We start from the raw sequence: 143,739 nt of genomic DNA, 5'->3' as shown, positions 1-143,739 counted from the left end.
CGGGAATGAGGCCTCTGCAAGTGGCACATTAAGCTGCGTGGTGGCTTTAGCCTTTGCTAGTACAAAACAAAAAGAGGTTTCTAGGCTACACGCTGCTTTGAAAAGAAGCATAGACCCATGATGGCTCCCAGAGCTGGCGGAAAACATACCACCGCCATGTTGGGAAGCTGAAGTGGGCGGAGCCAGCAGCCACAGCGCCGTTTCAGGCTTAGAATGGTGCAGTTTAAAGCAATAGGCTCAAGGTAATATAAAAAATAAGCCACGTAAAGATGGCTACCACACAGAGAATCTGGATTATGTTCTCTTTGATATTCGTAACTGAAGAAAAACATTTGATTGCAAAAGCTGTTGAGTTATGCCAAAATGTATATTTTAAAGGTACCTTGAATTCAAAATTTGGATGTAAGGATATGTTGCTTTGGAAAAGAGGTTCTGCTTTTGTTTCCACAGAAAGCCAGAGGCTATGGATTTGTTCCAGATTAAGATACATCAGGTTTGACCAGCCAAGACCACCTGAAAGGTCTCCGATGACACCATGGCCCAGATGATCCAACATCCAGAATCATTTCAAGGCAACTGGCTCAGATGATACAGCCTCATGGACTACTCCATGATCCTAAAATTTTCTTTGTGTCCCCATAAGATACAGCGCCCCCCTCCAGCAGGAAGTAGTAAGAGAAGCTATGCCCAAATTCCCAAATATACCAAGCTGGCTTTGGTTAAAACCTTCCTTTTTTAAAAAAAAGAAAAGGGGAAGTGCTGTGGGATGGTCTGTATGTCAAATTGCTCTAGCTACACATGCCCCACCTGAGCCCCCGGAAACCCCAGTGGAAGGGATCCCCTGACTCCCTGCGGCGTTTTCCAGTGCTGAGAAGTGTGTGACTCTGGCAGGCAGGCAGTGTGTACGGCTATGAGGGAACAAGTCAGTTTAGAAAAGTCCAAAAGACTCAGACACAGGGGGTGGGAACCGCAGAGCTGGCCTCCTGAGGCAGTCCCACCAGCTGCCACCCAGACTGCAGACCTCCTCCACCCCCCTCCTCCACCCCCCTCCTCCACCCCCTCCTCCACCCCCCTCCTCCACCCCCCTCCTCCGCCCCCTCCTCCACGGGCCCTCCAACCGACACTGGGGAAGTCCCAGAGCTCCAGGTCACGTAGAGAGCCGTGTGGACAGGAACTGCTGAGCACAGGCCCACAGCCCACACTGGAGTCCACGGGGAAGTGTTTTCATCGCAGCAGTTAACTTGATGACCGCTTTGTTTTAAGAGTGGGTTGTGTTTCACCGGCTAAGGTGCGTCACCGGGAGGCATTCTTGAGCAATTCATCAACTTTTCAACCTAGGAGTGATGCCTGTGGTCAGAGCAGTCTGTTCTCACAGACCACGGACTCAAGCCTTTCCCTCTAAGGCATACATGACTGACAATGTTTATTCACACATGCTTGGCCCACTCCCGAGTGTATAGGTTCCCTCAGACAGGCAAATATTTTAAAGAACAATAACACTGGTAAGTGTGTGGGAAAATCCAACAGCTAACTTTTGTGTGTTACTGGTGAGGGGATAAATGGGTAAACTGATACAGAGCCGACAGAGAGCAATCTGACAGCGCCAGATGAAATGGGACTTTTTTGGGGGGTTCCGGGGGGAGGCAGTGTCTCACCCTGTAGCCTAAGCTGGTCATCAACTGGCAATCCTCCTGCTTCAATCTCCCAAGTGCTGAAATTACAGGCAGAAGCCACCATGGTTGACAGAACATTGCATTTCCATATTCCCTGTAAGCCTGAAATTCCACCTGTTGGGACAAGCTTAGGAAAAGCCCACTGGGCAAAAACAAATGCATTCAAATGTTTGTCCCTGAAGGATGTCAGTGATTATGCAAAGCTAGAAATGACTCAGGTATCCATATGGAAAATGATAAAGAAACACACGTTCTAATCACAATGAATGAAAGCTATGTGTGGCCCTGAGGGTGGCACTTGGATTCAGCAAGCATGAAAGCTATGTTTAGGCTCCAACACCAAAACCCAAATGTGTCATTCTAGATAGACTTCAAAATATACTGCTGAGGGCTAGCAAGCTTGCTCCACGCTTAAAAAGCCATTTGCCTCTCAAGCCTGAGGACCTGAGTTCAATGCCCAGAATCCACCTGGTAGAGGAGAGAAATGACTCCTTAAAGGCATCCTCTGCCATCTATATGTGCCCTGTAGTATACACGTGTGCATACACACACACACACACACACACACACATTTTGTCCCAGCACTGGTTAGCTAACACAGAAGTTGCACCCGTTCTGAAATGTATTTTGTTTTCATAATATAAATTATGTAATTTGACGTATTCTAAAACACTGATGTCTAAGTCTACAAGAGCTCTTTTTTTTAAAGTACATGATAAAAATCCTACACAATAAGAAATACTCATGACTCAGTTGTCAGTGCATCCTCTTTATTTTAATGGTGCATGGCATAACGGTGCCTTTTAAAATCAACAGCATCATGTTTGACAAGCCACAGTAACAGTCCTATCTATTCACTGCCATTCACGGAGCCCTCATAATGATCTCATCAGTCAACATGTATTATCTCACTTAATTCCCTCAACAGCCGTATCATTATTATGATATTATGATTATTCATACTTTGCTAATAACCAACGGAGAATCAGAGAGGTAAGATAATTGGCCCAAAGGCAACCACTGATAAGCAGAGCTGAGACCCAGCCAATTTATGGGGACTCCCAAAGCTACGGTGTTTACCTTTTTGTGCAGGTTTAGAACCCCAGCCAAAGCCCTTATCTTTGTCTCAGCAGGCAGAGGGAACAACTCGGACATGCACGGAATGACAAAGAGCAGCTGGGGTGGCGCTCAGTGGCGGGTGGGCTTTTCCCTCCACCGCCTTCTGGAGTCTCAGTACCACTGAACTTTCTCCGCCGCCAAGCAGTGTGCGGTCAGAACCGGGAGGGACCAACTTTGAGCACCACACCTGAGAAGCTGCAGGAGACCTCCCAGCTTCCCTAAGGAAATCCAGTGCATGTACCCTGACATCTGAGAGGGACTTAAAAGGACGGGGCTATTTTATCAACTTTGAGGGAAGGGGGACGTGTTCCCAGGATGAAACACACTTTTGGAATTAGCCGTGAATCCCCTTCATAGCAGAGCTCTCTGTCTGCAGAGTCCACACAACTGTGGAGCACAAACACAGAGTGGGTTTAACCAAACACCCAAGGTAAAAGTGTGCAACCGAGTAGTCAATGTGCAAATAATAAAAAGCCCAATTAAATTAGGAAGCCCAGCAGATGGATCCTATTAGTGACATCAAGACTTTAATTCAACCTACTGTGGCTTCGGTAGCATCAGGGGCTTCCAGGGCCCTTCTGCCATGTGGCTTATGGGGTAAAGCAGATTGACTGGCTGGGGGGCGGGGGCAGCACGGAGTGGGGGGGGGCATCGGCATCGCTAGGGGATCAAGAGACCTGTGTTCAAGATTTAAAGCTTTGTATGACCTCGAAACAAGGCACTTGACTGTCTATGCCTCATCACCCCCCTTCTTGTAAAATCTGCACCCCAGTTCCTAAGACTTAATGGGGAACCCTAGTTTCCTCTCTGTCTTAGCTCCAGGCCATCTGGGTTTTTATTGTCGTCATCTTTCAGGGCTTTTGAGCAAGTTCCTGGGTCCTGTTCTCTTAATACGGAACACCACTGACTGCCGAGGTGTGTGTTCCTGGGACGAGGGAAGCCTCAGAGTGAGGCTAGCCTGCGCCTTGCCTTGGCTAGCTGCCTGGGATCCGGACCCCTCTCCCTCTCCCACCCTGCCCCAGCGTCAGGACTGAAAGGATGTAAACGTTCTTTGTCTGCATCCCCTCTGCTTTGTGGCTCACTCACCGGTAAACCCAGAAAACACTGGAGTCTAGAGAATCCTCGTTATTTCCTGTCCAGCTCCCGAGCCAGTTCACCGAGGGTTCGCACCTCCAAACAGTCACTGCACCGAGACACAGACGGATGACTGGGCTGGGATGTGAGCCCTGATGGTCTGACTCCAACAACAGGAGTCAGGGCCTCAGAAGATTTTGTGATGCAGACTGGAAACAGTCCCGGTATAAAGCCGACATTGCCGCTGCTCACTGTGCCTCAACTCCGCGTGTTTAAGATGGAGATGGTAATCATCACACAGAATTGGCACATGCAGGGAACAGAACAATATTCACAAGCCTCACACAGTTTGGAGCTTAAACCCCAAGAGGGGTCTAGATGGGGATGGAGAGAGCGTGTTACTGCCCTGCACTAAGGAGGAACCAAGCAAGATAGGAATCAAAACCACCTGGATCGCACAAACTATACCTCCCTGCATGTGGTGGCTCCTCCTATAATCTCAGATAGCCGAGGCAGGAGGATTGCCATATGTTTCGGACCAGCCTGAGCTACACAGTGAATTCCAGCCAGCCAGCCTGAGCTACACTGACAGGTACCTATAACAACAGGGATGCACTGAGGTTTTCTTCATCCGATCTTACAAAAGGGCCGGTGGGGTTGCCCTGGCACTTGTCTGTAATCCCAGCACTTAGACAGAATGAGGAGTTCTTCAAGGCCAGCCTCAACTGAGTAACAAGCTGAACTACATGAGATCCTGTCTTGAAATTTCAGCAAGTAAGTAAATACCTAAAAAAATAAATAAATAAAATTAAAAAAAAAAAAAAGCTGAGTTTCGAAAGAACTAACTTGGAATCACTCAAGATCAGAAAGGCTGAACATAGTTGAAATCAGAGGGTGTGGTCCAGAGGGCGCCATCCAGCCTCACAGGCTCTGTGCTGAGAACTGCTGATTCCATGACCTAGGACCCAGTCCTGGCCAGGAGGGAGGAGTCCTGTGCCATGTGTGTGTCACATATGTATGTCATACCTGCTCCAAGGGGGTGTGTGCAGAGGCAGCCTCACTTAGAAAGGTTTGGGAGCGTGGGCCAGGCAACATAGTGGTGTTTACAGAAACCAGTCGAGTTGGAGACAGGGATGGATCCAGAGTGAGAGGGGAGCCGAGTCCAGTGGCCAGGGAACTAACACTAAACCTCCTCTGCCTCCTGAAGCTATGTCGTCTAAGATGCCGTTTTGCCTCTTCGGGCTTCTTTCATTTTCATTTTACTTTATGAGCATGGGTGTATGTCTGTGCACCATGCACGTGCCCGGAGTCTGCAGAGGCCAGAGGAGGGGATCGGATCCCCTAGAACTGGAGTTACAGATGGTTGTGAGCGGCTGAGCAGGTTCTGGGAATCAAACCCTGGTCCTCTGGAAGGGCAGACAGTGCTCTTCACCACAGAGCTGTCTCTCAAGCTCACTTCTCTGATCCATCTATAGGCTGAAGACATTGCCACCCACCATGGAGGGTGATGTGAGAATTAAACGAAGCCCACACGTGGCCTTGGGTTTGGTGTCTTGAATGTGGCTGATGAGCGGCCACAGTTTCTTTTCTGCCATTTACCTGCTTCTTGCTCTTCCTGTGTGCTCTGCTAACTTGTTCACAGCACTAAAATTCACACGGTGTCATTGTGCAGGAGGTCACCTGGAGACAAAAGGCCCAAAATAGGAGCAAAATGCCCACATGATCAGGCCATGACTCCTTGAAGCCTGCATGACCCCATGATTTGTGGTATCTTATACAAACGTTGAGGGCTTCACTTCTAATGACCCGGGTGCCCTACCCGAAGGAACAATCTCAAGAAAGACAATTATTCTGTAAAGTGTGTGACCTGGAAAGACAGTGAGATGCCTGGATACCAGATCGCATAGCTCCCCGCCTAACGTTTATAAAAACAAATCCCACTCCCTTCTAAACGCAGGATCCCTCTGGGAACTACCCTCTGCTTCCCTGCAGTCTGTTTCAATAAATAAGTTTTCTCTCGTGCCTGTGATCAATTCTTTTTACTCCCTGTATGCAGACACCTTTTCACCCATGTGTCTATTGTCCTTCAGCTGCCCAATTCTCCTCCTCTGAGGGGCCTGTCTGCATGGTATTTTGGTGACCTTGTCTCTCTTGCCCTCCCTTCATTCTGGTGCTTGTGGTCAGCTACCCGTGAGTAACAATGTCTCTAGCTGGGGCTGCTCTCCAGTGAGACCCGAGGGCCCCTGGCTATGACTCCAGACCATAGTCACCCATCAAGGTACAGTTGATATCATTTTCCTGTGGTCCATCCAGGAAATCCTTGCCTTCCATTTGCAACTGAGCATCTCTGGCCAGGGCAACTCCTTAGTAAGACCTGAAGGCAGCAGAGAGAGACGACATCTTGCCCTGTCCATCACTGTCAGGAACTATTCCTCATTCAGGGGATGCTCTCTCAATGCAAGGCTCATCCAGAGTGAAACCACACACATTGTGAGGCTTTCTCCTCCCTCAGTCCCACCTCCCCAGGAAGAAGCAGACTCTGTGTGGTCAGCATCTGCTCCTACCTGACTAAACCTTCTCCCCTCTCAGTACGTGGGGCTCCGGTGCACTGTACTGGACATTTGCATGCCCGCTGCCCTCCTCCTCAGCCGGTCTTTTTAATCAGGGGGACTCCGGGTCATCAGGCCTTTTCTTCTCCAGGACAAACCTCTCTCCACTTCCTCTCACCGATGTGCACTGAGTTCAGTTTTGTGCGTTTCCTTTCAAGGTCCGGTCTGGCCTGAAGCAATGATGGAGGGAGAGACGATGAGGGAGAAACTCACTGGGACTACACGAATATCTGTGTCCCAGAAGCAACGAAAAAGGCTCTTATCAAACTAGTTAACCGTAGGTTCCGAGAGACAGAAAAGGGCTTCCTGAAGACCCTGCTCTCTTTCAGTCCAGGCACAAATGGACTCTGAGATAGAGTGCACCAAACTATGCTGGCTGTACCTTTTCTGAACCAGTCCTCTCCAGGTGTTAGACAAAGCATCAAAAATCAGAGCAGGGATCCCCAAACTCCTTCCCTCACTTTATTAGATGTAGCTTTTTAAATTATGAAAATGTAGACCAAAACAGACAAAAAGGGCGCCCATCAGGCTCACAGTTGCCCAGCCTCTGCCTATCTTGATAAAGACTAGAGCTCCATCTAGAGGCTTCCTTTCTCAGTCTAAATAAGACAATGGCCTCAGGATGAAGGATCCTCTCTGGCTACTCTTGCCGCCAAGCAGGACATTTAAGTCAGGAGTGCCTAAAGACACCAGTCTACAAGCCTCCACCAGGACCAGATCCAAACTGAGAAGTGAAGAAGCCACTAGAAGCAGAATCATCCCTCACTTCTTGTGAACGGACCACCCACTAGCCAAGGATCTCCTTGTCAGTTCAAACCTGAGGATGGACAGATGCCATTAACTTTGTTCCTGGACCACAAAGAACCCAATGAGGAAAGAAGTCCCTTGTGATTTTTTTTTTGGAGGGGGTGGGGTGAGGTGTGTGGGGTTTCTCTGTGTAGCTTTGGAGCCTATGTAGAACTCGCTCTGTAGACCAGGCTGGCCTCAAACTCCCAGAGATCCGCCTGCCTTTGCCTCCCTAGTAAGTGCTGGGATTAAAGGCGAGCGCCACCACCTCCTGGCATCCCTCATGTTTTGATGACTGATGGAGTACAGACAGGGGTTAGGTAGGCTCACGTCTTGCCTATCCTTATGCATGCGCCTTGGGTGGCCCTGTGTGTGTCAGGGACCAAGATTATCATCAACAGGAAGCAACTTTTCCTGGCCAGACTGCCCTTTCTGGATTGTCCTTCTGCTTTGACCATCCAGTCTTGGAGCCTCTTTCCTGGCACTGATGGCATTCAGTCCCCTCCCAACCTCTATGATAGGGAGACATATTCTCATTCGCTCCTTTCTGGTCTTTCAGCGTCCCAATTCCCTCCAGGGGGGGGGGACATATTATCCACACTCCAAGCCCATTTATGACGTTTTGAGATGCCAGAGGCCTTCAAGGCATTCCCAACATGGAGCCCCTCATCCTGCAAAGGCCTAGGACTACTGATGCCCCTCACCCCCCACAAAAGACCTCCCTATGATCTCTATTAGCTCTACCTGCATTGGACAACAAGTTCCCCCACAGTTTGGGACGTCTCGTTCCCAAATGCTCACCCACAGCCACTCCTGTCACAGTAACCCTTAAGAACCCTAATAAGCCCAACTATACCAGGCTTTCTTTTGTGGGGGGTACCAACCAGCTCCCAAATCATGGCACAGAGACTTATTACTAGTTTCCAGTGCTTGGCCTAGCTTAGGCAGTTGCTGACTAACTCTTTTAACTTGGACTTTCTCTTTATCATTTGCCTAGGGGCTTTTTACCTTTTTTCCCTCTGTATATCTATCTATCTTCCTTTCACTGCTTCTCATGTCTGGCTGGCCTCGGCCTGGCTTCCTGCCCCAGGCAGGTCCCTCTTTCTCTCCTCCTTCTTTTCTCTTCTTCTCTTGTTCCAGATTTCTCCTATTTATTCTCTCTCCCTGCCAGCCCTGCCTATCCTTTCTCTTTCTAGCTACTGGCCATTCAGCTTTTTATTAGACCAATCAGGTGCCTTCAGCAGGCAAGCTGAAACAAATGCAACACATCTTTGCATAATTAAACAAAGACAGCATAATCAAATGTAGCACATCTTTACACAGTTAAAGTAATATTCTACAGCATACACAAATGTAACACATCTTTGCCTAGTTAAAATAATATTCCACAACACCCAACTATCATAAACCTTGAATCTGACGCTTACATGTTCTCTCTCATTAAATTCCATTGAGTCATTACACGTATGCGTATACCTTGGGAAAACTGTATCTGTGGAGTCATTGTTCCTGTGTCTGAAGGCAAAAGACCTGAGAGCCATAAATCAGGGTGTCTACCCTGTAGTTCTGTGCCCATTTGCAACAAATTTCCCCCAATACCTCCTAGTTCAGCATCTTAGATCTTTAAGGATTCTTCTTCCTTTTACATTCCTGCACACCCAGACCCCCGGTTCCTATTTGTCTCCAAATGGAGGGAGCCTTCCACCCAAATATCTCAATATCTCAGCTGGGCCGTCTTGCCTCAGGGCTTCCAGGATAGCCTCTGCTTCTTTAGGTAGGCCATAACCAAAGACTTAGCCTCTCTTATGTTTCCCCCTGAGATCAGACTTTCTGTACATAGATGATTTATTAATCTATAGCCCAGGCAAGGCCACTTCAAATCAAAATACTACTCCAAATCTTCAAAAGCTGGCCTTATATTGTTATAATTTTTCACTTTCAAGAGTCCAAATCTCCCTATAAAATGGTCTAGCTTCTGAGGCTTTTCCTAACCCTGGACACAACAAGCATTTCTAGAATTTTATTTATTTGTTTGTTTGTTTATATGTTGAGACAGGGTCTCACTCTGTAGCCCAGGTTGGCCTAGGAGCCATGATGATCCCCTAGCTTCAGCCTCCTGGTGCTGTGATTACAGGTGTGAGCCACCAGGCCTACCTAAGGATCTCATCTTAACTATGAGAATTCTAACTCTCACACAGCAGCCAGGGACCTTCCTGAGCATGACATGGTTTTTGAGAAATCTGAGGGCCCCAACTTGACCATAAATAACCATAGCTACCCTCCCCTAAGAGACCTAAATGAGACCCGTCATTAGATAAGACGCTTGAGATGACACAGCCCTAAATGTCCTGAAAGAGCACCCAGCTTTGCACAGCATCAGCAAACAGAAACAGCACTGCAAATTGTAAAGCAAAGTGTAGAGCCTCCCCTCAACTGCCTGCCTTTCCGAGCCATCAGACCTGGTGGCATGGGCTAGCCCCTCTGCCTGGGGAACTGGCCACTGTGGCTCTTCTCCTTGACCTCCCAATGAACCCTGGGACACAGTTTAACAGCTTACAAGTCCCACCAAGTCCTTGAGACTCTCAACTCAGGGGCCTTCCACTGGGCCTCAATAACAGAATCCAAAAACATCTCACTTTCCCTACAAACTGTAGAACTTCCTATAAGACCTTTTCAGACTTGACGCCCTTACTGCCAGATCCTAATCCTTACAACACTCTTGTGTGGAGACAATTGACCTTACCGACAGTGCTAGATCCGCCACAGCCCCCAGCCTGAGGCTACCTGCTTTGCAGATGCAGCAGCTTTACAGCACTAGGACATTTGGGGTGGGGGTATGCAATAGTTAATCTTACAGAAATCATAGGATGTAGGTCTCTTCCAGTGAAGTCCATTTCAGCTCTAAAAGTCAAACTAATGACAGACACCAGGGTTCTTCAACTTAGGAGCAGGAATAGACTTACCATTTATACAGGGGCAGCCTATGCTTTCCTTGTGACCTATTGAGAGCTGCTGGTAGCAAAGACCATGGGTGTATACAGCAGGTGACAACTAGTGTTCAGAAGGTCAACCTATCAGAACCAAGGGTTCTGCTGAAGGAAACCATCATGCAAGGCGTTATGGAATTACTGCCTTTTGAATGAACTGCCTGTTTCTTGTTGTAAACTTCTTGTGCAATAACAGCTATAACAGCTCCCCATTTACTGTGCATTTCCATGTTATATATACATGTAATCTCATGATTGCGTCTCAATCCACACACAGTTGTGGATAGTCTAGAAGATAGTTTCTTATTTAACTGTACAATTTTTATGGTTAGAAACATACTAAAATATGCTTCATAACTGAGTCTATTGTTCCTTGTGGACTGTAGACAGAGATCTTGTTCTCCATCCTTAGCCACTGACAAGGCAAAATAAGCCAGACAAAGTGTCCTCGTAGAATTTTCACAGAGAGGAATTGCAGGTGCCTGGTCTCGTTGGATCAAAACCCTTCAGAAGAATTATAGCGAATGAGAGGTGATAGTGCAGGTGTCTGGCCTTGGCATGTCTTAGTCCTTCAAGAGATCAACAGTACCTGTGCTGCCCTGAACTTCCTCCACCAGCACCTCCCCACTCGGATTCAAAAAACAATTAACACTTTGTGTTTATTTCTACACCAGTTTTAATGCAAAGTTTTAGGCTCAGTAGACTAATTATGTATAGGTCCTGAGATTCAGGTGATTAACAGAAAAAGGCTGTTAACTGACTAACCATGTCTGGATATTATTAATCACATAAAATAGAACATGTATTCTTTGTCTTTTCCTTAAATCTCTCATTGGTTTAATGTCTTCCCTTGTAACCCTTGTGGCTATCCCTTTAAGAGATAGCCAGAACTTTTTACAACCTACAGCTGCTGTCAGTCACCAATTAAGCTGACCAAGTCTTTGCCAAGTGTGACTCTTATCAGAATGCTTGTCCCCGAGAGTTTGCTTTGTAGTTTTTACTAACAAGTTGTTAATGAATGGATATAAATGTGTGTGTGTGTGTGTGTGTGTGTGTGTGTACGCTTGGGGGAACAAAGAAGGAGAGAAGATGGAAAGAACTAGATGGAGATGAGAGAACAGCTTGGAGGGACTGAGAGCAGGAGGGACTGAGAGGAGCTAAGTATGAGGACAGAAAAGAAGCTGTGCAGATAGAATTGTCTGAGAAGAATAACGTGAATGGACTAAAGAACTCGGTGTGCTTACATTCGATAGCCCTCAGATCAATATCCTGGCTGCTTGCAGCTTCTGTTCTGGACCCTGATAGAAATCTCCTCAGGGCAGGCACCTGTGGAGAATTCGTTAGTGACCCACATCCATGCAGGTGAGAAGGAGTTCCTCACTGTGATAACACCCCCAATTAAATATAACCCTGAGCCAGGCCTAGTGGCACACATGCTCAGGAGGCAGAGGCAGGTGGTTCTCTGAGTTCAAAGCCAGCTTGATCTACATAGTGAGTTCCAGAACAGCTAGAACTACATAGTGAGACCCTGTCTCAAAACAAACAAGTAAAACAAATATGACTCTGAGATTTGGGCCCTACCAGAAGCCATCTGGCTGCCAGCCAAGGTAGCCATTATACATTTCAAGGCCCATCAATAAGACAACCCAGTGTTTCTCAGGGGAACAACCATGGAGGACCAGGCTAAGCAGGCCACTGTTTCTGCTCTTGGGTACCTTAGTTCCTCATCCACTCCCCCACATCCACAGTCTATCTCTCAGGAAAATAACAGACTTTAGATTGCAACTTGGAGCTGAAGAGATGGCTGAGTGGTTAAGAACATTGACTGTTCTTCCAGAGGACCCAGGTTTGGTTCCCAGTACTCATTTGGTAGTACACAAGCACCTGTAACTCCAGTTCTTGGGGATCTGATGCCCTCTTCTGGCCTCTGTAGGCACTGCATGCATGGGGTACACAGCTATACATGCTCTCATTCATGTAATAAAAATTATTTGTACTTATATATCAGGGCTTCACAGCCTCTGCAGAGGGATGGATGGTTGCAAAGCCCAGCAATCCCTGCCCCATCATAACAGAAGCTCCTAAGCAATTTTTATCCAACCACGCTTCTGGCCAAAGCCTACAAACTCTAATTTCTGGTTTCTTCAAGGCTTTGATGAAGAAGAGATATTGAATTTTGTCAAAAATCTTTGCTCTGTCTATTGTTATGATCTCGTGATTTTTGTCCTCAAGTCTACTTCAGTGTTCTCTTATTCATTTGTGTTGTGTTGAACCAACTTTGCATCCCTGGGTTGAAACTAAGTTGATCATGGTGCGTGGTCCTCTCCACATGACCTTGAATTTAGTTTGCAAGACTTTTGTTGAAAAAAAATAATCTCTAGTCTTCAAGAAATTGGTCTGTAGTTTTGTTCTTTTCTTTTCTTTTCTTTCTTTCTTTCTTTCTTTTTTTCCCCCCTTAACCTGGCTGTGGTGCTGGGATAATATTGACTTTGTAGAATGAGTTTGGTACTGTTCCATTCTGGGATATTTTATGGAATAATTTGGGGGGGTATTGGTGTTAGCTCTCCTTGTTTCTACTTAAAATGACAGTGAGGTACTTGTCTCTCTACCCAGGCAACTAACTTCCTCAACTCTTACAAAGAGAGCTCCCATCCCCCTCTGGGGAGTCACCAGTTGCCTCTCCGAGGTGTGTTTCAACAAATTCTGCCTTTTTATTCCCTTGGCAAATTCTTTTTACTGACACCCGTCACCATTTCACATAGCAGGGAAAGTGGTCAGATCACGCAGCAGAGCCTTCCAGGATCACCTCAGTGCCCTTATCCAAGAGGCCCATTGTGAGTAAGCTACGCCCAAAACATAGAGGAACACATCTGTGTCCTTCCACAGTGTCAGAATTTATTGGGTAAGAGTAAATTCACAAGGCTTATCAATGACATCCATTTTTCATATCATCTCTCTTAGCAACATAGATGAGACAAATAGAGGTTATTTTATTCCAGTTTTTCAAAGGATGTATTTATTTTGGCTTTATGTGTATGAGTGTTTGCCTACATGTGTGTATGTGCACTACATATGCTCCTGGTGCACACAGAGGCCAGAAGAGGACATCAGATCTCCTGAAACTAAAGGTACAGATGGTTGTGAGCCATCACGTGGGTGCTGGGAAACTGAACCCAAGTCCTCAGCGAGAGCTCTGAACCACTAAGCCATCTCTCCAGGGTTTTTTCATTCAAAACTTAATTACTGCTACTAAGTCATACCACACAGCACACAGTAACTATATCTGTATGCATGATACAGAATGAACAAAGAGGCTGCAGTGGAGTCCAAGAGGCTTGAGGAGTTGATAAGGCCCACAGATGAGACCAGTGCCTGGAGGGAGCCGCTGGGGTCAAGGTTTGAGGGCAAAGCTGTTCCAGCTGTGAGTCAAAGGCCCATCCTGGATGGAACCAGGGTCTGAGTGCAAGAAATGGGTCTAGAGCAAAGGACAAGGGCTCAGATCCAGATGGGTGGACAGACGGACTGGCAAACAGTCAGGGAGGCCGCATCAATAGGGAAATCAAAGCTCCAAGGCTGGGTGGGGGTATGGGCCTCGATCACACACAACAGGTATCCGATGACTGGTTGGTATGGTGCCATGCCAGCACAGTGTTAGGTGTCCATCACTTTATGAGGCCCAAGTGAGTGAGTTCATTCTTTCCTTGGCCAGGCCTGGATCCCCTGAGATGATTTTAATGTACCCATGTGCCCCTATAGTTTCAACTCACCCCAATACATTTATAGGGTGGTCCCCTTTCTATCCCAGGAATAAGTCTATGTGCTCCAGGGATAGTGCAGTTTCTGGGTTCACCACAAGGCTACAATCATTCTTTTCCTCCAAAATGGAGCCAAAAGCTGACTGTAAAATGGAATCTCCTAGAGCAAGGCATAGCCTGAAAAATAATCAGAGTAGCTTAGAGTAGGGCGGGGCCTGGTCTCAGGAGCCCTGGAGGAACTGCCTTGTACGAAGCAGCCCTTCGATTGCTTGAGAACAATATTAGAAGACGCTGTCTATGGACTAGAATGCAGGCCCCATCAGACTGTCACGTCATTTTCCCTCTCCCACAGCACCTTTCAGTTGGGGCCAACACACCATACATCATACCACACATAAACACAAACCAGGCAACAGAGACCCAGGACAGGAGACATTGAAGATCTTTCTTTCTCTCCTTCCTTCCTTTCCCTTCCTCCTTCCTTGTCTGGGCTCCAAATGCCTAGTACACTGAGTTCAGCAGATCCTGCCTTAGACTTCTGGATGTCCCTTACGTCTCTACCTGCTCCCAGCTCTGCAGGGTGGTCAGGCTCAACCTCTGGTGTTCTCCCCCTTTTATTCCAGCTTCTGGAACTTCCCCACCCCATACGGTGTAGGGGGCGATGATTCAGACATTGCCTGTACCAGTTGCACAAATAACACCACACTTTTTAAAGGTTTGTTTTGAAATAATCAGCTCACAAAAAGTAGCAAGATGTGGAGAGGTGAGGGGGGGCTGTGCCAGCATCTAGAGAAAGGCCAGGGACAGAGCAGGAGGCAGGACCGAGAGCAGGGGATGCAGCAGGGTTCCCCACAGGAGAAAAGGACACCTTCGTGTCCGCGTTTGATTTGTCCGGTCCTCTGCCATCTCTTATGAGATGCTTCCAATATCACCCCAGCCAGAAATGGTCCTCTCTTCCTCTAGGGCTCCCCTCTTTATAGTTCATAATACTCACCCAAGATAGGAAACCAAGAAATATGTGAATAAATAAGTCCTGTTTCTGGGAGTCATTTAACTTTTTAATGAAATTATTTGACCTTCAAACATAACCACAATGGGGACAAGACTGCCTCGTCTTATTAAATTTTAACTCTTCTTAACAAACCAGTCAGTAAATGAATTGGGTCTTTGAAAACACTGACAAGCTTTTAAGAAGGCCATGAACTTACAATAACAATCTCAGAAGGTTTTAATTGCGGTGATATGAAGAAGTCACTTGACCTCTTTCAAAAGTGGCATAATGAAACTGGCCACCTGCCCAGCTCTCCGAGTCCCTGTGCACTAATTAATAAGGGTGGTGGTGGGGTGCTGGGAGCCTTCCCAGGAGGAGAGGAGAAAGGCAAACTCTTGTGATGGCTGTAACCAACAATGCCATTATATATAGACTGCCTCTGGTGACTAATTAAACATACTGTATGGAATACATTTTTAATTAATTGGCTTTTATAGCCTCTCAGTTGTCTGGGAATTGTAGATTAGCTGTGTTTTTTGCCTTTGTCAAGGCTCCGTGTCTCTCTCTCTCTCTCTCTCTCTCTCTTTCTCTCTCTCTCTCTCTCTCTGGTCTCTATCTCTGCCTCCTCTGCTGGGATTAAAGGCTTGCACCAGCACACATAACCTAAAAGGTTTATTTTAGTTTTATGTGTACATGAGTACATGTATGTACCCCTTGTGTGCGGATTCCCACAGAGGCCAGAAGAGGACATCGAATCCCTTGGAACTGGAGTTATAGGTGCTTGTGAGCCACCCAACTTAGGTGCTGGGAACTGAACTTAGGTCCTCAGCAAGAACAGTGTGTGTTCTTAACCACGAAGCTACATCTCCAGCCCCTTGTCTTCTCTCGGTGAGAGACGATGACCAGATGCCCCAACATCTCTTTAACCCCGGGCTCTCTGGCTCTCTTACTTGTGTGTGGTTGCCTGGCTGTCTGTCCTCAGGGGCTTTTCAATTGAAAGCTAAGGTTCTTGGTGCTGCTGAGCAGTTTTAGTAACATGTTGAACACCGTTCTCTGACCTCTGAAGTGTGTTTAGATGGGAACAGCAATGGACTCATTCTGTTTGGTTCCAGAAAAGTAAACTGGGACAAGTGAGAGCCAAATGAACACAGCTTCAGGTCCAAGTGAAAGAAAACTCCTCCATAAACTGCCATCCACTGGAATAGGTCCCATCTGGAGGTGGTGAGCAGAACCTGTGTTTGTCGGAGCTACTGGTTTGTACTCATCTGAATCTCTTCTAGTCAATTGTAAGAGAAATAAATGTGTAACACTGGTGTTATTGGAGTTTTTATGGCAAAAGCCAGAGCTCTGACAATCCCGGAAGGCTAGGCTCTGCCACCTACCCCTAATATGCCAATTAAAGGCAATGGTAATGTGGAAAAAGCAAATAGACAGACAGAGAGACAGAGACAGAGAAGGAGGGGGAGAGGGACAGAGACAGCGAGAGAGAGACAGAGAGATTGATTTGGTGTGCCTCCTTGGTAAGAGGAACAGATAGCGAGGTACAGTTACCCCAGGTCCACCTTCAGGGGAATGGCGTGAGTGCTGATTTTTAGTGGAGGAAGAACTGGGGCAAGAGATTTTCACATCACCAGTCCTGGTCTAGGTCACTGCTGGTTGTTGTCTCAGCTTTGAGCCTTCAAGGGGTCTGCAGAGGTCCTCATTGATTAGGGGGACAGCTCGGCTCTCAGGAGATGTTGTTTCTGCTCCAGTGTCTGGCTTCACTCCCCTGGATAATTGCTCTCCCCTGAGACTTCTTCTTCCTGGAACCAAAGTGAATGCAGATTTAGGTCAGTAACTTGTCTATGTGTCTTCAACCTGGAAGGGGGTTGAGTAGTTTTGGTAGACCAATCAAACAGAGGTCTGAACTAATGTAAAGCAGACAGGTACAGAATGAGGACAGATGCCAGGCTTTCGTTTACCTTGTGAGGAGTCTATGCCTTTTAGCAAAAGCAGCATGATGGCCGTTCTTGGCTGTCAACTTGACTATATCTGGAATTAACTAAAAGCCAAAAAAAAAAAGTGACTAGGAACATCTGGGAGGAATTTCTTCCTAAATTAAATCATCTGAAGTGAATAGATCCACTTTTAATCCAAATCTTGTGAGATGGGAAGACCCACCTTTAATCTAGACCATACCTTTGGCTGGCAGCCTATATAAAAGACATGAGAGAAGGAAGTTCTCTCTCTTTGCCTGCTTGCTCTCACTCTCACTGGCAGGTCACTTCTGTCACTGGCAATAGAGCTTAATTCTTGGGGATTCTGGCATGTACTGAAGACCAGCTGAGACATCCAGCATTGAGGGCTGAACAACTACTGGATTCTTGGGCCTTCTGTTGATAGACAGCCATTATGGGACTAGCTGGACCACAGCCTGTAAGCTATTCTAATAAAGCCCTGTAGAAAATAGATAGATAGATAGATAGATAGATAGATAGATAGATAGATAACTTGTTCTGTAAGTTCTGTTCCTCTGAAGAACCCTAATACAAGCATCTTCTAAGTTATGGACTTAACCATAGTGCCCAATCACTAGCTATCTGAAGAAGAAGGAGAAGAAGAAGAAGGAGAAGGAAGAGGAGGAGGAGGAGGAGGAGGAGGAGGAGGAGGAGGAGACCATGAAGCTTTAACTGCTCTGGACAGTAGCAGGCTTGGGCTTAGGTTGTGCAGTATATGAAAAATAGAAAATAGCTGGGTGGTGGTGGTGGTGGCACACACCTTTAATCCCAGCACTCGGGAGGCAGAGGTTGGCAGATTTCTGGGTTCAAGGCCAGCCTGGTCTACAGAACGAGTTCTGGAACAGCCAGGACTACACAGAAATCCTGTCTCAAAAACAAAACAAACAAAGAAACAAAAAAAGACAAACAAACAAAACAAAGAGAAGGAGAAGGAAAAGATAACAGAAAAATTTCAGTGCACAGTCATACCCTGTGTCCCAAGCCAGTGCTCACACTATGAAAAACTGAACTCTGCTAAAAGGAGAGGGGCCCAGAGGCAAAGCTCAGGGGAGGGTGTCAGCCGTGACACAAGGACAGAGGGATGAGTGGGCGGGAGCTCCAGCAGGTCAAAGGTGAGTGGGAAGGGGCTCCGAAACGGGGACTGGGGGGAAGCAGCGCTGCTGAAGGGTCCTCGGAGCCCAGGTGAGTCCTTCCAAGCCAGCTTTCCTCGGTCTGCAAGGGCTGCCGACAGGAGGACTCCAAGAATGATGGATGCCACCTTCACGCAGAGAGACGGTGCTGCGGAAATGTGCAAAACGTGGAGGACTTCAGAGCCAGCAGGGTTCTGGGTGACAGACGGGCAGGTCTGCAGAGCTGGTTGAAGCGGGAGTGGCCTTCTGTCATCCACTCTGGGAGCTCAGGACCTGTTGGACGGCTAAATTAGCTGAGACAAAGGACCCGGGGAGTTGAGAAGCCAAGGAGAATGGAAATCAGTAGCCCAGAGTCAGGTGCCAGGAAGCTCAAATATCAGGCTAGAGAGTTTGGACTTTGGCCTTGTGTGCACAGACTAGACGTTTGGAGCAGGAAAGTGACTGGAATTATGGTTGGTGTAGCCAGAAACTAGCTGGGCAGTGGAATGCAGAGGGAGTGCCAGCCAAGAGACAAGGAGCAGTCGAGCCTGCTCTAAGCCTCGGGCTCAGGGAAGCAAACTTCAATTCCTTCTATGAAACGGGGTGTGAAATTTCCCAGAGTTCTCTCTGCATGTCAGGATTGCCATCATGTTCTCAGAGATAATGCTTCCAAATTTAACAATGTGGGTTGTAAAAGTAAACAAGGTTATGTGGCACCTGACCCCAGGATGAGATGTCATCCCTGGAGCCACAGAGCTCTCTGCTTTGGGCATTTGAGGACCTGCTGCTCCCTGGCTTCCACTCTTGCTCTGCCTAAAGTTTCCGTCATCACTGCTGCGCAGTCACAGCCGCACCCAGGGAAAGACTTCCACTGTGGACACTTTATGGACACCAAGGCCAATGTGACCAGAATCAACAGGGATCCCCGTGCCCGTGATGCAAAGAGACAAATTAGATCTCTTTTTGAGCATGCCTTTGAGGGACTTGACCCGCATCAAACAACGACCATGTGCTAATTCTCAACACTGGAGATACCGCTGTGAACAATGCAGTCAAGCCTGCACCCTGGCAGCCCCCATTGCAACAAGACAGACATCGGACAGGCAAGGCAGCTGTGTGCTGCACTCGATCGTGGTTAGGTGGTGTCAGGAAGAAGGGAGCAGGAATGTGCAAGAGAGCTGGGCTGTGCCATGCATGCTAGCTATGTTGAGAAGGTGACCCTGGGCAGGGCAGACTGGAGCACAAAGCTAGGCCGAGTGAAGGAGGAAGCCCTTGGATTTCTGGGACGAATGTTCCAGGCAGACCGCTACGTGTGCAAAGACTGGGAGAAGAGACTGTGTTTACTGTTCAAGGAGCTGCGAAGGGCAGAGTGAGGCTGGTCCGGAGCAAGGAGGACCTGGAGAGGAGCGTGGCTGTTAACTGAGTGTGGCTTTCTAAGCAGAGGACTGTTACTGGCTTGCACCCTAACAGGATCCCTCTAGTGGCTGTGTTGAGATTAGTTAAGAGGCTGCTTTCCCTAACAGGATCCCTCTGGTGGCTGGGTTGAGACTAGTTAAGAGGCTGCTTTCCCTAACAGGATCCCTCTGGTGGCTGTGTTGAGACTAGTTAAGAGGCTGCTTTCATTCAAGACAAAAATGACGGCGGCTCCAACCAGGATTTTTGTTTTGTTTTTGAGGTGGCAATCTCACCGTGTTGCTCATATTGGATGCTTCCAGACTCCAGGGATCTTTCTTCCTCCTCCTCCTCCAGACTTCTGGGACTAGAGAAAAGCATCACTGTGCTAGCCTAGGGTGGTATGTCTTGTTAGTTTTAGCAGATATGCTCAGAGTACCAGGGAGAGTCAGATTTTAATCTCATTGGCTTTCAATGAACAGACTCCCAAAGCTGGGGCTTCCGCTAAGTGTGACCCTTCTGGTACATGAATTTATTACCTTAATTGTGTGTGTGTGTGTGTGTGTGTGTGTGTGTGTGTGTACACATGTGTGTGTACACGTGTACGAGCATGTGCAGGTGCCATGGTACACATGTGGAGGTCCGAGAACAACTCTCGGGAGTTGGGTCTCTCTTACCGAATGGGTCCTGGGAACTGAACTCAGGTCATCAGGCTTGGCAGTAGGCACTTTCACAGAGCCATCTGTTGTTTTAACACTTTCCTTCAGGATCGAACCATTCCTTCCTGAAGGGAAGCTCCTAAACAGAAAGGTAAACAACTCAAAATGGCTTCAGGAAGTCCCTGAAACTGACCAGATTTACTAGGCCCCTCCTTTATTGAGTAAGCAATACAAGCTGAGCATTCCTCTCACACTAGCAGGCCTGCAAAGACCATAAAATAAGCCAGGCTGCAAAGAAAACTCTCAGAGAGCCAAGCTGAAAAGAAGACTCCACAAGCAGACCAGCTGAGCTGCTTAGAAGAGGTTTAATTCCAACCAAGAGTGGGAAAGACACCCTCCAACCCGTTGAGCAGCCTGCAGGCTGTGTGGTGTGCTCAGGTTCCCGGCTTTTGTGAACTGTCACCCACACTGGGGTGGGCTTCGGTGATGCAGCTGTCTTTGAGTCATTTCTGCTCCTGCAAGTGACCCCTCACCCATACTCCTGTAAGTAACTCCAATAAAACTCATTGGCTCACCAAGTTGGACTTTGGTGGTATTCATACTTTGGTGTCTCATGGGCTCCCTGTCTCGGGTGAGTAGATGTGTCCCGCGTCTCCTCAGGAAAATTTTTGTCACACAACACTATGTCACTGACCCTCTTACAGTGTTTTGAGCAAGGGCAGCTCGTTTGTGATATGGCTGCTTTGCTTTTTCGTTGTTGTTTTTTGCATTTTGATATTTGGGGTTTTGAGACAAGGCCCTATTTCTCAGGCCTGCCTCCACCTCCCAAATTCTGGGATGACAGGCATGCATCACCATGCTGGGTCTGAGGGAATATTCTTGAAAGGACTATTTGAATTTCTTGCAGTTCTAGAAGGTACAACTGAGAATTTTATGCTAGTATTATTCCACGTATTTCTTTAAACACTGATGTCAAGGCTAGACACAATTCCTATGGTCTGTAGCTCTCCAAAGGCAAATGCTTCATGCTGCTGCCCCCCAGAGGCCATTGTGCCTAATAGCAGCCCTAGGAGAATTGAGACAACTCAGTTTCTGCCTAATCTGGATACTGGACAACCCAGCCCTCCCCTTCCTGCTCTACCATCATCCGTGGGGGTGACTGGGATTTCTGGGGTCGGGGAGCAGACCAATATACAGAGCATTCAGGGAGATGGTTCTCTCCATTCTCTCTTCTTGTTTAGGCATGGTCTTACTCTGTAGTTAGAATTAGCTGGGTGTTCCCTACGTAAGTCAGGCTGGTTTCAAACTCGGCAATCCTTTGCCACCAGCTCTCTGGTGCTGGAGTCACAGGCCTGTCCCACCATTCCTGACGTCACTGTCTTTTCGCTCTGACATCTCAGTCTTTATGAAATCTGTAAATTAAATTGAGCACAGCGTCCATGTCACCCCAATTCCCCCCAGACATCTCTCATTCTCACCAAACACCCTGCCTTGGTGCCTGGGCACAGTCTTCTGACTATTCTGAAAAAAACATATTTTGAGGCCTTTCCTAGGCTTCCTGCGCCTTCAGGGGCTGACTTTAGTCTTCTTCATATTTATTAAGGCTCACTTCTAGATGTTAAAACAAAAATAAATAAATACATACACACAAAAAGAAAAAAGGACTTCCTTCTAGTGCTACCAACTGATGAGTGTCAGTGGGGGCTAGCTGTATAGCTTGGCTAATAATCATATTTGTCTTTAAGGTTATTTCCAGGATACAAATAGTTTGCCCAAACCATCTAGAAAAGTGGTTCTCAATCTGTGAGTCAAGACCCCTAGACAAACCTCTATCTCCAAAAAAAATTTACATTATGATTCATAGCAGTAGCAAAATTACAGTTATGAAGTAGCAACAAAAATAATTTTATGGCTGAGGTCACCATAACATGGGGAACTGTATTGAAGGATCAAAGCATTAGGAAGGTTAAGAACCACTGCTCTAGACAGTGTCTGGGCTATTTAATATTATTAAGTTATTATTCAATTATTAAATTACTATTAAAAGTATCAACATTAATAATTAAAAGTATCAGTTACATTCTTTTAATTTTTTTATGTGTATAGGTGGTTTGCCTGCATATAAATCTGTGCATCACATGCATGCAGTTCCCACAGAGGCCAGAAGAGGGTTTTGGATCCCCAGGGTCTAGAATTACAAATGGTTGTAAACCACCACATGTAGGTGCTGGAAATTGAACCTGGGTCCTCTGTTAGAGCAGCCTGTGCTCTTAGCCACTGAGTCATCCCATCCAGCCCTCATCAGTTACAGTCTTTTGATGCAAATAACAACAAACAAACAAAACACAGGGATGTGGATGTAGCTCAGTAGTAGAGGACTGAACTACCATACACAAGGCCTTCGGGTCAATCTCACTGAAAACACACACTCTTGCATGCACACACACTCATGCATACACACACATTCATGCATACACACTCTCATGCACACACATGCATGCATACACACTTATGCACACACACACACACACACTCATGCACACACATACATACACATTCATGCACACACACACTCATACATACAAATTCACACACACACACATACTTTCAAACTGAGCCAGCACTGTGGCATAAGTTTATAACCCCATCATTTGAAAGGCAGAGACAGGAGGATCACTGTAATTTCAAGGCCAACATAAGCCATAAACTGGCTTACTGTTGTCAAAACATAACTGTTTTAAATCCCTAAATGACTTTCCTGTAATAACTTTGTTTGCAATCCTCGCATAAATTTGGTAATACCACTTTCATTAAAAACAAAATAAGGGGTTGGGGATTTAGCTCAGTGGTAGAGCACTTGCCTAGCAAGCACAAGGCCCTGGGTTCGGTCCTCAGCTCCGGGAAAAAGAAGGAAAAAAAAAATGAGCCAGGTGTGGTAGTGAATGCCTTTAATTCCAGTACTCAGAAGGTAAGGCAGGAGAATTCTAGGCTAGCCTGGTCTACATAATGAGTTTCAGGACAGTTGAGGCTATGTAGAGAGACCCTGTCTCAAAAACAAACAACAACAGTAATAATATAATAATAATAGACAATAATAAAAACAAATGAGTGTTTTGATGATTTAAATAGAGCTTTTGGCTTTATAGATAGAGAAGCTAAAGAAAACAAATAGAGAAAAAGTGATTGCTTGTTTCAAAATTGCTTTCCTTATAAACTTGAAGCTGAGGGGCCACTTCTCACCGTGACAACCAAAACTGGCCTTTGGGTGTTTTCTCACCTCTCCCCATAGCCTGATTTCTTAAATGGTCAAATACTTCAGTTTTGGTACAGTCGTCTGGAGCTTCAGTGTGAGTAATGCCACTCTGGTTTGGGCCGTTAAGCATAGTCCAGAGCCTGAACCAGTGGCCTCATGTGGTTTATTATTAACATTATTACATACTTATGTATGTGTGTGTGGACGCAAAAGCATACCACAGCCCGCAGGTGGAGGTCAGAGGACAACTTACACGAGTTGGTTCTCTCCTTCTACCATGTGGGACCTGGGGATCAAACTCAGGTCATCGGGCTTGGCAGCAAGCGCCTCTACCTGCTGAACCGTCTCAAGGCAGACTGGCTGCTTTTATTAAACACTACAGAGAGAGTTCATTGGCTCATATACCAAGAAGAAGCTCTGAGAGAACAGGCAAGGCTGGATTCAGAAGCCAAAAGCTGATACCTGAGAGCCAGTGTTTCTCTGGCTTCTCTGTCTCCTACGGTCTCCACTGTTCCAGAGTATGAGGCGGCCCCCACTGCTCCAGGCTCAGCACTGTGGTCTAACTCAAGGGCCTCAGGTTCCATTTGCAGGCTGTGGAGGAAGGAGGCATGGATCCTTTCCCCAGCAGCCTCAGTGAGCTTTGTCACAACTTGTTGAGTTTGTTCAGGTTACAGGCCCAATTCCTGAGCCTGTGTCCAGTAGCAGGCCTGTGAGTGAGAACTGGGGAAAGGTTTTGAATTCAAAATGCAAAGTAGTTTGGGCAGGAGACACAGGGAATTGGATATCAAACGTTCATAAGCATGCTGATATGCAAATAATAATGATAAGAGAAAATGGACATGTCTAACACAAATGCAATTTTTCCTCCAATAATTTCAGTCCCTGGGTATGGAGGCTGACTGTACTTTAGTTAGCAGATCAGTGGCTTGACTTAGGCTAGGCAAGTAAGTTCTCTGTCACTCAGCCAGATCCCTAGCCCTGCTCTCTTTCACCCTCCCCCCTCCCTTGACTTTTTAAGACAAGGGCTCACTAAGTTGCCTAGGCTGCTCTTGAACTTAGTCCTCGATAGAGGCGGTCCTTGAACTTGCCTCAGCCTCCCAAGTACCTGGAATTACAGTCCTGTGCCACCATGCCCAATGTTGCGTGCTCATTGTGATTGTTGTTGGTTTTCCTGCATGTCCATTCATTACATACATGTCTGGGGCCTGCAGAGGACAGAAGCTGGATGGCGTTGGATTCCCCTGGAACCCGAGTTGCCGATAGTTGTGGATGCTGGGAACTGAACCAGCTGCAAGAACACTAAGTGCTCTTCATCAGTGAGCCATCTCTCCAGTGCCGTAATCGCATGTTTTTGTTGTTTTTGTTTTTGCAGCTGACCGCATCCTAACTGGGTATGATTCTTTATAAAAACAAGACTTTAAGTGAGGTAATGTGTGTAAAGTACTTAATGAGTTTTAACAGGTATTTGCTATTATGTTTATTATCAATACACTAATCTTGTTTACTTAGGAGGTCCTCAAGGGCTTCAGTGGTTCTCCCCACTGTTCTAGAACGTTGTTTAGATCATGCTGCCCTAAAGTGCTCCACACTACGTAAAATGGTGGGTCTTCAGACTGTGCTGTGCCCTGAGAGAGTGCATTTGACAAGGAGCTTTTTCTTCCATTTTGAGAATGCACCACGGTGGATATGTAACAACCTCATTTATCTGTCACTACCCACAAGGCACAGACTATTAACGGATTCCTAAAAGTAGGATGGGTACCGCCCAAGTAAGCTGGGACTGTAGGAGTTTATGGGAGTACTAAAACCATCTCAGAAAAAAAAAAAAAAAAAAAAAAAAACAGGTCAAACAGCCGATCTGACGCAGCAGACTGGGGGGGGGGGAACAGCTGCTTCACTTGGACCTCATCGAGAAGGGGACACCTAGCCCTGGGATGCTGAGGGCCCCCATCTGACACCTGGTGGATGTGTAAGGAGACTGACAGAGAACTCTTGACTGTCCCTGATTGACTCAGTCTCCACTGTTGACACAGCCTATTAAAGTACCGTCCATCTAGCCACCTGTTGGTCCCTCTGGACCTGCTGTCCATCCATCAGCCTGTTTGTTTGCCTGGACCCAGTCCTGTTCTCCACCCGTTACGGAGTTCATTTCACCTTGCTTCTGTAGCTGAACTCTGTGCCTGGACAATGGCCTGACCTGCTACCTGGGGCTCCAGCAGACCTCCAGCTGAGGATTCTTTTTACATTTCTGTCAGCTTCCCAGCTCCTAGAATTTGAAATGCCTTGAACTCTGCTGTGGCCTCTTTAACCCTTTGTGGCCATTCGATAACCTACACATGCACATATAGAGAGCCGTAGGGAGCTATTTACCGTGTGGTGTGTAAGACAGCCGAGAGTTAATATTAGTAATCAAGATTGGAATAAATAAATCATGTGTTTGCTTTGCTCACTATCACAGAAAGAGGCACTACCCGGCAAACTGCTGCCAGCAAAGCCTTTGCACTTTATGAATTTGTTATTATTCAGTAAATCCTGACATTGTGGGTGGCACAATCTGTTTCTGACATGGGATGCTCATGACAGTTGTAGATAATAAATGGAATGAATCAACCCCAAATGTGGAGATTATCACTTCACAAGAGTCAAGTATCCATCAGCTGAATTTAATTTTGTTTTTAATTTTGAGACATGCCCTCTTGTCGCCAAAACTCACTATGGAGCCAGGGTTGGCCTCCTGCTCCTGCCCCTCCATCCTGTGTCTCCCAAGCACCGAGACTACAAGCACTCAGCACCATGCTTGGCTTAGACCTGAGTCTGTTAAAGCAGCTTCCCAAGTGTGGGGATTACACAGAGGACCTACCGTCACTGGCCCTGTCAGCTGAATTTTTAAAATTCAAGACAGTTTCAAATTCACAAGTGCCAGAAATGAATAGTTCCCGCGTTGCACAAACGTGAATAAAGCAGGAGTGACTTGGCGAGACAATGTACTCCTGTGCAGGAGGGTGCGCCGCTGTCCGAAGTAATAAAGCACACCGGGGCGGAGAGTTCACTCAGGTTTTATTCGAACACAGTGGTGACTATGTCTCGTCTCTTTGGTGGGGCTGGGCCTCACAATCTGACACAATTTGTTAATTCATAATCTGTGCAAAGCATTAGGGTGTGATAGAGTCAAGCTTTAGGAATGTTCAGAGTTGCACAAGATTCATGAAATATTGATCAAAAGGGTGTGCTTGGCAAGGGGGACAGACCGAGACAGGAAGGGCCTTTGGCTTTGATTATCATTCAGGTGCTGGCTGTGAATTTCCCCGCTGCCTGGGGTCTCACCTCATAATCTTCTTCAGTTGGCTAGTCTGAAAACATTTGGTGCACGGCAAATAAAGGAGGAAAGGGGAGAGGTTGCTGCTCCTAGGAGGAAGCGGTCACCGTTCCATCAAATTCCTAGAATAGAACGCTAGGCCTTTGTGTACACAAAGGTTTTACTGAGTGGGGAGATTAAAACATTTACATAAAAGTCTCACAAAGTGAGGGAGATAAAAAGATTCCAAGTCTTTGTCCTAAACACAAGCTTTATAGTATTTGATAGAGAAGACTCATAGTTGATATTTCTGATACCTTCCCAAGTTCTGAGGTCCTCACATGAGGTTCAGATTTAAATAGAGGGCAAGAAGTGTGCATAACTAAACAGTGCTGGTTAAAGTGTGGTCCCGCCCCTCACCGTGCTTGAGAGATCTATAACACAAAAAACACCCCTAACCTGTAAACCCACTTGCCCAAGCACAGATAACTTCCTAGGATGCTGGGGGCTGTTGGTCATGTAAGATAACAAGCCACTTGTTTCTGCTTCTGTAAACAAGCTTGGTTGCCCCAGCTGCTCAGGATGTACTTGATCACATGTAGGCAAGAGGTACATAGGCAGGAAGTACATTAGGAGGTATGCTTGCCCCTGATTGGACAAAGGCAGGCAGGAAGTATATAGCATTGTGGATTTTGCCTTTCTAAGCCCCTGGCTAATGTAACCTGGTGCCATGCACTAGGAATCCCAGGTATGGACCAGACCTGGCCTGTACTCAATAAAGCTTGCTTCAAATTCGGCTCAAAACTTGTGGCAGTGGTCTTATTCCACAGTAGGATTAACATTTTCTGGAGGCCCCCAATGAGATCAGACCACCCACCCAAGTTCTAAAGCTGGACCTTCTCTCCAGGATTCTGGGGCTGCTTCAGGAGGTGCACACCTTAAGGGCTGCCTCAGGAGGTGTGCACCTTGGGACATTCCAAGGTTCCAAGGTGTGCTCTCGGTTTTGTGGACTATCAGAATGAACTGCCGGGCTGAACAAAAGCAGCAAACATCTACAGAAGCCTCTGCTTGTAAATCATAGTAATTTTCCTTGATATCTGGTCCATTGGGATCACGATCTGGGACGATCTGGGATGTGGAGGGGTTCAATGGGACCCAATACTCTCTCATCCCAGGGCAATAGTGAGATGTCACACACCCACCTGGTTCTCGTTGTTTGGATACTGAGAGCTGAAATGAAAATCAATCAGGCCCAGTTAAATGTCATAAAGTTTGTCTGTCTGTCTTGTGTCTGTGGCTAGGTCTATGTTTTCCAGTGTGTCTATTAAGTTTTATTGCTGACATGGAAGCCTAGATGGAAATAGGTCAGGCTCAGTTGAAGGGATGGCGGTGGCCCCTGCATATTTTGTTTCTGGTTGGTTCCCTTTGAGCCTGTGAGCTTTCTGTGTTCTGTATTTACTAGATTTGTTTTTGCTGTCTCTGACAGTGCCAGCCACCAGCCTCCAGCCTCCACCACTAAGGCTGCTTGCCATGGCTGCTTTGGTAGCCAGGGCTCAGAATTTGTCTCCAAGCTTTCTGGTCTCTGGATTCAGTTTACCAGGGATTCAAATGTCTTTTGAGTATGGATAATATTAAAATTGTTTTATGCTGTTTGACTTTGTTGGAAAGCTGGCTCTAGAATTAAGTTATGGCACTCCCTTCTCTAGACCCAAGCATGCTTATTTAAAAGTCTCTTCCAAAATCTGCCCTGTGTCTGGCAGGCCACCTGACTTTGTGGCAGGGATAAGAAAGCAAAAATGAAATAGCTAAACTAATAGACTACTGGTTTCATTTAACTGCCTAAAACTTTTGCTAAGATACAAACCTTATCTCAATATTCACTAAGACTATTATGTGAAACTTCCTGCACCTCAAGATTTGTAAGTTTGTTGAGTATGGTTAAAAATCCGTAAAATGTTTATGGAGGCAGCCATGCGACTGGCAGCAATCTCTGCTAGGGTCAGAGAGGGTGGATGTCATGTGACTTCATCACCATCTTCATTAAAGGTATGACATGGTATAAACCAAACAAGGAGGCAACAACAGGTCTCTAAGATATTTTGGATTAGGATGGATTGGTGTATGATAATTCTTGTCCTGAAAACAGTCATTAAAAACAAGGTTTATGAAAGAGAGGCTTTAAAAACAATGCTTGTTTAATCAGGTATTAAAGCTGCACCTCCATATGTTCATATATAAGAATGTACTTCATGCTAGCAGCTAAACTTTGTAATTTAAGAGTCACCCAGATGATAATGGTTTGTTTGTTTGTTTGTTTGTTTGTTTATTTGGTTTTTCAAGACAGGGTTTCTCTGTGTAACAGTCCTAGCTGTCCTGGAACTCACTTTGTAGACAAGGCTCGCCTCGTCTCACTGAGATCCACCTGCCTCTGCCTCCCAAGTACTGAGATTAAAGGAGTGTACTCCACCACCGCCCCACAAGTGGCACTGGTTTTAAAAAGGCATGGAGGGGTCATAGAGAGCAGCTGAGGCTTGGCAGTGTAGCAGGGCTGAAGTTCTTAAATGGAGTCTAGGAGAGGGACCCCAGCAGTTTTGGAGATTCTGGTACTATGTGATGGCCACCAGGAAAAACAGCCACAATGAAATGGAGTTGGTTAGAGCCTGGAAGACGGGCTGGCTGTGCTGCTGAGGGTGGAGCTGGATAGATGACCCAAGCCCTTTGGGGAAACCCAGAGCATGTGAAGGAATCCCAGATGTTGAGCATTGAGTTGTTTGCACTACTGGAGTTCGGTTTTTGCCTTGTCTGGACTGTGGTTGTGCCCTGTTTCTTTCCTCTTGAAGTAAAAATGTTACTTGATTTATTTTTTTTAGTATTTCAGGAGCCCATAGTTGAGAGATTTTTAACTTTTTTAAGAAGGAAATTTTAGAGTTTTGCAAAAAAAATTATATTAAAAATTGTTGTCTTTAAATATTTAAATTTATAAGGCTATAGGACATTTTAGGTATATAAAATGTTTTATTATGATGTCTTTATTAATATGTAATCTGAAAGAAAGGAAGAAAGAAAGAAAGAAAGAAAGAAAGAAAGAAAGAAAGAAAGAAAGAAAGAGAGAAAGAAAGAAAAAGAGAAAGAAAGAAAGGAAGGAAGAGTTAGGGCCATAGCTATGAGCACCAAACACTAAACACCAGACACTGGGATATTCCTATCTTATGACGCAACAAGACAATGGCCAAGCAGTTTGGCAAAAAACCTATAGAAAAATCTCTCCTTACATAAGGTCTATTCAGTCTAACAGAGACTGACTTAAGAATGTCTGTCTAGCCTCCTTGTCTTTGCTAACTTTGTTAAGCCTTAGCTATTTCGATAAACTGAGTCATACAAGAAACTGTGATATTGTGTGATGGTGCACTGTGAAAGAACCAGGAAAGTAGAGTTGCCCGTCTCCCTGTGGAGCAGGCTTTCTTCAGGCTGCCAGCCAGCTCCAAATAAAGGCACAGAGACTTATTAATTATGAATGCTCGGCCTTAGTTTACCCCATTAACTCTTACAACAATTTAACCTGTTTCTCTTCATCTACGTTTTGCCTTGGGGCTTTTTACCTTTCTTCCTTTCTATATGTCCTACTTTTCCTGTTCTTTCTGTGTCTGGCTGGCTGGCAGCTGCCTGGCTGGCTGGCCCCGGGCATCTCCCTCTCTTTCTCCCTCCTCTCCAGTCTAGATTCCTCCTCCTACTTATTCTCTCTGCCCACCAGCCCCACCTATCCCTCTACTGCCTAACTATTGGCCATACAGCTTTTTATTAGACCAATCAAGTGCCTTAGGCAGGTAAGGTAAAACAGCAACACATGTTTATACAGACATGTGTTTTTATATATTTTATATAAACAAATGTAACATATCTTTTCATTAGTAAAACAAATGCAGTGTAAATAAATGCAACACACCTTTACATAGTTAAATTAATATTCCACATCATACACAAATGTAACACATCTTTACATAGCTAAAGTAATATTCCACAATACCCTTGGACTACATATAAAGTTTTATTTTTATACTAAACAAGCTTCAATTCAGAATTTTTTTGGGGAGGGGTCGTTTCAAGACAGGATTTCTCTGTGTAGTTTTGGAGAACTCACTCTGGAACTCACTCTGTAGACCAGGCTAGCCTCAAACTCACGGAGATCCACCTGCTTCTGCCTCTAGAGTGCTGGGATTAAAGATGTGCACCACCACTGCCCGGCTCAGAAATTGTTATTTTTTTTTTAAGGCTAAACCTAACAGGGATAAAACTGCAAATCCTAATCTTATAAAAGATACTAACTTATTATAAACTGTTAAAGATGATTAAGACATGCAAGTTAGTAGTCACCTGATAAATGATATAACTCTTCAATGTGTTCAGAACTACACTTGTAGTCATGCTAAGTACTAATGTAATTAATTACAGGAATAAACTTTATTTAGCCTACAGCATGTTTTTAAGGTTAAGCCTAAAGCAAATAACTAAAAACAAGTAAAGTTTGTTTAAAATCAGGTATACTTAATGGTCCTCTCACTCTTCAGAGATCTGCTGAATATGGCATCTAAAACGTTTAAGGGAAAACCTTCCTGTGACAGATCCTAAGGCCTCCAAAGAAGACAGATGGGACACAGACCTGAATTGTGATGGTGTTAACCACTGGGAAAAACTGCCCCATACCTCACCTGCTTCCAGGGCCCTGCACAAACTGTGGACAGTGTTGTGTTGACTGCCCTACTCCACCTAAGGCAAGGCAGGCCAATTTTCCCAAGCTCCTCATTCACAAAAAAAATCTCTCAGACCTTCTGAGTCTGGCAGCCAAAGGTCTCTGCTGTCTGTGCAGCAACTGAAGATCCGATGTTGTTCTGTGTAACAGCCCAAGACCTATGGCCTCTGCCCCTCAATGGACCCATCGGGACCACAGGAGTCCAGGTAGCTGCTAAGTCTCTGCCATTTTAATTGATACAGAGGTTATTTGGTTTATACTTCCTGCTGTAATTCACCCTTCTCAGATCTCTAATAATGATGACAGCTAACGGTAGCTTTGTCACTGTGGCAACTGTAGGCACCCAGTTTCTCCCCCAAGGCTGCAGCTACTGTTAGTTTATTTCCTACATAAAAATCAGGCCTTGCTTGTAGCTAGAGTTTTTCTGCTTTGCCCACAGTCAGGACAAATCTCTGTCACCCGCCAGTCCCACAGCCACTCAGACCTAACCAAGTAAACACAGAGACTTATACTGCTTACAAACTGTATGGCTGTGGCAGGCTTCTTGCTAACTGTTCTTATAGCTTAAATTAATCCATTTCTATAAATCTATACCTTGCCACGTGGCTTGTGGCTTACCGGAGTCTTCACATAGTGCTTGTCATGGCGGCAGCTGGCAATGACTCTGCCTCAGCCTTCCACTTCCCAGAATTCTTCTCCTCCTTGTCCCGCCTATACTTCCTCCTGCCTGGCCACTGGCCAATCAATGTTTTATTTATTGACCAATCAGAGCAACAGATTTGACATACTGACCATACCACAGCACTTGCTTTTTCTAGGATTCCTAGGCCTCCTGCTGAGAAAGGCAGACAGGCTTGCCTGCCTAACAGGCTTCATATTGAAGGATAAACAGATTTCAGGTGTAGCTTTTCACTATTCCTTTACTTAAAAGAATTTGCTTTGCAGTGACTGCTCTCAGTAATCAACCATTTGTGTCTTGTGGTGAACAATTAGAAAGAAAGGCTTAAAGTTTAAAGTTACAAGGGCCTAAGAGTAATTTACGTGAACGCTTAAGTAAGTTTGGAAGGTCTAAGGAAGTGTTTTAAGGTGTGTGAAAAATGGGAAATACTTCAGATTGCTTCCCTCTCTACTAAGATTTCCAGAGGTCAGGCTTTAACATTGATCAGGGTTCTGATAAGCTGGTAAGGCACCGACTGCTATTATCAGTCACAGGCTCAAGATTTTGAGTTCCCTTTGGCTGTCTTCTTCTAAGTATAGACTTAAAGGTACTTCATCTCAGGCCAAAAACATCTCTGTCCAGTGCGTATATCCAGTCCTCTGAACAGAGAAAAGAGTGCTTTTTAACCCAAAGCCACACCTTTGCTGTGTCTCAAAGGCAGGAGTCTGTCTACTCCAGCTGTTTTACAGACACCTGCTAGCTGCTTTTACTACAACGTGGACCTCAGTACAGATTACAAACAATGGTAATACCAATATATCTAAAACCTTTATCTCTTTTTGTAAATTAAAAATTCATGTAAGCTTCAAGGAGTCACAACTTGAATTCATTCCTCACAGGCCAAATGGACTCCAGATAAGTGTTCCTATCCTGTCGTTCAACAGTTAGGCTTCTCTGCCTATTTATTGCACTTCCTAAACTTCACTCTGTACCCAAACAAGCGTTCCACAGAAGCTCTCCTAATACTTCTCATTCTACAATAGCTCCATTTGTTCCCGATACATCTGCCAAAAGACCTTTTAGATGCTGTAGAAAAACTGGCTGAAAGGGGCCTTCATCCCTTTCACCCCAGACCAGATACAGTTCTTTTTTTTTTAAGGTTCACTTACTTATTATGTATACAGTGTTCTGCCTGCAGACCAGACGAGGGCACCAGATCTCATTATAGGTGGTTGTGAGCCACCATGTAGGTGCTGGGAATTGAACTCTGGACCTCTGGAAGAGCAGCCAGCACTCTTAACCTCTGAGCCATCTCTCCAGCCTCAGATACAGTTCTTCACATTAGCCCTGTTTCCCCGGTCCCCTCCTGTGATGCTCTGATGCTCTCTGCTACTCTGCCAGCTCCTCTTGGTGCCGCAGTCCTGGTTACAACTCCAGGCCCACTTCCTCTCACCGGCTCACGCCGTCTCTCCACCTCTGCTGCTCCCCATCCCTCAACCTTCCTGAGGAGTCTCCCAGTGTTTACTCTGTAACCAAATCGTCTGCTTACAGCCCTCTAGTGATTATTTTCCAGTTCTTCTTCAGGAATAAGGATGACAGTCACCTGATCCATTGCAGCCGATCAAGTTAAGACTCTCCCCCTGCTGTGTGACTAGAGGACCCCTCTTCAACGGACCCAGAACTACCCACTCCGACAAAGACTCTCCTCAGCAGAAGCAGCTATCACACCCATGAGTTTAAAAAAAAACAAAACAAAGTTTCCTGCTAAAAGACTACACTTCCCAGCTTTCCTTGCAGCCAGTCAAGGAGGCTCCAGAAGGGAGGGGCTACAGCAATGAATATAATGTAGTGTATTAGTAATTTCCGTTTTTTCTGTGGGCATTTTGCTCACTCACACAGGTGGATAACAACATGTCCCCTTGCGGTGAATAAACATGGCCTTGCCTAAGATCAGACAAAGGCCTCTCCTTCTATCCTCCTCTGTCTCTTCTAGAACATCTGGTGTTCCTGCTTGGTTGGAGTCATACTTCCTTCATCTTCATCAGGATAAGGTGGGGACTTCCCTTCTTTGGGTTTAGACCAGGAATGTCCCGTTCCTTTCCATGTACAACTTCCTTGACTATGGGCTCTCCTTTATTTTCAGAATCATATGCTGAGGTCACTTCCTCTTGCTCCTCTTGTATGCCCCCCTCTCCTGCCACACCCATCCCTGCTAACCTAACCCGGGGGTCTTTCTCGGAAGGAAGGTGCCTATGCTCATGTAATATTTTTCGTGTATCCCTCTTGCCCTGTGATAAAGTATTTCTTGAGTTAGTTTAAAGGGATTAACAGTACTACCCTTTAACCCACCTCAAGGGGTGTTTGCAAGCAGTGGCAAGGACAGGCACACAGCTCCCCAGTGTCGCCCACAGCAGCCCGGAGAGTTCCGTTCTCCTTAAGGACTGCCATTAAGGCAAGACCAGGATTCTTGACTTTCAGGGAGCCCAGTGTGTAGCCGAGCCAGGGTTTATGAACATCCACTTTGGCATGCATCTTAAACAGAAGGGTTCACAGAAAGAGATGCTCAGGGAGAGAATAAGACAAACCCGCACATGGGTATGGGCTTCCTAAGGGAAAACTGTGCCTTATTATCTTTATAATGGCAGTATGTGCTCCTGTGGCCCCTTCCTCAGAGGCTGTAATTTACAGCAGGGTGTAACGGTTAAAGACTTCTCCTTTGTAACGCTGTGGAGAGGGCTCCGTGGGTGGCGCGCTGTGAAAGCACGCAGAACCGAGCGTGGATCCAGTGTGCCTGTCCTCTCAGTGTGGAGAGGGGAGACAGGACCCCTGGAGCTCTCTAGCCAGCCAGCCTGCCAATCAGTGAGCATCAGGTGCAGTGAGAAGCCCTTTCTTAGAACAGCAACAATAATGTAGGAAGGAATCTTAACTCCTGGCCTCCACAGGTGCACGTAAAACCCCCCTCTGCCCCGCCCCGCCCCCAAATATTTTACTTTACAATGTTATCAGGTGGATTTACAAAATGTATTCCTTAGGTTGAAGAATGAGAGGCAAGTACTAAAAACTCAAGGTTAAAGATCATTTTGGCCCTAAGCAAACACACTTCATTTATTGTCTTTAATATCTTCCGTTGAGATGCCTATAGGAAAACATGTATCATCTCAATAGGCAACTTTGGCCTCATCTGTGTGTCTGAGATCATTTTAATGATTTAAAGGGAGGTAATATACAATGAGTTACACATGATAGAGTCTGAGTAGCCCAGAGCGGATTTCCCATGATAGGTTTATCACACCAGTATCCCCATTACCCAGAAATGCCTTCATTTCAATATCTGTGAGCTTGAGGGACTGAAGTACAGCTTGTGAGTCATGCCAATCAAGCCACTGTGGACCAGGGGCTTAATAAACACCCTACTGCCTTTCCATAGCAACTGAGGTCATACAAATGTCCACTCTTACTGATTCCTTTGATTTTAGAGGTACAGTCTTCTGGGACGAATGATCACTCAATTTGTTCCTGGCATCGGGAAGAAGTTGCAAAAACTGGCACTAGGACCTGAGACTCCCATCGATGGCCTACTACATAGAGCAAAATCAGTTTCCTAACAGGAAACTAGGGAGGGGAGCCACCACGTCTGGCTGTGACCTCTACTCATGGTTGAGATGGGTGGATCCTATTAGTCTTTGAACTTTATGCACTTAGCTGAGTGGGAGGGCAGAAGGCAGCTTCACTCCATCTGTCTTGGTCCCTTTGATCTGAGGCCTGAAAATTAGCAAGAATGAAGACCCTAAATCCTTCTCCACCCCATTTCATCCAGAAACAATCAGATTGATGCAACACCTGTCTCCTATTAGGTAGGATGTGGGTTGGACATGCCTGAAAAGTGATCAAAGGATCTCGGTTCTTGAAGGGTGATTGTTAGGTAGCTATTTAGATATTAACAGGGTTGAAGGTCCTGGGGATGGACCCCTCCCTCATTATCAACAGTTTATGAAGTCAGGAAGTCACACTGCAGGACTCTGATGACTGATCTGAATTAAGTATGTTTGGCTCTGCATGGAGACATGGCATTCTAAACTGCTGAGAAGGCAGTGATAAGATTATTGTCCAGCCAGAGGCTTCCTAATGAAGAACAAAGACGTACCATTGTTGTCCTTCCCCAAGGGTTGATCCCAGTGGACCAGTCAATCACCTGGACAGGAAAATGCTGCTCTGATTCAGAGGCTTTAGAAATAATAACAGGTATGTCACACAATGTCCTCTTCAGCCATTTGGTCTCACCTGGACTGGAAAGTGCTTCTGTTCAGTTTGTAATAAGCTATCTTCTACCCTTCCTTCTTACATGCCTCATCTCCAGTTCTTTCGATAGTGATCACAAAGACTGGGGAACCAAGCCAAGTCCAGATCAAGGCCATGATGGCACAGTGACCTTAAGTTTATCTTTAAGACACTGACATGAGTTTTAGAGGATGAATTGGAGCATGGAGCAAGACCTATGCATAATTAAGCAGTCCTGGTCAAGGTGAGGTCACATGCATCATTGGTGGCCTCAGCTCTCACCCCAGAAGGTGATCCTAAGAAGTCCTTTGTGCTTGAAGGACAAGGTGGCTCTCAGGAAAGGATTGCTTCTGCTCCAGAGGGCATCCTCCTGCTCCAGGATAACGAACCTCTTGGGGGAATGAGAGATGGCCTGTTCTGATGGCCTTTGCTCTTCCTGGGACCCAAAGTGACTGCTGATTTAGGACAATTCTTTATCTCCATGCCTTCAATCAAAATAAAGGAGGTACCAAATGAAGGCAGAAATGTCGCTTTCCCTTCAGCCGCCTTTTGGGTTCAAGCTAGGAGACAATGCCTTTTAGGTGAAGCAACTTTTAAGTGCCTGTTTCAAAAGTGGCTGAAAGTCTGTTGCTTCTACCTTCATTTTGTATCTGTTTTCTCTAGTCATCATAAGACCCCAGATGGCCAAATAAACCTGTCTGGGCCACCCACGCATACAGGCAAATATGCAGACATGTAATGGTAAAAAAGTATGTGGCCACATGGAGAAGAACCAATAAGGAGGTCCAGTGGTCCCCTTGTCTTAGTTACTTTACCTGCTGTTGTGATAAAATACCCTGAAGAGCCGGGCGTGGTGGCGCACGCCTTTAATCCCAGCACTCGGGAGGCAGAGCCAGGCAGATCTCTGTGAGTTCGAGGCCAGCCTGGGCTACCAAGTGAGCTCCAGGAAAGGCGCAAAGCTACACAGAGAAACCCTGTCTCGAAAAAACCAAAAAAAAAAAAAAAAAAATACCCTGAAGAAAGCAGCTCAGGGGACAAAGGGTTTATTTCAGCTGGTTGCTCGAGAGGACGAACTCATAATGGCTGGGAAGTCAGAAGTAGGGGCAGCGGGGCTTGAAACAGCTGGAACATTGCATCCACAACTAGGAAGTGGAAAGCAGGGAATGTTTATGCTCAGCTCGCTTTCTCCCTTTTACTCAGTCCAGGATCTCATCCCAGGGGATGGTGCCACTCACAGTGAGTGGGTATTCCCATCTCAGTGAGCCTAATCAAGGTCATCCTCTACAGGCATGCTCTTACAGATGTGCCCAGAGGCTAGGTAATTCCAGCTCCTTTTTAGGTGTCAATACTAATCACCATATCTCTCAGGTCTGTCTTTGGTCCTGATATAAAGTTCAGGTTTTAAATAGAGGACGAGAGGGTCAAGTTATGGTCTCAGCCACCACTGACTCTTCCCTGTCTCTGTTTCAGTCTCTCCGGCAAGGTGGTCTGACAGGAAAGAACCGTAAACTCTCTTTCCAAGAGACCATTCCTCCCCTGGCTGGTATCAGACTTGGGCCTTCTCATTCTCTCAGCATGAGAGTCCTGGGGAAATGTCCATTGTTTCAAAAGTATGATAGTCAAAGGGAGCTATAGGAGTCTCTTCAACATCTTTATCCCTGCCTGGACATCACTGTCAGCCTTTAACACTGTCCTCTTCTAGACTTCCAACAAGGAACCTAAATGTCTCAGGTCATTGTCCTAGACCTGCATTCACCTTAAATTCCAAGAACAGGACCAACAGGCACCTCTGATAAGGGCTGGAACTACACCCAAGCAGTGGATGGCTCCCAAGTGAGGGCATCAATCTATGATGGCGAGGCGCCAGCCTGGAGCAGGAGTGATGCTCTTTGTGAGAATTAACTGCTTTCCCTCAAGCCAAGCAGAACCAGAACGTTGGCAACCAGACCCCACACAGCTTGACCAAGCCTGTTTAATTAGGTATAACTCTCCCCCTTACTCCACCTTACTCCACTATCTAGACCTAAAGCTTGTATCAGTGCCTTAAATATGGAGGACCCAGGGCCACTGAATCTCTTTATCTTTCCTGCCCAGTGTGGCCACAGTGATTAATTAGATGTCCTTTCTCTGCTTTCATCAGTATTGAGGTGTCAACCCAAAAACTCAGACCTTATCTCAAAAGGAATTCTCAGCCAAATATGACAGAGTGACCATGTCCTGAGAACACAGATCCAGGGTCTCCTGAGTGATGTGTTCCCATGTGGAGGTGGTTTCATGAACTTTTTATAGAATGAAGGAGTTATAAATAAGGCACTTACCAAATACACTGACAGGGGCGTCAGGCAGGTGGGTCCCAGCAGAGCAGGGAAACTCCAAACCTTTGGAAGCTGGTAGTCTGCTGAGACTGTATTCCAGAGATTTCATCTGACAGTCAGAGGGACATTAGGTCAGACTTAGAGGAGGCAATGGGTAGTTATTAAGGGACAGATAGTTAGACTCTGGATCTAAAGCATTCTAGCTTTGTAGCATCAGGACATTTGGCCCAGTCAATCGAATAGGCCTTGTAGATGCTTTCACCTAGGTGTGGCTTTTTTCTGGGAACTTCAGTTTACTGTTTAACTGGTCTATTGGGACATTGGCTAGAGGAGTCTTTTGGGACTCCTGAAACCAGAGACTAGATCTGAAACTCTGTCACAGTACCAGGAAAGAATAGGGTTTGTAGCTGAGCATGATTATAGCATGTGCCTATATTCCCAGCACTCTGAAGGTTGAAACAGGAGGATTGTTATGAGTTAGAGAACAGTCTGGGTTACAGAATAAGACCTCGTCAACAACAGAAGAAAGGGAGGAGAGAGAGAGAGAGAGAGAGAGAGAGAGAGAGAGAGAGAGAGAGAGACAGACAGACAGACAGACAGACAGACATAGGAAGGAAAAGAGGCTTCTGTCCACAGTTAAGACCGAAGAAATCAGGCATAGTGACACATGTCTGTAATCCCAACACTAGGAGACAGAGGCAGAGGATCAGAAGTTCAAGGTTATCCTCAGCTACATAGCAGGTTGGAGGCCAGTTTGGAATACATGAAACCCTGTCTCAAAACACACATGCTCACACACATACATGCACACACACTGATGCATGCTTAAAAAATAAAGACTCTAGGCTCAAGAGGACTGCAGACTTTGAGCTGGGAAGTCTGATCTTGTTAGACATGTGTAGAAACTCTGAAGGATTTTAAGCAAACCTTATCAGATTTGTCTCTAAGGGTGGAGTTGGGAGAGTGTTTGGAGCAACAGTGGATGAAGAAGTTGAGGATGAAACAGGGAGACTTGTTAGAAAATTAGTAAGCTGAATTATACAAAATCACCACTTTTAGGTTACAGTGGCCAAAGGTTATGGATGTGTGTGTGTGTGTGCATGTGTGTGTGTGTGTGTGTGTGTGTGTGATTGTGCATGTGTGTGAAAATCCAAGTGCCACAGCGTGTGTGTGGAGGTCAGAGGACAAGTTTGTGGAATTGGTTCTCTCCTTCCATCCTTCCGTGGATTCTGGGGATCAAATGCAGGCCACCAGGCTTGCACGGCCAGTGTGTTTATCCACCGAGGCATGCAACGAGCCTGGAGTGGTCAATTTGATATGGCTCAACATAATGCCAGGTAAGAAAATGACCAGAACCTGAACTACAGTACTGATGGATGAGGGCAAGCAACATTTGGGAATTCCACTTTGATGCCGCTGTATCTTTGATAAAAGGGACAACAAACATCAGGTCTATGTCAGAAAGTGGAAACGCAATTGTAGGCCACAGGAAATCATTCCTGAACCTAGACATTTTACTTCTGTTTAGACTGAGGAATTTCACAGCATGAGGCCTGATAGATCCATTTGGATGTGATCATAGCCACGTTCAGAGCTAAGCTGGCATTAACCCCAGGTCTCTTGACTATATTGTCTCTGCTATACCCCAGCCAATCAAAGAAGGCATTGGTAGAAGTTTCCTGGGGCTTCTGTGCCACAAAGTGGGTGGCAAAAACAACAGAAGTTCCCACAGTTCTGGAGGCTAGTAACCCGGATGGAGGTTGGCAGGGCTGGCTCCCTGTGAAGACTGCAGGAAGGATTTAGTCAGGCCTGCCCTTGCTTGTAGACTGATCACCTGTCTCATGCTCGTGGCTCACTCTGGACCATGGTTTCTTCACAGGGCAAAGTTCCCGCTGTGCCTACATGCTTGCTTTCTCCTCCCCTTCTGCTCCTCCTCCTCCTCTTCTCCCCCTCTTGTTTTGATTTTGAGACAGGGATTGATACTAGGCCAGTCTGGTCTTGAACTCAAAATCCTCCTCCCCTGCCTCCACTTTTGAGTACAGATATTACAATTGACATGGATCATTTCATTGTGTTATGATCAATCCTGTCCCAATCAAACCTGCCACAACCTGAGGGGTTAGGATGGATTAGGGTGGGGCAATGAAATCCATAAGGGTGGGGTTTGCTGCTCTTCTTCTTACAGAGCCCCATGTATTCCAGGTCTGTGGCAGCAGATGGTCCTGAATTTTTTTTTTCTTTTTTAAGATTTATATTATTTGAGCCAGGTGTTGGTGGCACACGCCTTTAATCCCAGCACTTGGAGGCAGAGCCAGGCAGATCACTGTGAGTTCGAGGCCAGCCTGGGCTACAGAGTGAGTTCCAGGAAAGGTGCAAAGCTACACAGAGAAACCCTGTCTTGAAAGAACCAAAAAAAAAGGATTATTTTCATCTGTGTGTTAATACATATGGCTCAAAGTCACTTTTAACATCCCGTAGCATACCTTTACGGGAGTGTTCTGCACTTTTCACTCATGCTCCTTGGGTAGGCATTGCAACTGCTTCAAATTTTATTATAAGCAGTAATCTAGTGCTTTTTCTACAATCCATCTTCAGATACACAGAGAGTCACCAGTGACGTTGCTGAGACACACTTAGTAGGTGTCGTTCCAGTGGCCTAAGTGCTGGTGCCAGTTTACATCTTTTGCCATTAAAAACCTTAAAGACTGTAAATAAATAAAGCATGATATTTTTGCTAACTCGATTGCATAAATGTGTGTGAACTTTGTAATGATAACGTCATGACGCAATGTCAAAAGGTTGGACTCACCTAAGAAACCTTATCAGGAAGAAAAAAACTGGGCAAGCAACCTCCAACTAATGAACGTTTTGCAAAAGAACTGACTAGTGTACTTTGAAAAATACCAACAGCTCCAAGGAAAATAAACACCTAAGAAGCTGTTCTAAGTTACAGATTAGATAGGATTGGATTTTGAGGTGAAAAGAAGTACATAGAAAAGCAGTATTAGTTGGGCATGGTGGCACATGTCTGTAATCTCGGTACGTGGGAGGTTGAGGCAAACTGCCATGCGTTTGAAGCTAGCTTGGGCTATATGGTGAATACCAGATCAGCTTGTGCTACATAGCAAGACTGTATTTCAAAACAAACAAATAAACAAAATAAAAATAAGAAAAATAAGACAATTGAAACAATTGGCAAAATTTGAGTACTGGTTGCAAACTGTGTCAGTGTTTGATTATAGAATATTAATAAGGCTTAATTATTCAAATACATAAAATGTAAATATACATAGTACTGTATCAATGCTAAATTTCTTGAATTTAATTGTTGTAGTGTGATTATATAAGAAAGAGACTGTCTTGGGCCTGGAGAGATGGGTCAGCAGTTAAGAGCAATTTCTGCTCTTATAGAAGACCTCAGTTCAATCCTCAGGACCACAACAAACACTGTTTTAAAAGCCCAGACTAAATAATTAAAACCATGAGGTTTGAGAGATGGGTTGGCAGTTAAGAGCACTTGCCTCACAGCTGTCTACAACTCCTGTTCCAGATGACCCGACACTATCTTCTGGCCTCCTTGGGCATAACATGTAGAATATAGATACACACATAAATAAATCTTTTTTGTTGTTGTTGTTGTTTTGTTTTTTGTTTTTTCAAGACAGGGTTTCTCTGTGTAGTTTTGGTGCCTGTCCTGGATCTCGCTCTGTAGACCAGGCTGGCCTCAAACTGAGTGCTGGGATTAAAGGCGTGCGCCACTGCTGCCCGACCTATAAATAAATCTTAAAAAAGAAAAACCTGGTTGAGTCGCGAAGAATGCGTAAGGGTTAGCCCGACAGTGCACAGAGTGTTCCAAGAAAAAAAGAAACTGAGATATTCTGGAGGTACCACGCAATTGCGCCTGAAGTTCAGCATGTCAGGGTGTAATCTATAGGTATGAGACACCAGATCATGAACATTTTAGTTAAACATGAGCTCTTGCTTCCCTCTGAATGGATTCAAACCTGAAGTCAGTTTTTTGGTATCTGAGTTCGGTTACCATGCCCTTCCAAGTTTGTTTATCATGGAAATGGTCAGAACAGTCATGCCCCAGAGACTTTTTGAGAAGGTTGTCTGGACCGGGGTGGTAACAAGGGAAGTAATTAGAAAGCAGATGGATCAAGCGGACGTCTACTGGAAGAGGGAGGAGTCGAGGACAGCGTACTGGGGGGGTGCTCGGGCAGTGCCATTTACTGGTACCGGCAGCACAAAAGGACTCACTGGCTTGGGGGGTGGTGACTGTTTTGGAGGGGTTTTGTACACGAGGTGCTTGTGGTAACAAGTATTTGGATATTCTCCTCTCAGCTTAGGAGACAGGTTAGTTGATTGCCTATGTGTCCCATCAGCCTGGCCATCTTCTCTGGAGAACATCACGGCTTAACACAAGGGGTGGGGGACGGGTTCTCCTTAAGCTGTTTTTCCTAAGAGTTCCAATCTTAACCCTTTCCCCAAAAAGACACCCTGAAGACGTCGCTGGAGCTCAAAAACCTCATCGGACACTTCGGGCGACCGCCAAGTAACGGACTCTATAGCTCCCCGCAGCTAAACCCACTGCCTGCCCAGGCTCCGCCCCCGCACCGCTCACCCCCGCTTAGGAGAGCGGTGGAGACTGCGCAGGGACCCGCCCACGGCCTGGCTCCGCCTTTCTCTTTCTTTGTTTCACCCGGCCCTAAGATCTCGCGAGAGCTAGCCGGCAAACCCCGCGTGCGCAGACCCCGGGCCAGCTCTGCGGCTCTCGCGGTGTTTGCGCGAGACTGCTTCCTTCCTCCTTCCCCTGCCAGTCCGCTTGCCTTCCTCCCTGTCTTCCCGGCCCGGCCTCCCCCTCCTTCCCCCGCCGGCCCCCTCCCCGCAGGGATAATATGGTCTCCGGCGATGGACTCCCCAAGTGCAGGTCAGTTCCTGGCCGCCGCCGCCGCCGCCGTAGCGCTGGCGGCTGGAGGCGTGCGCTGCCGTCCGCCGTGGCCCTTGCTTTGCTTTTCTTACGGTCACCCGGGGGGGGGGGGCTCCCCAGGTCCTCGGGGCTTGGTCGCTCCCCCTTCGGGGACGAGGCCGCGAAAGCCAGGCCTCCCCGCCCGCGTCTCGCTCATGAGCGGGGCGGTAAATCCGCCGCTGGCTGGGGTCCGCTGCTTGACGCCGGCAGCCTCCGGGTCCCCGGGAGTAACACCTGGGGCAGGGACAAACCCACGTCGTCCTCTACCCGCCCCCTCCCCCTTTGTGAGCGTGGAGGTGGGGAGACCTGGGTCCCCGCGTTTGGGTTTCACGCTGCTGGGTTGTTCGTTGCACTCGGCAGCCTGGAGTCCCCTCGCTTTCTTTGCTTCTGGACGTGGAGTGAGGGGCTGTCGAGGCTGAACGTTAGTCAACCGGTTCCCAGATTATATTTATTGCAGCGCCGAGTCTCCTCCCCCATTCACCTCCCTCCACAAAAGAATAACACTATCCATTCCAAGTGGATTGTGCTTATCTTGTCTCCTTTGGGGAGAAGATATTAGCAGTGTTTAGGGGTCCCGCCCATCCACGTAATGAGTCTGCACAATGAATCTTTTCAACCCCAAGGTTGCCTCACCCTTCCCCACGACACTGAGAGTGGGGGCATATTCAATTAGTGCATAACCATAAGGACATATCTCCTAGGAGAATGTAATGTGCCAATTAATCTAGATATTTTGATGGTCACTTTTTTTTTTAAATCTTGTTTAGCGTTCTAACTATCGTTGGATTGTTAATTGTCTTTTGATCCTTTTGAAAATCTGACATAATGGTTTTCTCAAAGCATTCTCTCTGTACTTAAGCAGTACTTCAGGGCATGTTTTCTGAATGCTTGTACATCATTTAAACTATCTATTGTCTCCTCCCGGACATTTAACATATTTTTTAAGATTGAAAAGCCACTAAGTGAGCATGGTGGCTCATGCCTGTAATTCCAGCATTCAGGAGACAGAAAGGTTGATTGCCTCTAGTTGGAGGCACTCATGGATTGCCCAGTGAGCTTAAGTCCAGCCTGGGCTACAGTAGCATACCCTGTCTCTCAATGGACAAACTAGTAAATTATCTTATCAGTTTTATACTTGACAAGAGTCACGATTTAGAATTATACAACTCAGTGTGGTGGAGACGAGCCTTGTGTGTATGATGTGGTCAGCACCACACCACCGCCATCCACTGCAGCCATTGTTAAAGCCCCTTGTACCTCATGCCTGCCTTACCGGGTAATACAACTATAACTACATTTCCATCACTGTGAAGAGTTCTCCTGAGCAAAATTTTGGGTGTTTTCTCTTTGAATAAGATACCTGCTAACTGTAATTGATGAAAAGTTTGCTCTTTCCCCCCCTTCTTTCAGGATACACCTTTGAGTACCTTATTGAAACATTAAGTGACAATTCACATAAGAAGTTCTTCAATGTACCTAAACTTGGAGGCACCAAGTATGGTAATGTTGCTTTACATTTTTCTTGGGCTTTAGTCTTTAGTAATTATAATGCATGGGTCAAGCAGAGCTGAAGACATTTTAAATTTATTTCCACCATGTGGTAACAGGTACACCTACCCATATTTCTTATTGACAAAACTCTTTGGACTTCTAGTTGAGGAAAATGGAAACCCATACCTTAATTTCTCCTTTAAAACTTTTAGTTAATTAAATGGGCTCCCCCAGCCCCCAAATAAGCTAATCTATTTTAAGAGAAAACATAACAATATTCTGTAGTGACTTAATGTGTATGTTAACTTTTTCAAGTGGTCAGTGCCTCAGGTTTTTCTTTGGTTGGTTGGTTGGATTTTCCGAGACAGGGTTTCCCTGTAGAACTTGGCTGTTTTGGAACTTACTTTGTAGACAAGGCTGACCTGGAACTCAGAGATCCACCTGCCTCTGCCTCAAGTGCTGAGCACAGAAGCGTGTGCCATCATCACCTAGAGCCTCTCATTATTCTTTACACCATCTTTAAATAGGGTTATCAGCTAGTCCACTGGTTTGAATTGTTCTCTACTAAACGTGGTTCTCTGACTCTTTGGTAAACTTGCACATTCCTAATCAGGGTCAAACCTTTCATCAGGTTCTTAAAAGAATGAACGTGGTTAACCTCTTGGCCATTGGATGGATAGGGTCTTGACTTTTATTGGGCCTTTTATCTTGACTTTTATCTTGACTTTTGATTTTTAGTTGTGTTTTGTTTTGAAACAGAGTCTCATAAGTGGCCCAAGTTAGCCTTGAACTGTCTGTCATTCCTGTCTTGGCCTCCCAAGTGCTGGAATTGAAAGAATGCTCTACCAAGCCCAGCTTTTGACTTAGTTGAAAGTTGAGTAACTTTTCAACCAGACCAAAGACCTGTTAGGAAGAATGGTTGCTGGTGAACTTTTTTGTTAAAGCTTTATGTAAAAATACATGACCAGCCTTACAGTTTGGAGAGAGATTTTCTTTAATCCTGTTTAGTCCTCCTTTATAAGTAATGTAGGTTTTTTATGAATATAAATAGTCTAGATTTTCATGTACAGTGTTTCTAGGTGCATTGTGAGACAAGTCAGTTATTTTTTAGTATCTTAGAAGATCCCCATCTTAGAATTAGATTTCTCTTCAAAAATAGCTAACCCCAGAATGACAGCAATAGCCTTTATACCTTCTGTTGCAGTAATTTGTAGAGAGAGGCTGGTTATTTTCTTGTACTTCATGCCTTTCATTTAGTTTATCCCTTAACTGATGATTTTGCATTGGTTTTAGAAAATTGTTTGCTAAGAAAGGGAGAGGGGTCTTTGGCCCTGGAGTGATGGCTTAGTGGGTCAAGTGCTTGCCACCTAAGCCTGAGGACGTGAGTTCAGATCCCCAGAACCCACATAAGGAAGCTCAGCATTGTCATGTGTGTCTGTAGTTCCAGCTCTGGGGAGGGAGGCAGGCAGGTCCTTGGGGCTCACTTGCCCAGCCAGTCTAGCCAAAATGGCAAGCTCTAGGTGAGAGAACCTATCTCTCTCTGAAAATAAGTTGGAAAGCAATAGTGAAAGACACCCAGCATTGTTGTATACACATGCCCAGACAGACGTATATCACCCCTACATTCATCATACACACATGCACAATAGGGTTTTTTGGTTTTGTTTTTCAAGACAGGGTTTCTCTGTAGCTTTAGAGCTTGTCCTGGATTGTTTTGTTTTGTTTTTCAAGACAGGGTAGCTTTGGAGCCTGTCCTGGAACTGCTCTGTAGACCAGGCTGGCCTTGAACTCACAGAGATCCACCTGCCTCTACCTCCCAAGTGCTGGGATTAAAGGCGTGTGCCAACACCACCAGGCACAATAGGTTTTCTTTATAAACTCTTTTCTCCAAAATACCTGATTCTGTCTATCTAGTTACTTTTCTGTTGCTCTAATAAGACACCATGACCAAGGCAACTTACAGAAAAAAAAATGTATTTGGAGCTTACAGTTTCAGCAGCAGTTTAGTCTTCATAACCATCATGGCAGGGAGCATGGCAGCAGGCAGTCAAGCAGGCACAGTGTTGGTACAGTAGCTGAGAAGCTCACATATCTTGACACAACCCCAACTCAGAAAGAGCACTGGGACTGGTTCTGGTCTCTTGAAACTGGGAAGCCTGCCCCCACTGACATACCACCCAACAAAGCCACAGCTCCTAATTCTTCCCAAACAGTTCACTGACTGGGGACCAAGTACTAAAAAGTACAGAAGCCTATGGGGGCCATTCTCACCTAAGCCACCACACTGGCCTCAAAGGATTTTTGGTTTTGTTGTGTTTTGTTTTTGAGATAGAATCTTATGTAGCCCAGTCTATTCTGGAACTCACTGTGTAGCCCAGGCTGGCTTCAAAATTCTAATTCTCCTGCTTCCATCTCCCAAGTACTGAGATTACAGGTATGTGTTACTGCTCATGGTTTAGGTAGTGCTGGGGTCAAGTCCAGGACCTCTTGCACACCAAGCAAGCACTTTACCAACTATACAAAAGTTTTTTTTCAAACCCATTTTGAGCAATTTATAAAAGAGCATTTATAGGGATAGTTTTTTGTACTTGAGAATAAATAATCTCTATGAATAATTTTTGGAAATGTGCCCACTTGAAGATGACCTATAAACACACAATCAGTAGGGAATCAAAAGCAATTGTAATGAAAAGGGATGATTAATAATATAAAAATTAATTTATCTGATGGGAGATAAACTGTTATGGGCATCTGTATGTACTATTTTTTCAGAATTACCAGAGTTATATTTATTACAATCGTAATAAATAAAACACCTTCAAAAACAGTTTTAAGATTTCTTGATAAAGAAAAAAGCTAGAACTGGTTGAGAATGAACGATAGTAGGCAGCCTATACCATCTGTTTCACCAGCATAATGCCCTTTTTAGTCCTTAGATGGGGGTAGCACAAATGTATTTATTTTCCTGTCCTTGTCTCTGGGGTCTCTCTACATGGCTGTAGCTGTCCTGTAACTCACTCTGTAGACCACGGACGGCAGCCTCAGTCACAGAGATGAGCTGCCTCTGGCCATTTTATCTTTTGCTCCTCATTTTTATTCAGGGTATGGAAGTGGACACTCCTGAGATGTTGACTACATTTTGATCTGACACAATTTCCCTCCTGGAAAACTGCTTTTTTAAAGTTCTGAATTGCCTCTTTGGTACATTTTAGTATACTGACTAGAAACTTAAGATATTTTGGTGACTGTCTTCTCTGAATTTAAGAATATATGTATTCCCAAGGCAGAATAAAGGGCATGTGGAGGGCAGTCAACTCAGAATTAGTGAGCAGCATTATAGAAGCATGAATGAAGTTGTTAGTAATGGGGAAGACAGTGAAGAGACTGGCTAGGGTGGAGTTTACATTCATTATCTTTTCTTTTTTCCTTCCTGACTACTTACTTTCTTAAACATAGTAAACAGAAATATAGCCAGCACTATGTTCATACCCTACCTTGTAGCCTGGCATGGTGGCACATGTCTGTCAATTAAGTGTCAAGAGATCATGGGTTCAAGGCCAACCTGTACTACATGGTTAGTCTAATACCAAGGGTGAGGCTGTAGCTCTGGTAGGGCATGCACAAAGCCCTGATTGGATATCTAGCACTAGAAAAAAACAAAACAGAAACCAACTCCTACATTGCAGTTTCTGAAAGAAAATCTGTATTTAACTTTTTTGTTTGTTTGTTTTTGTTTTTCGAGACAGGGTTTCTCTGTGTAGCTTTGCGCCTTTCCTGGAACTCACTCTGTAGTCCAGGCTGGCCTCAAACTCAGAGATCGGCCTGCCTCTGACTCCCGAGTGCTGGGATTAAATGCGTGTGCCACCACCGCCCTGCTGTATTTAACATTTTAGGAGAGTCTTTGTGATTTATAAGATTGCAAACATGATAAGGCCTCACGGATAAAATAGAAAGTCACATTTTTATGTACTTATATAAAACATGAATATTTTTACAATGAAAATACAATGTGTATTGTTTTGTGAGCTTTTCTTCACCTGATATATTATGCATATTTTTCCATGTCATTCAATACAAGTATTTCTGCTATCTGAATCTGCTTGGTTTCTGAGTCAGGGAGCATGAGTTTCCAGTAGAAAGGGCTATCTGTACTTTGCTACAGCTTTTAATGGCTACACAGTAAAGTTGTTACTAGCTTTTCCCTATGTGGTTACTCTATCCCCCCTTCCCTTGTGATACAACTTAGGGCTTTAATATATGCTAGGCTAATGTGATAGCACTGGTCTACATCCCTGGCTTCTCTCTCTCTCTCTCTCTCTCTCTCTCTCTCTCTCTCTCTCTCTCTCTCTCTCACACACACACACACACACACACACACACTCACACACACACTCACTCACACACTCACACACTCACACTCACTCATACACATTTTTATTTCAAGCTGTTGCTACAAAGTATTGTTAGGTTGAAAGTGTGCTGTCCTTTCCACCTCCATCACACATTTCTATTTTTACGTTCTTAGTTTATGCTGTCCCGTTATCTATCATGAGCTATAAAGAACAAATACTTTTGTAGAAAATACAATACAGTTTCCAGACAGGCAAACATAGTGGAGGAAAAATACAGTCTTTCCAAAACCAGGCAGAGGCTCTTTACTGTTTGAAGGCTGCCTGATCTCGTTATTTCTGTTTGTTTTTTCCTCTCTACCTGAGTCTTCTATCTGTAAAACTCACTGTACTCACTTTGAATAATTTCCAGTATGATCACCTGACTGGTTTTGTGTGTTGTGAATGGCTTGCCATTCAGCTAAGATGATATCTCGGGGTGATTTTTTTTCCACTTATTGCTTTAACTTAACTTGTTGGTTTTCCTTTGCTGATCCAGTTACCCTGCTAAAGGGTAAGTATGTATTCTCTGATCTTATATCTTCCTTGGACTCTGGAAAGGCCTGCGGGTTGGGTAAGCAGTGAAATAGTTTACTTATAGAATGTACACATTGTACATACATTTCTAAAGATCACTTAATGTGATTCTGTAGATACCAAGTACAATTACACATTTAACCTGGTGCATTATGTTCAAGAGTTTGACTTTAGCTTCGCTTTTTATTTTCTGTTTCTGATTAGACTCTTTGATGATAAGAAAGTGACACTTACTAGCTCAGCCAAAGTAGAATTTATTGTGATGGTATACAACTCCCAGGCCAATTAAATCTGGCTGGCTGTCAAGAAAATAAAGTGGGCCACTACTGGTGGCATTCTTTGTTTTTTTCTCCTGGGTACTTCATGTTTCTACCCCTTCTACTCAAATCACTTGATTGAAGACAAGCCTTCTGTGTGTGCTTACTTCATACATAACCCTAAATCCCAAATAAGAAATCTCAACCTTTAGCTTAGGTTTTTGTTGTTTTTCCTTCCTAGGATGGATCTCACTCAGTCCAGTATGGCCTTGAACTCTTTATTTAGCTGAAGATGACTTTGAACTTCTGATCCTCCTGCCTCCACTTCTGAGTGCTAGGAATATAGGCATGCTGTTTATGTGGCACTGGAGATCAAGCCTAAGATGTATGCATGCCAGGCAATCATTCTGTCAGCTACAGCTGAGCCATATCCTCAACCCTGTGTTGCCCAGTCTTGTAACAGCCATTCAGCCTTGTCCTGGGAGCCTGGGTTTGTCTTTCATCAACTTCCTTTCCTCTATGATAGTAGACTTTCAGAACTAGACCTGAAGTTATTGCTCACAATATTTATGGTTCCTGAGTTTATTTCAAAAGAGTGATAAATTAGCATACTTTCTCAGCTTAAATTACCAATATCTTTAAAAGTTTCTAGATTCATAAAATTGTAGAAATTCCCACTGAGAAGCAGTCTGTCTCTTAAATACCCTGTTTCATTCATCTCATTTACATTTATTGAGTACTCACGTATTTCCGGCAAATGATAGCCAAGATAGCATCTCTGTGCTAAGGAAAGCACAGTTTTCCATGGAACATACACGGAAATTATGTGGAGAGGGTACACTGAGGGCTTTAGTTAATAGTCTGGGTCTAGTCAAGAGGTACAAAGCATGACCAGAGGAGGTTTAGTTTTTAAAAAATTATTGACTGTGTAACTGTAATTTTAAGAAACCAGAAAACTGTATGGTGATCTAGGGTTAAGAGAAAATGCCCAATGTGGAAGAGGCTCAGAATTCTTAAGAAAAGATGTGGTTCTGTATATTTGATTGCCAAGAAGTTTGCTGGTTTGTGCTAGCTGATGCAGGTCTGGAGGTGCTATCCCAGTGGTTCTTAACCTGTGGGCCAAGACCCCTTTGGAAGTCAAATTATTTGCAGGGGTCACGATTGTAAGACGATCGGAAAACACAGATATTTACATTACAATTCATGACGTAGCAAAATTACAATTATGAAATAGCAAAGAATAATTTTATGGTGTGGGTCACCATAACCTGAGGAATTTGAGGGTTCCAGCCTTGGAATGGTTGAGAACCATTTTGTTAGACTATAGTCCACCCTCTGAAGTGTATAACCAAGCAGTCAGTAGTTAGTGATGTGACTGTGCTTCAGGAGGGCAGGTGCTGGTAGAGGCAAGAGTCCTTTCCGAGCTCATGGGCCACTTAGGGGTTGGAGAACAATGGGACTTAGCGAGGAACATCTGCAGGCAGCCTCCAGGTGGAATCTAGTCTCTAGCATAGAAACGAGCTTTCTTTACAAGGATGCCTTAGCCCAGGTGCTGGCACAATGTTGAGGCTCTTGAGTGGCACTGAGAGGCACCAGTTCCCATGTTGAGAAGGCCATGGTGAAATTGACAGCTATGTTTGTGGTTGTTTTAATAAGCTGTGTAATACACTTGGAAGATCTTTGTCTTAGTCACTCTTCTATTGCTGTGAAGAGACACCACGACCAAGGCAACTCTTACAAAAGAAAGCATTTAATTGTGGGCTGGCTTACAGTTTCAGAGGTTTAGCCCATTATCTTCACGGTGGGGAGCATGGCAGCATGCAGGCAGACATATTGCTGGAGAAGTAGCTGTGAGTTCTATATCCTGATCCATAGGCAGAGACCGACAGACACTGGGCCTGGCATGGGCTTTTGAAATCCTAAATCCCACTTTCGGTGATTTCCTTCAAGGCTAAACCTCCTAATTATTCTCATTCTTTCAAATAGTGCCACTCCCTATTGACTAAGTCTTCAAATACATGAACCTATGGGGGTCATTCTTATTCAAACCACCACAATCTGCATAACTCATTACAACCTTAACCATCTCAAAGATGAATAAATGCAATGACCAGACAGAGTAGCACTAGACAAGTAACAGTTATGTTTATTTTGTTTTTACTATGTAGCTCTGGCTGTCCTGAAACTCATGGTGTAGACTAGGCTGGCCTTGAACTCACAGAGATCCACCTGCTTCTGCCTCCCAAGTGCTAGAACTAAAGACATATGCCACTATATCTGGCATTTACTTTGCTTTTGAGAAGTGTCCACTAAATGCCCACATTTGAATAGCCATGGCTTATGAGCTGTTCTTCAAGTGAAAACTTCTTGAAAAGAAGTGGCTAATTTTTTAACTTGAGACTTTTTCCCCCCTGTTTTTTTGAAACAGGATTTTTCTGTGTAGCTTTGCGCCTTTTCTGGAACTCACTCTGTAGCCCAGGTTGGCCTCGAACTCACAGTGATCCGCCTGGCTCTGCCTCCCGAGTGCTGGGATTAAAGGCATGCGCCACCACTGCCTGGCTTCTTAGAGCTTTTTCATCCACCCCAGTCATTGTACTTTGATGTTCAGCAGAAAAGCTGTATATGTACTTTGTCACACAGAACTAAAAAGATTTTAGCAGCATGAGCTGTTAAGGAGGGCAGGCAAATTTTCTGAGTGTTAAGGTACCTGCTGCCAAGCCTAATGACCTGAATTTGATCCCTGGGTCCCCCACATGGTAGAAAGAGAGAACCAGCTCCAGCAAGTTGTCCTCTATTCTCCACGATCATACTGTAGCACATAAACCCCCACCACTACCACAAGAAATTAAAAAAAAAAAAAATCACTGGAAAGGTCAGAATGTTAAGGAAAAGAAAACAAGGTCTCAGTTGACCTCATAGGTTGTTTGAAAGGATTTCAAAATCCTAGGAGCCCTGGGACCATATTTTGAAAATACTAGTGTGGATCAGGCATGAAGGTTGACAATTTATTTGTAATGGGAGTTTGGACTGAATGGTGATAGTAGACAAAAAGATGTGTCAGGAACATTGTTTCAAAGCCAGGTGTGGTGGTGCACACCTTTGATCCCGCACTCAGAAGGCAGATGCAGGTGGATCTCTCTGAGTTTGAGGTCAGTGGTCTACAAAGTCAGTTCCTGGACAGCCAGGGCTGTTACACAGAGAAACCCTGTCTTAAGAAACCAAGAAGAAAAGAAAAGTACAATGCTTTTTAAAAACTCCTTGTACTGAGAATTGAACTTAAGACCTTGAGCATGCTAGGCAAGCACTCACTGAACTCTTACCTTCAACCCTTCATTTTTATTTTGAGATAGGGTCTCAATAAGTTGACCACACTGGCCTTGAACTTAACTCTAGCCCAGGCAAGCCTTGAACTTCTGATCTTGCCTTGGCCTCCTAAATAGCTGAGTTTACAGACCTGTGCCCAAACCCAGCTGTGATGCTTGTGTTGACATAGATGTCTGAATGGATGATAGTGACAGGAAGTAAAAGCAGAGTTATGAATCATAATGTAAATATTTTTGGAAATGTAGGTTTGCCAAAGGGGTCTCAACCTTCATGTTGAAAACAAAGGGAGTTTAGTGCCCTTTGGCACATCATTTGCAAGGCATAGAAATAGGGAGAAAATTGCAGAGAGCTGTTGGGTGAGTCTGTAGAAAAAGAGTTGTTTCAAAGAGGAACTTGTTAATTGTTGACTTGCTAAGAGGCTATTAGAATTCTTAACTCGGTGTGGTGGGTGTGATGTCAGAGACAGATGAGTATTAGGGAATATACGGAGAGAGAGAGAGAGAATCCTCATTCATTGTTGGTGGGAATATAAGAGGATACCACCACTTTGGAAGGTAGTTGGGCTGTTTCTTAAAAGTTACGGTCTGGCCAGGCAGCGGTGGCGCACGCCTTTAATCCAGCACTGGGGTCACCACAACATGAAAAACTCTATTAAAGGGTCGCAGCTTTAGGAAGGTTGAGAACCACTGGTCTACATTATTCTATCCTGAAGTGTGTGGTGGTGCACTCGGGAGACGGAGGCAGGCAGGTCTCTGTGAGTTTGAAGCCAACCTGGGCTACAAAGTGAGTTCCAGAAAAGGCGCAAAGCTACACAGAAAAACCCTGTTTCAAAAAAACGGGGAAAAAAAAAAGTTACGGTCTGGGAATGTTGCTCAGTGGTAGCATGTTTGCCTAGCGCATACATGTCCCAGGTTTCAACCCTTCCCTTTTTTTAAAAAATTTTCTTTTAATTGACTTATTTTTTTATTTTATTTGCATTGGTGTTTTGCCTTTATAAATGTCTGTGTGAGGGTGTCAGATCTTGGAGTTACAGACAGTTGTTAGCTGCCATGTGGGTGCTGGGAATTGAACCCAGATCCTCTGGAAGAGCAGTCAGTGCTCTTAACCACTGAGCCATCTCTCCAGCCCCTCAACCCTTCTTATTAGCACCAGTGAATGAATGAACAAATGATTATTATATGACCTAGCTATTGTATGTACACAATATTCTTTTTTTAAAGATTTATGTGTATTTATGTTTTTATTATTTTATGTATATGGGTATTTTTCTGCATGTATGTCTGTACACCATGTGTGTGCCTGGTGCCTGTGAAGACCAGAGGAGGGTGTTGGATCCCCTGGAGTTATAGTCACAAATGGTTGTGAGCCACAGTCTGTGAGTCCTAGGAATTGAACTCGGTTACTCTGTAAGCCAGTACTTTTAACTGCTAAGCCCCTGTACATAGTATTCTTATGTATGTGCCCAAGAAAAATCAAGGCAGGTAATCTTAGGAAGCATTTGTTCATATGAGCTAAAAATTGTACAACCCTAAATATCCTCCAGTTGGTAAACTGAAGCACAATTTGGTGCGTAATGGAGTGCCATTTAGTAAAAGAAATTAACTATAGATACATAGTATAGTAGGAATGAACCATAAAAGCTTGTTCAGTGGGGGAAAAAGCCAGACACAAAAGATGTTATTGTGTGTTGCTGGAGGGCTTCTCTCCAGGCTCCACCAAGCCCCGCAGTCCCACAATCCACGTATAAAATAATCACTCAGACGCTTATATCACTTATAAACTGTATGGCTGTGGCAGGCTTCTTGCTAACTGTTCTTTTATCTTAAATTAACCCATTTTTATAAATCTATACCTTGCCACGTGTCTGGTGGCTTACCGGCGTCTTCACATGCTGCTTCTCCTGGTGGTGGCTGCAGTGTCTCCCTCCTCAGCCTTCCGCTTCCCAGAATTCTCCTCTCTCCTTGTCCCACCTACTTCCTGCCTGGCAACCTACTTCCTGCCTGGTCACTGGCCATCAGTGTTTTATTTATATAGAGCAATATCCACAGTAATTGTGTTACTCTGTTTGTCTAGAAAAGATGAAGAATAGATTTCCTGATAGGGAATCCTGGAATTGGAGATTAAAGTGTGAAGATTAACAGTAAATGAACATGGAGAAAATGTTGAGCTTATGAAAATGTTCTAAAATGTACTCATGATGCTAATTCCAAAACCTGTCATATTTAACTAAAACAATTTTAAGTTGCTTACTTGGAAAGGTTAAATATAAGATATGCAAAATATGTCTCAATTTAATTATTTTGTTTAAAAAACAGTTCTTGAATTAGGGGAGATATACAGACTAACTGAAAATGCAGAAAACCTAAGTATTGTGTGACTTTTCTTGGGGAAATTTGAACAAACGCCTCTTCACTCCAGACAGGGTACTGGTACTAGACCAAAGAGACGACTCCGGTCATATTTGGTGAACCAGGGAGGTTATTTGAGTTACTCCTGGGGACACTGGCTGTTCATAATGCTGACATACTGAAGAGTCTCCTCCCTCCAGCAGTTGTTTACTGCTTATAGCAAGGCCTTGTGACTCTTGTAGTTGAGTTCCCTTCCCGAGTCTTCTCAGCCTCCTTCCTCTTCACAGGAGAGAATGTTTCAATATGAAGGATATAGCACATAACACCTCATCTCCTGCTGCTCTTGGATTTCTTCTACACCCTCTGTAGCACTATTCCCTGAGCCTCGGATGGAAATGGAGGATGTAATAAGGTCGTCTCATTTTCTCCCATTTCTAGCTTAGCATTGGGCCATTATACTCTAGGAATAGTTCTTACTCTCGGGAGTGTGACGGGTCGAGTCTCTACAGTAGCTACCACCCTCTGCACAAGTTGAAAGGACTCCTCTGCAGCCGACAGCAGTAGTCAGTGCAGGAGTAAATACAAATGTCTAGAAGGCAGTTGGACGTCTCTTTCACAAAGCAGTAGCAGCAGCCTCCCACCAGGGCATATGGCCTCCCCAGCCCCAGGTCTTCACCCCGGCTCACAAACCAAACACAGACCCTCTCTTCTGGAGTGGGCTTTAAGTCAGATCAGAAGTCAGTGACAGTCAGTGCCGCTGTTTAAGAGTGACGTGTTGGTTGTACAGTAGTCACTCAAGCAGGTATGTCAGTGACAGTTTCCACGGCAGCCTGTGGTGTCAGAGGCAGGGAAGGAACATTTGTTTCGGTTCCAGCTTTATTTCTTCATTCTTGTCCTGCAGTTAAGGCCCAACAAGGACTTACCATCTATTTCTGGCCTGTCTGACTGGCAGCTTATAGCGAGGTAACCTGCCCATGGCATTTTTTTTTCCTTTTCAAGACATGGTTTCTCTGTGTAGTTTTGGTGCCTGTCCTGGATCTCGCTCTGTAGACCAGGCTGGCCTGGAACTCACAGAGATCCGCCTGGCTCTGCCTCCCGAGTGCTGGGATTAAAGGCGTGCGCCACCACTGCCCGGCTATTACTCTACTTCTTTGCTTTGTAATATTCGGATTCCAGCCACATTCTTGTCCCACAGCTTCACAAACCAGGCTGTGAGGAATTCTTTCATCTGCTTAAAAAGTCTTTCTTAATCACTGAAACATCTCTCCAGCTTCTAAAAAGTCTGTCTTAATTCAAGCAATTCAGAGGCTAAGTATTCCCTGATTACCATAGTTTCTTCTACAGTGGCCATTATTAAGGCCATTGTCTGCACATTGAATCATGGCTTTTCCTTCCTCAGCATTGAAAGTCAGACCTGAGGGCTGACTTCTATTAATTTCTGTCCCATTCTCTCCTTCCTCACTGACTGAGTGATTCTTCACATGGGTTCCAGGTTTTGGGATCCCAGAAAGAGTTCTTTTTAGCACAGATCTTAATTGTATTATAATTTCCTTGTGCTACGTACTTGCCAGCTATAAGAAATGGCACGCCAACACTTCCATCTCATGCTCCATTTTTTCCCATTTTCCTGTCAAATCTGGCTAATGTGGAGAATAATATCTATATGTCTTTTTTCTACAAAAATTCCTCCTCTTAATGGTCAAGTTCTTTCATGGCAGATAGTTGAACTTGAGGTGCTAAGGTCTATAACTCCTGTGACAATCTGCTTATGATCCCATCTCAATATGAGCTATTTTCAGGGACTGAATTGTGTTTAGTAGTTTGGTCAGCCTTTTAAGGGTGTCCCTGTACTTTTTCAGATCACATTTATCAAGGAGGCATACTCTCCCACACCATGTAGAGAAAGCCAGACATCTTGGAATTTTCTCCAAGTGTGCCTCTGGCTCAGCCTGCTTAGCTTTGGTTTCATGCCTCATCATGCATAGTAGAACATGCAACTGTCAGTACATATAGAGAAAGAAAGAACCATATTGGAATTGCAGATTCAGTTTAGAATGCCAGAAATGTCAGTCTCTGTTGCATTCCTTATCACTCAGGGGCCATGCAGCAGTTCCTTACCAACTCATCTTTGGTTCTGTCAGTCCCAGGGCCCATTCTGACACCAATAGAATATGTGATTTTTTTTTTTTTTCCTGAGGATACATGAAAAACATGTCTATTTGCCCAGACAGGGCAACCAACAGACCCAGCTTGGTGAGAGTCTTCATAAGTTCCCTAGTTGTTTTAGCTCCCATTTTTCTTCAAGGAGGCAGTGTTTGTATCTGAAGATAATATAACATCAGGATTGGTGTTTTTGATAGGATTAAAGAAAAAAGAGGTCTGTGAAGGTATTTTTCCTGGAAGTAATGATTGTCTTTTTTAGTTTTCTATGTCCTTACCGACGTAAGGTCTCCAAATGTCTGCCTATGCTCCCGATGGGATAATCAAGTTATCTGCTCTTACCCCCATGCCCCTTTTCTCAGCAGCACCACATCTAGACATCATCTCCCCCATTAGTGATACTGGTTGCACTGTCTCTATCAACCGTTGTCCTGAGTCTCTTTACCACCCCTCCTGTGTTGGAGACTGTTTCCTAGATTCCATGGTTTTCTAATTTTTGTTTATATTTGTTTCATGGAGCCTGTCTTCCACAAGCTACTTAAGAAAAGAAGATAACTCAGAAATAGAATGAATTTATTGATTGTTTACCTGTTTATAAATTTCAGGGCTGAAAATAATTTTGACTTGGAATTTTGAAGTATTGCTACGTAGTTGTCCAGCTTCTGCCATGCCCACTCAGAAGCCCCAGGTGGTCCTGATTGCTAATGTGTTTCAGGTGCTTGGTCTGCTTAGCTCATGACCAGACATTCGTGCACACGTCATACTTCTGTTGGCTCTTGTGGATTATAAACATTGTAATTTAAAAAAATCTATCCATGTATTTATTTTATGTGTGTGGTGGCAGTTTGAATGAGAAATGTCTCCCATAGTCTCAGGTATTTGGACACTTGGTTCTCAGTTTTATCACTGTTTAGGAAGGTGACTCAGTCTTGCTGGAGTCACTGGAGTGTGTCAGTGGAGTAGACTTTTGAGAGTATGTAGCCTCACTCTTCTTCCCATTCACTCTGTCTGCTTGGTGCCTGCATTGAAGGCGTAATTGGTGTTCTAATTTTTTTCTATTGCTGCAACAAATTCCATGCCTGAGAGTATCTTAGGGAGGAAAGGGTTATTTCATCTATGCTTCCAGGTCACAGCCCATATTTGAGGGAAGACAGAGTGGGAACCCAAGCAGAAGCTTGAAGCACATACCATGGAGGGAAGCTGCTTTCTGGCCTGCACTCTGGCTCACTTTCTTCTCCAAGCCAAGACTGCCTACCTGGACCTCTTACTGCCCACAGTGGTCTAGGCCCCCCTACATCAATGGATAATCCAGACAGTCCCCTGCATGTATACCTCCAGGCTAATTTGATCTAGGCAATTTCTCAATTGATTACTCCAGGCTATGTCAAGTTCACAATTAGGTCTAACTAGGACAACAAGGGTGTCTTCATTATTGTATTTAGTTGATACTCCATCCTTTTCAATATTTATACTGGAGATTTTGCTGTTGTAATTTTTGCAATGTGTAGATATGGCTGTTCTCTTGGTTATAGTAATATTTTTGTCTTGAATCAGATATTCTGCCTTATTCAATACGGGTCCTGTTGGAAGCTGCTGTACGAAATTGTGATGGCTTTTTAATTAAAAAGGAAGATGTTATGAACATTTTGGACTGGAAAACCAAACAAAGCAATGTTGAAGTGCCCTTTTTCCCTGCCCGTGTTGTTCTTCAAGATTTTACGTAAGTGACAGCTTCATTTTTATATTACTTGTATTACAAGTACAGTTGTCTCTAACTTGATGGCCTCGCTCCCACATGTGGAATCCGTGAAGGCTACATATATGGAGCAATGAATGATATGACTTAAGAATTTTAAGCCATCTCAGAATAAAATAGAGATTCTTTACAGTAGCCGGGAAGACTGACCCTTCCTGTTCTGACTGTTTATGGAATATATATTGGAAGTGTGAATATTGAATTAAATGTTGGAGAACATCCCCCTCGTCCACTCACATAAGCCTAGTTTATGTGCCACTGATGTGCAGTATCTCCAATATGTTGCTGCTTAATGCATTTGTTACTGTTCTGTAATCATCAGTGTGTTATGTTTGTTCTTTTTTTTTTTTCCCTGAGACAGGGTTTCTCTGTGTAACTTTGCACCTTTCCTGGAACTCACTCTGTAGCCCAGGCTGGCCTCGAACTCACAGAGATCCGCCTGGCTCTGCCTCCCGAGTGCTGGGATTAAAGGCGTGCGCCACCACCGCCCGGCTCAGTGTGTTATGTTTGCCTTGTATCTTTGGTATGAAGAATAGTGAAGTCATTTAGTACATGTTTGTTTTACATATATATATGTATAAGTGTGTGTGTATGTGTATATATATATATATATGTGCAGATGGATGACTATAAAATGGTAAAGGCAATTATGAATAGCTTTGAGGTAATTCGAGGGCTGTGGAGGAAGGGCCTAGATGAGAGAGGTGCACAGCCAATTCTGGTTTTCCCTTACACGTCAGAGTCATCTCTTCTGTATTTGGCAGTTCTACTCCTGAGCACTGAAGTTCACAGATACTATTAGTGTTAATTCTCATTAAACCAGGAAGTACATCTAACTTTATAGATCATAAGTACATTATCAAAAATAAACACAAACTAAAAAGAGATCATTTTTAAAAGTCAAAAGAAATGAGTATTAAGCAATTAGACCTGTAATTTGATTGTTCTTTATTTTTTAGCGGAATACCGGCAATGGTGGATTTTGCTGCTATGAGGGAGGCAGTGAAAAGTCTTGGAGGTGATCCTAAGAAAGTCCACCCTGCCTGTCCAACAGATCTCACAGTTGACCATTCTTTACAGATCGACTTCAGTAAATGGTACTGCAGTACAGACATGTGAAGACCAGTCACTAGTTAACTGCAAGTGGGTAGTGGGGAGGTAGAGGATTAGCGGCTCTGGCACAGAGTAAAGCCTGCTGTGGTCAGGACTGACTAGTACATTAAAGTAAAAAAAAAAGTGGGACTCACATTAGTGCAATTTTTGTACTTACTCTGAGTTTAAAGCTATTTTCATATTTGTATGCTTCTGTTACCATGTTTGAACTTGCTTTTTGGAATGGATATCTAAATTAAGTTTTGTCTCTTATTTTGTTTTTGAGTCAGGATCTTGCTCTCTAACTCTGATGGGCCTTGAACCCTCTTTATAAACCAGGCTGGCCTCAGACTCCCGCCTCTTCCTCTCCCAGGTGGTAGGTCACAGACATGCTCCTCAGCCAGTCTCGGTTCCATGTTGATTTTAGTATACTTACCTTAGAGAGGCTGAAGGTTTGCCTGTAACTGGTGACTGAAAATCCTGAGTCCACTGAAGGTGGTTTCCTTCCATTGACGTAAGCGTCGTGGATTTCTAAGGCAGCTTTGACCAAGAGAAGAAAGACTAGAGACGCTTTCTGGTCTCTGCCTTCAGTCTTCCTTTACATTCCTTAGAGTAGTGGAACAATATCAAAATTCACTCATAACTCATGAGAGTCTCAATACCATGTATTGAAACTGTGTGTTCTTGAAGTTGTTATATTGTACTTCCTCAAAGTTATTCATATTGGTATAGAACATAAAAAAATGAGTGTGCCAGATGTGGCTTTAATCACAGCACTCATGAGGCAGAGACAAGTGGATCTCTGAGTTCAAGGCCAACCTGGTCTACATAGGGTGTTCCAGGACAGTCAAAGCTACATGTCAAATTAGAAGAAATTTCTGTGTGCTTCTCCTCTCCTTTCCTTATCTAGGGCAGTGGGAGGTATGTGGTTATATGAGGTATTTGGGAGCATATTTTTCCTTCATGAATTTGGGGTGGTTGAGAAACTTGAGACAGTACCTTACTATGTAGCCAAGGTTAGCTTTGAACTCGTGTCAATCCCCTTACCTCAGATTACAGGTGTGCCACTATCCTACCTTAGGTTTTCTCTTTTATAACCTGAAATACTCTTGTTAACATCACATTAAATCTAAGCCTGTCTAGTTAGAGTTGATACTGTGACCACAGCAACTCTTGTAAGTAAAACATTGAGTTGGGGGTGGGTTGCTTACAGTCCATTTGCATCATGGCGGGGAGCATGGCGGCATGTGGGCAGACATGGTGCTGGAATAGTAGCTGAGAGTACTGCATCTTGCGGGCACCGGAAGTCGACTTAGACACTGGGTGTATAAGCATAGAAAACCTCAAAGCCCACCCCCACAGCGACACAGCTTCCTCCAACAAGGCCACAACCACTCCAACAAAGCCGCATCTCCTAATAGTGCCACTCCCTGTGAGCTTATAGGGGCCAATTGCATTCAAACTACCACACAGCCTTTGGACACCATTCACTTGCAGGTAGTGTTGCTGATGTGAAATTTTTTTTTAAGCTAAAGTTTCTTTCATTTGTAAATTACTATTTTGTTTCCTTTTTGAAATAATAGTGCAATACAGAATGCACCAAATCCTGGAGGTGGTGACCTGCAGAAAGCAGGAAAGCTCTCCCCACTTAAAGTGCAGCCTAAGAAGCTTCCATGCCGAGGCCAGACTACCTGCCGAGGATCGTGTGATTCTGGAGAACTAAGCCGAAACTCAGGAACATTTTCTTCACAGATTGAGAATACGCCCATCCTATGTCCTTTTCATTTGCAACCAGTGCCTGAGTATGACATTATTTCTGTTAATTCTTCACTTAAGAAAATCATATCTCTCACGTCTCATTCCTGTTGCATTGCCTTCACAACTCACGTTCTAATTTGCTTTCTATAGCCAGGCTGGCCTCGAATTCTAGGCTCCTTCCTGCCCCAGCCTTCAGGTGTTGTCATTAAAAATGTGCACCACCATTCTTACCTGCTATAAAGTTGCTCTTTGTCAGTCAGTTATTAACTTTAAAAGAAAATTAGTAGACATGGCTGGCAAGATGATGGTTTAATGGTTAAGAGCACTCATTGCTCTTGCAGAGGACTGGGATTTAATTCCCAGAACACAGCGGTTCATATCCATTTGTGACTTCCAGTTCCAGGGCATCAGATACCTCTTCTGACCTCTGTGGGCTCCTCAGGTGTGTCGTGCACAGACATATATTCACCCACATACACATAAAAGTAAAATTAAAACAAATACTTTGTTTTAAGAAGTATTAAAACATTTATAGTTTTAGGAAGCTAAAAAAAGTATTCACACATACGCATGATAAATGTCAAATGATGCAGTAATTTTGTCTGTCTTTGAATTGGATCTTTCAAGTTCTGTCTAGTTCTAAAATCTTGGGTTCGTAGTTTTACAAAGCTTTAGGTTATAGTGATCTCCTGTATCCTTCCTAAGAATTAGATGTACTCTGACTCCTTTGCTGTATGGTTCCAATAATTTTATGTAATAACTCCTTGTTCTTAATACCCATTTTCCCTGATTGTTCCAGTGTGTTGACTTGAAAGAGTAACACCTTTTATACACATTCTGACGACGTTTACTAATTCAAAATGACTGATAGAAGAAAATCTTTTATTTATTTTATTTAGTATGTAATGTATATACTTGCATGAGTTTAAATGCTCCACGTTCATTCAGGAGCACTTGGAAGCCAGAAGAGGGCATCAGATTGCTTACAACTGTAGTTACAGGTGGTTGTGAGATACCGTGTAGGTGCTGGGAACAGAACCTGGGTCCTCTGCAAGAGCAGTAAGCTGTCTTAAATGTGGAGCCAACCATCCTCACAAATTACTGATTTTTAAAAGTTGTCTCTGTATAACTGCAGAATAAAGTGTTTACTGTGATATTATTTCTATAGATGTAACTCAGTATAACATTTAAACTCAAATTTGATTCTAAATTTCAGAATATTACATTGTAGTTTCTGCTTGTATGAAAATAGTGAATCTTACTTTCTGTAACTGCATCAATAAAATATTAATTGTAAATTTGAAGAAGAAAGGATGTGTGAGGTGGTTGAGAGTTTACCATTTGGCCCTTGAAGTCCGTCTAATTTGAAATCATGTTATGATCTAACACACAAAAGACATTTTGTAGCGCCCAGTGCTGTGGAAAGGAAAATAACAGGAGTGACTTTAACGTGCTGTTCCTAAGACTGGGTGAGACCTCTGCAGTGTGCTGTGACTGCAGAGTTCACTTGGCTGGAATTATGAAAATAAGCCTTGGTTTTTAAAAAGTTCACAAGGAATTCTTTTTAGAGCCCAGATTTCATACAAAAAAAGTTTACTTATATTGATACTCTAGTAAAGTCACTAGCTGCTACTTGAAGTAAACAACTTAGGTAGTTTAAGATATTTTTTTAAATGCCCATTAGATTTTTAAAATTAGTTTGCTAAAAGTGGTATTGTTTATTATCTAGAGGTGAGTTATTTTACTTTAAATAATTCATGTAATCTACTTAAACATAAACAGCTGTTTTAAGTGAGTTGAATAAAAGACTTGTGAAAAGATCTTTTTTGACTATAAGGCAGTGTTCATATGTCAGTAGTGTTAATTTCCATCTGCCTGTTATGACCAGCATAAGAGCCAAGGGGAGGAGAAGGCATGCCTTTAACTCCCCGACCTCCCTGCCCTGCTCCCTTCAGCACAGCTTGGTTTGCTTTCATCCACAGCAACCGAGCATTGGGAGCACGGATGGGAATCTGCCTGTTGTACGTGAAGTCAGTTAGGTAGCTGTCCTGTGTGCTGTGTGAGGAGAAAGAGCTTCTTATGGGAAAAATAAATTCCGAAAATTCTTAAGGGGATTTTTTAAATGTGTAGGAGTGAAGACTTAGATATAAGGCAGATGATTGTTTACTAATATATGTATTTAATACCAGCTTTTCATCCTTTTAGACCTGAGACAGTGTTAAAAAATCAAGAAGTAGAATTCGGCAGAAATCGAGAGAGGCTTCAGTTTTTTAAGGTATAAATGATTTGGGGAATTCTTGATTAACATTTATAAAATACTGATACTGTACAGTTTTTAATATTTAGACTTGTGATTAACAAAAGCATTTTAGTCATGGAACTTTCTTGTACCATATTATTGGCATACCCTCATATTTGTTATATTTAAACAACAATAATGAAAACAGTGGCCGAATTTTAAGTGAGTCATCAGCAGTCTTGTTCATTGACTTTTCTGGAGCCTTGGAGCACATTTCCTGGCCTAGAACTTGATACATAGTTGAGAATGGCCTTGAACTGGTTTCTCCTGCCTCCTCTCCCAAGTGCTGGGATTATAGATATACACCACTATGTCCAGTTTCATTTGGTTTTGATGGTCTTCATAGGCTCAATAGCTATGTAGTTTTAGTATTTATTGTAAATTCGGAGTGGACCATATTGAACAGTGGCTCACGTTTTAATGTCTGTTTATTTGTATCTTGATTGTAAATACACAGTTCCACAATGCACTAACCCTGTGTCTCTTAAATCCAAACAAAATATAGTGGAGTTCAGGAGCTTTTAAGAATGTGGCAGTCATCCCTCCTGGAACTGGAATGGCTCATCAAGTGAACTTAGAATATTTATCAAGAGTAGTTTTTGAAGAAAAGGACCTGCTCTTCCCAGACAGTGTAGTTGGCACAGACTCTCATATAACCATGGTGAATGGATTGGGGATTCTTGGGTGGGGTAAGTAAATGCCTCGGTATAATTTGATTTCTTTTTAAGAAGGGATACCAAGAATATTATCAGAGGACAGAGAGCCTCTTTGAGGCTCTCATTATATCAACATTTTTATAGTTTTCTCATTATAGCAACAAAGAAACAGACTTCTGAGTTTATGAATTGTGTAGTAAAGAGGATTTATGGAAAAAGATTGCCCATAGCCAGCACAGCACCACTGTTAGGCAGTTACTCAGTGGGTGATGGTGAGGTCTGGGGCAGTGTTGATGATGGCTGTGGTTGCACTCTCAGGGTCCTTCCACATCTCCTCCTGCCTTTGGAGATCCAAAACCCGTCAGGTCATTTTATTTAGTCCTTCGTGATCTCTTTTGTGTCTCACAGCCTTGCCTACCACCCCTATTTACAACTTGTTAAGCACAGTTGCTTCTTGAAATCCCTAACCTTTCTCATCAATTTAAGAGTACCCCACTGTGTACTTAACTTTTTTTTTAATAGAGTATTATAACTGTTGGGTTTTTTCTTAGATTCCAGTCATGAGACTAAGGTAGGCATAGACTGGGCTGTAGTCACATGCAGGTGTTTGCTGGTCATTGAACAGTACATATCATACTCAGAAAATGCTGATTAAATTTAATGTAAAGGTAAAAATACCAGTTCTCTCAAGTAAGTAAGTGGAGTGAGTCATCCTTTATGTTTTTGGTTGTGAGCCTAGCCTTTAACGGCTGGGCCATCTCTCCAGCCCGAGTCATCCTTTATAAAGGGTTCAGGTTCAAGGTCCACAGTGAAAGTGATGTGGCAACTCCTTGTAAGATGCTGTGTAAGTCATGCTTGTGAAACATGGGAGATTTTAAAATGGAAAATAACTCATTTAAATCAGTCCTTTGCTGATAAACTTGTTCTTCTCAACAGGAGTTGGAGGCATTGAAACAGAAGCAGTTATGCTGGGCCTACCAGTTACTCTTCCTTTACCAGAGGTGGTTGGATGTGAGCTAACTGGGTCGTCCAATGCTTTTGTTACGTCCATAGATATTGTCCTCGGCATTACCAAGGTGAGCTCAAATAATAGTTGTTCCATGACTTACTTATTGACCATCTTTATGTAAGTGGAGCAGCCCCACAGGAGCCCAGATTTGAATTTATGCCTCCATCCTTAGTTCTTACATTACTAGCTAGATCATAAAGTTACCATAGTGATTATAACAAATGTAACATATATACTTATAAGTACAAAAAAGTCATTGTGTGCTTGTTACCTGTCAACACATTTATTAAATAACCTTATTATAAGCTTATGAGTGAGTTACTATTGTAATTATTTTAATTGAGAAGAAAATGCATGCAGCCTAGTCATTTCTCAAAGGAGCACAGGGCTGAATACTAAGTAGACCAAGACTTTAGACCCAGGAGGCTACACCCTTAACAGTCCTGCATTACTGCCTCAATAAATAACTTGTTGATGACATGGATTTTTAAAACGTTAGATTTAAACCAGGTGGTAGTGGCACAGTCCTTTAATCCCAACACATGGGAGGCAGATCTCTGAATTAGAGGCTAACCTGCTCAATACAGCAAGTTCCAGAACAGTTAGGACTACATAGAGAGACCCTGTCTCACAAAACAAACAACAACAAAATGTGATACTTAACATATTTGATGAAGAAGCCAGGTGTGGTGGCACATGCCTATAAACCCAGGACTCAAGAGGATGAGACAGGAGGATCATAAAATAAGAGGTCAGCCCCCAAAAAGTAATTTTTGTTTGCATGTATCTGTGTCCATACTCTCTCTGCAAGTGCAGGTGGAGGCAACACCCATTATTTTTCTCTTGGTGCCTTTGTTTTGAGACAGAATCTCTCATTGGCCAGGACCTGGGCCTTTCCAAGTAGGCTGTGCGGGCTAGGGATCCACGTGTCTGGCTTTCCAGCACTCGGGGCACAGCACATGCTACTGTGCCTGACTTTTTGAACTAGGGTTCTAGCTATCAAGCTGAAGCCCTTGTGCTTACAAGGCCAAGAGTTTTACCACTTTACCAACTGTGCTGTTTCTCTAGTCCCTGCCCCCAGCTTTAAAAAAGCATTTTTATTATACTTATTTATTTATTGTGTGTATGTGTGTGGCAGCCTGTGGGTGCTGTGACTTACATGTGGAGGTCAGAAGACAACTTTCAGATGTTGGTTTTCTTCTGCCCTGTGGCAGAAGAAGGTGGCAAGTACCTTAACTCCCTGAGCCAGTTAATCCTCCTCCCCAATTTTTTCTTTACGAAAAAAACAAACAATAAAAACATTACTAGGTAATGCTTTGAAACATTCAGTGGTAGAAATGGGATAGTGTCAGACTTCTCCATTGTCTGTTTTAACATTACTTTGAGGTAGTACTGGCTGCATATGTTTAATATAGTGGATAAGAAGTTATAATATTGCAATCTAACTTGTCTAGTTGTCAGTAACTTGAAGTTCCATTTAAAAAAAATGGTTGCACTTGAGAGCTGGGTGGTGGTAGTGCACACCTTTAATCCCAGCACTTAGGAGGCAGAGGCAGGCAGATCTCTGTGAGTTCAAGACCGGTCTGGTCTACAGAGTGAGTTCCAGGAAAGGCGCAAAGCTACACAAAGAAACCCTGTCTTGAAAAAAACAAAACAAAACAAAACAAAAAAATGGTTGCACTTGAAACATGCATCACACATAATTAAAGTGTAGGTTGCTTCTCCTTAGCAATTTTGGTTAAATTATTGGTGTGATAACTTTGGATACTCCAGAAGGAAAAGCAGTAGTGCCACCTTCTCGGTAGTAATGATGATTCTTTTTCCCTCAATTGAGAAGTGCACAGTCTATTCCTAAAGAAACAGAAATGTTCTACTTTGATTTTTAAAGAAACTAGTTCTTCAGAGGTTCTAAAAACATGCTACTTTCAGATCCTTCTGGCCGTTTTTGCTTGACAGTATTACTGTTTGTGTGATTGACAACTTATTGTGAGAGAATTTTTATCTGTTATGTGTATTTATTGGATATATTATTTCTCTCTTGAGGTCTTGTTCTTTTTATGGTCTTTATAGAATTAACCATATTTTTCCAAGTACATATTGTGGCACTCCATTATTTTGGTGATGGCAGCATTTAACCTAATTGACTTTTCTTTTTCAAAGATTTTATTTTTTGTGTTATAATTAATTATGTATATGTCTGTATCCATGTGTACATGAATGCAGTGCCCACACTGGCCAGGAAAGGGTGTCGGGTCCTCTGGAGTTATAGTTAAAAGGCCACTGTGAACCACCTAACATGGGTGCTGGGAGCTGAATTCAGATCTTCTGGAAGAGAAAAGTATGTACTCTTAACGACTGAGCCATTTCTTCAGCTCCCCTATTTTTCTTTTTATCTTTAAAAACTAAGATCAGGACCTAGAGTCCAGTTACAGGAAATCCAACACCCTTTTCTGGCTTCTACAGTTAGTGTGTATGAATATGGTTCATAAACATGCATGCAGGCAAAAACATCCATACATGTAAAGTAAAAAATAATAATAATAATAAAAACAAAGATTAGATGTTGTTTTAGTTACTTGGTAGTAGTGAAAAATAATTTTTGGAGGAATTCAGTTTTAAACTACATATTAAATACGACCAAAATAAATTTACCTATAATAATGTTGCTGTAAATATTTGAGCCAATACTAATAATTTGAAGAATTTTGTATAGTAGCATATAATTTAAGTTCGCTATGTGGTGTCTCATGAGTATATTAGTATTTCATAAACTTACAGGATGCCGACAGTGGTTAGAACACCATTGTTTCATGTGCTGTTAGGAAGAAAAAAGATAGTCTCTGATTTCAGAGACCTTAATACAAAGATTGTTTTCCTGAGCATTCAGGGATTTGTTTGTTTTGAAACAGTGTTTCACCATGTAGCTCTGGTTGTTGTAGAGATCCCCCTGCATCTGTCTCCAAAGGTGTGGTGTGCCACCACGCCTTTTTTTTTTTTTTTTTAAACCCTAATTAACACAGACCACTCTTCTATTTACTGTTTATCCTGAAATACCAGTAAAATCAAAATGAGTGTTCCATATGATAAAAGACTTATCACTCACTGGTATTGGTTAGAAATCCATGCTGATTGTATCATTGCTGATACTGTGTTGTTTCTCGTATCTCTAAAAGCACCTCAGGCAGGTAGGAGTGGCTGGAAAGTTTGTTGAGTTTTTTGGAAGTGGAGTTTCACAGTTGTCTATTGTTGATCGAACTACCATAGCAAACATGTGTCCAGAATATGGTGCTCTCCTCAGCTTTTTCCCTGTTGACAATGTGACACTACGGCATTTAGAACATACAGGTAAGAGACTGTAAAATGATTGTATTTCCACTGTAGCTGCTTGACCGTATTTATAACAAACTACTGTATCATGAATGCTAATGCATATTTATGAAATTGGAGTATTTTGAAGTAGTAACTCTCAACTCTTAATGTCTCTAAAAGGTCCTCAAACCCTAGTCCCTTGTGATCCACTGACAACATGTGAAAGGAATTACTTAAACCACTGATACTCAATTTGCTTTTTCCCCACTAAGGACGACCTTTCTACCTATACTTGGTAGTATAGGGTTCCAGGTTCAAGATCTTTGTATCGATTGATTGGCTACGGTCTTTGATCACTCTGATCACTATAGAAACCACCTTCAAAGTGATACAGCGAGTGAATCAAACAGCAAATTGACAAGGTTTTGGTTTTTTTTTGTTGTTGTTGTTTGTTTGTTTTTGTTTTTCAAGACAGGGTTTCTCTGTGTAGCTTTGCGCCTTTCCTGGAGCTCACTTGGTAGCCCAGGCTGGCCTCGAACTCACAAAGATCCGCCTGCCTCTGCCTCCCAAGTGCTGGGATTAAAGGCGTGTGCCACCACCGCCCGGCCGACAAGGGTTTTTATATGAGTGTTTTCTGTAAAGTGCGAAACCTTTTCATCAGGATTTGATGGGAGAGCGTTTATGAAAAGAAACAGTACTTTTTAAGAAGATGGTCCCCTGATCTTAGGTGTGTTCGTTGTGAGCATTTCTCCATTAACCCTTGTCTGAGTGGAACTGTCTTATTGGACCTAGCCTAAAATTTAGTGGCTTACAAAACAGTGGTAGGGACATTTGGCTCTGGTAGAGCACTTGTCTTACATTGAGAGGTCCTGGCCAATCAAAAGCAAACCTAGCAATAGTCATTTATTGCCTCATGGTTTCAGTGGGTCAAGGATTTCAGATGGCACAGCAGGAAGAACTTGTTGCCGCTTTGTGTCTAGGGCCTCAACTGCCCAATTCACAAGCTAGGGTCTGGAGTCCTGAAGACTTGACCTGCGTGAATGTGAGCTGTGGGCTCTGGGAGGGTTGTCAGCACATCCATTCATATATGTCAGTGTGGTGTGCCCAGGTGCTTTCCTCTTGTAGTCTGGACTCTGGAAGTTGTAGCCTGTCAAGGGTAACTACAGCAAAAGACAAGCTTACATAAACATGGTAGTGATACTCAGCTCTTGCTCACCACTGTAGTCTCACATCTCTTCTTCAGGGTTTCAGAATTCTTGACTGCATTTTATTTTGCTGTTGTCTTTTAGGTTTTAACAAAACCAAACTTGAGTCAATGGAAAAATACCTTAAAGCTGTGAAATTGTTTCGGAATGATGAGAATTCTTCAGAACCTGAATATTCTCAGGTATATGCAAGTAACTCGCTTAGTAGAAATAAGAAAGATGATTATAAAACAGTTGGACAAATGTGGGAGCTGCTAATAAGAAGTGAAGTGCCCCTGGGCGGTGGTGGCACACGCCTTTAATCCCAGCACTCGGGAGGCAGAGGCAGGTGGATTTCTTGAGAGTTTGAGGCCAGCATGGTCTACTGAGTGAGTTCCAGGACAGCGAGAACTATTTCATAGAAAAACCAAAAGAAAAAAAAGAAAGACCATTATTTTGATTTTATGATAACATTTACATAGATTCTGGTGGTAGTTAATTTTGTAACATTTTGTGAAATCTACCATTTTGATTTATATTTAATTATGGGGGTAAAGTAGACACATGAGTGCAGGTACCCACAGGGGACAGAAGAGGACATCAGATCCCCTGGAGCTAGAGTCATGTGGGTGCTGGGAACAGAACTTGGGGCCTGTAAAAGAGCACTGTATGCTCTTTTTTTTTTTTAATTATGTACAGTGTTCTGTCTGCATATGTCCCTGCAGGCCAGAAGAGGGCACCAGATCTCATTACAGATAGTTGTGAGCCACCATGTGGTTGCTGGGAATTGAACTCAGGACCTCTGGAAGAGCAGCCAGTGCTCTTAACCCCTGAGCCATCTCTCCAGCCCATGGGGCCTGTAAAAGAGCACTCTATGCTCTTAACTACCAGGCTATCTCTCCAGCTGCCAGTCTAGCCTTTGAAGTATTTAAAATACCAACTTTTAATTCTAATTTTTTTCTGCTTTATGATGAGCATTGTAATATTGGCACTGCTTGACCAATTTCAATTTTTATGATATCTGTGTCTAGTTTATGACTATTTTGCACTTTTTTGTTATATGGTCTTAAATATTAAAGATACTTACAACTCTTATCCATTGGATATTTTTGGTACCATAAGTAAAATTCACATTCAGGAAAGTTAATTTTAATAAAATTATTTTCTAGGACAGTCCACCTAGAATGTAGAACAATTTGACATATTGTTTTGCGCCCCCCCCCCCATGGGAGTCTTTTTTACCCAGCTTTGTTTCTTCCTAGCATGTTCCTATCTCATATATTTTACAGCTTTGACTACTCACATACCTATCTTTCCCCTAACTAGAACACATTAAGTTCCTTCAAGGCAGGAACTTTGTTTTGATATATATATTCCTAGTTTATAGAACTTAGACAGACAGACAGGGAGACAGATGGAGACATATGGGGTGGGGGACAGCTTATGAGAATGTGCGTGGGAGAGTTGTTTGTTTATAGTCTCCTGGACTGACCTAGAACTCACTGATTGCCCAGGCTGATCTCTAGTTTGAGGCTGTCCTGCTACCTCTGTCTCTTGAATGTTGGGATTACAGGTATAAGCCACTACAGCTGGCTTTTTCAGAACAGTTTGGAAAGCCAGATTAGAAGACTTAGACATCAAATTTTCAAGATTCTGGAAAAGTCTTTTAGCTCATCTTACCATTTTCTTTCCCCTTGATTTTTATTGAATTTACTGCATTGTCTCCGATTTTGAAAAATGACTGGAAGAGTAAAATTGAATTGATTGCCTAGCCAAAGGCAGGATGCAGCTCAGCTGCTGGAGTGCTGACTTACTCTGCACGAAGTCCTGGGCTCAGTCTCCAATGCATGTCACCCATGCCGACAGGAGACTCAAAAGTTCAATCCATCCTAAGCGTACAATGTAGAGCTGAAGTCAGCCAACACAACATGAGACCTCAAACAAATTTAAAAAAACCTGGCTGTACCAGGGATACTGGTTCACACTTGGAATCCTAGGACTATGGAAGCAGTAGCAGGGGGGTTGTAAGTTCAAAGCCAGTTTGGGCTACATAGTTCAAGGCCAGCCTGGGCTACATGCTTTAAAAATAAAATAAATAAGCTCCACTAAAATAAATAAGCTCCACTATATAAACTCTGACAGTAGTTGGGAATAAAGCTAAAATCCATCAAGATGTTGATTTCAAAAGAAACTTCTTGGGGCTAGAGAGATGACTTAGTGGATAAAAGCATTTGCTGCCCTCACAGAGGACCCAAGTGGGTTCCCAGCAGCCATATGATATCTCATAACTGTAACTCCAGTTCCAGGGGATCTGACACTCTACTGGCCTCTGCAGGTACCAGACACACATGTTGTTCACATATATACAATGCTGGCAAATAGTCATACATATAAATTAAACCCAAATCTTTAAAAAAAGAATTCCTTCAATGTTTATTCAGATCAAAGACTAGGATCAGTTAAATCCATTAAATCAAATTAGGATCAGTCAGAATAAGCTTGATTATTAAACAGTGGTGAGGCTGTAATGAAAGAGGAAGTTTCAAATGTGTTCTATCTAACCACACAAAATAAAAAGCATAAAAGAAATGAGAACTAGTGGAGAAAGAAATTGCCAATTGGGAGTTGAGATTTTAATAAAATAATGACTTTTCAACTAAGGATAAAAGCCTAGTCGTAGGAACCTACTCAGCAAGGTCCTCTAGAACCAGAAAGAGAAAGAAAACCTTTTTCTATTGACCATACATCACATGTGAGGTGACTGGGATGAAATGTTTACTTACCATAAACTTTGTGATCTCAGAGGAAGGCCTGGGTGGAATTACAACTCAGAAGCAATGAGTTGATGATTAGCAGAGCTTCTACTTCATTATTGTGCAGGCATCTGTTGGGGCAGTAGTTTTGCTTTTGTTTTAGGACAGTCTTATGTAGCCCAGGCTGGTTCATTATATAGTTGAGGATGACTTTGAACTTCTGGATCATCCTGTCTCTGCCTTTGGAGTGCTAGGATTACAGGCAGTGCACCATCAAGTCTGATCTTGTGTGGTGCTCAGGGTGGACTCCAGGGCTCCACGTATGCTAGGCCATCCCTCCAGCAACTGAACTGAATCCCCAGCCCCTTTGACAGTATTTATATCTATAGGGGAAAAAACACAACCATTTGAGGAACTAGGGTTTTTATATGCTGTGTTAATAAATGTAAATGTACTACTTATTCTTCTTTTTAAAAAAATTTCTTTTGTATCTCTTAGAAATTCTCGTTTCTTCTCCCTCCATTGTTTTCCTAGGTGATACAAATTAATCTGAATTCAATAGTTGCATCTGTCAGTGGTCCAAAAAGGCCTCAGGATAGAGTTGCTATAACAGATATGAAAAGTGATTTTCAGGCTTGCTTAAATGAAAAGGTAAATTACTTTACTGTTACTTTTATGCTGTGTGCTAAGTAGTAAAGTACCATCAGGGTTTGGGATTGTTCCGTACATTCAGTGTGCTTCCTCCAGCCCCCAATACATTATGGTATGCTCACAGCCTCCTTTTTGTCATTTGCTGAGCTTATTCCTCAGCTCTACTCTGAGGCCAGAGTTTGGGTTCTATCTATTGAAAGTAATCAAAAGTTAATAAAATTAAGTTTCTTAGTCTCAGTGGTCCCCTTCCAAGTGTTAATCAGCTTCATGTGGCCTGCTCTTGGATCTGACAGCAGAGACTAAGCAGCTACATCAGTGAAGGACATTTTATTGGGCAGCATCAATACAGACTGTGTAATTATTCTCATAAAATGGGACAAAAACAACAACAAAAACTGAATAACCTTGGCTTTGGGGGTTTCTATTTTTTTGTCTTAAAGTTAATGGCATTAGTCTTGTTACTTTCTCTGCTTTATTAGGAAAAGTCAGAGTTGGCCTTGTCTACCAAACCTTGTTTTATAGTTTCTTTACTTTTTATTTGGAAAATATGAAACTCATTTAGAAGAAAGGTCTCTGATGAATTGCACCTTCAGCACTTACTAACGTAGCAGATTTTGTTCATCTCTTCTGCACTCACACTGGGGCCATTTGTGCAGCTCTTTAGAATAGGAAGAGTTTACCATGCTTTGAGAATTTCTGTCAGTGAGTAGGGAACATCTGAGTTAGGAGGATTCTGGGAGGTTGGCTGCAGTCACTTAATATATGAAAGTGCTGCTTCTGAATGCCAGTAGGCTCCTCTAGTAACTATTCAAATCGTGTTTTAGATGGATTGCACTTCCGAATGGTGTAGACCTTCTGTGTCACGGTAGCACGTCAGCTGTTAAATGATGAGGTGTCAGGAGTCTAAGCTGTGTTTTTCTATCGGTCTTTCCTCTACAAAGTCTGTAATATTTACATGCAAATTTATAGGTTGGATTTAAAGGTTTTCAAGTTGCAGCAGAAAAACAAAGTGATACTGTCTCTATTCATTACGATGGAAGTGAGTATAAGCTGTCCCATGGATCTGTGGTCATTGCTGCAGTTATCAGTTGTACCAATAATTGCAATCCATCTGTCATGCTTGCTGCAGGTAAGTTGGTATTTATGACCATATATTGTATATTCTGTCATGTAAATTGCTGTTTGCTTTTCTATTATATTCATTTCTCTTCCTTAGATGAATGTATCCATGTTTGTGTTCTGTATTGAGAGGCACTGAAATTTTTAATTAAGTTGTTAGGACCTTGAGTTTCATTTATAGTATTTTTATTACATAGAAGGTAGCTTTAAAAAAAAAAAACTGTAGTTTACATATCTCTCAATTTTAAATTGTATCTGTCTTCAGTAAATTTAGAAGTTCTGCTAATCGGCAGGTATTGTTTGGACTTTTTCCCACCAGTTTACATAATATCACAGTATATTAGATCCCACTTAAAGTTATGCAAGTGAGGGATCATTAACAAGTAATGTCTGTTTGTATACACTGTGGCAGTTCTTGATGTCTGTAAAACTATGTATAATTGATGTTAAATTGCTCTTGGTTTACTATGGTTATTTCATTTATGCTTCAGTCAATAGCTATATGTGAATATTCTTTTTTTCTTTTTGTGCGATGCCATAGTGTCAGCCTATCCCCTAATAATTTGCAGTGTGATGACTACTTTATCTACCAAAAATTGCAATATGGCTTCAGTGAACTGAATCAGTAGAGTAAAATGCACAGTAATAATGATAGAAAGTTTGTGAGTTTGACTTTTTGCTATAAATTGTAGTCTGTTATTAAGCACACCCTTTTCTTGCCTTTTACTCTAATGTGAAGGAGGGAAAGGTACATTTGTTATAGTCATTGTTTGTTGATTTTACAGGCCTTTTGGCTAAGAAGGCTGTTGAAACTGGTTTGCGAGTTAAACCTTATATAAGAACAAGTTTATCTCCAGGCAGTGGGATGGTTACACATTACCTCAGCTCAAGTGGAGTGTTACCCTATCTTAGCAAGCTAGGGTAAGTGACATTTACTGTTGGTATTTAGCAGGTATTAAATCTATTATTAAAGACAATAAAGACAAAAAATATTACTTGTTGTAAGAGAGAATGGCCCCCTTGAGTCGGCACAGGACACACCCAGACACGGAGTTCTCGCAGAGTGGAGATTGATTGCCTGGAGGGGCAAATGGTGTGTGTGTTGGGGGACTGTGAAGGCAGACAGCAAGCAGCAGGAAGCAAGCGGTGTGCAAGGGTGGGGTTTTCAGGAGAAAGGGGGGAGTCACTGCTAAGGTGAGTTGGTAAACCCTGATTAGATGTGTGAGACAAATAATGAATTTTGACGTGTAGGAATGAGTCGGTGGCCATATAAGGAAATGGACCTTGGGGGCAAGTCCTTGGGGGTGAGCTTTAGGGATGTAATCTAACGGTTTTTAGCAAGGGAGAGAAGGAAAGGTGAAAGGTAAAACCTCTTGGTGCCGTGTTTGCCATGCTTGGGCCTGCTCGAGCCCTAACTTGTTCCTTTGCCATTGTCACACAGTCTCCTGCCTACCACTCAGATGCTCATGGGGAAGATTTCATGAGAAGGGCACTTGGAAGTCAGGCACATGGTCTGTAGCTTCAGGATAGGGGAAACCAACCCACAGTCAGGAGTACTGTTAGAGTGGTGTGAAGGAGTACCTAATTCTCATGAGTCATGTGCAGTTCTGAAGAGTGAAATAATACAGATTGCATTGATTTAATTGAACAGATTTCTCCAGGCAGTGGTGGCACTCAGGAGGCAGAGGCAGGTGGTTCTCTGTGATTTCAAGGCTAGCCTGGTCAATAGGTCGAGTTCCAGGACAGCCAGGGCTACATAGAGAAACCCTGTCTCAAAAAAAATAAATAAATAAAAATAAAAATTGAACAGATTGTCTTAATTCAGATTTTGCAAAGTTACTGGGTCTACAATGTATGGGTTAATTTGTCTGTGAACCTTAAGAGAAACTTGATTATTATGTTTCTTCCATAGTTAAAGAAATTAACGATAGTCTAATTTTGGAACATAATATTCTTATATAAATTGTCAGTCCTTTTTAAAGCCTCATAAATTTAGATTTTTTATTTTGCTTTTAGAACAGCAGCTAAAATAACTTAGAGGATTGTTTGTAATCTTATATTAGAATTATAGTCACATATTCTTTTTAGGTATACTTGGTTGAGAGTTGAATAATTTACTTCTACTGGAGTAAAGTTTGGGGCCTTTGATGAACCTGTTACAGGGAGGTCATCTTGATACTGTCGAGTTTTAAAGATGCCTTTTGAGTGGAAACACAACATGATTTTTAAGTACTTACATTATAGTTGTAGTTACAGCGGAGGAGCTGTCTGGTATTGTGTGATGAATACTTTTGATCTGGTACAAATACTGTAGATACATGGGCTCTTCTAAGATTTGCATTCAGTACAAAGAACATAGAACAGTGAGGCTTGAATGGTCAAAATGTTGTGAAATTAATGTGTTGATGGTTAATTTGCTGCGAATCGTATTTTGAATAATCTTACTATAGTAACAGAAAAGAGGAGATAAAATTTGTCCTTTACAAATATGATGTGCTCTCCAGTCATGTTTTACTTTTTTAAATGCAGATTTGAAATAGTTGGCTATGGCTGCTCAACATGTGTGGGAAATACAGCACCTTTATCAGAAGCCGTTTTAAATGCAGTAAAACAGGTAAAATGTGGATTAGCATATCTAGGTGCTTTTTTAAATTGTTGTTTGTTTTTTAATAAAGATACTCTAATGCCTGCTTAAGCACCAAGCTTAAGAAAGAGGTACTGGTTTAAGAAAAAAAAAGACACATTTAAGAGCAGGGATGCTAGCTTCTTTGAGACTTGCCCAAACTTGTTTTAACTATATCTTGTTAGTAAATTACCAAAAGTGTACATCAGTTTGTATTTTGATTGATAATTTATATTTGCAACTCTTGGGATGAGTAACTTGTGGGTCTTAAAATGATAGAAAGAATTACTGCTGCATTTTGAAAATAATACTTTAGTAATATCAGGAACCATTAAAGTTTATAAGATTTGTAGTTGTGAACTTAAAACTTAGTGATACCGTTTTGGTTGTCTGGCTCTCAGAACTATACAACAGACAGACTTTATAATTGTGTGAGTGTATATAAGCTCTTGAATCAAGTATATTTGTTTTTCCCCTCAGGGTGATTTGGTTACCTGTGGAGTTTTATCTGGAAACAAAAATTTTGAAGGTCGACTTTGTGATTGTGTCCGTGCCAATTACCTTGCCTCTCCACCCTTAGTGGTGGCTTATGCCATAGCAGGCACCGTGAATATAGATTTCCAGACAGAGCCTTTAGGTGTGTTTTCCTATGGATTATCTGTGTGTTCATATGTATACTGTGCGTACTTCCTCCCAGAAGTTATTAAAAGCAGATTCTTGCTATAAAAGAAAACATTCAGTACTTGTTACTTTTTTACATCGCCCATTCCTCTGTTACCAGTACATGTGTTAATGTGAAGAACATAGCTGTACATGACATTAGTTCTCGATACTTAACCCTGTTGTTGAATCAGTTACTTGGGCCCGGCGGCGGTGGTGGCGCACACGTTTAATCCCAGCCCTCGGGAGGCAGAGCCAGGCAGATCTCTGAGTTCCAGGCCAGCCTGGTCTACAGAGCGAGAAACAGGCACCAAAACTACACAGAGAAACCCTGTCTTGATAAACAAAAGAACGAAAGAAAAAAAATCAGTTACTTGATTTCTGTGACTTGTCTTTGAAAAATAGTAATACTTTGAGATGTTGGTTTTGTGTTGTTTTAATATGTGTACTGAACACCATGTTAAAATCTTGAGCAGGTACTGACTCTACGGGCAAGGAAATTTACCTGCATGACATTTGGCCTAGTCGAGAAGAAGTTCATCAGATAGAAGAAGAACACGTTGTATTGTCCATGTTTAAAGCTCTGAAAGAGAAGGTAGAGGTAAGAGTCTTGTGGGCTTTGTTTTTAGTTTTGTTCTTTATTTTGAAGTAAGGTCCCACTAACTCATACTGGCTGGGAACTCACTCCTTATAGCCCATGCTGCCCTGTGAACTAAGCAATCCTCAGCCTTCTAAGTGCTGGGATTATAGGCATGAGCCCTGTGTCTTTGTTTTTTTCTAAACAGAATCAAAATGCTAAATTTCATTTGTTTATTTATTTATTTATTGGGGACAGGATTTTGCTATGTAGCTTTGGAGCCTGTCCTGGAACTTGCTGCTTTGTAGACCAGGCTGGCCTTGAACTCACAGAGATCCTCCTACCTCTGCCTCCTGAGTGCTTGGATTAAAGGTGTGCGCCACCACCGCCCAGCAAAAATGATAATTTTGAATATACATTTTTTTATGGCTGAGTTTTGTTTTGTTTTTTTGAAAAGTCTGTTTGTCTGTGTACGTCTGTGTAAAAACAATGGCAGTGGCACGGCCTTTAATCCCAGCACTCGGGAGACAAAGGCAGAGGAGCTCCCGATTCTAAGACTCTGCTTCGTAAGGGGGCGACGCTCTTTCTGACAGTTTCACGTTTGTATCATTGTACTTGACTCATTTCTCACTCTTCTCTGGTGCCCACTGTCTCCTGCTGGTCTCCTTCCCATTCGCAGACAGTTTAAAATCTTAGAATGGGAGTGGTGATCAGTTCATGGGTATGAATGTGGGCCTGTGTGTGCCATGGCGTGTGTGGAGGTCAGAGAACAACCCTGGATGTTAGTCCTCGCCTTCTACCATGGTGGAGAAGAGCCCTTGGTTTGCCACTGCCTCTGCCAGCCTGGCTGGCCCACAAGCTAAGGGTTCTCTTGTCTCTATCTCCCATTTTACCTGTAAGACTGATGGGATTGCAGCCTGTGTCCTGCTTTACATGGCTTCTGAGGATCCAAACTCAGGAACAGTGTCGAGTGATTTACCTACTAATCCATTTCCCTACTCTTACCTCTGCCTTCTCTTTTAGAGCTTTAAACATGGACATATAACATGTTCTTCTATCTGATGAACCCCTCAACTAGGCTGAATGTCATGCATTTGGCATAGATATTTTATTTTGAAATCTAGATTCCACACGAGAAAAATATGCAATATTTATATTTCTGAATCTGCATTATTTTTCTTAAAATAATGGTCTTTAGTTCCATTTTCTTAAAATGTCAATATCTCTCTCTCTCTCTCTCTCTCTCTCTCTCTCTCTCTCTCTCTCACACACACACACACACACACACACACACACACACACACACCTGTCTTCCACATATGTGATATTTATCTTTATTTTTACTCATATTACCATCTCTTATTCACCTCTTCCACTTAGTCCTCTTTTTACTATTATATTTGAATCTAGATTCTACATGTAAGAGAGAAATCTGATAGTTAAGTTTCTGAGCCTGGCTTATTTCACTTAAAATGGTAATCACCAGTCCATCCATTTTCCCCACAATTAACAGGTTTTTTTAGTGCCGGAATAAAAAGAACCACTGTTACATAAAACATATTTTCTTCATCTGTTGATGGTCATCTAGGCTGGTTCTATAAACAGGCTACTATTGTTTCAGTAAGCATAGATGTGCAAATATCTCTGGTTAATTCATAGTTTTGAATGCTATTTTATATCTGGAATTGCTAATTATGAAAAGAAAGACCTAGAATATTCTAATGGATTTTGAGTTACTAAATGTTTATCATTCCCATTCAAATAGTTCAAAAATCAAAGTAAGTAAGAGCAAATAATGGACACTTGCTGTCACTAAAATCCTGGTCATTGCATAACCTCCATAGAACAGGGAGCAGTGTCTTTTCAACTTTTTTTTTTTTTTTTTTTTTTTTGAGACTTGCCTTTGTGCACAAATAAGCAAATACATTTTATACATACTTTTATGTTCAAAGTACTGTATGAACTTGAACATTCAGAAAATGCCTTACTGTGTGATAACTATACTTCTGGGTACATCATTGAACAAAGGAAAGAATTCTCACACAGAGAGGCGGTAAATTGTAGAAAAAATAATTAGGAGTCAGCTACACAGATTCCTGTAGTCCTAACAGGAAGCTGAGGCAGGAGGATAAGCCCAAGTGAAAGGCTGGTTTCGCCTACATTATGGGTTCTAGGGCAACCTGGGCCACACTATGAGACTGTTTCACAAAGAAAGCTGGGTGTAGTGATACTTTGTTTTTTAAGTCGGGGTTTCTTTGTACAGTCCTATCTGTCCTAGAACTAACTCTGTAGACCAGGCTGGCCTCTAACTCACAGATCCGCCTGCATCTGTCTCCCAAGTGTAGGGATTACACCTTTAATCACAGTATTGGACCAGGGACAGGTGATCACTGTGAGTTTGAGGCCATCCTGCTCTATATAGGCAATTAGTTACAGGTCATCCATCCAAGACTACATAGCAAGACCCTGTCTCCAAAAAAAGAAAAGAGTTATGTAAATTGCATATTATGCTAAATATATGTAGAGAAAAGGAAATTAGGATAAGAAGAGTTAGTTGTACAAATTTGGGGAGCATGTTGGAGGAGGGGATTTTGTTTCGTTTTTGAAGACAGTCTCTTTTTGTACACCAGACCGGCATTAAATTCAGTAATTTGCCTTAGCTTCTTTAGTGCTGGAATACGCTCGCTATGTCCGGCTCACATTACTATTCTACACAAGAAAGTTGAAAAGATGTTTTACTTTTTTATATGTATGAGTATTTGCCTGCATATGTTTGTGCACCATGTGTATGCCTGGTGCTTACAAAGGCCAGAAGATGAGCTTAGAACTCTTGGAACTTGAGTTACAGATGGTTGTGACCTGCCATGCGGGTTCTTAGAATTGAATCTGGGTCCTCTGGAAGGGCAGCCAGTGCCCGTAACCTCTGAGTCATCTCCAACCGACTCAGCCTATTATTTTGAAAGAGAGAGTTGGATAAGGAAGGTAGAATCAGGAAGTTCAGATCTAATAGTCAAAGCTGTTGGTTGAGTGGACCATTGAGGTGAGCGGTGGAAACTGGTGAGAAATGGAGTTTAAAAAAAATAAAAACTATTTGAAGGCAAGACTAACATGTAATATGGGACACATACATTGGAAAAGATGTTTCTTTGTGATATTTCTAAAGATTGATGACGTACCTTACATACTAAATTTTTTGCAGTGTATGTGTGTATATACACATATATGTCTTTGAGTTTGGGGATGGAGTGGCTCTATGAAGTCTTTATATTTGTTTACATTGAAACTTAACTCTGAAAATTGCTCCTGAAAATTTGGTGAGTTGAAAGTTTTAAAGCAAGTCTATTTATTCTGTTCAAAAATGTCATGATTTTTCAATGGATAAGGCTTCTTTTCCTTTCAACACTTGTCTAAAAATTATTTATTACCGTGGATGTTTTTAAAGTCTCTTCTTCTGATTCTTTATTTCGGTCCATTCATCCAAACTTCATTTGCAGATGGGAAATAAACGGTGGAATTCCTTAGAAGCCCCAGAGTCAGTGCTCTTTCCGTGGGACGTCAAGTCTACTTATATCAGATGCCCTTCGTTTTTTGATAAGCTTGTAAGTCCTAGTGAACTGCTCGAGCTTTTCAAGTTTGTTACAATTGAAAAGAAAAAAGTTCAGTGTTGTGAATTTTTTCTTCTTAGACCAAAGAGCCAGCGGTCCTCCAGCCTATCGACAATGCCCACGTCTTACTGTATTTGGGAGACTCTGTCACGACAGATCACATCTCACCTGCTGGAAGTATTGCCAGGAGCAGTGCTGCCGCTAAGTACCTGACAAACAGAGGGTATGTGTGTGTGTATGTGGGGGGGGGGTGTTGTGTGTGCGTGTGCGCGTGTGTGCATGGTCCCAGGGGCTTGCTTTACCTTGTTCCTCAGTTACTAAGGCTTTTTTCAAGGTCTTAGTCCTATGTCCTGTAACTACAGATTATCTTAGGGATCTCATTGTTAGCACATTTGTCTTCAGCAAGACCTAAGTGGCACCCGATGACCCTCCTTTTAATGTTAGAAATTGAAGTCACTATTTTTAATTGAGCCCTTATTCAAACAAACAAAGCTTTTATACTCTAAAGAAATAACTGATTAGAAGCAATAATCAAGCTTAGTTTGACACAACAGATGGATCCTGACCGTTTGGTTCTAAACAGCTTCCCAGCATAAAAGTGTAACAAATGTGTGCTTCATGGGGCTGTAAAATACATATCAGTGAGGGTAGGGTTGATGTGTATCGATATCAAAGATGACTGACAGGATCAAATTTGAATAGCCTAATTATATAGCAGATACCTTTTTTTAAAGATGTAGTATGTGTGTGTGTGTGTGTGTGTGTGTGTGTGTGTGTGCGTGTGTGTACGTGTGTGTACGTACGTGTGTACACACCACTTGTGTATTGCCAGTGAAGTCAGGAAGACGATATTTTGAATCCCTTGCCTCTGGAGTTGTAAGCTGTAGCTGTGAGCTGCCTGACATGTGTTCCGGAAACTAAATTCAGGTCTTTGTAAGAACAGCAAGCAGTTTTAACTACTGAGTCAAAGAGATACAAATTTGAAACTAGGAAGGTATTGTTTCATGTCTCTATTAGTAATAATGTGGAGTTGCTCTCACTGAAGAATTGTTTTAGTGCTGGATCGAAAGCTTGTTTGCTGTATTGATTAGCTTTTGGACATTATATGTGTTGCTTGAGCAATTCAAATGATAACATTTTTTATTGAAATGCTTTATAAAAATTAAAGCTTTAGTCCTAACACCCAGGAGGCAGGCAGATCTCTGTGAGTTCGAGGCCAGCCTGGTCTACAGAGCAAGATCCAGGACAGGCACCAAAACTACACAGAGAAACCCTGTCTCAGAGGGGGGAAAAAAATTGGAGGTGTTTTGAAAGAATCACAGTATAGCTTTTTTACAAAGTTTCTCCTAATATTTTTTTACTGCATTTTTACTTAATGTATATATATGTGTGTGTAAACATGCAAGTCAGTTCTATTCCGTATACCCCGGGAGTCAGGCTTCGCAGCAAGTGCTTTTACCTGCTGGGCCATCTTGCTGGCCTAGTCTAATAATTTTCCCGAAAATATGAATCTCAGAATCTACACCAGCACTTCTCAACCTGTGGGTCAAGACTACTTGGGGGTCGGATGACCCTTTCACAGGGGTCACCTAAGACCATCAGAAAACACGAATATCGACATGATTTCATAACAGTAGCAAAATTATAAAATAGCAATGAAATAATTTTATGGTTGGGGTCACCACAACATGAAAAACTCTATTAAAGGGTCGCAGCTTTAGGAAGGTTGAGAACCACTGGTCTACATTATTCTATCCTGAAGTGTGTGGTGGTGCACTCGGGAGACGGAGGCAGGCAGGTCTCTGTGAGTTCGAGGCCAGCCTGGTCTACAGAGTGAGTTCCAGGACAGTCAGGCTACACAGTGAAAACCTGCCTGTGGGTTGAGGGGGGAGTTTCTTTCATTTTGTTTTAAATGTACAAGTTCAGAGATTGATACTTCTGTATAAAAGATCAAACCAGAGGCTGATAACAATCAGTTTTTGATTGTTGAGATATTTTTGTTCAGTAGTTTCTGACCTCTAAAACTGCTGAATGTGGTAGCTGCTTGCTGAGCTGGAGTATTGCAAGTTTTGAGACCAGCCTGAGCTACATACTAAGTTGCCTTTTAAAAAGAAAGTGAGATCTGAGATTTGCTTCAGATTAATGGGGAAACTGTGTGAGTTGATAGATCGGTGAAACTCATGAGATCTTTTAAAGTTTTAAGCTAGCTTGAGATCTTCTAAAGTTGGGGGAGGTGGACAACAGCCTTTAATAGTTTTCTTACAACCCAGTCATATGATTTTCTGTCTGGCATGAACACTGTCATAACTTTTTTGTAGCCTTACTCCTCGGGAGTTCAACTCTTACGGAGCCCGAAGAGGTAACGATGCTGTGATGACAAGAGGCACGTTTGCAAACATCAAGCTTTTTAATAAGTTTATTGGGAAGCCAGCTCCCAAAACAGTTCACTTTCCATCAGGACAGACGGTAAGGATGGACACAGAGTGCCTCTGTCATGGCTCACTGGATCAGCTTCTGTAGCAATACTTTTCTTTCGGTTTTCATCTACAGCTCGATGTATTTGAAGCTGCAGAACTGTACCAGAAAGAAGGTATCCCACTGATCATTTTAGCAGGGAAAAAATATGGTTCAGGAAATTCAAGAGACTGGGCTGCCAAAGGACCCTATTTGCTGGTACTGATTTTTAAATTTTATATTCTTAAGCTTAAAGAATTTTAATACTCCTTTTCTTAGTAACATCTTTTCAACATTTATTTGGTTTATTTAAATTTTTTATATGCTTATTTGGATCTCACATTTATGTTTGTTGTTTTTTTTTTCAATTATCTTAGGTGATATATTTCTATTTTTATTCTGCTGCTCTCAAATTTAATTAAACCTCAAATCTTTTTTATGTAAGGAAATCTGTATGGGAGCAGTAAAGAGAAAGATAATTTATCTTGAACTATCATACCTCCCTTTCACTTTCCTTCTGTCAAGAAACTCAGGTAGCCAAATATCATACCCCTTGACCAAGTAAGAAACCTGTTTGTATTTTCTATGAGGCTATTCAGTTTCTTCAGACAGTAACTTATACAGGAGGCACGGGTTAGCACCATCTCTGTTTTAATCTAGTGTTAGCAGGTCATCTGTCATCCCTGTCTTCCCCCCACCCCACCCCCCCAAGACCCCAGTGTACCTCAGGTTAGGTCCTCCTTTCTCAGTAGGGCGTTTGGACTCCTAAAAAGTGAAAGTTGGTTAAGTGTTTGTTTGTTTGTTTGTTTATTTGTTTTTTAATGTTATTCTTGAGCTAGGCAGTGGTAACACAAGCCTTTAATCCCAACACTCTGGAGCAGAGTCAGGAGGATCTCTGAGAGTTTGAGGCTAGCCTGATCTACAAAGTGAATTCCAGGACAGCTAGGACTATGTAGAGACCCTGTCTCAAACAAAACAAGTGATTTTTTTTCATGTATAAGTACAAGGTAAGCATACAATACTTGAACAAGTGTATAGCACATTGTGCAGTTCATATTCTGGAAGAACAAAGAGGGAAAGAGTGCGTGGTGAAGGAGGGAACTGTCCTAAAAGGCTTCTGAGACAGTGCATTTGTTTAAAGGGAGAAACCATGGTTGGAACCTTTGGCTTAGTGCTTCTCAACCTTCCTAATGCTGCGACCCTTAATATAGTTCCTCATGGTGTGGGGACCCCCCCCCAACTATAAAAGTATTTCATTGCTACTTCATAATTGTAATTTCACTACTGTTTTGGATCATAATATAAATATGTGATATGAGACTCCTGTAAAAGGGTCATTCAACCCCAAAGAGGTCATGACCCACAGGTTGAGAACCACTGCTCTAGCGCATTTTCTCTAGAGAATAAACATTTGCTCAAAGTAGGGCTAGAGCTAGAGGTCTTACTGCTTATTAGTTCTCCAGTGTTCCCAGGACCTCACACTTCAGAATCTCAAAACTCCGAGTTCAATTTGCAGATTGAATGACTCAGACCTTAATGCTGATAGGACTTTCTTAATTTCTGTTCATCAGTCTGCCAAATCAGGTACCCTTTTATTGTTACTGTTCTTAAGACAGAGTCTTTCTGTGTAGCTCTGGCTGGCCTGGGACTCATAGAAATTACCCTCCCTCTACCTCTCTGAAGTACCCCAGAGCTCTACTTTGAGTCAGAGTGTTAACCCTGGAGCTCTGTTGGTGGTTAAAACAATGAAAGAGGTTTGGTTTGCTTTTTGATTTTTGTTGAGACAAGGTTTCTCTGTGTAGCCTTGGCTGTTCTGGAGCTCTCTCTGTAGACCATACTAGCCTTGAACTCAGAGATCTGAGATGCTGCTGGGATTGAAGGACTGTGCCATGATCACTGCCCAACTGTAAGGGTCCTTTTTCTTTCTTTCTTTCTTTCTTTCTTTCTTTCTTTCTTTCTTTCTTTCTTTCTTTCTTTCTTTCTTTCTTTCTTTCTTTCTTTCTTTCTTTCATTCTTTCATTCTTTCTTTCTTTCTTTCTTTCTTTCTTTCTTTCTTTCTTTCTTTCTTTCTGTCTGTCTTCCTTCCTTCCTTCCGTTCTTTCTTTCTCTTTCTTTCCTCTCTCTCTCTCTCTCTCTCTCTCTCTCTCTCTCTCTCTCTCTCTCTCTCAAGAACAGTCTGTAAAAAGTTTATAAAAGGTTTATGTAGCTACCAATCTCAGTAATGGTATAGTCCATCAAAAACAACTATACAAGCCCAAAGATACTTTTTTTCCTTTAAAATAGTCACTATAAAGCAGACATGATGGTACATCTTGCACATCCCAGGGCAGAAAGCAGGAAGATTGCATGAGTTGAAGCCAGTGTAGGCTGCAAAGCCAGTTTAGGCTACAAACCAAGGTCTGTCTCAGAAATTATAATTATAATGATAATAAATGAAATGCATATTTGTTACAGGGTGTAAAGGCTGTTTTGGCTGAAAGTTATGAAAAAATACACAAAGATCATTTGATTGGAATTGGTATAGCTCCGCTTGAGTTCCTCCCAGGAGAAAATGCAGACTCCTTGGGCCTCTCTGGTAGAGAAGTATTTTCTTTATCATTTCCTGAAGAACTCTCTCCTGGAATTACATTAAATATGAAGGTATCTCCAAGATTCCAAAATATATAATTGTGTACTCTGTACTCAATCGGTGTTTATAAGTTTAAATAAGGATTGTTTCTAATTGTGTGCTATTGTCAGTGCATGTAAGCTGTAGCTCTTTCCTGTTCATCTGTGTTATTAATAAAGCTCACCTTGTCTGCGGAAAAGTAGAAGAAACTGGTTGTGTAGTCTAGAAAAAAGAGGCCTGGTGGAGAATTGAGGCTCAGTTTAATCAGCTCTGTCTGTTTTGATCTACATTGGACCCAGGCAATAATCCATTCCAAAGAGAATGAAAGTTCAGCTTTTAGGGTTATAAGACTAAGGAAGAAAGGAAAGAACGGTGACACTGTATGTAATGGACGTTTACAGAATAGTAAGTGTAAATAGTGAGTGATGACTTCCACAAGAGAAGCATAGTCTAAGTCATGTTGTAGAAGTGCAGAGTCTGATACTTGTCATTTAGAATTAGAAATCAAAATACCCATTTTTCTACTTAGCTCATTGGGAGGGGTCTTATGTTTTTAAATAGTGGAAGGGTTTTAGGCAATCAAAATGGAGGAAATTAGAACCAGGAAAATGAGGCAACAAATCAGGTAGTTAGTGGATGTGAATACAAATGTTCTTAACCAAGTAACACTTTGAAGCTCTGACACTCACACATCTTTTTGTTTGTTTAAAGACAAGCACTGGAAAAGAATTCAGCGTGATTGCATCATTTGAAAATGACGTGGAGATAACTTTGTACAAACATGGAGGCTTATTAAACTTTGTGGCTCGAAAATTCTCATAGTATCTACTCACCATGGTATCTTTCATGACTGGTAACGGCAAAGCCTTTTGTGCTGGACCCAGGAACCTTTGCCATGGAGCTGCAGATAATTCCAGTACACTTGTTTATCTCATCCATGGATGTAAATGATTATGAATCAATGTTGTGACTGAAATGAAATCTTGATTTTAAATAATATACGAATGGTGCTATTAACATTGCTAAAATCAACGTGTGAAGTGTGTTGTGGAAGAGACCTGTAAGTATGGGGGTTATATTTTATCAGAACATTTTGTAAATAAAGACAGAATTTGAATTTGTGTTGAAGATTCATATAAGTAGCCTTTCTGAAGCTGTTTGTTTTGTTTTGCCCTATAAAATTGGATTACTGTTTGTTGGTTTAAGAATAGCAAGTTGAAATACAAGAATCCAGATTAAACCCTAAAATTGTGGAAATGGCTGCCCGATTTATAAATGAATTTTTAAGTGTATTCCTTTCCGGAGTTGAGTTGGACACAGTTGCCATTCCCAGTTTGTAATGTCAGTTAGGTTTACCCTTAGTCTCAGGCTATCTGAGGAATAGAACCTGCCCCAGATCACAGTCCCTCTGACCAGTCTAGCCAAAGTTTACTCCATGCCTGAAGATAAATAACTGCAAAATACAGATGATTGTATGGTACCATGTATTGGTAAAGGTATATTTCCTATGATACAGCCCTGTAATTTTTTCAATAATTTGCCACTGTGACACTCTGGCAAGCCCAAATGCTGGTGTGTTAATTGGGACTAGATTTTGTAACTTCAATTAGGTATCACCAGCTGACGTTCCACATTCCTTTTATGAGTGCTGAAAACAACTTGAATCAAACTCTAGATTTCTTCTAGACTTCTAAATTATCTACCCAAAATTATATGGATATGCACCCCTAAGTGTTACTTTTAATGTTACTTTTTTATAGTCCTTTAAGTTGACTTACTGCTATTTGAGTCTTTATTTTACTTGTGGGATACATCACTCTGTTCATTTCATTATGGTTTGTTTGTTTTTAATCAAAACTGATCATAAGGATAAGACACTTGGCAGCCACTGCTGTCTGCATGTCATGTGTTCCTAGTTGCATTTATATCTTACATCACATCACATGCTTTGTGTTTTAAATCCTTTTTAAAAGGGTTGGAAATTAGTTTTAGAAGGTCCTATACTTCTTTTTAATTAAGAAATTAAACAGCAGCAAAATGTTAGGTGTAATGATTTTTTTAAATTTTTCTTCATCTGATCTGTTTTTGTGCATAGCACAAAACAAAAAGTACTTATTTTATGCTAAAATTCAGGAACTCCCAAACCAGTGGGTGAAGAGCACTGAGGACTTTGCATATAATTAGTCATACAGTCTGTTAAATATTTTTCAAATATATACATAGTTGGACTAGAGTTTGACAAAACAAAGTCTCTTTATAAGTGTTTTCTTTGCTACTTTAAAATCATATTGTGTTCTGGTAGAAGCCATGTGTCTGTCTGTGCATGTGTGTTAATCTGCGTGGAAACCTGAGTTAAGAATGGAGAACTTAAAAGTTGAGTATTAAAATACTGGTACATGCTTTGAAAAAATGGTAATTCAGGATGTATATATGGGGGGAAATGTCTTACTTTGAAGGTATACTCTTGTCAGTAGTCTGAGTTAAAGGTGTGGACCTAAAAGTCTGAGAGATGATAAACACAGCTATGAATCAAACATTTACATTTCCAGTCCACTGAGTCTGGTAATGGTATAAAAATTGTATTTCAGGATGAAATCAAGGTTCTCTTAATATCTTGCTTAGAAACAGTGAACTTGATAAGCACGGTTTTAAATGGGGAGGGAAATTAAGCGCATGTCTTAATGCGTATATTTTGTAATTCTGCCCCCAGCCAAATGATGCAAAAATGTGATGCCTGTTTTTAATGTGTTACTTCCTTTATTGACTATTTTTAGTATTTTTGTGTTATTTTTAAGAATCACTAATATTTTGGAAAGGAACACAAAAAAAAGCAAATCAGTATTGTGAACGTAGCGCAGTTACCAACAGCAGCATTGTAGTCTCAAGAACTTGGTGTTCCATGCTGTTGTGTGCCTTAGTTGTGCTGCTCATACAAATGAAGGAAAGGAAAGGCTTCCAGCAGGTACCTCTGTCTCTGTATTAGCACTTGGATGAGAGGCAGCAGCATCTCTTCACCAGACTGTTTGGATTTTCACTGGTGTTGAACTAAAAGCTGTAAAGCTAAGAGCTCAGCCAGAGTCAGTTATTTGCGTATGTGATAACAATGTGCGCATTCCCCTTCTTGGTGGTAAGTGAAAGGATGAAAAATTGACAGTTTTTCAGGGGTTGAAAACCACCTCCTTTTTTGCCTTTGAGTCTAGTGAGAAGATACTAAGATACTGGATGATGATACTATATTTGATTTTGGGGAAAAAACAGGGAAAGGAAGTGAACTTTGACTTTTTTCAATAGGATTTTTTTCCCCTTCAAGAGGGACTGTGACTGTGTTGATGTGGTCTTTTTTGTTTTGTTTTTGTTTGTTTTTATCAATTTTATGCAAAATATGTGGCTATAAAACCATATATATCTCTTCAGTAACTACAAATCATTGTTATTTAAAGCCAACAAAATAGCATAACAGTTTTAAGTTCAATAATGTTAAGTATTGTATAGAAATATATTGGAGGTAAAGTTCAGTTAATGAAATTGTGTATATGTTATTGATGCTGTAAATTATTTTTAATAAAGAAAATTGTATTATCACATTTGACTCATGTTGTATTTTGTAGTAACTCAGAATAAAACATCATAACTTAAATGAAATGCTATCCAGAAATTTCTCATTTAATATATAATGTTCAGACAATTCCCAACGTAATATCCAGCATGTGAGCCAGTTAATCTCACCACCATATCACAGAGAGTTCCTTTCTATACTAACACTTAGGAGAATGAAAGTCTGAAGTACAGTTAGGGTCCACTGAAACAGTAAATGAATTTAATTCAGGGAGTGTTCCAACTGGTAGTCAAGTTATGGAATCAGTTTTCCATGAAAGACTAATCTGTCCTAAGCCATGATCTTTTGTACAAGTCAGGCAACTTAACAGTCAAGTGATGGAGACTATCTATTCTTCAAGGCAGTTCTGACACTAAAGTTTGGATGTTTGAAAACTATGTATGTATTTCACCAAGCTTGGTGTTGCATGCTTGTAATTTCAGTGCTTAGGAAGCTGAAGCAGGAGGATTGGTTGAGTTGAAGGCCAACCTGGGCCAAAGCTAAGGCTATTGTGGCAAACACCTTGTCTCAAATTTTTTTTCAAGTTCATATTCATAGCTGATATTCACTGATTCTCTTTCTCTCTAATCTGTTCCTCATTTGTATAACTAATTTAGGTACATATTTACTGTATAAATTGAACTACTAGAAATGGCATTGCATGTTTCTTCATACCATAGGTCTTTGTTATGGTAATTGATAACATTTAGGACAGAATTGGACAGCTCATTGATACGAATTGTGTACGACAGAAGATGGCCTTGCTGTAGGACAGTAGTGCTGTATGGTCTGGAACACTGTAGGTCTTGCTAATGGTGTCACTCAGTCTTCTGCAATTTTATTGATGTTTTTGCAAAGCAAATCATGCACAGCTAGGAACTAGGGCCACAGCACTCTCCCCTAAAACAAGGTTTTGTAAATATGATCAGCTTCCCCTGATTGGAAAGGATATTCCGGGGAATTGGGGTTTAGGGCAGTGGTAGGTCACTTGTCTAGCAGGATCAAAGCCTTGGGTTGAAATCCCTATGTTGCCTACCCTAAAAGCCCCTCCTCCTACTGTTAGTAGCAACCTAAGTGATTAAAGCTTATTAGAACTTGACATCCAGGGCTGGAGAGATGGCTTATAGATGGCAAGCACTGGCTGTTTTCCAGAGGTCCTGAGTTAAGTTCCCATGACCACGTGGTGGCTCACAACCATCTATAAGATCTGGTGCCCTCTTCTGGCATGTAGGCATACATTCAGGCAGAACACTATACATAATCTTCAAAAAACAAAAACTTGACATCCAAAGGCTGAAGTGGTCACAATTTCAGATTCTAGGATAGTACCACAAAAGCAAGTACCAACATAAACGCACCTTGATCGTTTGAATATCCAGACTTTATGGAAACGGCAGCCTTGGTGCATTTATCAGTTGATACCAGTTTTGCTTCCTAATTACAAATTACTGCTAGTCTTGCTGTTTTGATGAGAATTGTTTGGATAACTTTTACAACTAGCTAGACTAGACACATTTAGGATATGTTTGGGCCACATAACCTTTCTGTTAATGATAGACCACATGTAGCTGGTTCCTACGATGGTCCCCAGTAGTCATTTTACTTTGTGTGATTGAATTAACATTTGCACAATGAGATTGCCTAAGGATGCATTTCTCAGAACATGTCCCATCAGTAGCATATTGGTACCTGAAAAATGAATCCTCTATTGCAAAAGCAGATGTATATGTAATCCTCACTCTGCTCATATGACCACTGAATTTTATGTATCTATGTGTTGGCACTAAACTTCGAACATCCATTATATAAAGGAAATATGAAACTGTGAGATTGAGCCAGTGAGATGCTCAATGGGTAAAGGTGCTTGCTGGACAGTCCTGGTCACACAAGTTCTGTCTCCAGAGCCATGTAAAGGTGAAGGAAGGAACTGACTCCACAAAGTTGCACACATTGGTTTTTCTAGACCGAGTTGCTCTGTGTAACAGCACTCGTCCTGGAACTTGCTTTGTAGACCAGACTGGCCTCAGCGATCCACCTGCCTCTGCCCCCCCCCCCACGCCCCAGTGCTGGGATTAAAGGTGTGTGCCACTATGCCCAGTTTTAATATATGTTTTAAACTACAAGATTGTTTTCTAGAACACATTTTCTGTTTAGGTTGAATCCAAAGCATTATATATGCTAAACACTGAACCCTGACAGTGAGTCATACAATACAAAATCGTGTAATCTCTGCAAATTGTTTTTGTTTTACATTGAAGGTGTGTGTGTGCGCGCGTGCGTGCACGCGCGAAATTTTGTATATATATAAATATTCTCCAATGTTTGGAAAAATGGTTTGGCAGCACACATTAGGAATCGTAAAAGACCGAGCAGTTCATCCTAAGGACAATTTGAAGTACACAAAAGCTGGGCAAAGTGGTGCACACCTATTATCTCAGCACTTGGAGGTGGCAACAGGAATCCAGCCTGGGCTACATGAGATGTACAAAAAGTTGGTGTATAAAGATACCCTGAAAATGGGAAAATATCTACAATATCTACTTAAAGTAAAAATGGCAATTTACAGAAAGCTTTTTTTTTTTTTTTTTTCTTGACAGCAGAGTTTCCTTACGTAGCCCAGCCTGGCCGCTTTGAACCAGAATTCTGCCTCAACCTCTCAAGTGCTAGGATTACACACCCATCACTATATCAGGCTTTCCATTTCTGAAGAATGACCCAGGAGGTCTGAGGAAATGGCTCAGTGGGTAAGAATGCTCACTGCCCAAGCATGAAGACCTGAGTTCGGATCCCCAGAACCCATATAAAAAGCCAGCTATTACTGTGCATTCTGCACCCCTAGTGCCAGGTGGGTCAGGGAGTGATGAAACGATCACTGGAGCGTTCTGACTGCCAGCCTAACAAAAAATAATGACTCCGAGTGAAAGACCCTTCCTCAAGGGAATAAAGCAAAGACCCATTACCAGAAAGGATAATTAAGGTCGTTCAACTAACTTCTTGTCCCAAAATCCCAAGCAAGCTCTTGAGCACTTTCCTGTTGACTGAACTATCTACCCTGCCTAAATAGGGATTCTAAACCCAATTACCAGCTCTGTTCCTCGGTGTGAAAGAGTCGTTCGTCACCCTGGATCTGAACTGTGGTGCTAACAGCCCTGTTGGTGGTGCTTTCTCTCTCCCTCTGCTGTACCGAGTTACCTCGCTTGAAAATGGGTGCTATGGCCAAGGTCCTGAACTGGGAGTTGGTAACTGCGGTCTGATTGCTTCGTGCACTCTAGACTTCAGTTTTCCCGCCAGCACAGACAGTGTAGGCCTCTTTATACAGTCGTTTCGGGTTGGAATATTCCAGTACCTAGACAGCGAGCCTAGTTCCCACACAGAGGGGGACCGACCCTTTCAGTTTCAGGACGAGGATTCCCTTCTGGGGAGAATGCAACTCTGGCCGCGCTCTATGAAGATTCCAGGATACGCGCTTCCAGAAAGAGCGGGAAGGAGTAAGGAAAGAAAGCCAAGATGCGAGCTCTCAGGAGGCAGCTTCCCGACAGACACACTCCAAATCGCTGCCTGGATTAAGCCCACCTAGTCAGAATTGACAGGTGCCGCTCAAGGGCCCAAAGCCTACTAAATGGTTACTCCAGGGTCAATCAGAAACAAGAGCTCTGAATCCTGACTAGAGAGCCGAAACTGACAGGTTCTTCGGCTTGCGGACAGCCAATCAGAAGCAGGGTCTCTGAATTCTGTTAGGGGCGGGGGAAGGGTTGGGCATGGGCGGTCAGTGGTGTGCGCTGATTGGGCAGCGGGGTGTGGGCGGGGCCAATAGGAAGGCGGGGCTCGCGGCCGCGGGTCGGGCCCCACCTCCCGCACCGTGGCTTCTGGCTTGCTGAGCGAGGACAGCGGGTCTGCTTGGGGACGTCCGATCGCGGCGGGTGAGCGGAGGTGGGGGGGGAGGCCGAGATGCGCCCGGGGTCTCCGTGAGGGGACGTCCCTGAGAGCGGGCGGCGGGCTCCTGCTGCCCTCGCGCTCCTCACATTCGCTGCGTGTTGACCGGGCAGCTCACTGTCCAGCCCCACAGCTGGGCTGAGATCTCAGCGCAATCCCGAGGGTCCCACCCTCCGCGGGCCTGCACGGTGCGGGGTGGAAGCCATCCCAGAGGCTCTCCTGGACCTAACTGACTCAAGGCCAGGAACCCAGCTATGGGCCACCTCCCTCCCATCGTTGTCCTTTCTCCGCAGCTAGACCCACTGGAGCAGCGGGTAGTGCTGCTTCCAGTCGCCCTTGGAAGACGACTGTGTAGAGTCCCTGCAGCCTGTGAACTGTGAGTGATGGCAGCCGTTGGCTCACCAAATAAGATGCAGGCAATACAATTGCCTGCTTCCCAGCCTTGGAAGCTCATAGCAGAAAGGGTCGCTGAAGACCGACTTGGAAGAAGTGCTAAGGCAGAGTTCACGGGACTTTGTAACACTTTAGGAGAGTCCGAGAGGAAAGACTGGTTTCTGTTTTGTTGTGGTGTTTTTTTCTGGTGTACCTTGCACAAAGTGCAGAGTGTAAGGTCCACTCTCTGGTCATTCCCCTTTGGTTCGACAAAGATTATGGAGTATAGCGCCAACCTCCTGGTTAGAAGCCCTTAACGGTTTGAGGGTTTTTTCGGGAGCTAAATATTGCTGGCAAGAAGTACATTAACACCTATACAGGATTTGGATTCGCCCTCCATCCTCTCCACACATACGGGGCACATTTGGTTAAAATGGAAATCTCTGATAAAAACATTTCTATGTGTGTATTTACTTTCAGGAGCAGGTTTCAATGTGTGCCTTTTCTTTCATGATGTGGAGTTCTTCGTGTATACAACCAAAAAGCAAATATAAGCTCAAAAGAGAACTTTGAACCGCTTAGAGATTGGTGCTAGAAGGGACTTGTATAGATGACGTTCCTAAACTCTTTTAGAGGCCATATGGCTGCAGTTTGAGAGGTTGGTAGCCCAGCTGGTACCAGAACAACTTTTTGTAGCTCAGCACCTGTTTAGTGGACCGGGTTGTCTTGTGAGCAGACCTGCCAATAATACCTTGTCCTGCTTTAGCAAGCAAGGCTCTGCAAAAAGATGCTTACCGAATTCCGTTCAAGGTCGTGGGAACATTTTCTGCAGACGGGCCTTCACTAATTGCCTTTAACAGTCTTTTCAACTTTAAGAACTTCTTCTTTTTGAGACAAGTCTTCCACTGTAGCCAGGGCTAGACTAGAACGCAATAGGTAGTCCGGACTGGCCTTCAACAAGCAGCAGTCTTTCTGTCCCTGTCTCTGGATTGGTGGGACAACAGATGTGAGCCACCACCACACCCAGCTCCCTATCAAATTCCTCTCAAGTTCTTTTAATACCCTTAAATACTTTCAGAGTTGAGAGGATTTTATCTTGGAATTTAATGCTTCAGTTCACATTACATTGTGAACACTGGCCTTGTTTTATATATATATTCGGAAGGAATGTTTAAAATTCCTTGTTAAGTCTTAAGGCCAAAAGCAATGTGACAGGATGTATTAGTTTCCAGAAGTTTCAAGTGCAAAGATTGTTTTGAAACCCTGTTTAGTCTTTGTGACAATATGTTTAGCAAACAACACCTGAAGAGCTTAATTTGCTTCTGAAAGCAAATAATATGGTCAGAAGGTAAACATGAGAAGAGATTGTCAAGAATACAACAGCTTGGCTGGGAACATGGTTTTGCCTGGTAGAGTGCTTGCCTAGCATGCATGAGGCCCCGAGTTTGATCCCCAGCACCAAATAAGCCAAGTGTAGTGGTACATACCTGTAATCTCAGCATTTGGGAGGTAAAGGCAGGAAAATCAGAAGGTCAAGGCTATATGGCGAGTTCAAGGTTAACCTATACTCCATGAAACCTTGTCTCAAAAAACAAAAACAAACATAAAAGAATGCAACAATTTAGAATTACAAGCACATACCATCAAGCCTGGCTTTTTATGGCAGCTGTGGATGCAAACGTCATGCTCACATGTTGGTCACCTTACCCTGTGAGCCACCTTCCCAGCCCCCAGAGCTGAGTGCTCAATGGAACTTTTTTTTTTTCCTTTGGTTTTTTTGAGACAAGGTTTCTCTGTGTAGCTTTGCGCCTTTCCTGGAACTCACTTAGTAACCCAGGCTGGCCTCAAACTCACACAGAGATCTGCCTGGCTCTGCCTCCCGAGTGCTGGGATTAAAGGCGTGTGCCACCACCGCCCGGCGTCAATGGAACTTAGTACTAGTTTTGGACACATCTCTTGATTTCTTTGAACCTACATTCCCTGTAAAGTTGGTAGACAAGAGGAAGGATTGAATTAGATGATAACAAAAATGCCTCTGTGACATGTTTGTCCTTAGAACTATACCTTCAATTTGGGAGGGGAATTTAAAAATAGTTTATGACACAAGCATTCACTCGCCAACATATCTACTTCGGTTTTGTTTGTTTTATTTGAGACAAGCTCTCCCTCTATCGCCTGGCCAGCCTAGAACTTGCTAGGTAGACCAAGCTGGCCTGGACTCGAAACAGTCCTCCAAGCCTCTGCCTTCCAAGCGCTGGGTTACATACATGAGCCATTATAGCCTGATAGAACATCAATTTGTTTTTCTTTTGAAGATTATTTTAATTCTTAAATGTCTCTGTGTGGCTATGGTGTATGTATAACTGCAGATGCCTACAGAGTCCAGAAAAGGGTGTCAGATGCCCCTGGAACTGGACTTACAGGTGAATATGAGCCACTCACTGTGAGTGCTGGAGACCAAACTCAGATCTCCTGAAAGAGTAACAAGTGCTCTTAACTGTGGAGCCGTCTCTCCAGCCCTAGGCCATCTTCTTCTTGATCTTATTCACTAATTTAAGTTTTTAAACTTTATAAATAAAAATCAAGAAGCATAGACTCCATATAGAGAAGCAGTGGTCTGTCTTGAGAATAGTAATTCAAATAAATAACTGTCGTTGTAATATGTCTCTCTCCTGGCTGTTATTTTTCCCCTAGACATAATGTCAAGTGGAGATGACCGGCAGTCACGGGCTTTTACCAAACCTACTTTTACTGAGGCACAAGCCTCTGCACTGGTAGAATCAGTATTTGGGTTCAAAGTCTCTAAGATCCAGCCACTCCCTAGCTATGATGACCAAAACTTTCATGTTCACATTTCAAGAACCAAAGACACTGCAGATGACCCCGTTGAATATGTCCTCAAAATAAGCAACACGGAGTCTAGTCAGACTCGAGACCTGATTGAGATGCAGAACCATATCATCATGTTTCTGAGAGAAGCTGGATTTCCAACAGCATCTGTGTGCCGAACTAAAGGGGACAACACCATGTCACTCGTGTCCGTTGGTAAGAGATCCCCTGTGCATCATATCACTGCATCTGGGCTACAGGTAGAAGAAGCGTGGTGTCAAAAACAAGTTCACACCGGGCGGTGGTGGTGGTAGTGGTGGTGGTGGTGTTGGTGGCAGTGGCAGCGCCATGCCACATCTTTAATCCCAGCACTCGGGAGGCAGAGGCAGACGGATCTCTGTGAGTTCGAGGCCTGATCTACAGAGTGAGATCCAGGATAGGCATCAAAACTACACAGAGAAACCCTGTCTCGAAAAACCAAAATAATAATAATAATAATAATAATAATAATAATAATTTCACAATTCCAAGTGGAGATATAGTTTGGAAATGATTTGAGTTGAGATCTAGTATAAAGTTAAATTTTCCGTTTATAAATATCCTGATAAATAGTAACTAAGGTGCCTGTGAAAATCAGGAGAACATGTTCTGTTCTTACTAACGCAAAAAGATTAAATATGTTGCTTGGGGTCGAACCCAGGCCCCTGCACGTGCTGTGCAAGCACTCGGTAGGCAAAGTCGCTTCTCCCGCCCCGAGGGCGTCTCGTTGTTTAAGAGACTGGTTGCATGTGCTGGTGCGGTGCCGCTGCGGTAAGAACTGAAACATGCCATCAGGCATTTAAAACCGGGTTCGCCATTGCTGTGTGTGAGCTCAGACACAACACTTGAGTGCAAGGCTGCAGGTTCTCATCTGTGGGGCTCAGCCCGTGCCCGTTAAAGAGTGTTGATCTCAAGCAGCCGCTTGAGATCAGTTTCTTGGGATTTTTTGAAGTGTGAGGTCTCCACCATCTTCTTGTCTCTTGTTTATCTCTAACTTTTTAATTTGTATTTTTGTATTGCTCCTAACAACTGAGACCCTCTCCAACCTCCCTCCTCCCCCCCGGCCCCCGCCAGGAATAGATAGGAGACCTGAATTGCAGATACAAGATGCACTTCCGTTTGCCACCAAGAAACCTGTGGTTTGTGGAACGTCCCTTTTTTATGCCTGTGGCTCCTCATTGCAAGTGTATATGAAAGTGTGGATTTAAGGCATTCATTTACCTAGTAAGTAAATGTCTCCTTGGAGCTAAGGCCTGCATAGTTGGAGCTGTCTGAATGTGTAAATGGTTTGTTTGTCTTTCTGTGTGCCTTGACCCCCTCCGCCCTGTCTCACGGAGCATTGCAGAGTAGTTTTAGCTTTGTGCATTTCCCCTCCTACCCCCCAAATTCCTTTTCCTTTCACTGGTAATTCTAAAGGAAAAATAGCTTCTGTTGTTTTTTCAAGAATGATTGACAGGACGTGTCACTCCTTCCCTCTAGACAGTGGATCTGAAACCAAAGGCTTCTTGGTGAGAATGCTCACCTACCTCCCGGGAAGACCCATAGCTGAGGTCGCCATCAGCCACCAGCAGCTGTATGAAATAGGAAGGCTAGCTGCCCAGTTGGATAAAACACTGGAGGTAAGATATGGGGTCTCACTTTGTTTGTAAGGGATTTTTGTTTGTTATCTTTTGTTGTTGTTGTTTGTTTGCTTTGAGATAGAATCTCACTGGGTAGCCCTGGCTGGCCTGGAACTCACTATGTAGACCAAGCTAACCACAGAGATCCTCCTGCCTCTCTGCCTTGAAAGTGCTGGGATTAAAGGATTAAAGATATGCACCCCACCATATCTGGCTAGTGATGAGATTCTTAAGAACAATATACTTTATTTATTCATTTTCTTTGAGACAGGTCTGTAAGAACAGGGTGGCCTCAAACTCATTGTGTCACTGAAGACTACCTTGAACTCCTGATCCTCCTGCCTCTGTCTCCTGAGTACTGGATATATGTTTATATAGTTTATATGATTCTGGGAGAGCTTCATGCATGCTAGAGAAGCACTCTACCAACTGCGCTGCCTCCCCAGCAGATTTATTCATCTTTTATTCTTGATGTCTGTCACTGTACATTTGACACACTGGAAGACTTAGTTGTTCAAGAGTAACTCCAAGCTTGTTCTAAAGTTAGGAGTGCATTAGTCAGAGGGAAAAGGAGGAAGGAGAACATTCCAGGTGAAGGAATGAGCACATGAAGTACAAGGAAGGACCATATTCTGGAACCGCTGGGTAATTCATTGTGGCTGCAATAGACAAGGGTGATAGATGAGGCAGGCAAGAGATAAAGTTGAAAACATAAGGCGGAGTCAGATTCTAAGATACACATTCTGTGACAGTAAGAAGTCCGTTTGTCCCTAACAGTTGGGAGGCTGATACAGAAATCTCTTCAGTTTGTGCCACCTAGACTAACAATACATTGTAAGACCGGGCCTTCCCACCCTCAAAAAGTAAGGAGTCTCAGCTGTATCTTACAGGCAGTAGAGATCCTTAGGAGGATTTTCTTCACATGCAAAACCTAATTCTAGCACTCTGGGAGGCAGAAAGGTGGGGAACATCTAGGAAGCTAATTCAACAGTCAGATAATCAATAAGTAGTAAAAACTGATGAAGGCCTTGAGTTAGGGAAAGGTCGGATGTGGTGGTGTACACCTCCAGGCCCACCACTTGGGAGGCAGAAGCAAGAGGATCACCACAGGTTCAAAGCCAGCCTGGTCTACATAGTGAGTTCTTAGGTCAGGACTCTGCAGCTAGACTCTGTCTCACAATAAACAAACAATTTTAAAGTTTCAAGAGGTTTAGAAGACAATGCAACCATATTGGGTGATTGTTTTAGAGTTAAGCTCGTGACCGTGGAAGGCTTGAGCAAGGTATGGATTCTAACCTAGGCTTATTGGGATACACTTCCATTCAGAAGCAAGAAGCAATTGTAAGAATTAAGTAAGAGAGGAAAGGGACAGAGTTAATTGTTTTATTCTCAGAAACATATTTGTAGTCTGCTAGAAATTATGCTAGAAATTAGCGAACAGAAAACTTTTATTTATTTATTTATTTTTTTTGTTGTTGTTGTTTGTTTGTTTTTTTCGAGACAGGGTTTCTCTGCGTAGCTTTGCGCCTTTCCTGGAGCTCACTTGGTAGCCCAGGCTGGCCTCGAACTCACAGAGATCTGTCTGGCTCTGCCTCCCGAGTGCTGGGATTAAAGGCGTGTGCCACCACCGCCCAGCATGAACAGAAAACTTTATGTGGCAGTTGTTATATTTGAAATGTTTCTCATAGGAAGAATTTTTAGGACCTTACTTTTGTTTTGTTTTTGTTGCTTGTTTTTTATGCAGTCTGACAGTGTTTACCAGGCATGGTGGTGTATGCCTGTAGTCCTAGCACTTAGGAGGCTAAGGCAGGAGGATTGCTGAAATTAATTCAAGCCTAGCTTTGGCTATGTTCTGACATCCTGACTAAAAGCAAACAAAGAAAGATACTGAGAGTCTTTGCCATTTAGTTGACATATTTAGGCCACTTTACTTTTTTTCCCAGTGGGGTATGTGTGACCATGTCCAGCTCCCACGTGGTTCTTGTGCTTGACTTCCACTGGACTTTCTGGAAAGAGATGCAGTTAGGTTGATTGGAAGCCATTTAACTCTTTTGTGTCTTGATTGTAACCTTTGATAGGTGGGACCAGGCCTGGGTTTACTCTAAGAATTGTGTAATGTAAACCCCTTCTGAGTTCTCTGCCATCATCCTATAGACTGGATGTTTCCCAGAGTGGTTAGTAGGCACAGACACTGCTCCAGTCTTGTGTCCAATCCCATCCCTTCCAGACCTTTCATTCCTCAGACGTAACATGTGGGTCACAGACCCAAATTCAATGAGGACCTGGTGTTCTCTCTGCAGCTCTGACCTTGGGAGTCTGTCCCGCAATCTCTAGCCACCTTGCTCTTCCTGGACTCTCAGCTCTGTGTCTTCAACTCACTGAGCGTTCTGGACTCTTCCTGGGTCTCCCCTCCGCACTGAGTCCTCTGTCAAGGTAGTGAGTGAGGACAAACTCGTTTTACTTGTCTGTTTTCATTCTTAATGCCAGTGATTTAAATTTTGTTCAGGGCTTTAACTTTTACAACTGGGCAAGCCAAGTTTGTTACTCCTCTTGGCCAGAATATCAAGGCCATGTGACCATCTACACAGTATTGATTTACCCTGCTGTCCTAAAATATAAATAACTCATTTATTTTCTGGTTAAACAAAAACCCTTTAGTGATTCATTATTTAAGAACAACCAGTAAAAATACAAAGAAAAATTAAAAGTTTCAGTAAACCCATTCTCTGGAATTGATGTTCAATAAATATTTATAACCTTTTTCTACTGCACTGTGTTTACTTATTCAACAAAAATTGTTTTTTTCTTATTCAACAAAAATTGTATTGCATATAGCTTTGGGTAGTAACCATGTTAAACATTTCAGTCAGAACACTTTGTATTAAGTTGGATCAAATCCATTTGTGGACGTTCATTAAAATGTCCATTCACGGGGCTTCAAAGATGATGCCATTGGCACAACCATCAAGATGTGAATTAGGATCCTGATACCCACATGAAAGACTGGCAGCTTATCTCCCAGCACTGGGGAGGCAGAGACGGAGACTCCGGGCTCCCTGGCCAGCCAATCTAGCCAAATTGGCAAGTCCCAGGGTCAGTTAGGGGCCTGGTCTCAAAAACCAAGATGGAGGGTCTGGCAGAACGGCTGAGCAGTGAAGGTCCTTGCCACCAAGCTTGAGACCCACGTGGGGGAAGGAAAGAATGGACCCCACAAGTTGTTCTCTGACCTCCACTCTTATGCCATGGCACACTCACACACATACACAAGTTTTCTTATGTGTCTATGTGTGTGTGCAACATACATAATCCATGCACGCGTGTGCACACACATACACATGTAAATAAATAATTTTTAAAAATAAAATAAAATGAAGATCAACTGAGGAAGGTGCCTAGTGTTGACCTCTGGCCTCCAGGTAAACACATGCACACATGAGCATGTACACACACATGTACACACACACACACACACACACACACACACACAAAGTACCCACTTGTGGATATCAATATACTTGGAATTTAAGTAGCTATTTTACTTTCATTTGCTCAGGACAGGGTCTTTCTGAAAAAGATTATTTATTTTATGTGTGTGAGTGTTTTGCCTGCATCTGTGTAAGTGTCCTGCGTGAGCCAGTTGCCTAAGGAGGCCAGAAGAAGGTGCTAGATCCCCTGGCACTAGAGTCATGGATGGCTGTGGATGCTGGGAACGGAACTCCAGCCCTCTGCAGGAGCAGCCAGTGCTCTTAACCACTGAGCCATCTCTCCAGCCCCTGTGACAGGGTCTCACTATAGATCCCTGACCTGGAACTCACTGTGTAGACTGGATCGGCCTTAAACTTTCAGCAATCCTCCTGCCTCTGCCTCCTGAGGGCTGGGATTATACATGTAGGCCATCATACCTGGTTTAAGTGTATTTTTAGAAGATTTTTCTTCATATGTTAACCTTATTCAGAAAAAGCTTTGTAGTGGTTACAATGTTCTGTATTGTATCTATATTGTCTCTCTGGTGTCCTCAAAGTATCTCCCAAATATGCTGTTTCAATAAGTGTCTCTTACATCTTTCTCCTTTATCATTTAAAAATAGATGTGTTGTGATATAACTAAGGTATACAGCATGTTATGAGATACATGTACATATACATATACATACACATATACATATACATATACTAGAAGAGCTGCTATAATGCCTATCATCAGATCACTGCACTGATGGAGCCGTTTCCCCAGCCCAGGGATTGTTGAGTTTTTCCTATGCCGAAGCTTCTAGATTGATATAATCCCATCTGTTTATTCTTGTTGTAGGTATGGTAGGCAAGAAACCATTGACAAAGCCATTGTCAAGGAGTTTTATGATTTCAAATCTTGGCATTTGGGTCTTTTGTCTATTTGGGGATGATTTTTTGGATATGGTATAAAATATATGTCCAGTGTCGGTGCTTTCCCTGTTGAAATCCAGTTTTCCCAGAACTGTATTACAGACCCTTATCATCTCCCTCTCCCGGTGATACTCAGTTAACTCCTGTACTTCATTCCTTCTCTCCCATGGACTTGCTTAGCCAAATGCTGACCGAGGACACTTAGCAGCCTTGGTATTCACGTTGTTAGATCGTTCAGCTTGTTAGTCTTAAACATTTACTACTTTGCTACTCTCATTTGCCTTTTACTAAATATTTGCTACAGTGTAAACTTTGGCCGACACACTCCTCTTTTTTTTTTTTTAAACCTGGCTGTAATGACTATAATGAACATAATAGTACAGATTTTCTTTCTAGACAGAATTTTTTGTTTTTTGGGTTTTCTGTGTAGTCCTAGCTGTCCTGGAACTCGCTCTGTAGACCAGGCTGGCCTCAAATTCACCTAAATCCACCTGCCTCTGCTTCCCAAGTGCTGGGATTAAAGGCTGGGCTACCGTCGCCAGCCTAGTACAGATATTTTTATGAGGTTGTAACTTCATTTTCCTTAGGTATGTGCCCCAAAAAGGTTGAACTGAAGGGTCACATGGTAGTTCTGGTTTTGATTTCTTTAGTACTTTTCCATGCTGTGCTCTATAGTGACTGTACATTCTTGTCAACAGTATACACAGGTTCTCTTTCTCTGTACCCTCCGCACACTGGTTATCACTTGTATTTCTGATAGTGCCTGTCTTCATGGGTGTGAAGTGATATCTCATGGTGTCTCCAGTTTGTATATCCCTGATGGTTGTTGATGGTGACCACCTTTTCAAATGCTCATTGAACATTTTTGTATTGACTTTGGGAAAAAAATGTCTATCCTAGTCTTTTGCTTATTTTTAAATTGAGTTATATTGTTTTCCTTGTTATTGAGTTTACTAGTTCTTTACAAATCTTGCATACTAGCACTTTCTCTACATCTTTTTCCTGAACTATTGATTGAGATTAAAATTGTTGACTTTGTGTGTGAATATGTTCATGTATGTACATGTTGTATGGGTGCATACTTACTTGTGTGCAAGTGCTTGTCAAGGCCAGGGTTGGTGTCCATGTGTTCCTTGATTGTTCTCCATGGTTTTTTGTTATTATTTAAATTTTTCACATTTATTGTGTGTGTGTGTGTGTGTGTGTGTGTGTGTGTGTGTGTGTTTATGTGTGTGTCCATGCATACCATTGTACGTGTGTAGAAATCTGAGGTGAGGACAACTTACAGGAATCAGTTCTCTTCTACTGCATTGGCTCCAAGATTCAAGCTCAAGTCATCAGCTTGGCAAATGCCTTTTCCTGGGAAACCATCTTACTAGCCCTCCACCTTATCTTTTGAGACATGGCTCTCACTAAGCCTGGAACTTTCCAGACTGCCGCAGTGGCTGGCCAGCAAGCCTCAGGGATCCTCCTGTCTCCATTTCTCAGTGTTGGTGTTTCAGGCCTGTGCCTATCTGCACTGCACTGCACTGCACTGACGGAGCCAGTTCCCCAGCCCAGGGATTGTTGAGTTTTTCCTATGCCGAAGCTTCTAGATGGATATAATCTCAATTATGTCATATTTGCTCTAGGTATGATAGGCAAGAAGCCACTGACAAAGCCATTGTCAAGGAGTTTTATGATCTTGGCATTTGGGTCTTTTGTCTTTTGGGGGTTGATTTTTGTATATGGCATAAGATACATGTCCAATATCATTGTTTTTCATGTTGAAATCCAGTTTTCCCAGAACTGTATTGTAGCTAGAGTTTTCCTGCCTTGCCCACAGTCAGGACAAATCTCTGTCACCCGCCAGTCCCACAGCCGCTCAGACCCAACCAAGTAAACACAGAGACTTACATTGCTTACAAACTGTATGGCCATGGCAGGCTTCTTGCTAACTGTTTTTATATCTTAAATTAATCCATTTCCATAAATCTATACCTTGCCACGTGGCTCATGGCTTACCGGCATCTTCACATGCTGCTTGTCATGGCAGCGGCTGGCAGTCTCTCCCACTCAGCCTTCCACTTCCCAGAATTCTCCTTGTCCCATCTATACTTCCTGCCTGGCCACTGGCCAATCAGTGTTTTTACCCTTGTTGAGCACTACTTGGTACTGGGCTTTTAGGGTTGTTCATGGATGCTCTGCACTGTTCCCTAAGTTCTTTTGTTTGGTTTCATACCAGTAACATGTTATTTTTCCTTCTGTTTGTTTTCTGATGCTGGGTATTAAACCCAGGGCAACCTTCATACTAAGCACATGCTTTACCGCTGATGTATATGCTCAGCATTCATACTGTTTGGGTTATGATAACTTTGTAATATAATCTCAAATCAGATTAAATTCCTCTAACTTCGCTTTTCTCCTCAGAATCACTCCAGATATTTGGAGTCTTTCATGGTTTTATACAGATCTTAAGATGTTTTTTCTATTTTTGCAAAGGACGTCATTGGGATTTTGACAGGACTTTCATCACCTCGTTTATCTGTCACTGCTTTCTCCTGTCAGCCTGTTTATGGCTTCACTCACAGGCCTCGTCCTCCTGAAGCTTCCGCTCCTCTTTCTCTGCTTGAGATGGCGAGTGCAGTCTCCGAGGCGACGCCTCCTCGTGCCGAGCACTGGGCTGTTCAGTGGTCACCTGCGGCCCTGCTGTGCACCTTTCCTGTCACGTGGGGGACAGGAGAGCTCTGGGACACAGAGAGCGACTTTCCGCTTGGCGTCACAGTGCCTTCTGACATTTCATCCCCACGGCCTATGCCCTCACTGACCTCCGCCATGCTGTGACAGGCGGAGTCCCTTAACCCTCCTGTAAGTACCAAGAGCTACGGAGTCTATGACACTGCAGAAGTATGCTGTTTCAGTCCTGTCCATGTGGCAGAGGCCGTGATTACTCTGTGGAGGAGATAGTTGGGCCACTGAAGATTCCAGCAGCTTCCAGGCCTAGGGGATCCAGAGTAGACAGGAGCCCTGACATCATAGGGACCGGAACTGAGACATTCATAAGTCACAGGACCAAGTAATACTGGAGTTTGGTTGACAGATGGGTTGGAGGTCAGGCTCAGGAGATTCAAGTGTGGGGGAGAAGGAAACATAGAGCAACCCAGTGAATAGGATTGTGATCTGAGCTTTGTACTAGAGGACGCAAAGTGCTTAGGAAACGGGAGCTCTGGTGAGAGAGAGAGAGTGTGAGGGTGATGACTGGGAGGTCAGCTGACGTGAATTAATGAAGAGCACTGGTTAAACTGCCAGCAATTCAGACTGCTGTACAAGGAGCCGAAGGGAAAGGTCGGCCAGGGAAGTCAGGACGATGAGGTGCAAAATCCATAGTTTTGAATATTCAATCCTCTGGACGGAGGACATAACTCCGAGATAGCATGCTTGTCTAGTGTGTGGAAGGCCCTGGGTTATCCCCCAAACAAGCGGACTAAACACAAGGCACTTGTGGAGTGCCAACATGTGTGAGGTTTGTTCCCGGTCTTGGTCAATCCATGACTGACTGACTGACTGGGGAAACAGAGATCTGAGATCTTCTGTGGCCTGTTTGTAAGCAGAGGGAGGTGGAACTATGATGTGTGTGACTCAGTCCAATGCTCTTTCCTCTGCTGCCATGAGAGCTTAGACAATGTCGTGTGGGTGGGAGGGACAACAGCACCAGCATTGTAGGAGCCGACCCTAAACCTACCTAAGTAGACTGTAGTGGAAACCCCAAAAGACTGCTGTATTTAACGTATTTAACAGTGCTCTGTCTGTGTGTGCACCTGTAGGCCTGAAGAGGGCATCAGATCCCATTGTACATGGTTGTGAGATTTTTTTTTTTTTTTTTTTTTTTTTTGGACAAGGTCTCACTATGTAGCTCTGACCATCCTAGAACTCACCCTGTAGACCAGGCTGGCCTGGAACACACAAAGATCCTCCTGTCTCTGCCTCCCAAGTGCTAGGATTAAAAACATTTGTCACCATACCTGGCTTTGTTATATTTACTAAAAAAAAAAAAAAAAGGGCACTCATGAGGCAGAGCCAGGCAGATCTCTATGAGTTCGAGGCCAGCCTGGTCTACAGAGCGAGATCTAGGACAAGTGCCAATACTCCACAGAGAAACCCTGGCGGTAGGATCAGAATCCATCTATGGTGCATGAGCGGACTTTGTGGAGCCCACTACCTATGATGGAACACCTCGTGCAGCCCTGAGGCAAGGGGAAGGGCTTGGACTTGCATCTACTGGATGGTGCCTCCCCATGGGAGGCCTTGCCTTCTTGTGGGAGGGAGTGGGGGATGGGTTGGGAGGGGAGGCTGGGGGGCGGGAGGAGGGAAGAGGGGGATCTTTGGTGTGTAAAATGAATGAGAAGATTTTACTAATAAAAAAAAGAAAAAACAAGTCCACACACACACAAAAAAGATGGAGAGATGGCTCAGTGCTTAATTAAGGGCATATACTGTACTTCTAGAGGACCCAAGTTCAGTTTCCAATACCCACATGGGTGGTTCACAACTGCCTGTGGACTCTGGGTACCTGCATTCACATGCACATAGCCACACAAGACACACACATATATGCTCAGACATATACATACAGGCAATTAAAAATAATAAATGGAGACTGGAAAGAGTTCGGGAAGTGAAGTGACGCTCCATGCTTCGTGCAGAAGCATGAAGACTTGAATTGTCTTCCCAGAACTCGCATAAAAATACCAGGCAAGGCAGCAGGCTTATAATCCCAGTGCTGTGGAGGGAGAGGCAGGAGGATTTCTGGAGTATTGGCTTAGCCTCATTGGCAAGCTCTAGACCAATGACAGAATGATACGTGAGGTTGACCTCTGACCTCTACAGACCAGTGCACACATGCATGTGTACCCATAAACACATGCATTCACATAAATGTGCACCCACCCACCCCCATACACACCAAATAAAAATAAAAGTAACATGTGAGATTTGTAAAAAGGACTCTGAGTCGCACTGGACAGCCTGGAAGGAGAATTTCCCTCCTACTGTTATCTCTGTTCACAGTCAATCCTTCTCCAAAGCCACTGCTCCCGGTATTTCAGTGCTTACCCTCTGTTTTTGTGATCAGCAGTGGTGAGGAGATTGAAAAGTGGTTTTGTGAGCAACAGTTGAAGGAACTAGAGAGGTTTCATCTCCAAAGAGAAGATGCCGAGGGCGCTGGTGTGCTGTCCTGAGAGCAGCTGCCAGGCCTGGGGGACCCAGAGCAGAAAGGTACCCTGTTACAAATGGACCCACAGCATGGACACCAAAGGAGAAGCCGAGGTTAGCCCAGTGAGAGGAAGAAGAGCCGTCTTAGGGGACAGTGCCCCCCGTGAATGCACTCCCATAGAGAGTTGTGGAACACTGGAGAAAGGAAGTGGTCGGGAAGTCTGCGCAGAGGTGCTCTTTTAGTGGAAAGGAGACTCTAACATCACTGTGGAAAAGGGCATTCTGGAAGAGAGACATGGCATATAACCAAGGCGCTGAGGCTCCCTGGACTCCAGGGAGGCCAGAGTGACGGAACCAAGTGATAAAAGATACAGTGGAGAATGACAGGGGCCAGCTGTGCCTAGTTTCACCACGGCGATCAAGGGTAGGACATTGCTCATGCTAAGGACTCTACCGTCTAAGCTACATCCTATCCTGTTTCTTGCTTTTCATCTAGGAATTTCATCATCCAAAGTTAAATCTTCTCCATCGGGAGAACTTCATCTGGAATCTGAAAAACGTTCCACTTCTAGAGAAATACATGGGTGCCCTGAGCCAGAATCGAAACCGGGAGATTGTTGAACAGGTCATTCAGCTCTTCAAAGAAGAAGTAATGACCAAATTAAGTCATTTTCGAGAATGTGAGTATTTTCCCAATCAAAGTTATGTACTTTTCTCAACCTTTAAATTGGCAAATTCCATACTGTCAGGAAAACATGGAGGTACAACTTCAATTTATCACATTATAAGGTGGTCTCGTTTGTTCCTATTAGTTTTACAAGAATGGTATCTTTACCACTCTTCAAATCGCTGTCTTTGAAGTTTGCTTTTGTTGTTGTTTGGCCTGTGCAGTCTGGGCTGGTCTTGAATTCACAGAAACCCTCCTGCATGAGTCTCCTTATATAAACTTGACCAAATAATGCCAGTTTCCCAAAGAGGTTGTATGAATTCACGCCCCTCTCACCAGGGTGCAGACATCCCCACTGCACTACCATCTTCTTTTTGTGACATATTTTCTGTCTATTTTCATATTCTAGTTTCTCATTGTAGTTTTAAAATACATTTCTCTATTTAGTTGGATATATATACATATATATATGTATATGTGTGTGTGTCTTCTTGTGAAGTGCTATTAGAGTCTTTTGCCTACTTTTCTGTTGGTATTTTTTATGTTGTTGATTGATTGATGAAAGTTCTAAACATATTCCAGATGAATCCTTTGTAGCTTTATGTGTACAAATGTTTCTCCCATTCTGTGGGCCAATTTTAATGATTCCAAATATTTTAATCTTAGTAGAATATAAGGATAGAAGTTCTTCCCCAACATATTGTCAGTAACATTTCATCATCCTACATTTTATATTTTTTGCATTTTATATTATGTCTATAATCCATCAGGTTTTTATATACAATATGAATTTGTCTTATAGATAATTTTTCACACCACTGTAAATTACAGATACCTTTTACTCTTCTCTGTTTTGTAATACCACCTCTATTATGATCAAATGTGATTTGGATTATTTTATTCTTCTGGTCTAGTTATTTATCTCTATACTCATACAATAAGTGTCAGTTTAGTTTATGTCTCTGTTCCATTGTTCCTGAACTCCTTTCTCTCTCCAAACAGTCCACCTTCTGTAGGTGGATTTGCCCTGTCCAGACTGCCTGCTCCCAAACTGACACTGAGACTTAATCTTACTTACAAATGCTTGGGTGATAGCTCAGGCTTGTTACTAGCTAACTCTTACATTTAAATTAACCCATATTTCTTATCTATGCTTTACCATGTGGCTCATTTTCTACACACCCTGATTTTTCAGCAGCTGGCTGGCTTCTCCTCTGACTCCATCCTTCTTCTTCCCATCATTCTCCTAGTTTGGTTGTCCCACCTATAATTCCTGCATGACTGCAGGCCAACCAACTATTTATTAAGCCAATCCGAGTGACAAATCTTCACAGTGTACAAAAGGATTGTTCCACAGCAACCTTCTGCTTCCATGAAACATGTATCCTATTACCCTCTCCTTACCCTTGTACTCTCTTCTTTAAGATCCCTTCTTCCCTCTCTTGGGTTTCCTTCTAGATTCATGTCCTACAAAACACACACACACACACACACACACACACACACACACAGATTAAATCTAGAGTCTACATATGAGAGAAAACATGCAGTATTGTCTTTCTGAGTCTGGTTTACTTCACTTTAATATAATAATCTCCAATGCATTCATTTCCTAGCAAATATCATGATTACATTTTTATTTATGGACAAATAAAATTCCATTATGCACGTGTACTATGTTTTCTTTATCCATTTATCTGGTTTTTTTTAAAGATTTATTTATTATGTATGTGAGTGTTCTATCTGCATGCATGCCTGCGCACCAGAAGAGGACATTAGATCCCACAATAGATGGTTGTAAGCCACCATGTGGTTGCAGGGAATTGAACTCAGGACCTCTGGAAGAACAGTGTTCTTAACCTCTGAACCATCTCTCCAGCCCCTTCATTTATTTGTTAATGGATATCTAGGGTGGTCCCATTACCTAGCTATTGTGAATAGTTGAGCAATAAACATGGAGTATACCTTTGTGTATACTGGTTTTGAAGCTTCTACTTTGAAGTAACAATCATTTATATTCACGTGTCAATAACCAAGAAAGATCACACTCCACACCACCTCTTTAAAAAAATAAAGAGTATAGTCCAGCATATTCCTAGGTAGGAGAACTTGTAAGTGCCCTAAACATTACTACACAATTTTAATTTCTTGAACTTTAGTTTTTGAATAGAATAGAACATATCTTCCCATCTTGTTCTTTTATAAGAGTCTTAACTGCCAAGTGTGGAGGCAGAGGCAGGTAGATCTCTCTGAGTTCAAAGCCAGCTTGGTCTACAGAGGGAGTTCCAGGACTGCCAGGGCTGCACAGAGAAACCCTGTCTCAAAACAAAACAAAACAAAACAAAACAAAACAAAACAAAACAAAACAAAACAAAACAAAACAAAACAAGAGCATGAACTATTTCTTCCTTTTGTATTTCCATATCAGTTTTATGATCAGCAAGCCATGTGTTTTTAAAAAAAGTCTATTGAGCCGGGCGGTGGTGGCGCACGCCTTTAATCCCAGCACTCGGGAGGCAGAGGCAGGCGGATCTCTGTGAGTTCGAGGCCAGCCTGGGCTACCAAGTGAGTTCCAGGAAAAGGCGCAAAGCTACGCAGAGAAACCCTGTCTCGAAAAACCAAAAAAAAAAAAAAAAAAAAAAAAAAAAGTCTATTGATACTTTGGATTTTGATTGTTTTGTAGTTAATTTTTTTTTTTGGTTTTTCGAGACAGGGTTTCTCTGTGTAGCTTTGCGCCTTTCCTGGAACTCACTTGGTAGCCCAGGCTGGCCTTGAACTCACAGAGATCCACCTGGCTCTGCCTCCCGAGTGCTGGAATTAAAGGCGTGCGCCACCACCGCCCGGCTTGTTTTGTAGTTAAATTTGAATAAAATGGTGATTACAGTACATTTATATTTATAAAACTAGTCTAATCTATGAACAAAGTCAGCGTCTCCATTTACATATACCCATAGGAAATCTTTGTCCCTAAGATACAGACAAGTAAACATGTAGACATTGAGTTTTATAAATGTCTCTAATGAGGAATTACACAATAACCATTTTTAAATTGTATCATTTATTTGGGGATGCACATGCTGTAGCACATATGTGGAGGTCAGGGGACAGCTTGAAGGGCTTGGTTTTCTCCCTCTACTTTGTGGGTCCCTGGGTTGACCTCAGCTTGCCAGGCGTGGCACCCAGTTTCTTTACCCATTGAGCCCGCTCATTTGACAGTGCTGTAGGTCAATTACAGGACTCTGCGCATGCTGGACAAGTGCTCTACCACTCCTATATCTCAAGCCTCTGCTACTATACTCTTCTTCATTTAATATGTTTGATTTTAAAAATACTAATATTTTATTTCATGATCCACGTTTTCCTTGTTGCTGATATTTCAAAGTGATGCTTTATTGCATCCATGGTCTCCACAGGTGTCGGGCAGGGAAATGAGCCATGAAGAGGTGAGAATGAAAACTCGGTTGAGATTGACTTTGTCAACCTGGATCAAACCTAAGAGAGTCTGATGCCAGGCAGTTTCTTGTCAGTACATTTAAACACAGTATAATGGGGGGGGCTCCTGGTGTAAGTAATATTCTCCCCAGTGCACATGGAAGCATAATTACATCAAAACTCAACTCAGGATACCTATCATTTCTTCCAAGAAGATGGGGTCTAGAATAGGCTACCTGTACTAGTTTAAGAGCCTAAGGAAGGATCTGACATGGTCTCAGTCATATAGATAGCATAGAAGTCATGTGCACTATTAGCCACCTCTGATGCTGGTTGTGGGAGCTTGGGGAACCTCTGCACATACAGATAATGTAAGGGTCATTTAGACTATTAGGTATCTCTGGTCCTGGTTGTGGGAGCTCTGTGGGGTAAGGGGCTGGCTGTAAGGCTCGTTTAGATTACTAGCCTCCTCCAGTCCTGGTTGTAGGAAGTTAATGTGGCCTGGCCCAACAGATAACACAGATCACCAGGCATTTCCAGATTTCTGGATAGAAGAACAGGTTTTATATCTTTCCCATTGGAAAAAAAGATCCTGCATGCTTAACATTCCTGGTTTCTCTAAAGATATATTAGCACTAGGATCTTTGTGCTGTGCTCCTAACACATCCATAGATTTTATTTTTTCATTTATATTTGTGTGTGTGTGTGTGTGTGTGTGTGTGTGTGTGTGTGTGTGTGTGTGTGTGTGTAAACCACATTCAGGTAGCCATGGAGGCCATAAGAGGGTATTAGATCCCCTGTAGCTGGAGTACCCAACCCATGTGGGTGCTGGGAATCAAACTCAAGTCCTATGGAAGAGCAGGAAGTGCTTTTAACCACTGGGCTATCTCAGAAGCGCTCAACATCAAACACATCATTTAAGTAATTTATCTCAAGATGTTTCAGAATTTGTATGTGTATAACAAAATCATCTGAACTGTTCTATAAAGGAAGAATTTTTTTTTCTCTCAAATACAGGCTTTCCATATAGACCAGCCTGACCTTGAACCTACATTTCTCTTGGTTCAGCCTACCAAACTCGGGTTACAAGTGTGTAAAACCACGCCAAGTGAGACAGCCCTTGTATTTGTTTTTATCTCACTAAGCATTCTTGCATATCTACCCAAGGAAACTCTTACAGTGTTAAATTATTTTATTTATTTATTGTGCATGTGCACACATGTGCATGTGTGTGTTTTTAGACATGCATGCGCCAGGGTATGTTGAGTGGAATTCATAGGACAACTTTTGAGAGTGGTCTGTTCCTCCACTTGTGAGTCTTGGGGATGGAGCGCAGGATATCAGGATTGCGCAGCACAAGCACTTTTACCCAGCAAGCCTTCTTGCCAATCCTCAGTGTTTAACTGTTGACTGTGATAGCCAGGCATGGGCGCACGCCTTTAATCCCAGCACTCGGGAGGCAGAGGTAGGAGGACTTCTGTGAGTTTGAGGCCAGCCTGGTCTACATAATGAGTTCCAGGAAAGCCAGGGCTCATAGAGTGACTCTGTCTCAAGACCCTGTTAACTGTGATGTTGTTTTAGTTTCTTGTTATTGTTAACATCTTTTATATGGTTAAGGAAGCTTCCCTGTGTTTCTGGTTCGCTAAGAATTCGTATAAAGATGCATGCTTATTTCTCCTGACATCTGTAAGTCTTGATTGTATCTAACATTAAATCAATGTTGCATTCCTAATTTAAACCCAATGTGGTCATTGTATTGTTTCTGTTTCCCTCTTTATTATGTATCATCCTTTTCAATTTGCTAATGTTTTATTATGGCTTACATCTATGTTCCTAAGAAACAGTTCCTTACAGTTTTCCCTTTATAATACCCTTGTATGGACTTAGACTCATACAGTTATTTAGGGAGTAGAGTGGGGCTGGCTCACAACCCCTTGTACTCAAGCTCCAGAAGATCCAATGTCCTCTTCTGGCCTGTGAATGCAGCTACACACATGTGGCATACACACACTCAAATATAAATTTACAAAATAAATACTGATATTTTTGGAGCTATGACAACATTTTCTTTTTGCATTGTTTGAGGTAATCTTCCACTGAGTCAGTTTAGTGCTGTGTTTTTCTTTAGGGAAGTTTTACATTTAGCAAACTGAGCATGGTGGCCCCACCTGGAACCCCAGCACGTGGGAGAAGACAGAGGATAAGGAGTTTGGGCTTATCTCCAGCTACATAGCAAGTTCAAGACCAGCTTAGCTACGTGAGTCCCTGTCTCAAACAAAAAGCCCTAGAAATGATTAAAATTAGCAATTTTATTTCATATATATATATATATATATATATAACTATTTAGATTTTTGCCATATTTAACAAGTTATATTTTTATAGAAATTTATTTAAACTTTGTATTTATAACTACAAGCTTTTAAAAATTATCATTTATTTTTACCCACTTTTTTACTTTTTTGAGATTTCATTTTACTTTATATGTATGAGTATTTTGTTTACATGTATGTCTGTGTACTACATGCATGCAGTACCCAAGGGAACCAGAAGAGGATAGTGGATCCTCTGGAACTGGAGTTATAGCCAGTTGTGAGCCATCTTGTGGGTGCTGGGAACGGAACTCGGTTCCACTGGAAGAGCAGCCAGTGCCCTTGGCCCCCGGAGCCATCTTTCTAGCCCTATTTACTTATTTTCTAACCTGCTCAGGTCTTTAGTAGTATCTGTCCTTCTGTTCTGAATGCAGATTGCTGGCACCTCTTCTTCTTTTTCCGAGACAGGGCTTCTCTGTGTAGCCCTGGCTGTCCTGAAACTCACTCTTCAGACCAGGCTGTCCTGGAACTCACAGAGATCCGCCTGGCTCTGCCTCCCGAGTACAGGGATCAAATGCATGCACCGCTGCTGCCGCCACCGCCACTGCCACCACCGCCACCGCCAGGCTAGGGAAGGGCATTTTCAAGGCCCTCTTTATTGCATCTTAAGTTGCTCATATTATTACCTGTTTTTTTTTTTTTCTAAATGTTTCCTGTTTGCTTTTTTTTAAAAAAAAAAAAAAAAAAACCAACTTCTTGAAATAGGTGCTTAACTCATGATATTTTTGTGTTCTTTTTCTTTGCCCTTATTTGGACTTAATTAGAGCATAAGTCTTAGTTTGTGATGGCCTGCATCCATTTTTATTCCAAACATGGATGCTGTTTTCCTTAGCTTCCCTTCCTCCTCCTCCCACCTCCTTTTGTTGTGTGTGTGTGTGTGTGTGTGTGTCTGTGTGTGTGTCTGTGTGTCTGTGTGTATTTGTGTTTGTGTGTGTTGAGAAAGAGTCTTGCTATATAACCTTGGCTGGAACTCACTGTGTAGACCAGACTGGCATCAAGTTCATAGAGACCCATTTTCTCTGCCTCCCAGTGCTGGGGTTAAAGACATGCTCCACCATGCCCTGTTCTTTTTTGCTGATATTCGAATTGAAAGTTTGTTTGTCTGGGAAAAGGTGCTGTTTGGCTTAAGACTACAAAAACTTATTCCAACTAGGGATAGTGGGGCACAGCCACAAGCCCAGCCCTTGGAAGGCTGAGACAGGAAGAGAGAGAGGGGATTTGAGGCCAGCCTGGAATACATGGCAAGAGCATGTTTCAAAATTTATTCTATTTTGAGATATTTATTATTTATCAAAGAATATGTTGTTAATCTTTTTTAAATTGAAGATAATATATCCCTTTATTTTTTTACAGCGTTATTGGGATATAATTCACAGAAGATACAATGTATCTATTTATTTGTACAATTCCATGATTTGATAGATCCTCAGGGTTGTGCAGACATTGAATATCTAATTGTAGACCATTTCATTTCCACAACGAGAACCTTGTACCCTGTAGCAGTCAATTCTATTGCTTTTAAACTGGAAACATGGGGTCAGTTTTTGTTCGGCTCTTTTTCTGTCCAAGCGAGGAGGTGATATTAGATTATTCCTCCTGCTTTGTTTCTTATTGTTTCTGTTTGCTTTAGGCTGCCACCGTTTTGTGGTCTTCATTATTGCTCATCTTCATTATTGCTGAAGCCACTTTTCATCAGCTGCCTGGATTTCTTAGCTACCATTCAAAGCACTGCTCTTGCAAATACAGCTATCTACAACTATAAGAGAAACTGTGCACACCAAGTCCTAATACATACTTTTCATTTAGTTTTAGATATTTTGTAACTCATTTTAGAGTATCTTCTTTTCATCATATTTAGAGATATAAATTATTTCCTCCATAATATGATGAACTTTTTAGTTATCTTTTCATTGCTGATTTCTGCTGTAATTGCATTTTGGGTTAAGAAGAAACATACGTTAGCCAGGCATGGTGGTGCACACCTTTAATCCCAGCACTTGGGAGGCAAAGGCAGGAGGATCTTTGTGAGTTTGAGGCCAGCCTGGTCAACATATGGAGTTTTAGGACAGCAAGGACTACATAGAGAGATTCTGTTCCAAAACAAACAAACAAACAAAAATAAAACATATTATATATCACTGTTGTTCAATAGGATTCCAAAAAATAAATGTCTATCTCTATTGTCCAGTGAAACCGTCATCATGTGGCTAACTAATACTTGAAATATGGCTTGTTCAACAAAGGAACTGGGCCATTCCATGTTATTTAATCTTTTTTAAAATGATTTATTTGTTTTTTTATTTCATATGCACTAGTATTTTGTCTGCATATATGTCTATATGAATGTGTCAGATCTCCTCATACTGGAGTTACAGACAGTTATGAGCAGTCATATGAGTTCTGGGAATTGAACAGCCTCAAATCTTTTTTTTTTTTTTTTTTTTTTTTTTTTTTTTGGTTTTTCGAGACAGGGTTTCTCTGTATAGCTTTGTGCCTTTCCTGGAGCTCACTTGGTAGCCCAGGCTGGCCTCGAACTCACAGAGATCCGCCTGGCTCTGCCTCCCAATTCAAATCTTAATGAATTGAAGTGGCTATCTGTGGTTAGTGGCTGTGAGTTTGAACAGGACAAGTCTATATGACTTCAGTCGTTAACATTTATTTTATAATACTTAAATCTTTATGATGTGATGTTTGTTACATTTTTGTAAAAAACTCCGTGTTTGATTAAAGTGAAAATATATCTGTAATTTTGGGGTGTGTGCCCATTAAGTCAAGTTTGTCAACCATGTTGGTGAAATTTTCCATATCTTTTACTGACCACTTTTGTCTGTTTGTTCCAACAACCACTGAGTAAAACATACTTTAATATCCTGTGGTGTGGATTTTCTGTTTTTCCCTTGTATTTCTGTCTAATTTTGCTATATATATTGAACTAATTCTATGCTACATTTGTGTTTCAGAAATGTATAATTTAAACTGTATGATTTACAATAATGTTCATTGGTATTACTCAATGTTTTATACATGTTAATTAAGCATAATTTAGACAAACCTAATCACATAGAAGTTAAGCTGAGCATGGTGGCTCCCACCTCTACTCCCCGCACACGGGAAACTGAGGCAGAAAGATTGTCATGAGATACAGGCCAGTTTGAAACAGTTGTCTGGTTCAAGAAAAAACTTATTGAGTTAAAAAGATACATTCCATATCACCTAATTACTGTAAGGCATGCGACTCTCAGTGGTTTGTTGCTTGTGAACAAACTAATAACATCTAAATTCTAGACAGTAGCTTAAATCAGTGTTTTCCAAATTGCCCACGATAAAGACAAGTTTGGGGTTTTGTTTTCTCCCATTGCGATTTGATGCATGGTTCTACTGGACATGCCTGGGTCATAGCTTGTACCACACGCGACTAACTACACCAGACAAACTCCAAGTGGACCATGTTCTGATCAACCAGGCCAACTAACTACACTAGACAAAGTCCAAGTGGACCATGTTCTGATCAACCAGGCCAACTAACTACACTAGACAAAGTCCAAGTGGACCATGTTCTGATCAACCAGGCAGGGCCATGTATCTTGCTCTTGGATGTCAAATTGCTAAAAACATTTTCTTTTCTTGAGATTTAATTATTTATTATGTATACAGTATTCTGCCTTCAGGCCAGAAGAGGGCACCAGATCTCATTATTAATGGTTGTGAGCCACCCTGTGGTTGCTCGGAATTGAACCCAGAATCTCTGGAAGAGCAGCCTGTAACCTCTGAGCTATCTCTCCAGCCCCACTATAACAACACTCTCGGCTGGTCTTGAACTCACAGAGATTTGTCTGCCTCTGCCTCCTGAGTCTGGGATTAAAGGTGTGCATCATCACAGCAAGCCTATCAGAACTTGTTAAAACCTAGATATAAATAAAGGCCCGTATGTTCCATGTAAGACCTGTAATGATACAAACGTGATTCTGTTCCTTCTCAACATCTCTGGCTTTGAGCTGTCCTCCAGTTTGGGATTTTGCAAGGACCGCAGTCTCCCCCTTGCCCTCTGCACTGGTGAGAAGCGAAAGCAAAGAGCCAAGCTCTGCCTGTGTCCTTTCCAGGAGAAATGGCTTCAAGAAAACAGTTTGTTCTTTTATCTCTTAGTTTTGCTCATCAAATTCTTTAGGTGGCTTTGCTTTAAAAAGAAAGAGAATGAGTTGGTATCTTCAATAACTTTTTATGTGATTTTTCTAATTTCAGGTATCAATCACGGTGATCTTAACGACCATAACATCTTAGTAGACTCCAGCAAGTCAGCCTCTGGAGATGCTGTGTATCAAGTCTCTGGGATTTTAGATTTTGGTGACATGAGCTATGGCTACTATGTATTTGAAGTGGCCATCACCATCATGTACATGATGATTGAAAGCTCGAATCCTATACAGGTCGGAGGTCACGTCCTTGCAGGGTTTGAAAGTGTGATCCCTCTGACCGAGGTAGAGAGGAGCGCTCTGTTTTTACTTGTGTGTAGTCGGTTTAGTCAGTCACTTGTCATGGCCGCGCACTCCTGCCAGCTGTACCCAGAGAACAAAGACTACCTCATGATTACAGCGAAAACTGGATGGAAGCATTTACAGCAGATGTTCGACATGGGCCAGAAGGCCGTAGAACAAATCTGGTTTGAAACTGCCAAGTCTTATGAATCTGGGATCTCCATGTGACCAGAGAAAAGTTTGTATTTCCTTGGCAATCAAAACTCAGTTAGGCCCAGATCACATTCATGAAGGATTTTCCTGCACAATTAAAAATGAAATGGTAAAACAGATCCATTCTAAATATGAAGAGGCAAAGAAAAGTCTAGTTTTTACAGCAATCTTAGGACCGCCTTTTACACTTAAGAAAGTACTACATTAGAAACACTTTCCTAGTGTGCCAGACACTGGGCTCAACCTCAGCACTACAGAAAAGAAAAACACATGCACAACTAATCATGTCTTTCTTCAGGTCTTGTTTGCCTATTACATGAACCATACATGATGATATGTGATTTGTAATCAGTCTCTCGAAGTCTATTCCAGTCCTTAAATCAATAACTTTTAAACTGTGAAAAGAATATATATGTATAGCTATATTCACATATTTTAAATAATCCACATATTTTAAACACTAGAACACAGTACTAGTTCTGTGAACTCTGACCTCACCTCTCTAGAATCCCATGGCATTCTGTCTTTTTTTTGTGGCATTTCACTGTCTTACCTGCTTCTGGTTGTGGAGTCATCTAGCCTGTATGTACATTTGACCATGGCAGAGACCACGAGAGACTTATGTCTGTGTGTCTCTCCTTGCACCTGTGATAGTGCCTCTCCCACAGAAAGGTCTTTGGACACATTTACAAAGTGAACACATTCGAAAGGAAAGATGTTGTGGTGCCTGCCCTAGGGGAGAACACGGGTGGGAGTCATGAGAAAAACATTTATGACCACTGAGAGGGTAGCTGCAACTGGCATTTCAGAGACAGACCCTAGACAACAGTCAAACTGCATGGAAGCAGATGCAGACACCAGGCAAGGCCGTCAGACACCAGGCAAGGCTGTCAGCCCTGACACCAGCAAGGCTCCTCTGCAGATCGGGGCTCACTAGGCTGCCTGTCTTCAACGCCTCGGTTCTCACTGTCCTCCTGTTCAGCCTCCCAGTGCAGAGCCATAGCCATACACCAGAGGTTCTTCATTCTCTATAACTGATTCTTTTTATAGGGATCTGTAAAATTAGTGAAATGAAGCTCATTGCACATCTGTCTTAAGTTTTACCTCAGTATTTCCTTTACTGATTTCTTTTCGTGTCTCTCTAAGCAGCTATTTACTTATTCTTGTAGGGTGGGCTTTTTTTTTTTTCCTGTATTGAGACCGGATTCCACCATGTTATCCATACTGGAATCAAGCTGTCAAACTCCTGGGCTCAAGTGATAATCCTGCTCACGCAGCAAGTAGCTGGGACCGTAGGCAATGTTTATCACACTCTGTCCATTCTGTTTGGTTTAACCACACACCTTCTACAGACACTTTCCCCATATCAGTCAGTGAGCCCTGCTGCTTTAACAAATCAGGATTTTGGGTCAACAACCTGGAGTAGCCCTGTCTTTCCTGCTTCGTAAGTTTTTCAGTAGTACATACTCTAACCCAATGTGCATTGAACATTATTTAATACAGAACAGAATCATATGGATATTCTGAAAACAGAGCTTTTAAAAGCTGAATTGACTCAAAAGAGAGCCTAGGTTTAGATCTTAAATTAGGTCTTTGGGCTGTGACCCCTGCTCCTAATCACTACAGAATCCCATACTACTTCTGCCTCCCCTCTCCTGTTCTTACACACTTACACACACACATACACACACACACACACACACACACACATGTACATACACCAATTGAGATTATTCACATGTGAAACACTTAGGATTCTCACATTTAAGGTTCTTATTTAACTTGGCTTATCAGGAAACTAGGGACCAGAAAAATGGACCAAAACTTCGGTTTCTCTCTAGACCAGTGTTCATCCTGTTATACAGTGGAACCCTGCAGGTTTCTCTCTGGATTGTTCTTGCTAACAGGGATTCCTTCACTAAATTCCTAATGCAAACATTGCTGATTTCTGTTATCATATTAAATATATACTACATTGTATGGATAGTTTACTGTTTTGTTTTTCTCTCGTTTTTGAGACAGTCTCCCTATGTAGCCCTGGCTGGCTTGGAATTCACAGAGCAAACCAGATTGGCCCTGAACTTTCAAAAACACTCCCTCTACTGGCCAGGCCCAGGCTACATGCCACTGATTTCTAAGTTTCCCCCTTAAAAAAAAAAAACAACACAGATCCAAATCATTTTGCACCCTACACAGAAGACAAAGGCCCTGACCAGTGGCCTGAGATGACAGTATTCAACCAGGCATAGCCAACCCACTAGCTCTTCAAACCCCCAGCATAGGCACAGAAACCAGGTAAGATAAGAAGAGATGGAGGAAGAGGAATTCTCCCGATTAAAAGAGCTGGATCTGAGAAAGGGGAAAACAAGGCTCCAGGGAAGGACGAAGGGGAAAAACTGTTAAAGGGGCAAGGCTGGAACAGCAAGCGATTTGGTTCTGTCTACAGCTGCTGCTCCGGCCTCCGTCAGAACAGTACAGAAGAGAAAGTGAAAGCGGAACGCGAAGTCTAACAGGAATCTAGTTCCACTTTCCGCGGACCAGGCTCTTGCCCTCCTTCCTCCAACCCGTCCTCCAACGCCGACCCCAGCCTAAACCGAGGTTGCGCCTCTCCCAAGTCCACGAGGGCAGACGGTCCCCGCCCCGCCACCAGGAGGACTTCCGTGTCCTCGCCGCCCCGCCCCCTGGCGGTTCTGCGCACGCTCGGGAGCCATATTCGCCGCGGATGCTTGGCCCTCCGGCTCGGTGCTTCTCCAGCGGAGTACAGCGGCGCTGATCTGCACCCCTCACTGTCTCCCTCCGGTGAGGCTCAGCCCCCCGGGGCCCGCGGGAGCGAGATCGCTGCCTCCCGGGCGGGGGTGGGGGGCGTCTGCGTGGAGATCCCGGCGCGGGCCGGCGGCGGCCGCCGAGGAGCCGTGGGCACGATGACTCTGCACCCGCCTCCTCGGTGACCGGCCTGCCTGCCTGCCAGGGACTGGCCCCCGCCGGCCGCCGTCGGGCACCCCCCGCGCGGCCTGGACGGCGGGCCCGGGCTCTGGGACCCACCGGGTCGGTGCGAGGGGTGGGGGCGGCTTGCGGCGCTGCGAGCCCACTCGGGAAAGTGGAGCTGCGGGGAAAGCCCAAGCCTGGTGGCGCCGGCGCCCGGCGTGGAGGTGGCTGTGTTCACAGCCTCATCCGAAACCCGCCGTGGCCTGACTGCTGTGCCCGGGGCCACCTTTCTGTGTCTCCTACGTGTTGGAGCCGACACCCGGCAGGTTAGCTTGCCCTCGGCCTGAGGGCTTTTCTAAAACGTCCGTCAGTTCTTCTGGTCCTTGCGCCCAGTCGTTCGACGGAGCCATCGTGAGGAAGAGAGAAAGTTCAGTTCTCACCTGAGCACGCAGACCCTTCAGATGTCTTTCTAGCTTTCCAGCCTCGATTCCTGATAATCTCATTTTATTTGGCAATATAGGAATTGGACTCTGAGGTGCCATTTTCCCACAAAGGCAGTCTTGCTGTCTTTTGAAGAAACGAGGCCCAGGTGTACCACCTCCTCCCACACCCGCAAATTTAGGGTCAAATCAGGCTTAAGCAATTTGTCTCTTATCCGTTGAATTATCCACTTTATTAACCTTTCTCAGCCTGCTCTACTTGGAATGCCCTTCCCTAAACCCTTTCCCAATTTTTTCCTTTGGACTTGAGGCTTTTCAACTTATTTTTGCCTGATTTACTCTTATTTTCTTTGCTTCTCAAAAACTTCCTTGCTGTCCATCCTCTTTTCCCACCCTCAGTGCCTCTTCCGTGTTACTTTATAATCTGCGTCCCTCTCCTGTGGCTGCTGGATTCTGAGTTCTTCAGACAGACTTGGCTTTCACCTTTATTGTGGTGGTCCAGCATCTAGCTTAGTTTCCGATGGTTGTCTGGTGCATAGTTAGTGTTAGTTGAATGATGGTGTGGATCAAACGGTTTAAAAAGTAGACAATACTTAAGTTGTGATTTTTTTTTTTTTTTTTATTTCAGTGGTCCTGTTTTCTTTTCACAGGAGTTACATAAAGTTCAGAAGCCATGGTGAGTTCATGACACATTTCGTTTAACTTTTGCCTGTTGAACGCTATGGCTTGTTCGTAGCTAGCAAACTGACATGGGACAAGGGAAGCAGAAGCAGGTAGGGGGAGTGGAATGGTTTCTTCCTTCCTCTGCAGGACTCAGCACCAAAATACAGTTGTAGGGTTTTGGGCTTCCAGATGTTGGCTTACTTCAGTGATAGGCATCATCTCTCTGTTTTTCCTTTGCAGTCTCGAAGATATGACTCCAGGACCACCATATTTTCTCCAGAAGGTAAATTAGAAAAATTAACCTGCTCCAAAGAAAGTTTGTTTTGTTTAAGTATTTTGCTTTTAGTGTGGGGGGAGCTACACGTGTATGTTGGTGTTAAGTTCATTCTTTTTGAACTTTGAAATAACATGTTGATTACAGCGTCCATCGTTGAACAGTAAAAGTCGGGCTGTTGACTGTACCCTGCTAGCGTCTGCTGGTTTCTCTTGGATCCGCGGTGTACGATCACGAGGACCATTGGTGTCTCTCTGTTTTGTAGGTCGCTTGTACCAAGTGGAGTATGCCATGGAAGCTATTGGACACGCGGGCACCTGCTTGGGAATTTTAGCCAATGATGGAGTTCTCCTTGCCGCAGAGAGGCGCAACATCCACAAGCTTCTTGACGAAGTCTTTTTTTCTGAAAAAATTTATAAACTTAATGAGTAAGTGAGGTCTTGGGGAAGGGTTCGAGCCATTTCACTTTTCAACACAAGTGGGATTTGCGTATCTGGAAAGGAGTCTTAATGTGAGATGGTAGAATTGAAGTGAATAGTGTTTTTTTCTTGTGAAAATCTGTGTATTTGCTTTATTTTGCTAGAAACCTCCCTAAAGCCCATTTATTGTATTATGTCTCAGTATGTTCAGTATGTGTATAAAAAATTCACTTCGAGGACAGAGTAGCATTGTGTGGTAATAAAAGTGTGTACTTATGGTCCCACGGATTTGGTTTCAAATCCAAGGTCAATCTATACAAGGTATGATGTTGTGCCAGTTACTTAACTTCTTGGGGGCTGGGATCCACTTTCGTCTAAGAGTAAAGGTATAGGTATTTAGAAGGCAGTTGAGTTCTGTGTCGGGTTAATTAGCCATCAGAAATACACTCCCTGCATGGGCCTAGTACCTCTCACGGGGCCTTTTGGCACACTAATTGACATAGTATCTTTCCTCCACAGAGTCACTTTAGACTCTACTCAGCAGCTTGTGGGCTTGTCTAGGCATAGTCACAGTGGATATCTAGACTGTAGAGAGCCAGGGAGGGCTTTGGGGACCAGGAAGACAAGAGAGTGCATGCCTAGGCAACCTGTGAACTCCCCCACCCTGTGTCCCCCTCACCTCCACACCTGTCAGGCCAGGCATTGAGAGGTACCCCAAAGTGTGGGAGTGGTCTGTCTACCCACAAAGCCTTTGCTTTGGCTCCTTTGCTTTGGCTACTTACTGTGCCTTTTCTTGCCCTGTTTCCAGAGGGCAGAATAAACATGTCTATTGAAGAATTGAGGCAGCATGTGTTTATCATTTATGCTGAATGACATTAGGTAAACTTCTCCTAAGAAGATGATACTTTCAAAGCCTTTTCCCTGAGGAGAGTCCTATGAAGCAAAATTGGTGAATCCCTAATAGATGTAGGTACTTCTTAATACTTAGAAATGTCCTAGCAAGCATCTTTCCCTCTTACATTGTTTTTTTTTTTTCCTTCAAGGGACATGGCTTGCAGTGTGGCGGGCATCACATCTGATGCTAACGTTCTGACTAATGAACTAAGGCTCATTGCTCAAAGGTATGAATGGAAGGAAGTAGTGTAACACAGCACGTGAGTCAGCTGTCTCGAGGAGAGCTTGCTTTTGCAGAGTTTGAAGCTGTTTTAAAAGTCCATTAATTGAAAAGTATATTCTTCATAATCAAACTCATAAAATACTGTGTACACGAGAATGCTAGGATGTTAGTGGTTTTGCCCTCTCCTTCTTGAAATCACAAGTGACCGCTGAATCTACCCCTCCTTTTAAATCACAAGTGACCGCTGCATTTACCCCCATTATTTATATTTATTTTTAGAGGGTATTTCCTTGCTTTGTATATATTTTGAGAAGCCTGTTGATATGTTAATCTCTTTACCTTAGGTATTTATTGCAGTACCAGGAGCCCATTCCATGTGAGCAGTTGGTTACAGCACTGTGCGATATCAAGCAGGCTTACACACAGTTTGGAGGTACTGAGTTCCTTTGGAAGTACTCTGAAAACTTAAAGCACTTAATGGGGAATAAACTTTTTGCTTTGTTTTGTTCTGAGCTAAGGTTTTGAGGTTGTTATTTTGTTTTTGTTGGTATTCTTTTGGTTTGGGGGTTTTAATAATCTCTTGAGATTTTGTTTTTGTTTTTCGAGACAGGGTTTCTCTGTGTAGCTTTGCGCCTTTCCTGGAACTCACTTTGTAGCCCAGGCTGACCTCGAACTCACAAAGATCCGCCTGCCTTTACCTCCCGAGTGCTAGAATTAAAGGCGTGCGCCACCACTGCCCGTATTCTCTGAGATTTTTTTACAATGAATTTTGATAAGATTCACTCACCATTTCCTTCAGAATCTGTCCCTCACCTCTGAACCCAGCCAATTTCATGTTCTTTTCTTCCGTCCCCACTTCCCTTTTTAAACCCTGTAGTCCAGTTTGTGCTGAACAGATGATGCTCTTGGATGTGGGCTGCACTGTGTCACTGTCTCCACCGAGGGCTGTGCTCTTGGATGTGGGCTGTGCTGTAGGACTGTCTTTACCAAGGGCCGTGCTCTTGGATGTGGACCTGCACTGTAGGACTGTCCTCTACCAAGGGTCACACCCATAAAGAAAGCTGACTTCCTCTCCCAGCAGCTCCCAGTTGCTAGGGACTCCTCAGCTGGAGGTGGGACGTCGTGCCCACCTCCCCTCTGTGCTGGGTTTTGTCTGCCTTGGGTCTCCAAACATACCTAATATGACTACCAGTTCGATTGTAATGTCTAACTATTAACTTTCATTTCTTTATATCCTGATAGTTGGTAATAATAACATTCAAGGATTAGCAAATTGAATTATATTGTTAAATAAACTGTATAAGTACAATATCTTGAACAAGATTAGAAATATACATATAGCATTTTCTAACAGTATCAATCTCAATATATATAATTTGTATACAATATACAAAAATCCAATCCAATGTAAAGTATTTAAAACTAGTAATTGTCTTTTAAAAGGAGATTTAATAATCTATCTTTTTAGCTATATCATATCTATATCTTTCATTTACTTTTTAGAGTAGATTCAATAATCTACCCTCTATTTGGGCAGATTGTCACAACTGCTGCAAGCTCATTTTGTGGCTGCTCTGGTGTATCTGGAAAACACTCCTGTCACCCACCACCTCTAGCTCTTACAATATCTCTGTCCCTTCCTACATGATCCCTGGGCGTTGGAGGAGTGATATAGATGTCCCATTTAGGGCTTAGCACTCTGAAGTCTCTGGTTCTCCACACTTCGTTTTGTTTGTGAGACGTCCACACAGTTAGCCTAGACTGCCAATCTTGTGCCACAGCCTCCTGCACACTCAGGAACAAGTCCGCTTCCACCTGTCAACTGGCAGCTTCGTCAACAGGATGCTCCCCGGCCAAAGTAACATTTTCAAGTCTGGAAACAGATTCTTTGCACAGAATAATGAATTCCGCACTGGCCTTCCTTGTCCTCATTTCCTCCCCAGCCGGAGTCCAGCTCCTAGAGACAGAGGTGGCATTTGTGACTGAGCTTATCTGTGTGGCCAGAACACAAAGCAATTTATGCATGCTTAACTTCACAGACAGGCTTGGGCCACATCCACTGGCGGCTCTAAATTGAGATGGTTGGTTTTTAAATTGAGACTATTGATTTTTTTTTTTTCCTTTGTTAAAGGAAAGCGTCCCTTTGGTGTGTCTTTGCTGTACATTGGCTGGGATAAGCACTACGGCTTCCAGCTCTATCAGAGTGACCCCAGTGGGAATTACGGGGGATGGAAAGCCACGTGTATTGGAAACAACAGCGCTGTGAGTATCTTCGTGACACTGTGAAGTGCAGGGAAAGGCCAAGAAGACCTGTAATGTTGAAATAGCGATGAGTGTAAGAGTATTTAGCACAGCATTTAATAACAGCAATTTCATGACAGCCTCAACATGAAGGAAACACCTGTGATTTCTGGTGCTATATGCTGGAGCTCAATTGATGATACTCTACCTAAGCGCAAGTTTTCAATTATAAGTTGAAATATACTTTTTTTTTTTCACGTGTTAATTCACACTTGAACTCTTAAGGATGATTTTCTCGAGACTGAGGCCCCAGGTTAAGGATCCTTCAGAACGTTGGTCTCCCTCTTCCCCTTCCCATCTCATGTCCACCTTCCCTGCTGTCAAAAGTTGTTCCTACTGGTTGCAAGGTCAATATGGATTCAGGCAGTTGGTCTTCTAGACCAGCCTCTAGTCCTCCCCCAAATGCACAGATCTGAGGGACACTGTTGATGCTGTGTGTTTTTAGGCAGCCGTGTCGATGTTGAAGCAAGACTACAAAGAAGGAGAGATGACTCTGAAGTCGGCCCTTGCTCTCGCTATCAAGGTGCTAAATAAGACGATGGATGTCAGTAAACTGTCAGCTGAGAAAGGTAATCCGTGCCCTCCTGGTTTGTCTGAGTGAGTGAGGGGATCCATTGAGCAGCTACGATGGCCGGAGGGAGGTCATTGAAGCAGCCACCTTAGGTCCGGGTCGCTGGGGACTCCATGCTGTTAAATGACTAAGATCAGCCTTGAATTGTTGTGCCACAGTCCTACACCACAGGGCAGACCTAAGGATTTGAGCCAAAATGTAACTCGATCCTGTACTTCTGGTTGGCCTCGGTCTCACTTTTAGACCGAAGCTGGCCTCAAGCTAGCAGTGATCCCCTGCCTGTGCCTCCAGAGTGCTGGGATCACGGGTGTGCATCCCATGCCTGATGGAAGCTGCTTTTTAGGTTATTGTTTTGAAAGAAACTTGAAGAGTCCTTTAAAAAGTGTTGCTTTGTTTGACTGTTCTGGCTTGTGGGTCAGAACAACTGCCTGCCCGGCTTCACTGAGTGACACATTGGTCACTGAGAAAGTTACTGGGTGAAGGAAAGATCTTTAGGTAAAGACGGTAGACGGTGTATCATAAGATCAAAGATATTCTGCTCCCATAAAAATGTGGGTGTATCATTAAGAATAAAACATGGGAGAGCAAGAAAAAGGCCAAGACTCGGGGAAAGAGAAAGCCATGGTGACCTCTGTGTGCTCGGTACTTGTGCCGCTGACACAGATGTGTGTTTGTGTTTTTAGTGGAAATCGCCACACTAACAAGAGAGAATGGGAAGACCGTGATCAGAGTCCTCAAGCAGAAGGAAGTGGAACAGTTGATCAAAAAACACGAGGAGGAAGAAGCTAAAGCTGAGCGGGAGAAGAAGGAAAAGGAACAGAAAGAAAAGGATAAATAGACAAAATCCGCGGCTTTTACGCTCCTTGGAGGCACAATTCAGTGAGAAGCTGTCCTGGCCTTCCACCCCGGAAAGGGTCTTTGTTGGTTTTTCTTCTTTAACTTGCCCATCGGGGAAATAGGACATACTGAATTGGGTCCTTGTCGTGTCTGTCCAGTTGGATGCTTTATTGTAATGATGGACATCTTTATAGACATCTTAATCTCAACACATAATTTTTTGGAATAAAACTTGGAAAGATTGGTTATGGTGAAGGAGAGATTCCTCTGTAGCAGTAATTGTTGGAGATACCATGGTTGGGGCTGGACAGTTAGTTCAGCAATTAAGAGGGCGTACACTGCTCTTGCAGACCACCTGAACTGAGCTCCCAGCACCCATATTGGGTGAGTCACAGCCACAACTTCATCTGCTGGAGGATACAATGCCCCTGGTCTGCGCTTATGTGCATATTCACACACAGATGCACATAATTAAACACGAGTAAACAAAGGGACCCAGGGTTGCTAGGATGATTATTGCCTTCTTTTTGTGAGGTATGTATACTGTAGCTTCCCCGGATATCACAAAGTGCCCAGGTTGCCTGCTGTCAACCAGGGGCTGGTTTGAGACTGAACAGTCAGACTGAACATGGCCGGAATAGGTGTGTCTGTGTCTGTAAGGAATGCTGAGAGTCCTGACAGTGGGACTGAGACTGTCCAGTCAGCAGCCCAGCGTCATAGAAGATGGTGTGGGAGGAATTACAGCCTGAGAAGGGGGACCAGCAAGAGCAGCCCCAGGGAGGCTGAAGGGAGGAGCTCCATTCCAGGCTTTGCTCAACCTGTCCATCTGCGGTTCTGTGACTTGGCAGACGTAATGGAGTGCAGTTGTTAAAAATGTGGTTCATGGACTGCCAGCACGAATAGAATTACAGGAATAGAAATCGGGGCATCACACCGCAGACCTGAATTCAGATCTCTGGAGCTGAAGCCCAGTCCCACCCTGTTGGCCACGTACTGGCATCCTCCTCCACCCAGGGCACTGAACCTAGACTCTTGGGCATGGTGAGCTGACAATTGAGCACAGAGATGCATCCCATCCTGATTTAGCAAGCCGTAGATGGGATTATTGTGCTTGCTAAAGTCAGAGAGGTCAGTTTTGCACTCTAGAATCAACTGGTTGGCTTTTCAAACGGGCACAAGCTGGGCTCCATACCCAGTAGCTCAACATTTGGCAGGGGACTCAGACATAAGCATGGCTTTAAAAACCCGGGTTATTCCACGGCAGAGGGATGAGAGCCAGTTTCTTTACAGGGCCCCAGTGTTTTGTTTTTGTTCATTTTTATTTTTTATTTATTTTATTTTTTTTTTTTGAGGCAGGGTTTCTCTGTGTAGTCCTGACTGTCCTATAACTCTGTAGCCCAGGCTGGCCTCAAACTCAAGAGATTCACCTGCCACTGCCTCCCGAGTGCTGGGTTTAAAGGCATGTACCTCCCAGCAGGATCCTAGTTTTGTTTTTGTTTTTCAACTCAGGCTTTCTCTGTGTAGCCCTGGCTATCCTGGAACTCACTTTGTAGACCAAACTCACAGAGATCCTCCTGCCTCTGCCTCCTGAATGCTGGGATTAGAAGCGTTCGCCACCACTGCCTGGCGAGTTACTTTATTTTTAATGATCTATGTACATGTATGTGTGTGTGAGCTCACAGAGGTCAGGCATCCAGATCCCCTGAGATGGGGTTACAGGTGGTTGCAAGCTGCTCAACATGAATGCTGGGAGCTGACCTCGGTTCCTCAGCAGGTCCGCTCTCTTCACAGCTGAGCCGTCTGTCCAGCCCCCAAGTCGTCTTAATGACTTCAGAAACATTACTGTCTTGTTCACACAGCTAATGATCACTTTGGGTCCTGTTAGCTAAAATCAAGTATATATAGTGTATTCATCTGTTTATACCTATTTTATACATGTTTCTACTTAAAAGACACCTTTTTTTTGCGGGGGGGGGGGGTCCGCACATTAGGGTAAATGTTTTTTTCTCAAGGCACATCATAGCCTTCTTGTGCTTAGGAGTGGTGATGAGCAAGCACTGTGCCCGAAGAACATTTTCAACCAAAAATCACTTGTGCATGCAAACATGGGGCAAGATAGGTTGTAGCTAGAGTCTTCCTGCCTTGCCCACAGTCAGGACAAATCCTTGTCACCCGCCAGTCCCACAGCCGCTCAGACCCAACCAAGCAAACACAGAGACTTATATTGCATACAAACTGTATGGCCGTGGCAGGCTTCTTGCTAACTTTTCTTATATCTTAAAGTAACCCATTTCTAGAAATCTATACCTTGCTACGTGGCTCGTGGCTTACCAGCATCTTCACATGCTTCTTGTGCTGGCGGCATCTGGCAGTCAGTCCTTCTGCCTTCCTGTCCTTTTATTTCTCCTCTCTGTTAGTCCCGCCTATCCTTCCTGCCTAGCCACAGCCGATCAGGTTTTATTTATTGACCAATCAGAACAACTTGACATACAGACCATCCCCAGCACAGCCAAGTGCAGACCATCTCAGACACCTGCACTCAGGCCCATGGTCCTAATCATCCTCTATGCGGACCTGCTGGGTAACGCCACAAAGAACCCAAGAAGGGCTCCCACAGGACATACAGAACATCCCACAGCAATAGGTAGTAAGCTCAGTCTGAGAGCTGATGTGAGAAGGTCAAGGGTCACCTTGTTAGACCTCACCTAGGAACATACACCTCAAACTACTCAAAAGAGTCGACACAAACAGTGGTGAAGGCATTGTGTCTTCTATTTGATGATAAAGACTGTGACCAAAAGCAACTTGGGAGGAAAGGGTTTATTTCATCCTACCCTTTCAGGTAACAGTCCATCACTGAAGGAAGTCAGGGCAGGAACCTGGGGCGGGAGCTGATGCAGAGGCCATGGAGGGCTGCTGCTTACTGGCTTGTTCCCCCGTGATTTTCTCAGCCTGATTTTCTATAGAACACAGGACCAGCAGTCCAGGGTACCACTACCCATAATGGGCTGGGCCCTCCCACATCAATCACTAAGAAAATGCCCCGGGCAGTGGTGGCACATGCCTTTAATCCCAGCACTCGGGAGGCAGAAGCAGAAGCAGGCAGGTCTCTGTGAGTTCAAGGCCAGCCTCGGTTACAGAGTGAGTTCCAGGAAAGGCTCCAAAGCTACACAGAGAAACCCTGTCTCAAAAAAAAAACAAAACCAAAAACAAACAAAAAACCCTGCCGGGCGGTGGTAAAACACACCTTTAATCCCAGCACTTGGGAGGCAGAGCCAGGCAGATCTCTGTGAGTTCGAGGCTAACCTAGTCTACAGAGTGAGATCCAGGACAGGCACCAAAGCTACCCAGAGAAACCCTGTCTCGAAAAACCAAAAAAAAAAAAAAAAAAAGAAGAAGAAGAAGAAGGAGGAGGAGGAGGAGGAAGAGGAGACTAAGAAAATGCCCAACAGGCTTGCTTACAGCCTGATCTTACGGTAGCATTTTTTTTTTCTATTTGAAAGGCTTCCCCTTTTCAAATGACTCTAGTTTGTGTCAAGTTGATATAAAACTAGCCAGCACACTGGGGTCTTAAGTACATATTTGTGATTAGACAATCCCCCAAATTTTAATAGGATTGACTATCCATCCTTAAACGATCTTGTTTCAGTCTTGTTCACTTCAAAGTAGAGTCGGTAGAGAAGAGAATCCATAGCTTCTCATACATCTTGGCTGCATCTTCATACATCTTGGCTCTATCTCCAGCTTATGCCCAGAATCCAACCAGTTATCACTCTAGGGGTCAAGAATGGTCTGCACTGAGACACCATGATCTCTCACTTGGATTGCAGCACCCCGGAACTGGTTTCCTTGCCCCTTAGTCAGCTGCCTCTGTAAGAGTCCAGTTCTTCCTGCTGGCCTATGAAAGCCCCCTGTACGCTGGCCCCTCTGCTGCCTTTTCCGACTGTTCCTCTCCACATTCATCCGGATGATCTCCAGCAGTCCTTGGACCCATCAAGCCCTCATCTCATGGGTCATATATTTGCCAGTTCCTCTGCCTTGGGAACACCCCCCCCCCCCACTGCTGCCGCCCTTCCCTGCCCTCCCCCGCCCTCCCCCTGCCCTGGTTATCTGTCTCTGCCCCTCATCTCTCTTTTGATGACACGTGTCTTCTCATTTGGTGCCTACAGAAGAGCAGTCTGCTGTCTGTCCCTGTAACACTTCACTGGCTGTTGTATTTGTTGTCCTCTGGAATACATTTCCAGAGAAAGGACTCTGTTTTCTTTCAGGAGCCACATCCTAGTTCCATAAACAGGAACTGGCACATTCAGAGCAACAAATAATCACTGCTGAATGGATAAATAGCGCCCCTTCTTGATAGGCTGCAAAATTCAGAAAAACCCTTTTCCCTTTAGGGGAGTGGAACCGGTGGGTTTCCCATGTCCTGACCACCCCTGTCAATCCGCAAAAGTTAGGGCACTCAGAGACTAGCATATAAGAGCCCCGGGTACATTGCCGCCACCTTAGGAACTAGTCTTCAGAGTTTGGGGAAGACAACAGCGGTTTCCACACTCTCTCTTGAGGTTCTCTGGGAGTTAAAGGTGGCGGGGGCAGCCGAGGCTCCCCTGTAACCGAGTTGTTTTTCCCTGCTTTGGGATTAGCTAGCCTAGAATCTCACCCAACCTCCTTTTCAGCTGCTCTATGGCATATTTTTATCCCAGTTGCAGGGCTTTCTGGGTCTAGGGTGTTGCCTGATGCATCCCAATTGTAGCCTTAGCTGCCCTCATCCTCACAGGCGCCCTACACCAATAGCAGCCATTGAATTCTCTCCTCTGGGCAGAACTGGATGGTCCTCACAGGGCGCCTCCACCTCAGCAGCCCCCTGACAGAAACAACTAGAAACCCGAAGAGAGCTCAGGTTTAAACTCTGAGTCAAACTTTAAAATCAAATATCTTGACTTCACGTTAGAGAGTTTCAGATCATGCTTTTAAAAATAGCGATGTGGTGGCAAATTGTGTGCTCCTGTGTATAATTTCACTTCTGGTGTTTTTCTTAATCAGAAATAAGTCTCTGGAATTTCTACAGTCTAGCACTTTGAGAGTTCCATGAAAGCATTTGTGTTAGCAGGAAAAACAAGAAAAAGAAAGAGAGAGAGAGAAAAAAAATCCCCTTGGTCTGGAGAGGTGATGCTGTGGTGGTTAAGAGCACTTGTTGCTCCTGCAGAGAAGCCAGGTTCAATTCCCAGCACCCACATGGGTGGTTCATAGCTGCCCATAACGCTAGTTACATGAGATCTGACCACTGGTTTCCGTGGTCACAGCACACACATGGCTCACATGCATATACTCAGGCATGTATCCACATAAAATAAAAAATAAATCTTTTTTTTTAAAAATTCACACTGGGGGAAACTAAATTATTGAACAAGTACATTTCCGGTTAATTTTTGGTAATGGGGTGTATGTGGATGGGTAATAAATGGGTCCTCAGCTCTTAGTTTGCTGTCTCGGGAATGGTACACACACCTAAATCTAGTTCTCCATAGGAGAGAAAAATACTGACTGTGTTCTCCTGACTCAGGTTTAATTTGCTTAAGCTGATATTCTCCAGTTCCACCCCGTCCATTTTCCTGCATTTGTCATGATTTCATTTTCCTTTATGGCTGAAAAAAAATCCACTGTGAATATGGAGCACATTTCCCTTATGGAAGTGTGTAAGGCTTGATGGATTTGCGCGGCATCCTTATGCAGGGTCGTGCTAATCTTCTTTCTATCACGCCAGCTGGAGAATGCCTGCTACTCCAGTGAGCACTGTTTACAGGTTATTTTAAGGCTATCCCTTTGTCATCCGTGTTACAAATGTTTCCCTATTTTAGTTTATGCATTTTAATTTTATGTGCTGATATACTGAAGTAGTTTTTGTTTGCTCATATAGGCAGCACTGTCAATCATTTGAAATTTTTTTTTTTTATTATTTTGTGACAGTTTCATACATGTTGTCTTAGTAGGGTTTCTATTGTTATGATGAAACACCAGGACCAAAAAGTAAGTTGGGGAGGAAAGGGTTTATTTGGCTTACACTTGCACATCACTTCATTGTCCAAGGAAGTCAGGACAAGAACTCAGACAGGGCAGGGACCTGGAGGCAGGAGTTGATGGAGAGGCCATAGAGGGGTGGTGCTTACTGACTATTCTTCATGTCTTGCCCAGGCTCCCTTACAGAACCCAGGACCACCAGCCCAGGGATGGACTCATCCACAATAGACTGGGTCCTCCCCATCAATAACTAATTAAGAAAATGTCCTATAGGTTTGCCTACAGCTCAATCTTATGAAGGCATTTTCTTTTTTTTTTTTTTTTTTTTTTTTTTTTTTTTTTTTTTTGGTTTTTTGAGACAGGGTTTCTCTGTGTAGCTTTGCGCCTTTCCTGGAGCTCACTTGGTAGCCCAGGCTGGCCTCGAACTCACAGAGATCCACCTGGCTCTGCCTCCCGAGTGCTGGGATTAAAGGCGTGCGCCACCAACGCCCGGCCTGAAGGCATTTTCTTAATTGACTCATTAAGGCATTTTCTTAATTGACTCCTCTTAAATGACTTCAGCTTGTGTCAAGTTGACACAAAACTAGCCAACACACACACACACACACACACACACACACACACTGAATTTTAATCATTTGTACTTTCATTGCCTCTCTTTCCCACTTCCTCTGATTTTTCCTGAGAAGTCCCCGTCCTACTTTCATGTCTCTTTTGTGTGTGTGACCCACTCAGTTTGTGGTGGTTTGATGAGAACAGCTCCCATTGGCTCATATGTTTGAATGCTTGGTCCCCAGTTGGTGGAACTGTTTGGGAAGGATTAGGAGGTGTGGGCACGTTGGAGGAGTGTGTTACTGGAAGTAGGCTTTGAAGTTTCAAAGACTTGCCCTGTTCCTAGTGTGCTCTCTCTGCCTCATGATTGCAGATCAAGATGTAAGCTCTCAGCCATTCCTGTTGCCATGGGATGCTCTGTCATCATGGGCTCTGACCCTCTGAATCTATAAGACCCAAATTAAACACTTTCTTTTGTAAGTTGCCTTGGTCATAGTGTCTTCACAGCAACAGAATAGTAATCACAACAGAAACTGGTACCAGAGACTGAACTAATGCTGTGATAGGCTTGCACATGTGGTTTTTGGTTTTTTGTTTTTTTTGGGTTTTTTTTTTTTTTTTTTTTTTTTTTGGAATGTGGTGAATTTTGGGACGTTGGACTAGGAAAGCTGTTGAATGTTATAAACAGAGATCATTGGGCCATCCTAGTAGGAACTTGGAAGACAGTGGTGCTGAGAGCTAGGTGGACTGTGGAGACCCAGTTCAGGACGTTTCAGAGGGGAACAATATTAGCAATTGGGCTATAGTTTATTCTCATGCTATTTTGGCAAAGAATGTGACTAGTTTCTCCCCTTGTCCTAAGAATCTACCTGCAGCAGATTGAAAACTAGGAGACTATTTTCTTTGACAGAGGAGTTTCCAACACAGCCTAATATTGACTCTGTTGAGTGGTTATTGGTGATCACTCTTATGCAGGTCTACAATGAAAAAAGAGCAAGGGGGGGCAGAAAGAAATGCACCATGTGCAGTGGAGATAAAGAGCATCAGGAAAATGTTCTGTTGGAGCCACTGCTGGTGCTGAAAGAGATAAGATTAAAGCGAGGCCTGATCCACAGTGGACTAAGAGAGGGTACCCACAGGGCAAGACCACCCAGCTAAGCTTCCAACTGGAGAAAGGCAGAAGGACTTCCTAGGCAAATGAAAGCTGCTACAAAGGTAGCGATTCGAGGGTGTCAGGATTCACCCCACGTTGGCTGTCAGACTTAGCAGTGTCAGCCCTGTGGCTTTAGAGTCACGAAGGATACATGATGAAGGAGTTGTGGAGGCTTCCTTCACAGTTAAAAAGAGCAGCTGAGGCCACCAGGCCATATGTGACAGGGCAGTCCCTGTGAGGTCCAGAGGCTCCGAGAGACCCTGGAGTGGAGCAGATTGCATTGAAGACCCCAGGATGTTGGGGTTTCCAGAGCTGTGGGACGTCAACCAAAGAGAGCTGCACCCAAGAGTTGAACCAGCCCCAAAAGAGAAGTGTGTGGCTAAGTGAAGCCAGAGGGGAAGGGCCGTCTATGCTCTCTTTGACATCAGGCATGGAGCTGCAGGACAAGGAGTTTGCCCTTGTCTTTGTCCAGTGCTTCCTCACGAGGCCCCAGTTCTTCCCTTTGGGGATGATAATCTATGCTCTGTCCCACTGTATGTTGGCAGCATGCAATCTGCTTTTGATTTTACAGGGAGTTACAGTTAAGAGGTTGCCTTGAGTCTCAGAAGAGACTTTGGACTTTAAAAATGCTGGGACTGGCCAGCAGTGGTGGCTCACATCTTTAATCCCCACACTTGGGAGGCAGAGGCAGACAGATCTCTGAGTTCAAGGCCAGCCTGGTCTACAGGGTGAGTTCCAGGTCAGCCGGGGCTACATAGAGAAACCCTGTCTTGAAGAAACAAAACTAAAAAGTTGAGACTGTGAAAGAATATGAGGACTGTTGAAGTTAGACTAAGTGCATCTTGCATTATGATATGGCCGTGAGCCTGTGGGAGCCAGGGCGTGTAATATGGTGGTTTGAATGAAAAGGGATCATGTTTGGATATTTGGTTCCCAGTTGATGGGAAAGAGTAGGAGGTGTGACCTTGCAGGAAGTGTCTCACTAGGGGTGGGCTTTGAGGTTTCCCATTCCCAGTGTGCCCCATTCCCAGTGTGCCCCATTCCCAGTGTGCTCCATTCCCAGTGTGCTCCGTTCCCAGTGTGCTCCATTCCCAGTGTGCTCCATTCCCAGTGTGCCCCATTCCCAGTGTGTCCCATTCCCAGTGTGCCCCATTCCCAGTGTGCCCCATTCCCAGTGTGCTCCATTCCCAGTGTGCCCCATTCCCAGTGTGCCCCATTCCCAGTGTGCCCCATTCCCAGTGTGCTCCATTCCCAGTGTGCTCTCTGACTCCTGGTTGCAGGTCCAGATGTGACCTCTCAGCTGTTTCTGTCCTCGTGATTTTGCTCTGTCATCATGGACTCTAAGCCTGTGAAAACGTAAGCCCAGTTAAATGCTCTCTTTTAGAATTTGCTCTGGTCATGGCATTTTAACATGGCAATAGAAAAGTAACCAATACATGGTTTAGTTAGTTACTTGCATAAGCATGTGTGACAATCACATTTTTATTTGTTTAAGATATATTTTATTTTATTGGTGGTTTGTCCGCTTGTATGTATGTTGACCATGTGTGTGCCTGGTGCCCTAGGAGGTCATAAGAGGATATTGGATCCCTTTGAACTGGAGCTACAACTGGTTGTGAGTCACTATGTGTGTGCTGGGAACTGAATTCAGGTCCTCTGAAAGAGAAGCAAGTGTTCTTAACCTCTGAGCCACCTCTGGCTGTCCTGGAACTCACTGTGTAGACCAGGCTGGCCTCCAACTCACAGAGATCTGCCTGCCTCTGCTTCTCAGGTGCTAGGATTAAAGATGTGTGCCACCACGCCCAGCTACAATCTTATTTTTTTTTTTAATTCTGTGCTATGAACTGGTGAAATGAATCAGTGTGTAAAGGACTTTGCCTCCAAGCCTGACCACCTGCCCGATCCTGGATCCCACATGGTGGAAGCAGAGAACTGCCTCTCACAAATTTTCCTTTGACCTCCATATGCATGGTGTGCACGTGCCCACAGATGAGGGGAAGACATTCTAACTGTAGATTTGGGCTGGAGATATAGCTCAGATGGTTTACTAAACATGGGCAAATCCCTGGGTTCGATCCCAACCCTGAATAACACTGAGAGTAGTGCACACAACTCTAATTCCAGCATTTGGGAGGTGGAGATAGACGGGGGACCAGAAGCTCATGGTTATCCTATGCCATATACAGGGTTCAAGGCCACGGGATATATGAAACCCCGACTTTTTACAGTGTGCACTTCAATCACTTTTGGTATGTTCACAGAATTGAATAATAATTATTACCATAGCCAACTTCAAAATGTTTTCCTCACGGCAGAAAGAAACCTTGTGCCCGCCATCCCAAGTCCCTGCCCACCCTGAGCAAACACTAATCTACTGTCCGTCTCTACAAAGGTGTCCGTTCTAGATATTTCATAGAAATGGAATCATATACAAGTTTTTATGTGGACATATATTTAATATATTTAGGAGAACATTCCTAGATGGAGTTTTGGGTCGTATCTTGGTATTAATAATATGTTTATTGCATTTTGTGTTGTGTGGGGGGGCACATGTGCCACAGTGGCACTCAGAGCTCAGAGGACAGCTTGTGGGAGTCCCTCTCTCTTCCTGCCACGTGAGTCCCAGAGATTTAAGTCAGGTCGTCAGGCCTGGTGACAGCATCTTCACATGCTGAGTCATCTCGCAGGCCCGTCTGGGTTTATTGTCTTATTTTCATTTACTTATTTTTGTTTTTGTTTCTTCCAGACAGGGTCTCTCTACATAGTCCTAGCTGTCCTGGAACTCACTTTGTAGACCAGGCTGACCTTGAACTCACAGAGATCCGCCTACCTCTGTCACTCAAGTGCTGGGATTAAAGGCGTGCGCCACCATGCCTAGCCTGTCTTGGTTTATTTTTAGTCCACCCTATGCTCATAGTAGGATTACAGTTTATAAAATGAGTGTGTGTTCCTCTATTGTTTTTAAAATAACCAATAAAAATGGGAAGTGGCCTGGTTCTTTGGGTGTCTCTACGTTTTGTCAGATTTTGAAGTGGTTTTCAGCTCTGGAGAGGATTCTGGCTTCCTTTCACACTGGCAGGAGGATCCTTTCTCCAGGCTCCTCCATACCTGGCACTAGAGGAAGCCAAGGAAGAACCTTGTGTAACTGAGGGTGTCGTTCAGTGGCAGAACCTTATGTAATGACAGTCTGAAAATTTCAAAATCACACAGAGAATCCAGGGGACTGTGTCTCCCAAGTCCTGAAGAATAGAATAATTAACTTTTTCACCAACATAATAGTTTTATTGATTATTTGGGAATTTCACATAATGCACCCCATCACACTCACTTTCCTGTCCTCCCAGGCTCACCACCACCCTTGTGACCTCTCCCCAAAAAGAAGAAGAACGAGAAGGAGGAGGAGGAGGAGGAGGAGGAGGAAGAAGGTCCACTTTGTGTTGTCCATCTTCTCACTGGAGCATGGTCAGACTCCCAGTGGCCAGCCCCTTCAAGAAAACTGAGTCCTTTCCCACCCCCACCGGAAGCTGTCAGCTGTGGAGAGCTACACTTCAGCATCCCTATCACAATTTTCAACAGTTCTCGTCAATGACTTCCTGTCTAGACTGTTTCTTTGGGGGTTGGGGCGGGGGCTGGGGGGAGGGTGTCACAGAAGCCTTCTATGTCTCTCTCAACTGTGAGTCTGCAGTCACTGAAACCACTGCAAAAGAAGCTTCCTTCCTTGCCCTTTCCAGTCAGTGGCAGCGTGGAGCACGGACTTCCACGTGGTTTCTGGAGACAGCACGGACCACAGACATCTACGTGGCCTCCAGCAGCAGCCTGGCCCATGGACATCAACACGGCTTCAGGTGGCAGCACAGACCACGGACATTCATACTGCCCTCCGCTGCAGCAGGATCATGGACACCAACATGGTCCTCGGCCGCAGCTTGGATCATCATGGACATCGACATGGTGGTCTCAGGTGTACAAGGTAGCCCAGGCCTTGTACATCAACATGCCCCCCTGTGGCAACACGAACCACAGACACTAATACGGCTGGAGAAGGCAGCACAGGCCGTGGGCATCGATGTGGCCTCTGGGGGCAGCACAAATCACAGACATCCACATAGACCTCTGGCATCAACGTGGCCTGGGGAGGCATCATGTCCTCCTACTGTAGCACAGACCATGGAGGTCAACATGGCCTCTGGGGGCAGCGTGGGCCATGGAGGTCTTTTGAGGAGGTCCAATCTAGAAAATGAATCGTTCTGCATCTCGGCCATTCTGTCACTGATCAGAGCCAGGGTGATCGTGTGGCTGGGTAGCGGGTTTCCTCACAGAGCCTGAGTGGGCTCCAGGTCTCTGAACACTACCCTGATGGCCCCATTTGGCAACAGCGTGCTCTCCCATCCGCCACAGCTTCTCCCACACCTGTCACCACCATTGCCTCTCTAACTCTGCCTCTCTCCACCTCACACTTACCACCCTGTCCCTCCATCTTTCCCACCTCTCCAAATATATATATTGCCCAAACAGCTTTACATGCAAATACTCATTGCCACTTGTCGTTGGTCTGGTTCAAGGTTTCTGGTTTCTGAAGCACCGTAAATACTGGGCCATCACCAAGACTCATCTCAGATATCCTGTTACGGCTCAGAGTCAGGGTGATCTCACAGCTATGCAGGGCATCCCGGGGCAGGTTCCTTGAGAGCTCTCGGCTGCGGCACACCTCCCCGCCCTTGATCCTGGCCGCCCCTTGGCTCACTGGCATGACCTTCATGCTTGCAGACTGTGGACGGCCCAGAGCTCCCCTCCTCCCAGCAGGGCAAGCATTTGCGACACCTCCATGCTTGGAGTGGTCAGAATAATTAACTTTTTTCCCTTATTATAGTGAGAAGACACGATCATTTTGGAAAATACACAATGAATAAACTTTAAATCGCCCATCACATCTTGCCTAGGGATACCCACTGTTAACTCATCTCACTGGTCCCGTTTCTTTCCATGCTAAGTAATGATACTGGCAACCTTCAGCTAACTGTAGGCAAGCTATTTAAAATATAGTCTTTTTTTTTTTTTTTTTTTGAGATAGAC

At 43.3% G+C, this 143,739-nt stretch overlaps 3 protein-coding genes and 1 pseudogene across 7 annotated transcripts; 3 read left to right on the top strand and 1 right to left on the bottom strand.

Moving 5' to 3' along the window:
* The first annotated feature begins 43,475 nt into the window (after positions 1-43,475).
* Positions 43,476-91,866, top strand: Ireb2 (iron responsive element binding protein 2). The gene is made up of 22 exons (XM_028864991.2): positions 43,476-43,627; positions 45,077-45,166; positions 59,726-59,891; positions 60,887-61,024; positions 62,603-62,821; positions 64,983-65,052; positions 65,582-65,765; positions 66,669-66,808; positions 69,915-70,086; positions 71,340-71,437; positions 74,522-74,638; positions 75,608-75,767; positions 76,543-76,678; positions 78,287-78,371; positions 78,861-79,017; positions 79,517-79,641; positions 83,112-83,216; positions 83,303-83,445; positions 85,541-85,688; positions 85,773-85,895; positions 88,131-88,316; positions 88,996-91,866. Exons 1-22 carry the CDS (start codon positions 43,609-43,611, stop codon positions 89,104-89,106), a joined length of 2,892 nt encoding a protein of 963 aa, XP_028720824.1. The 5' UTR covers positions 43,476-43,608; the 3' UTR covers positions 89,107-91,866.
* A 3,847-nt stretch (positions 91,867-95,713) lies between these two features.
* On the top strand, positions 95,714-123,379 carry Hykk (hydroxylysine kinase). Of its 4 annotated transcripts, XM_037207489.1 has the most exons (6): positions 95,740-95,799; positions 96,106-96,188; positions 98,879-99,229; positions 100,532-100,671; positions 110,740-110,923; positions 120,954-123,379. In XM_037207489.1, exons 3-6 carry the CDS (start codon positions 98,884-98,886, stop codon positions 121,412-121,414), a joined length of 1,131 nt encoding a protein of 376 aa, XP_037063384.1. In that variant the 5' UTR covers positions 95,740-95,799; positions 96,106-96,188; positions 98,879-98,883; the 3' UTR covers positions 121,415-123,379. The 4 variants fall into 4 exon arrangements, with proteins under 4 accessions (XP_028720827.1, XP_037063385.1, XP_028720826.1 ...); XM_028864994.2 differs by lacking the exon at positions 96,106-96,188 and having other exon boundaries at positions 95,714-95,799; XM_037207490.1 differs by lacking the exons at positions 96,106-96,188; positions 120,954-123,379 and adding an exon at positions 116,471-116,603 and having other exon boundaries at positions 95,714-95,799.
* On the bottom strand, positions 122,568-124,734 carry LOC114690375 (annotated as a pseudogene).
* On the top strand, positions 124,089-131,201 carry Psma4 (proteasome 20S subunit alpha 4). 2 transcript variants are annotated; one of them, XM_028864997.2, is made up of 9 exons: positions 124,089-124,198; positions 125,393-125,440; positions 125,668-125,710; positions 125,967-126,129; positions 127,164-127,241; positions 127,582-127,670; positions 129,369-129,499; positions 129,984-130,107; positions 130,793-131,201. In XM_028864997.2, exons 2-9 carry the CDS (start codon positions 125,438-125,440, stop codon positions 130,945-130,947), a joined length of 786 nt encoding a protein of 261 aa, XP_028720830.1. In that variant the 5' UTR covers positions 124,089-124,198; positions 125,393-125,437; the 3' UTR covers positions 130,948-131,201. The 2 variants fall into 2 exon arrangements, with proteins under 2 accessions (XP_028720830.1, XP_028720832.1); XM_028864999.2 differs by having other exon boundaries at positions 124,111-124,198; positions 125,415-125,440.
* The last annotated feature ends 12,538 nt before the right edge of the window (positions 131,202-143,739 follow it).

Source organism: Peromyscus leucopus, chromosome 7 (assembly GCF_004664715.2).
Source record: "Peromyscus leucopus breed LL Stock chromosome 7, UCI_PerLeu_2.1, whole genome shotgun sequence".
Taxonomy (NCBI): Eukaryota; Metazoa; Chordata; class Mammalia; order Rodentia; family Cricetidae; genus Peromyscus; species Peromyscus leucopus.
This window is presented reverse-complemented; position numbering and strand designations above follow the sequence as displayed.

Coding starts and splice junctions, on each gene's coding strand:
- Psma4 (XM_028864997.2), top strand. Junction 125,711..125,966: donor CACCATATTTTCTCCAGAAG/GTAAATTAGAAA, acceptor TCTGTTTTGTAG/GTCGCTTGTACCAAGTGGAG. Junction 130,108..130,792: donor TAAACTGTCAGCTGAGAAAG/GTAATCCGTGCC, acceptor TTGTGTTTTTAG/TGGAAATCGCCACACTAACA.
- Hykk (XM_028864994.2), top strand. CDS start 98,884: ATGTCAAGTGGAGATGACCGGCAGTCACGGGCTTTTACCAAACCTACT. Junction 99,230..100,531: donor CATGTCACTCGTGTCCGTTG/GTAAGAGATCCC, acceptor CCTTCCCTCTAG/ACAGTGGATCTGAAACCAAA. Junction 100,672..110,739: donor AGTTGGATAAAACACTGGAG/GTAAGATATGGG, acceptor CTTTTCATCTAG/GAATTTCATCATCCAAAGTT.
- Ireb2 (XM_028864991.2), top strand. Junction 65,766..66,668: donor ATTGGGGATTCTTGGGTGGG/GTAAGTAAATGC, acceptor TCTTCTCAACAG/GAGTTGGAGGCATTGAAACA. Junction 78,372..78,860: donor TTTTAAATGCAGTAAAACAG/GTAAAATGTGGA, acceptor TTTTCCCCTCAG/GGTGATTTGGTTACCTGTGG.